The sequence below is a fragment of the Ptychodera flava genome, chromosome 3 (genome assembly GCF_041260155.1).
Source record: "Ptychodera flava strain L36383 chromosome 3, AS_Pfla_20210202, whole genome shotgun sequence".
Taxonomy (NCBI): Eukaryota; Metazoa; Hemichordata; class Enteropneusta; family Ptychoderidae; genus Ptychodera; species Ptychodera flava.
Genome location: NC_091930.1, coordinates 48,211,551 through 48,355,729, shown reverse-complemented (window position 1 = coordinate 48,355,729; position 144,179 = coordinate 48,211,551). Strand labels below are relative to the sequence as shown.

Genomic DNA, 144,179 nt, shown 5'->3' with positions numbered 1-144,179 from the left:
TCTACATGTTTTTGACTATAACAGGGTGAACCTGTTCGCGCATTTTTAGATGACAATCCCCTAAAATCTGGAAAAACAAACATTGTTTTGACATTCCTTTAAGCTGTAGTCCACGTTCGTCAATTCGCTATTCAGTGAAAATTATTTTCAATTCTGCGAAGCGGCATGCCCTATTTATGGCTAGCACCCGGCGGATTGATGGTCACCATAGCGACGGTATGAAGCTTCGAAGTAACGCACTGTCCGCCTCACAAGTTTCCTGAGTGATTCCGACGTGTTTATTTCATTTGTCGAACGTGTGCTGTCACACGTCTGTGGTGGCGGGCCGTAGGTTACAAATTGCTGCAAGTCCCGAATGATGTGTTTTTGATTGAAAACTGGTTGTTGCAAATCTTCATGTGCGAAAAAGTCAAGTAGTTTTTTGATTCTGGAAAGCTGATGAATTTTGTGTCCTCATTTTTCCGGTAATAATAAAGAACGTATCCTGTTCCATTCGTCTTGCGTTATTACTTGCGAGATTACAAACAACCCCACCCGCGCGACCCTCTTATTTTTACGTGACTGTTTTTTTCGCTGTTTGTGTGCTTTACTTTAAGTCGTGAACGAGTGCCGCATTTTGTCAGTTAGCGAGATAAATATTATGATTGTGGAGCTTCGATACACTCTGTCAATCAACGAAGCGACTCACCGCACTACGGTTTTCTCATGATCATTTTCCGCTCAAAAAATTCTGCTCTTGCGACCTGAAAAATCGCGTTGTAACTGGGTGGAAGCTGCCACTCTGCCATTTCGGTGTCTTTGACATTTGTGATGTAATTTTGTTTATTTGTTTGTTTGTTTGTTTGCTTCTTGTTTTCAGGCACGACAGAGTAGATAATAATTTGCATGATTTAGGTCACTTAATTTATTCAAGCAAAAATTACCGAGATTGTCTAACAATTTAATAAAACAATTTCACTTCATGTCATTGCAAAAGTCGCGCTTGCTTTGCGAATCTCATCAACCGATTGTGACATCAAATTACAAACCATCTATACAATATAACCTTCCACGAACTTTTTAAGCTTTCAATCAAATTTTGGTGATCTAATATTGAAAATAAATTACCAACTGTTCCATTGCGATCTCTTTCCGCAAGACCTGGCGTAATTAAAACTCGGGGAGGTCTCAAGGAGTCTAAAATGACCTGAAGTCGTTTGGTATCTCATCTCAAAGCGGGCATATCTATTTAGTATTTAATTGAAGAGTTAATGAAATCTATCAAAGGCCAATGTTGCAGTTATGGTGAAAACAATCTTGAGCTTTAACGTTTGGAGACGGAACTGTAGACTTCCAATGATTATTCAACACCTATCTGTCCCCATCTCTTGTCTTTGTCATTGAACCAGTTCTGTCCCCATGTCTAACTTCAGGTAATTTTTCTCGATACATAAGCACATGCATGAATAGATAGATAGATAGATAGAAAGATAGATAGATAGATAGATACATAGATAGATAGATACATACATACATACATACATACATACATACATACATACATACATACATACATACATACATACATACATACATACATACATACATACATACATACATACATACATACATACGTACAGACAGACAGACAGACAGACAGACAGACAGTCAGACAGACAGAAAGACAGACAGACAGATAGACAGACGGACAGAAGGACGGACAGACGGACATGCAAACAAATAGACAGAATACAATTACGACAAACTGCACGGAGGGGTTTGATATGTTTTACCTTTTGAACAACAAGAGACAACCACACGATATGTCCATCGCACTTTCTTCAAGTCTGAATATTAAACTGGCCCTTTACGATAAGTGTCTCTAGGTTGTCCGTGCAAATGATGTGTGTAAAAAGGAGAATACTTTCAGGTATTGCTCTGAGAGACGCCGTGTAAACTACAGATAACAGTTTCAAATTTCCTGTTATCAGTGATGACCAGATCAATTATTTTCTGTCTACTTTAACATAAAAGCCACCTCGAGGTGATTTTAGGTGCATTTTCTCCAATTTGAAGAAATAAATTTCCGGACTTTTCAGAAATTACGTGAAGTAAATTGACCTTGCCACTCATACGAGAATTTGTTTCCAAATTAATCAGTCTCTTAAACCGACCTTACAAGTTTTCGCACTCTCCGAAATTAAAACGATTCTATCTCGGTGCTTGGATTCGACAATATGCAATCACTGTGTTGTCCGGGCAAGTGTTCTTTGTAAGAATTATGGTGCCGTCGCTATCGTGAACTTTTTTTTTTCAAAATGCCTCATCGAAGTGAACTCTTCCGGTTGCCGTCACGCATGACGCCAGAGAGAGTTCGGAACCAATGCGATTTTCACCAAAGCGACGCGCACACTCCGTTACCCAGCATTTAGTGCGCGATTCGACGTTTTCTATTGGTTTTCTATAAATAGTGCGGCAGTGGTGAATTTGCTGGTCGTCAAACCATTTACAGGTGATGTGTGCCATTGTCCAAGGCAAACGAAAAGAAATGTTTTAATGAAAACAGCAACGAATCTGCTCGGATTTCCAAGGACGAACTGAGTGGCTCTATTTCAAGGTTGCACGCGACAGGATATAAAGTGTTGAGGTGTAATTTACTCGTCAATCAGAACGCGCAGCGGGGACATATATTTGGACTCTAAAACTTTTATAACTACTTTATGATTTACCACTTGTGGGGTGCTCATTTTAAAGCCCTTGGTACATGAAACATTTTCAAAGAGTTAGTTTTTCGAAATTGAAAATTTTATTTCTCTCCATGGAATTAACGTAGGGATGGCGGTTATTTTGAATTTCTAATATCGGTAAATCTTGGGTAATGTGTTTCCCCAGTAACAAAATTTGCGCGGTGACCCCTGATTTTTTATTCTTGATTTTGAAGTAAAGTGGTTGAAAGATTCCTTTAGGAAAGTTGGAGTAAATGTTTAAGTCTTTCATTTCCGAGGCGCATACTAGCTTTAAATGAATCGAGGCTAGCACACCAATCACATCGCTGCGATGCACGTTCGGATACCTGTCACCTGATCCACGTTTACACTAATCAGTTCAAGCCTTGAAGGCTGTATGTAATAAGCAATTTCGATTTGATGAAACGACAAGTGCAGGAATAAATAGACGTAAGATGTTGCATTTTGTCGACCATTATCAGAGCGTGATGATCATATATAGTCTTCTTGATTTGCTTGTTTTGAGAGTTCATAGAGTACAGTTACTTGATTAATCGGCTCGGGGTTGTTTTCATGGTGTCCGAGGAAACAAGCGTGTGTCAATATTTTCATAGATGCGGTCAACACGGAACGTACTCCGGGCTCTATGATAAATGTGCCATTTAGGCCTAATGATATTTAAACAAATTCTAAACCATAAGCGCGTCATAACGTATATATTGCTTAGCATGCCAAAGCAAACGACGACAATGACATTCATGATGATGATGATGATGATGATGATGATGATGGTGGTGGTGGTGGTGGTGGTGACGGTGATTATCTTTATCATCATCATCATCATCACCATCATCATGGCAACCGCAAAACTCTCCAACGTGAGATTCATCACCATCATCGTTTTCAAAATCGAGAAACTTATAAAATACATTTACTTAACTTGTAGTGAAACAAACCTGGAGATTATTTTTTTCAAGTAGATAAAGCGAAAAACGCCTAATAAACAACTTTCTTAAAATACAAACGAAATTTTTTTAATTTGTAGGAGTCGGTCTTATGTGACATCTACTACATTCGGATTCGAACTTACAACGTCACCGAGTCACTTAGCGGAGACTTCAGAATTCAGAACCACTCGGTTAAATCTCAGCCCTTACTAACCGAAGAATAACCGAGCTAAATCGTTACAATTTTTCTGACTGCGACCATTCCACACATGCTGTCGAGCTTATGAAGCACTCGCACTCACATACTCGCTATCACACATCGCACACAAACTTTATCAGAGAAATGAATACATCGCTTTACTGGGGTTCAGAATTTGCAGGCTATAAATTGTATATTACGTCATTCATGGAAAACATAAACCATAAAACGCCTATGAAAACCTCCCAAAAATACAAGACGAGCGATCAGAGGCCGGGAAGGAATTATCTGAAGACTTCAAGAAAAAAAATCAACCATAAAGCCATATACACTCAGAAAATTAGTTAGTTAGTTGTATCTAATCTGTTGTCCTTTAATTCATTCAATCATCCGTGATATGTAAAATGGTAACAGGCTTACATTCTATGACGTAGATCGACGTTTGTGTCAATGTTTTGTTATCAATCACTGTTTTGTGAGTAAAGAAATAAACTTTGCAAGTATTCGCGCAATGGTATTTATACAGTCTGACCTTTGTTGACCTTGGTCGGTGTGCCAGGATGAAATGCAAGGCACAATTTACTCCGTTTAATCAGATTAGATTTTGAGAGTTGATAAATCATACTAATCTCCATGGAAACGCGTGGGCCAATTAACGAGGAGCTTGGTTTATCGCCTGACAAATTTATCGGTTGCCTTTGCTAAGTATAGTTGTACCTTCTTTGAATCGAGCGTCGCCCTGCAGGCACACTACAAGTTATCGGGTCATTCGATGTACATGCATTTATGAGGGACAGTCCTACTTGGCGGCCATAACATTATTTATAATTGTTCTGTTGCAATTCTGAATACATGCCTGTGAAATTTATGAAAAGAAAAATCTTTGAATACGATGTAATGGTTTGTATTAAAGAGAGAGAGAGAGAGAGAGAGAGAGAGAGAGAGAGAGAGAGAGAGAGAGAGAGAGAGATGCACACACACAATTCACTCAAAGTTGAATTCGAAGTAAGGCACAACTCTGTTTGAACGTATATATGGAAGCTGAATGCAATAAAATGATGTTAATATTTGCTGTATGTCTTACTTTTTTATTCAGATTGAAAAGGCCTGGAGTTTCCTGACAATAGATATCGAATCTGTTTGCCAGAAATTATTCAGAGGAAGATTTTCAAACGCTGCAGCTATGTGTCTGGTCTCTGGTGTCTGGAAGCTCTCGGTAAGCTCATGTTCATTCTCTTTAAAAATGATCACGCTTTGCTTTTACATCTCATCAGCCATATGCATGGAAACAATTTGTCGTATACCATGGTAATATCTAGCCCAAATCATACGCTTCAAGTTTGTTACTTACAGCGAAACCAAACAAGATATGGTTTAGTGGTCATGAACAAAAAAAACCCTATTGTTTGTTGGTTCACAGACCCTGGATTTTAGTTTCAGAAATGTCATTTCTCCCCTACTTCTACATTATGTTAAATCATCTTGATAATGTTTGAAAATAACTCACCAGCTTTTAGCAGTTGTAAACATTATATACCTATCCGAACAAAGTTTAGCTTGCCGCTATACACCCGGGCGGTCGCGGGGGGAAGCAAACAGCAAATCTGGGAGACACTTTTACAGAAACAGTAAACCGATACCCCACGACTTTTAACGGGCGGTGTTTGACACTGGTCCTCTGATCTGCTAATCGACGGTACCGTAATGACTTTATTTTCCAGTCGTACCCGGGCATCAAAATCCAAGTCCTAGCAGCTAAGTCCTAGCAATCGGAATTCATATGCAATGCGTTAGCCACGTCGTAAATCGTATAGTAGACGAAACTTAGCGTTATTGAAGTGATGCAGAAACACTCTTCAAACAAGACGATCCTCTTATGTGCTTACATTTTACGCCGGGAGTGGACACAGGGCGACTATTTTATTGTCATGGTGATTAACCAGTTCATCTGCCTTGAAAGGCACTCAGACGGTCCTTGTCCGGTGTCTAATCTTGTCGTGCTACGAATATACGAGGCTCGGCAGCCTAATCCTGATTAACTCTGAGAGGCTGATCGGTTTGAAGGGGAAATCAATTTCTATACAGTGTCAGGCTCTCACTGTATTATGGAGGGCTATTCTGTTTGTGCAATCTTATTAATGTTACTTAATAATCTTATCTGGCTCTCTCGGATGACGGTCTGCGCTAACGTAATTAAAGGTGTCACTCTCTTGGTTGGCGTTATGAAACGCTGTATCGCACTCGCATTATGTTTGCGTTTGGGAGATGATATCGGTGCTAGTTGTGATAAGAAGAAGAAGAAGATTTTGATTTTTCAAATAAACGTTTATTACTAAAATTAGTCTCCTGTACAGACAAGTACATATCAAAACAATTCAAATTTTGAGACAAAAGCAAAAATGAAATCTGACAAATGCTTTACAGCAAATGATGGTCAATTACTATGAAAAAAAAACTAAGCAAAGTTGGGTACTGTAAAGACCAGCAAAACTGCAAAATTGCTATGACACTGAAGCTGAAGCGAGACGGAGAGAACTGGTGAAAAGGCAAACAGGTAGCAATATAAATCTGAAAAAGAATAAGAAGAAGAAGTAGATGAAGATGTGGAGAAATAATTTTTACTCATTCAATTTTACAGTACTGGGGAGTCATATCAGCGGAATGTACTTGGAATACAAACACCATGGCAACGCAGATATTGTCACTGTCTAATAGAGTTCAAGAAAAGGTCTTAATATGCATATTTCAGGAATAGTCGATCTAGAAATTTCACAGATTCAAGTAGCTTTTCCAAAACTATGTAGATGTACCCCGTCCCTCCCTCCCTGGGGAGTCTGCTTTTTTCAAAAGCTGAGTAAATACGAATGACGTGAATGAGTCCCATTTTAAACTTGTCTTTCTGAACTAGAGGCAGCAAAATTGAGGTTTCGTTCGAAGAGGTCCGTCTACTTCAGATTCTGGCTGTTTCAGCGATATCTTGCTTTTTGCAAATACGATTTCCTAGATATGGGCGGGTCACCCTTGCCTCAAATCCATCATGACGGGCCCCTTGGTAAAATCCTAATGAAAGATGGATACCTATATCTTATTACTGATATGAAATTAAATTTCATTCATAATTGATTCCTGAAGATATTCGCATAAATGGCTTGAGTTTGCAGAGTAACACGATATATATGTAGGCTTTATCGAAATGTAGCCTTGCGATTATTTAATCGCCAATTCCTTGAATTTCAAAACATATCAACGAGAAGAGACTGTTTGTTTACTGGTTAAAAGACTAATCTGAGGTCAATGTCAAAGTCAATGACATCAACTGATAATGCGATCAAGCAGTAATGAACGCCTTTGGAAAAAAGACTTTCGTGTTACTTAGCAACGGTTATCAATTTCAGAGCTCTCATAATGAAGAAGACAAATTTCAGGAAATAGCGCTCTTGAACTTGACTCCACAGGGAGGTTAAGATTATAACAATATTAATCCGCTTGCAGTCTCTTTCAGATTGCAAGGCTGTGGCCTTATATTTGACAATGAAACTAAGTGATTTACAGGCGTCTCCGAGATGCAGTACTAATACTACTATCCCCATGAGTAATTGTGAAACAGCGTCCAATTACCGAGCCCACTAGCTCATTTAAAAATTCTTTTAGTCGAATCTAATGGTTATCAGGGTCACAGGAAATTATATGCAGTTCTATCCTCTTAACACGATCTTAATTTCGCTTCCCCGTCCTTGCTTATCTCTCCACAATACATGGCCTGAGTTTTCTTTGCATGTACCTCCCTCTTTAACTTTTCCACATCTGAACAGTGAGTGGTAAACCTACCCAAAAACTATCTATTGGTCTCTTTACCTTTGTCTGTCTGTCTGTCTGTCTGTCTGTCTGTCTGTCTGTCTGTCTGTCTGTCTGTCTGTCTGTCTGTCTGTCTGTCTGTCTGTCTGTCTGTCTGTCTGTCTGTCTGTCTGTCTGTTTGTATGCCAAACAGTGTATCTCTCATTTGCTTTTTGTGTTAAATAATATCACATTTCAAAAAAGTAGTCTAGTTCACTTTGAGATGCAAGTGTCTCTGGATATGTAAATGGAGACAACCAGACCACTGGCCTTTAAGGTAGTATGCGCCTCGAAAGTGAAAGACTTACGCTTTTGCTCAAACCTTCCTTAAGGAATATGTCAATCATTCTCTTTCAAAATCAAGAATAAAAATCGGGGCTCACCGTGCAAATTTTGTTACTAGAGAAACAAGTAACCCAAGAATTACCGATATTTGAAATTCAAAATGGCCGCCATCCCAGTGTTAACACTATAGAGAAAAATAAAATTTATAAATTTCGAAAAACTAAGCCAGTGAAAAGTTTCCTCACACCAAGAGCTTTAAAATGAACCCCCACAAGTGGTATATCAGAAAAGAATCATAAAAGTTTGAGAGTCTGAATATCTGTCCCCGAGGCGCATTCTACCTTAACGTGACTTTCTGTTCCCCGACTATCAGTGCGTTGCATTTTGATGTGTCCTGTCACAGCAATATAGAAATAAGTCACTGCTCAGCATTCCAATGCCGCAAAACTCTTTTCTATGTCTTGCAGGCGTATGGCTTTGGTCTTACTCTATCACTTATGAGCTTTGTTGAATGCTAATATTCAAATACGATGCCCATGAGTTATTTATAGAACACTTTGAAATAGATTGAGTAATGAAGCGACGCGATACGGAACGTGGTAAATTGAAATTGCCGAGAACGGTATGACAACTAAAATATTTTCGGTGGATTTATTTTAACAAAATGCAGCGAGTGGAAGCAAGTTTCAGTGAAACTGTAGCAAGGAATTCAACAATTGCAGTTTCATTGCAATGATAGAAAGGACAAGATGCGTGTCGCGAAAATTGCAAGGTTTGGAGTTTTATGGCGAGGCAAGTCGTTACAAATTGATGCGGTCACGGTAAAGGTTATGAGTTGTGACCTGAAACTTGCTGCAGGCACCACCGATTCAGCGGCGGGTATTCTTGTTATATACTCAATAAATTCAGTTGAAATTGGAATTGCGATTCTGGTCCGCGGGGTATCGCACCGACCATATCAAAATACGCACACATATACTCAACGTTAAAACGACTTCAAAGACCCTACAACATCTCGATGACCTGTTTCGGTGTGCTGTTTTTGCCGGTTGCCCTGAAAGATCACTCACGTAAACAAGAAAGGAAAGTTTGCAGAACATCAATTGTGATCATGGCGAGGTGAATTTCATTGGAGCGGATTGCGGATGAACTCCCCAGCGTGTGTAAGCAGTAGATTACCGTGTTAACTTAAGCTCTTTCCTGGCGCATTGCCAATCCCTGTACATGTCATCAGATTTCCGAACACTTCCCTAGTAAATATACGTTGAATCATTGACACCGTGTGTTAGCTATATCGGTCTTGAAACTGAATCCCTTAATGTCCATTATTTGAAGAAAATGTAATTCCATTAAAACATGACGTCGGTTTTTATCGAATTTGGACTTTTCACAGTTGTTTGTTTAAATCACTGTATCCAAAACCCGTTCATTACAACGCCGGTGTTTTCGTCCATGAACAGTCATTATGTGCTGTTTTTCTCTTTATTTTGGTTACGTGATGCCAGCATTGACTGTGACGTCGAGTTCATGAACTCTACATTTTGATGGGAGAGAAGAATTGTCAAGAATTGTTTTGACCCTCCTAAAAATCCCCATGGGATTGTGGGGAAGATGTTTATAATACACACGTACTTCACACGAAACGGTTGGTTTGGCATATAAATATCTTTGAAGTCACAATTATATTGAGCATGTGAAGCCCTTGTACAACACACCTTATGGTAGTCAAGTCCATGTGAGCACTGGTTTACGTCCATGGACATAAAAGTGTGATTATAGATGCCAACTTTATTCAACATTTTATATGGTAAGTATCGTATCTAGATGCATTATATTGCGAAATATTCTATTGTCAATGGTGTCATGTATGTAACTTTCGCATAAACAAATTGGTTTGGGAAACTTTTTTGGCCTTTGTAATTGCATAAATTTGAACAACTAGGATTAACAAATAGAAATAAGAACACCAATCGGACAAGTGCTTGTTTGATCACCTATTCGGACGGGTCATTTGACTGTCAAGTTCACTGATGTAAACTGCATCTTTTGTACTACTTTGTTCTGATGAGTCACTTTGACTAATGGATAGTAAGCCAGTCTATTTTCTGTCAACTATTCATTCACCATTTGGAGGACAATGGAATGATGTGCCAGTGACTGTATCAGTGAGATAATATACTGGGACCATGTCCATGCTCTTACTTTTGTCTCCAATTATAAAGTTGGGGGATATATTACAAAATGTAAAAAGGGGCTTTACACAAAATACTTTGGAAAAATATGCTGCAGAAATTTTATTTTATTTTCTTCAGAGTAGGTTGTTGACAGTAAAAAATGCAAGTGAAGACAGAATGAGCTTTATTTATTGTACGTGATTTGAAATCGAGAAAAACAAAACAGGAAAGTTGTTAACTAGGTTTTACATACAGTACTTTGAAAATACAATATACTGCGGGCATTTCTGTTTCATTTTCTTCAGAGTAACTTTTATTAGATGGAAAAAGGAAGGCATGGGGTAGACATGGAAATCTCAGACAAATACAAAAGACAGCGACAACATCAATATCAACAGTGTTGTGTTCTAAGACACTAACGTTTTCATACTTATGCACATGCCACTTAAAGGTATACAGTCACCTGTAATCTAAATATGCCCATATATGGTCAAAGGGGCGTTCCTCGGTATTCAAAATGCTCATGTGAGGGCGCTGTTTTTAAAAAGCGGCCACCCGCTTAAAATCTGTGATTGGTTAGATTTTCTCTTTCCATGGTAACTGTGGCAAAATTGGAACAGGTGACAGTATAACGTTTGAAGGGCCTTTGTCTACATTACACTTCATGATTAGAACAAAAAATATCAGTGTATCTTCAAAAGTTTTTTACAATTTTATGTCAGGTCATGCTGATTTGAGAGAAACCAATGGTTGGTAATGAAAATTGATGAATTAATGAGGATCTCCTATGAAAATAAACAAACGTGGAAAAATAGAAATGTTTATATTTGGCGGCCATTTTGAATATAAAGAGGTCACGTGACCATAATATGCATATTTTTGGGACAAGTGTTTCATGGTGATTCTAAAATCACATGGTTATTGGGTACAGTCTTTGATTATTTCAGAAGTCAGAAGTCACAGCGTACTTCAAAATGTCAACTCCACAACAGGCCTTGGGGTGCAAAGAGTTAATCAATCTAACCAGATGAATATTTTTTTTGGGGGGGGGGTTCACATCATGAATTGAGGGTCACATTGATGATTGTAGAAAAATAATTTGGAGGGGATCGCTTTTTTAATTTCATTTGTAGCTTAAATTCCATCGACCCCTGCTCCTTAATATCTTGGTTTCTTATCGGAAACGTCGCTCAAGTTTTACTGTTGCCATAGGTTACTCATAAAACAAAGGCACCGCCAATTATTGATCATTATATCGATCCTATGCCATTATTGAAAAACGTACTAGTCGGTCTGAAACCTTCAGATCATCAGCGTGTTTTCTACTTCCCAAAAATGTTTGACCGAAACTTATAAATGTGGAAACAATTGGGTTTCCAGCTACCTGAAAGTTTCCATGGCGTTTTATCAAGACCCAATGATTCCTGATACAAGTTTTGAGACACCGACTGTGTAAACTTGATAGTGTCAAAGTGGTACGGTTAGCCATCAAAAGGCAGTGTTATGACGTCATAGGTGGCGTAATCATTAATCACTTCTTTTGGGTAAAATGAGTAGTACTCCCAATATCTGTAAAATTCAAAAGGCGGCAAAATATCAAAGACTCTTATCTGGATAATATCAAATGATTTAAAACCTCCCAGGGCCCGTCGTATCTCAATAAATCAGGTCGTTAAGTGTGTGATATTTTGAAAAGGATGGATTTCATTGTCGCTAGTATTAGTCATCGCAACGACTATAATTAATGAGGGATTTTTTGATGATCGGAGAGGGTGATGCCATCGTCTGTCTATCAATCTGTAGAATTATGTCACCACTGTTTCTTGAACTGGTCAAAATAAGCGCAGTTTCACCGAGAGAGCGTAAGCATATATTGCTTTGTGTACACAGTAAAATAGTTTTCAATCGTAAATGATGAAGTACTGAATATCACCAGTTTTGGTGCTATCGGAAGTAGATGAGACGTGTTCCTTGCGACAAGGGGGACGAAGTACACAGCTACGACGATTATCAGGCCTCAGGTGCGGATATTAGTGCAAACCGCACTTCTTTTTATAGTCTATTAGAACACTCCCGCAAAGCCCCATAGAGCAACCATTCATTGAAAGTGTCCGACGCTGTCAGCTATCAAAAGTCAGTGTCAGACTAAATTAGACTCGGGGCGAGTCAGATAAAACCTAATCAGCCGACGTAAATATGAAGACATCGAACATCTTATTGCCGATGACGTCGACGTAAACAGGTTCTTAGCTGAGTCGATTTCAGCATATCTGTCTGACTGTTACCGTTGTAACAATCCTCCTGTCACATTCATGGCTATTCTGGACTTGTTTGTTAAATATTGTCAGGGCGGTAACTCTATCTATCTACAGATCCATCCATCCATCCATCCATACATCTCTCGATCGATTTATCTGCACATATCTATATCTATCTCTCCCTCCGTACATTCCCTATGTGTCTGCCTTTCTTTCTATATATGCGTCTATATGTATTTGTCTATATGTCATTACATCTAGCTATAGCTGGCTACTAGCCTACCCCTTTGCCATTTACCTATATTGCCTGCCCACTTGTCAGTCATTCAGCCTGTCTGTGTGTCTCTCTGTCTGTCTGACTATCGACGTACCTGCCATGGTTCATTCATCCATCTGAAATTTATCTATTCTCCGACAACGACGATCATGGCAAACTATAACAGTAGCCTGCTCGAAAAAACTGAATAATTCAGTGCATTGTTTCTGTTCGGTGATTTCAATTCAAATTCAATTCAAAACGCAGATCAACTTTGATTGAAATCTAGTTTAAACGCATTATTGATAATAATTAACTTGCATCACGTCGACGGAGTTATCAGAGGAGATAAAGAAGAAATATGATCAATTAACTCACAAGAAAGGTATCTTATTCGCTCTGTCCATATTTAACGATGTACTACATATATGACCAATTCTCGAATGTCAATGTCACCCTCAAAGCGGAATACGTGCCGTTATCAGTCGGACATGAACTCTGGCCCGTTTTCCTGTTTGAATAACAAGGTCCCTTTAGACGAGTCTATCATCTAGGTACTATGTCAATACAATTCACTGCAGAGCTTTGAACACGTTACAGGGCTTGCCTGTTTGTTTAAGCGATTTACTTTTTTACGAATACTCACATAAAAACACGTTTGAAAACGCCGATCAAGCACGTTCTGTTTCCAGTAATAAAGAACGCTTTTGAAATATTTTTTCCTATACACAGTCATGGCCAGTGTTCCAGTATGGAAAAATACCCACGTAAACGGCAAACCTAATTCGGTAACGAACGCTTCAAGCTCAAAAACGCAGTGCTGGAAGTAGGTTACACTCACCGGGCTAATTTGAAGCGGGTCAGTCAAGTCTGTTGATATATGTATTGTACATGTGAAGCATCCATTTGTGATGTCGTATAGCAATATTCATATGCGCAGTAAATGGGCGCAGTAAAATATTAATCACTTCGGGTGAAACATTAAATCGCTTCATACATAGATATATTCATTAAATAGATAACACATAGATAGACACATAGATAGATAGATAGATAGATAGATAGATAGATAGATAGATAGATAGATAGATAGATAGATAGATAGATAGATAGATAGATAGATAGATAGATAGATAGATAGATAGATAGATAGATAGATAGATAGATAGATAGATAGATAGATAGATAGATAGATAGATAGATAGATAGATAGATAGATAGATAGATAGATAGATAGATAGATAGATAGATGAGAGATAGATAGATACATAGATAGATAGATAGATAGATAGATAGATAGATAGATAGACAGATACATACATACATACATACATACATACATACATACATACATACATACATACATACATACATACATACATACATACATACATACATACATACATACATACATACATACATACATACATACATACATACATACATACATACATACATACATACATACATACATACATACATACATACATACATACATACAAACATACATACATACATAAATACACGTACATGGTTTGCGCCATCTAACTGTAAGAGTACACATAGAAACATCGGAAATATATTTCTCTCTTCTCGAAAAGCATTCCTCCTTCTAAGTTCAAAAAAAATATTTAACGGAATTTCTAAGCAATATTTGCATAGAAAACACTGCCTGCCCCATGAAATAATACGACAGAAATCTTATCAAACGCAAAGAAAACACACAAATTGTTGCGTGCAAGAGTTAAGTAAAGCCTAATTACCATTGCCCCGTCCCCGCCAACGGTGCCTTGGCCAATGGTGCCTTGGCCATATAAGGTGATACTAATAAGGCCAGAGTTATCACTGCTGGAACGTGTCACATAGTACTGACACTACGACTAAGCATCGTCTAGGGCAACAGCACAGAATTGACTTGATACGTTTTGGATTTTTTAATTCTAAGAGAAATCACTCAAAATATATCATAGTCTAATCACATCCAGAGCAGGTAACTGCAAGTATGTAAATCAGAGATGTAATGTTTGTTCTACATGGAAAGTAACTTCACACACATACTGAATATTGACAAATGAAAATTGATACAAATGCGTCTTAATCAGTCCAAAAAAGCCAACAAAAGAATTTTATGTATATATATATATATATATATATATATATATATATATATATATATATATATATATATATATATATATATATATATACCAAGCAATGCGTTCGGGTTTCTTTATATTAAAGTTTGGGAAGATATCTGGTATTAGGCCAGTTTCAATTTTGAAAGTAAACCTTGGCAGCTTTAAAAATAACAACGTTGGTTTTCAACTCACAATCGTACTCATAAAGACGGGATTTCTCAGTTAATTAGAAGTATTTCAGTGAAGATTTGCGTGGGGTGTTTGTGTGTAGCCTCTATCGTGCAGATTGGGGAATGTATCTCGGACATTGATGAAGGGGGGCGATTTGATCGTCTGTAATGAATCGTGCGATGATTGGCAGTTACCCAGACACGGAATGGCGTGGCACGGAACGATGGAATTCTTTCGAAGGCAATTAGAGACGACAGTATAGCCGGGATTATCAAAATTACTGACTTATAGAAAGAGATTTCTAGCAATCATCTCAGTCAGTGGCGATGCATTTTGTGCAATATTACAGAGAGGTAAAGCCATGCAATAACTGCGAATACCCATTAAATTGAAAAAAAAGTGGAATGAGAGTATGTATCGATTTAGCTTGCAATTATAATCCACAGTGGATCCCTCTAAGGTCACGATGGGAATCCTTATCATTATTTCCAGAATCTGAAATGTTATTAGTGACTTAAATAAAATAGATCTCGTCAAGATGTATTTTATTTCTCTACTGTGGCGAAGATAATGGTGTGAACCGTTCATTGTCCGAGTGTTATTTTCATATATCTGTAGCCTTCTTCACGGCTAATCCTTACAATTTATCTGACGCGCATAAACAGCATAAGCATAGCCTAAGTTATACAAACGTTTTACAATGCGTTGATCGATTACCCGCCATTCCTTAAATCTTATCGGGACATTGTCACGGCATATAAAGGTTCTGTATGGCAGTAGCTCCGTGCGATGCGCCACGTACTCGGAGCCCAAGTCAATATACAGGACTGTATTTTGTGCATAGCCCGTATCATTGCACATCTGTTGTTAGTAACTAAGAAATGCCGGGTGTGTTTAAGTGAGAAATAACACTTTTTGAAAGAAAGGCTGTATTGCGTAGCGCCGTCTGACTACAAGGAGATTGGTGAACTGACAACTGACAGTGAAATTGCTACAAAAGTAATTTGTTTACTGCTAAGTTACTGAGAATAGAATGAACGTTCTCGCACAACACGTAGGCCTATACCTGTAATCAGTAGCCACGATGCCGACGTGCCTTTTCGCTTGTATCGGCGTTGGGTACTAACAACATATTTATTTTAGTGGAAACATTAATTGTGCTAAATCATCATTTTTGCTCCATTAAAGCGCGTTTGTTGAAATCTGTGCCAGAAAATCGTCGAAATCCCGTAAAAAGTCTCAAAAAGTGATCGCTCGCATTTGATATGATTACGGGTCCGAATTCAACCGAACGCCTTGATTTGCATTTATACTTTGCACATATTGCCCTAATTGACATGCGTACAAAAGACAGCGTGTAGTCAGGGTTTAAATCCATGGTCATGGTAAAAAGAGTATGAGAATGGTAATAAACAACAATGATGAAAATAAATTATAAACAAATGTAAGCGATGAAAATCGGCTCCTCGGATCACATTAATAAGGGACTGAAAGCTATAGGAATATTGGACGTGTAGGAAGATATATTGCTTATGCTAACTGCACGAAGGTTTAACAAGAGGATTTCACACGCAGATCATTCAGACTTGCGTTCGCTCTGTTCTACCATCCTCAGTGGAATTGAAAATTAATTCGGGCACATCAGCTTCCTCAGGTTGTCGTTCTTCAGGACAATCTGTTCGTGTTTGTGTTGGTGACACCTTCGTCAGTGCACAGCCACAGGGTAGTGCAGGCATTACCCGTCTCGAAGTTATGAATATGATCAATAAATGTCATGTATTAAATTTTTGTCATTATACAAGCCTTACCTTTGTCGGATGTGTGCCTATTACTTTACCCTCGCTATCTCTGCATAGCATTTCAAACAAAACAGTTTATATCTCTTAATCACCCTCCCTTCATTAATTTGTTCCGCTGATCACCAGCGCGGGGGCTTATCGCTTGACCAAATAACTCGATTGCAACTAATGACAAAAAAAATAATACAGGATATTTATTGAAATATTCATATATGCCTAACATAATGCCTGCAGTAACCTGTGGTCAGTACAAACAATGTCGCACTGACGAAAGCTTGTCAGGAGCATATCGTCCTATAAAATCTATTTTCTTTCGTCGGAGAAATGAAACTCGTTCATGAATGGAGCCTGTCAACTCAGCCTGTCACAGTATTAGTCACTCTTGATTGGCAGTGTTGTGAATGGATCTTGACTGATACCTGACAATTCCGGAAGACGTTTACTTTAAACTCTTTATGGAAACTCTCGACGGCGACGGGAAATGTCAGGGTGTGTTTACCCCGAGCGAATTTATCGCTTGCATTACATCGAATGAATGACAGGACGTTAATTGCCACGGAAAGCGAGGATCTTCCGTTTGTTTGTTTCCCCCTTCCCGAACCAGAAACGCACTGTAGAGAGGTCAACTCACAATTTTATTTCTTCTGTTCTGACGCGCATGCGTTCATAATCTTGCAACAGACGACGAAAATTTGTCGTCGTTCTAAAATCATGCAAAGATGAAAAATTTATGGGGTTTCACTCCTGTTCACACTTTTTGGTTGATTTTTTGTTGTTGTAAAAGCAACTGCACATAACGGATAAAACAAAAAGGAAGTATTTGGAAGGATGTTGCCTTTATTTGAAAATTACCATGACGGGAAATAAGTCATCCATTTTGTTGTTCGATGAGTGACAGAAAATGATGGGACACTTACCGTTACCAACGCTACACATCCGGGATATCCGTCACGACGAACATTTAAAATGTCAAAATGTCAAAATGTTTTCACATGTAATGGTTATGATTTATAAGTGCATCTGATTTCAAGATTATAACTGAAAACTTGCTGTCACACACGTAGTAGACATGCGATTTTTTACAGAGAGAGAGACAGAGAGACAGACAGAGAGAGAGAGACAGAGACAGAGAGAGAGAGAGACAGAGAGAGAGAGAGAGAGAGACAGAGAGAGAGAAGAGAGAGAGAGAGAGAGAGAGAGAGAGAGAGAGAGAGAGAGAGAGAGAGAGAGAGAGAGAGAGAGAGAGAGAGAGAGAGAGAGACAGACAGACAGACAGACAGACAGACAGACAGACAGACAGACAGACAGAGACAGACAGACAGACAGACAGACAGACAGACAGACAGACAGACAGACAGACAGAGACAGACAGACAGAGAGACAGAGACAGACAGAGACAGACAGAGACAGTCAGACAGACAGACAGACAGACAGACAGACAGACAGACAGACAGACAGACAGACAGACAGACAGACGGACGGACCTACAGCCGGATAGATAGATAGATAGACAGAAAGAGAGACAGAGAGACGTTGACAGACAGAAATGATGAAAGACATAAAAGAAGACAGGGAGAGGCTTTACATGAAACTAAACCACACGCCCGAGCTTTGAACACCTGAAATATTTCCTTACACTTAAGTGCCACGCATTGAAACACGTGAAGCAAATATGTGTCGCTTGTTTATGTGTCGAGAAATTTGCGCGCGAATGTAATAGATTCCTAGTTTGCCTCGTTTTAGTACTTATCCTCAAACAAGATCTAATTGCCTGTGATCCAATTCAGGTATTAAACGTTGTTGATACATTTAATAGTCTTGTGAAGTCAAATACTGTGTATTAGATTCTGGTGGTTTTCCAATTAGATCGAGTCTCTTAATTGGACAGGTATGAATACAAACATTAAATGATTGTATGACTTGAATGTATTAATTTTTCCACTTATAGAAGGCCTGTATATATAATATTGCGTATATAGAAACACGCGTACCAGTCTATTATTTAGGTCAGTGTCTCGAGAGTTTACTCACAGGAATATGGCTATCACGTCAGTAACGGTAATATGCGCCTCGAAAGTGAAAGACTTAAACTTTTGATAAAATTGTCCTCGGAAATCCTTCATCCATTCTCATTTAAAAAACAAAAAATAATAATCAGTGGATCACGTCGCAAATGTTGGTACTCAGGAGAAACAAATTATCCAAGAATTACCGATATTTGAAATTCAAAATGGCCGCCACAATCTCTGTGTTAACTCTATGGAGAAAAAATAAAATTTTCTACTTTCAAAAAGAATAATTATCCATGAGTCACACACATCTCAACCATTTGCTAGAAGTAGAACGATAGAGTTGTAAACGAGTTGATGGCAACCAGTACTTTAAAGCTACTATTATTTTGTATCAAGCTTCGTATAACACTAATGAAATGACATTAATTATAGTATCAAATATTAATTAATGTCAAATCAAGTGCTAATATTTACGATTGTAAATGCACATTGTAAGCAATGTACCCCAGCTTGGCAACCAAGGTTTCTATGTTAAATATTTTGAATTGGGGGGATTTGGTTCTACAAGTTTGTGTGGCACTCTGAGTAGAAATCTTTACACACTGCTGTAAATTGTCAAATGATTTCCACTGGTTGTTTCAATCACTCAGTAAAACATCAGTGTTCTGGGACAAACCTCGACACCAGATCTGAATAGCATGTTTTGATCCGGATACTATTTTTGGACCAGGGTCGTCGTGTGACGGCAGCCACAAACCGATGGTGGGTCGGTTAAATAGCACAGCAGTACTATACATGACTAACACATAACCATAATCCGCTTGCCACAAAACAAATCTACTTGATATTGATATCTGAAATTCGAAACACTCAAAAGGGGTTTTCGTAGAAGATTGACAACAAATGTTCTGTCCCGCGATGATGTGTTTCCGAAATCAAACACTTAAACAAAGAATTGAACACGTTGACCTTATTTCCGTAAGTATCGTAATATTCTTACCGCACGATTGAACTCCGTCGCCCGGCACGGGGCCGTGCGAAAGGAAAATTTAGGTGTACGAAAATTTATTGTATTTCAGGCGGCGCTTATTAGAATTGCAATGAATGCTTTAGAAATGTCAACGAACGATAGGAAGGAATTATTTTTCTTGAGTTTTTTTATGAATCCAGTATTATGGCATAGTTTAGTTCTTATACGGTATCAAGCACAGTCTAATGCATGTTCGAAGTCGTATTGTCAAAGTCTCGTGTTTAAAGAAACCACATTTCCTTGCCATCTTAATTTCAAGCTGAAGGTTATAACTTTCGTTACAGAGAAGAGTGTCAGTGTTTGTTCACTTGACGCATGCTCAAATTTCAACTCTAAGGGTTTCAATCGCCGTAAAAGAGTTGCTACTGGCGCAATGACATCACAGGTCACTGAACAATTTCTTGTATGATGGCAACTTAACGGCATTCTCAATAAAAACGGCGAACATTTTGTGGCTCCGCTACGACAAACGTGAGAGCAGACAGACAAGACAGACAGACAGACAGACAGACAGACAGACAGACAGACAGACAGACAGACAGAGACAGACAGACAGGAGAGATAGAGACAGAGACAGACAGAGAAAGACAGACAGAGAGTCAGACAGGCAGGCAGACAGACGGATATATAGAGACCGACACAACGGACGCAAAAGTAACATCAAAGAGTGGCAGACTGACTGACAGAACCAAAGGGGTATAGAGTACATTCGTTCAAACTTTTCAAACGTTTTGAAGCTTTGCAAAAGATATTCAGAAAGTCAAAAAATAGTTTAGCATTCTATTTATAGGAGAAGATATTATTTCTCCAACAGTGTTTACTCTACAACTGGCAAAGACTGTCTCCGTCAACTCTTATCTACCATTCATAAATACATTGCGTGTAAATCGTACGAGTGACTATAAAACGTCAAAACGACACGTGGCGAAAATAAAGCAGAAACACGCCGTCGGTGATCTCTCCAGGAAGACCGTAAACTTTACGGAGCGAATGAGGAATATTAACTTCTTCCCGGTACGAGCCCGTTTATTTGTATCTCGCTGTATGAATGGCCGCGGATTGTCACTGGCGAATGATCCAATTCTTTCAGGAAAAATCAAAGGATCTTTACATCTCACTCTCGACTTTATCGTCCCAGTTTAAGAGCTCGTTAATTTATTTGCCTTGCATAACAAGTAACAAGTAATACATCGCCCAGCTGCCACAGAGAGGGCGTATAATATGATGAATGTCAAAGACACGACTGTGAGTTTCTATAGGGAGGAGGATGACATCTTTTGGGAGACGTTTCCGTAGAAAACGAGCGGGCGAGGGAGGGGGGCAACTACACGTGATCGCTTGACCTGATTTCATTTTACGATGAAAAAATAAAAGTTTAAGAGAAAAGTACAACTCATGAAAAAAAAATGTCGCCCACTATTCGACATATAAGCAATGGGGTTACCTGCCTTCGGGCAACGGCTGTCCGCATTATAATAATTCAAATCAGAGAGCTTATATCGTTTTTGTTTTGTTTCTGGTGTTTTATTTGCCATATCTGATTAAAAAGTCAAGCGGAATTATTTTCCTAAGGCTTAACTTAATTCGCTTGATGTCGTTTATGAAGTATTGCTGAAGGCAGTCGATGAATATATATTCCTCATTTATTAAAATAGACATATTAGACACATTTCGACTCGTTTTCCTCGATCCTTTTTATTTCGCAGGGGTCTGGTCATTTGGTAAGAATTACTATCGTCCACTTGCATGTCGTAAATTAAGAGTTTGTATAATTTTTACATGATCATTTGCCAAACATTGGCTTTATATAATTCTGCATTGTAACTTGGTTTTCATTTTGCTGCCTATGTAACTATCCCCTGCGGTGAAATGCCATCCAATCAACGTCTTAGATTTGAGGACGTCAAACCTTCCTCATGGAGTGAGACATTTTGCCCTTTACATTGACTTTCTACATGTTGCTATAGCTGTCTCGCTTGACGAACACAAGGCCATAAAATGTGACGAAAATGTACAATATGATTAAATATTTAAGGAGATCAGTACACTGTAATGGTTCACGTGTTTCCGTTAAGGGAGAGTAGCTGCAATTCTTGGGTTTTTTCTTCATGTTTTCGTTTTTCAAGTCAACTACCGTTTCTTGTTCAACTTCCTAAGGCATGTTGAAACACCTACTATTTAGCTTGTCAAGGTAGCGTCTTCACGTATAAAATGCACTGTTATTGTTTACATTTGAATTCTAGTCCGGACTATAATTCACTTGACAACAATAACAATGCAGTCTACACATGTACAGGCTGAGTTGGTAATCTGAATACCGTGTATCTCAAAATGCTCTGGGGAGTAGTACAAGAAACTTAAGTTGATATTGGGGAAAAAATAATGAAAATAAATTTGTCTAAACTCGCAGCCACTGGCCCTTTACTACAATTTATCACGTGACTCTGCAACGCCATATTGTCAGACATTAACCGTCTGAGGGTACGCCGACGTTGGCGTGACGACAGTACTCTAGAATTTACGGTTCTTCGCAGAGCAGCTTTCAAAGAGACGCCGCTGATGAACACATAGACTGCACAAAGCAATAAAAATCCAAACCGAAGCTGGTCCTTCCAGCGTCTTTTTTAATGATACTTATCTTATAGCATTGCGTGTAATATTGGTGAGACATTTGTGTGAGAAAGACTTTCAAAACATTTCCCTTCCAAAATGTACGTGTGTCCGGTGGGGTGGGGGTGTTTGTATGTGTGGGGAAGAGACAAACAAATTAACAGATAAAAAATCGTTTCTATTTTAGAACTGAAAAATGTATTCTTTAGGTCAATTACAAATCCGAAATCGGAAATTGTTCTGCGCTGCAGTTGTTTTGTGATACGGCAGAGTCATCGCACTTCTTCGTTCAAAATTCTAAACAAATCCACTAGTTTGCTCTCTCAATTTAACCATAATTTTCCCTATAAGGTAGTTGTCCAATGTATGTCCACGAAGGTCAGATGAACATGTGAACGTTCAGATGAAAATTTGACCGTGTGTTTTTTACTATAATCTGATCACATCCTCACTTATCCAAAGCGCTATCATAAAGCTCATGGATATTTAATCAGCTGTTGTATGGTCCTCATCAATAGGACATCAACAAGGTCACCTCAGACAATGTCAAAAATCCACGACCGTTTTCTATATGTGCCTACATCATTTATACTTAGGCGTTCAATATCCGTCCGTCCAGTCAGTAATGGATGAGCACATCGGGCGAGTCGGAGGTGTAATTAAAGAGCTGCATTTCGGTCGTAAAACCGTGATAAAGGAGAGGCCGGACCTCTGTCCCTGTAATTAAACAGACAACGCAATAAAAGTTGTTTTGTATCCATAACTGCCTTTAGCTAGAGTCGTCACGTAAAATCTGTCAATAATTTATGTTGTAATCTACCAGTGCATTAAAAAGAGTTTTGATGTATGCTACTCATTTTCACGTGTTGGTTTATCATTAGACAGCTAAGATTGATCTGGTCAGCGCCTCGAAAGCCAAAGATTTCAACTTTTGCTCAAACTTTCCTCAGGGAACCTTTCAACTTACTCATACTAATTCAGAAATAAAAATCAGGGGTAGCCGAGTAAATTTTGGCAACAGAGAAAGAAATTACCTCACATTTGATGATATTGAAATTCAAAATGGCCGCCATCTCTGTGATAACTCTGTGGGGAAAAGTAAATTTCGATTTTCGAAAAAAAAAACCCAAAAAACTATAGTTGAAATTTGACTCATACTAGGAACAAAAAAATGATCCCCTACAATCGGTAGATTTTTCAGAAAAGAATTGTAAAACATGAGACTTCGAATATCTGTCCCCGAGGCTCAGACCTAACGTACATCAACGTCACCAACATCACACGCCAGCACAGTGAACTATCGCCGTGCTTCCTCGGTGGCTGTCAACGACGTCCCGTCTCCGACGTGACATCGTTATTATCCTTGGCACAGATCGGAAACATGCGTCGCCGCCGATATTCCTTTTTCTACACCTTGATGTGAGCCATTCCGGTTTTTACACAATATTAACTAGCAATCGGGGGATTTAATACGTCAAGACCGATCACCGAGGCTAATTGTGTATGCCGAAGGAAAGTTCGGTTTATTGTTCAGCGAAATGTCGTTATAATCTTCTTAAAAAGAGACCAGGGGATTACCACAGGACAATTCACAACTTCAACGCACTAGCAGAACTGCAGGTTTGATGTGAATCCCCTGCAGTGGAATTTCAAAATAATGCAAAGCATATTTTTCTTCAAATGAAAAATCTAGCCTGAAAATTAGGACATAAACACAACAAAACAAGTGTTAGATTTCTCTCAGCCGTACGTCACTGGACACGTGGAATTGAAATTCCGGGCGCCTTATGATAGCAGAGATATATCTGGATTGAGCTAGGAGCGATATCACAACTGGGGTCTAACCAGAAAGTAATGATTTTTCTGCCGATTGAATTACGAGTTGGAATCTCCAGTGAACGGATCAACGGCGCTTTTCATCCCCCCGGCCGGGCTGACATGATAATATTCTGATATTATTTATGGCGTTGCTCGCCTACGTGATGTCACAACAAGCCAAATCGTAAATTCGACTTTGAAGGCGCGAATTAAAATTAATGAGAGATTCAGACTTCAGCGATTAATGAATGACAATCGATATGTCATGAGCATTGTATATCACTGCCCATTATTGGACCATACAGCGCTATGTGCGCAATATCCTACCGTAGAGACAAATGCATAAAGAGTAAAAAAATCGTCTCAATTCATTGGCATTATCACTTACAGCTTCTAACAAATCCATTACACCGGCCTTTCTTGACCTATTGCTTTTCTTAATCCTTTTCTTTTGGACTTCTTTGATTTACAATCAATCGCTTCTTTCAAATGATATTTTAATATAGGTTTCCGAACGTCACAACTTCAAATGCGCTCCCGCCATATATCAGTTGTCGATCTTTTGATGTGTTTTTAAGGCGATCGCAGAGTCTTTGAGGAAATCCATATCTGCACGGCCATGCTTGGTGGTTCTCACTGCCCTGACTCCGTTTTATTGAACCAGCATTTAAAATCAACTAGATATGCCGAAAGTGCCGTGGCTGTGCCGAAATCTCCAAGACTTTGCAGTTTGTTCGTCCCAGCGCAGTTGGAAGTTATGACGTAGCAAATTTTCAATACTCGAGATCTTGCATCGTTACATACCGACCACGCCAAAATTCGATAATTGTACGCTGTTAGACGATGTCAGAGCCACGCCAAAGACTGCACACGATTGTATGTGCTTACAGAATAAATAAACGCCACAAATATGTTCCATAACTGTCGAAATTAAGTCATAACGTAGGTCAGAGCCGGTCTGTCTAAGCTCACGGTCATGAGATGATAATGCGCCTGCGTCAAATGCTGGATGATGACGTAATTGTGACTCTATGCATGCAGGTAATGTCGACAAACAGATACCAGATGTAAACTGAATGTGCTCACGTGGTTTACAACAGGTTCATTACATAGTACTAAGCTTCACAGAACAACCAGATATTTTTCAGATCATTTTATGTAGCAGGTTTAATCAACATTCGCACACCCTACTTTAGTAATAATCACTAATTACAAAACTTCATTTAATATTCAAATGAGCTGGTTATTAACTTGACATTGTTCAATGCTTCATGGGATAATTAGATGTCTATCAGATCAACAGCACGTTGTAGCACGGTTCATCAAATTTAATGCTGTAATTTCGGAGTTATATGACTAATTACAAAGTTCGTTAAATATGCATATGAACACTTAATTAACTGACATTGCTCAGTGCTTCACGCGACAATTAGATCATTATCAGATCAATATCTGTAGCATGTTTCACCAAATTTGGTGCCATAATTTAAGAGTTATATAACTAATTACAAAGTTCATTAAATATGCAATTGAACCCTTAATTAACGTCACACTACTAAATGCTTTACACGACAGTTAGATATCTGTCGGATCAGTATCTGCAGCAGATTTCATCAAATTTTGTGAAGTTATTTTGGAGTTATATGACTAATTAGAAAACTTTATAAAATATGCAAATGAGCTATTTATTAACTTGACACTACTCGATACTTCACAGTAAAATTAGATTTCTATCAGATCAATATTTGTAGCTGGTATCATCATATTTGGTGTAGGAATTTAAGAGTTATATCACTAATTACAGAAGTTCATTAAATATGCCAATGAGCAGATAATTGACATGACACTAACAATATCATCATAATGTTCTGAGATTGTCATCAGTGAAAATTTTCATGAAATTTTGTACCGTTTTCTTCATAAATGTAGACACTGTCATTACTGTCTTCATGGGGAAACCACTATATGAAAAAAAAGATATTTCATAACTTCGTTAATATGCAAGCCACACTAACCAAAATCTAATCAGTTCTTACAATTAGCATATGATACCTGTCTACCGAATTTGACTTGAATCCGTTACGCGTTCTTGCGATATCGTGTAAACAGACAGACAGAAAGAAAGACAGACGCGCACACTCACAGACAGGCAGACAGACAGACAGACAAACAGATAGACAGACTTCAGTTCGACATTACTCACTTGTGTGAACACATGAGCTAAAATGCTTTGTCAAACCACAGCCCATCCCGAGTATAAACACTTAGCCACGTTGTGACAAAAGATTTAAATCGCGATTGTCATGAGCTTTAATATGTGTGTGCTCATTAGCTCTATCCAAGAAACACGGAATATTATTCACGCTTATATTCGATACATTACGGTTACTCTATCCAACAGTGTAACCGTGAATATATACATCCCTTTTTCGAGTGCATGAGGTCACAAGCGCGGCAAAGAAATAGCGGGATTTTTCTCAGTCTCGCGTAAGCCATCGCTAGATCTCTTCGTTCCAGTTTTGAACCTGAAAATGCCTAACATTTCGCGCCAAGAAACAAATTTAGCGAACTTGACACAAGAAAAGTGTGGGGTCATGGTTCTATTTTCGATTTTTTGGACATTTACTTTGTGACCAACACAAGGTGGTTGCAGTTGGACAGACAACCAAGCAACACAGCAGTGATATTCACTATATCATGAACAAAATCTGAAGGGGAATACGAAAAACCCTACAAAAACATGAAGGGCAAAGGGGGTTGGCTTGTCGTCATAGGTGACACCAGTCTCATTGTGAATCTAAATACAGGGGCTGACGTTACTCTTTAGAATGGCGAAAGGTTCTGTCTTCAGCTTGTCATAAAATGCATTTAGTGCATTATAATCGTGACAAACGACCATGTGTGAATGGAAGTTCATTTTAACGGTAATTTTCATGACATATGTAATATGACTGATGCATCTGTCAGTTAGTTGAAGCACACATATTGTGAAATCGACATGGTATCAATGCCCTATAGATCATCATAAGTTACCAGGGTTCAACAATGCGTCGGCAAGGACCATGACGCATTGACACGGTCTGTCCGCGTCGCATTGTTTGTGACTGCAGGACAAAAAAATAACGTTAATCCGCCCTCACGTTCGGTAATAAGTCATGAAGGTCGATTTAATCTGCTCACGTAATTATCAGGATAGGCACAAGCCGCGGCGATCGTTGCCAAAATGTCGCACACCGCGCTATAAAAGCCAAACGAACGGAACTTCACAGAGACGCAGCGCCAAATGCGTCCAAGTATTCGCAGACACGCATCCGCGCAACACGTAATTTTTACCTGTTGGCTATCTTGGTGAATAAACTATACTTTATAACTACAAACGAACATTCCGACGAACCTGCAGTGTTTTTAATCAAGATTTACTTGCTCTATACTCGCATTTCTTGCTTGTTAATATTCTCTCTGCCACTGCCTGGGAGCAGACGCCGACCATTGGCAGCACATCACGCGTTTTATCGCCTGGAATTTACCGAGAGATCACGCGACGTCATCTGAAACCCCGATTTCTTTCAGTTTTACTATGCAGTCAAACATAATTTTGGCGAAAAAACCAAACAACAAATAAAGAATGCAAAGCAGAAATATCATGGATATGATAATCGCGAATAATAATACCCTGTCCTTGGCGGAGTATTGATAAAGTAAACGATAACATGTCAAAATGGTTCATGACTTTTGAAATTATATTAAGAAATGAGGTACACATGATTATTAAAGTGATAATTATGATTGGCGCAGACGTGACTCCCCGAAGGTGAATTTCATTATTCAGTTGGACCACACACTGTGACTCATGTAATACATTGTGCGTCTTTGTTTGTTTTCGTTTTCTATTTCACAAATTTCCAAATCAAAGATACATTTAAGGTAGCTAGATACCTTATAGACACTTTCAGATTTTAATTTTTTTCTCAGTTATAGAAGTCCCAAACCCAAATAAAGTATATATTTTCTGAAAGCCCTGATATTTGGAAATCCGACCATGCACAGTACATTGTCATTATTTGTATAATAGTCACGTGACAAACATTTTGCTGAACCTTCCAAAATCACGATTTCCGGTTAAAAGTTATGCAATGGCAAGCTTTGGCAATGCCCTTGAAAGTTCATAATATTTCACAAATCTCAGTTTGAACTTTTGTTTTGGAATAAATTAGTAAAAAAAGGTTTTTCTGCGACAAAAAAGGAATGCAGGCGTGATAAAGTAAAATTAGCTGAATTCACCTTGCCGTGTATCAAGCACTTATTTTGCTTTCTTGAGGTAAACGCTCGTCGATTTTGCAATTCACGTCACGGTTCTGAGGCCTTAGCCTGAAAATTCAAAATTTCATCTGTTCACTTTGTCCCACGTTTGCCCGTATGTACTACAAGTGTGGTTCGGGAAATGTCCAAGCACCCTTAGCGTGTATTGCTTTAGTTCAACAGTTATTACAGAAATAACGGGCGACGCGCTGACCATTAACCCGTTAATTTGGCTTTCCTCGAGCCCGCGCCCACAAATAAACGTTAATGGTCAGCGCGGAGTCTGTTATTTCCAATATATTATCAGCGAACCCAAGAAAACCGTCAAAATTTCCGAAAATTACAGGAGCGAACGACAACTGGGCCCGAGAAACTGAGCAATACGCGACGCATTGTCACGTGCGCTGTAAAAATTGGCAAATCCGGAGATGTTTTCAGAAAATAAGTATCTCAACTTGACCTACAAGTTTTCCATTTTATTTTGTGATTGATTATGATTTACGTCTGAGTTGTGAAGTTACGATACTTTGAGTTGTTAATCTTATTATTTATATTCACGGGCATGTAGAGAAACCATTACTGTGTATTTGTGGTCAGTCACGTGGTTCAGCTCGCCCAATCAAAATGCGACGGGCAGGGCATGGTAATATAATGATGCTTAAAGTAACAGAATGGGGAAGAGCGTTCGAAGTGTTCTGGCGTCCGATTCACACTACCAAAGGTGAACAGTAAATATTCTGCTAGAAGGCATCTCACAAAGGGAGAACCATTTACGACAGACAAGTTAGTGCGTGTTACTAGTGCCACCTCCCGTCACTAAAACGAGGCTTGGTGCAATGCATCCCGGGAAACCCGCAGAGAGGCGCATCTCACTTTCTCATCCAGCTCAACAGTCCGTCAGTCGAGTCGACTAGCAAAGTGCGCCAAATTGCCGATGCACCTGGGATAAAAGCAGGTTTGAAAATTCTACAGCGGTGAGTCTGTCTCCGATTAATATACTGGTTTTCATCTCAATTCTATTGCTTTTCTTTTTGCTTTTTTTTTATTTTTTTGTAATTCGGAACTCCATTGGCTTCACAAAGGGATTTAATCACTTGATTCAATCGAAATCGTTCGTGTCCGTCTCGGCAAAGAGTTTCACACATTTCGTTGTATCTTCGCTCACGGTTCCTTTTCATCGCAATTGATAATTTGCAATCGCTATTGGTGTATGGCTTCAATTTTATCTACTGTCATCGCTGGGCTGGCGTATGCAAGCTTCGGTCTGCACAAAAAACTTACACCTGTCGATCAAAATAAGTTGGTTTACACAATTTTCATTTAGCTTTTGTAGCGAGAACGTACGAGAAGAAGCAAAAATTGATTTCTTTCAGCGTCGTACTATTAATATATATTTATTTTATATTGAATTTGTTCTCTGTGTAATGACAATCAGTCCATATCGCCATACTGACAGACGTAATCAGTATTCAATGCTTTACCTCCATGCGGTGGCTTCGCTCTGACAGTTTCACAGAAGATGGCCTTTGCGGTTTATTCATTTTTTATTCGCTGGAACGAGATAGTCGTAAATACTTACTAATAAGTGATCCCCTGCATGTTAAGACTCACGGTAGATGTCAGCAAGCGTGAAAATGCAGTGCTTCGTCAAATCGCGTGTTTTGCTCTAATTTTGTGATCGATATGGGACTGAATACAACTCTCCCTTCCCCCTCCTTCTCCTTCTCCTCCACTCATCATCATCATCATCATCATCATCATCATCATCATCATCATCATCATCATCACCACCACCATCACCACCACCATCACTATCATCATCATCATCGTCGCCGTCGTCATCGTCAATGTTCTCGCCGACATTGTCGCAGTAGTCATCGTATTGGACAGCGACGTCGTCGCCACCGTCATCGCCATCCCCTTCATCATCATCATCATCGTCCATCATCATCATCATCATCATCATCATCATCACCCACCACCATCACCACCACCATCACTATCATAATCATCATCGTCGCCGTCGTCATCGTCAATGTTCTCGCCGACATTGTCGCAGTAGTCATCGTATTGGACAGCGACGTCGTCGCCACCGTCATCGCCATCCCCTTCATCATCATCATCATCATCATCATCATCATCATCATCCATCATCATCATCGTTGTCGTCGTCGTCGTCGTCTTCGTTGTCGTCGTCTGCGTTGTCTTCTTCTTCGTCGTCATTATCATCGTGTGCACATATCATAGTCTGTTTTAACACTAAAAGAATTGTCCGTTATTAGTTTTATGTACACGTTTTCTTAACCTCTCTGTTGGTTTGTGCTCCACTAAATGATAAAACTGGCATTTAATGTAATTATAAGGATACACCAAACAATTTGATGACGTCACCATGGGCTGTGTAATTTTCAGTGACGGGTAATTGCTCGTTTGAAACATGAAATGATACTAATTGAGCGTTTCCTTTCAATGATGTATCGTGTGGGGAAAAATTGTAGTATTTTCAGTATCTGCATAATGGAACTACTATGTTTTTTCAATTATCAATTTGCGAGCCTAATAACATGTACAGTGTGGTGCCACACACTTCTTGAAATGTCACGGCACATTGGGGGATTTTCAACGAATGTACTGTGACAATAGCGCCGATAAAGGCCTCCACTGAGAAATGCATCTGGTCCATTAGTCTCTCTGAAAGGTTAAGAATGATAGATGGCGGTAGAGGGGAAAAAGCAACAATTTTTCATCTAAACACGGTTCATTCCAAACAACGATTTCCTGGCAACCAAAAACACAATCTCACCGAAAGTCTTCTGCTTAATCAACGATACATATACACTATAATATATATATATATATATATATATATATATATATATATATATATATATATATATATATATATATATATATATATATATGTAGTGAATGTAATATAATATGTTAGTAGGTAAGTTGCTAGGTATATATTATTATTTCGTCACTCCTTTGAATACAAGACTACATACACTCAGGTTCATGTTCAACGCAAGGCAAAGGCTCATGTTATTTCAAGGCATAACAGCATGCATAAAGCAACTCGGAGCCGTCGATGCTTTATCAACATTAACAAATTTGTCGTTCAATCAATCAATCAATCAATCAATCAATCGATATTATATTGACATAGACTGCAATTTTATTAATCATGACAAACGCGGATGTATCAGCGACGAAATTGGTTTACTGTGTGTATTAAAGCGATGTTATTAGATTTGTCCCGCTCTGAGATGCCGATCAATATTTATTTCAGGGAACGGTGTTTTCTAAGGGTTTATCAGGGTTTAGTGTTTCTTCCCTTTCTCGATTAATTTCTTACTTGATTTCTGGACAAAAGAGAGATATAAAACCTGGTTTACTTTTGCCAACAAGGATAGAATTACAACTCCTGTTCGACCTACACAAAGCTTAATCTATAGAAAGGCTGTGGCCATGATTCATCAAAGGTACGCTCATCAGTATTGTGAAATATCGGGGGTGGAAGGTCATGCCGCTGTTTTCACTGTCACTCAAACTCAGCGCTGATACTGGAAAACAACGTTGTTTGCATTCATCGCAAGGAGCTGAAAGACTATAGTGGATCAGGTTTGAAGAAAGGTTGTCAATGAGAAAATTATTCTGCCAGGAGAAAAATCCGTCACAACAGATTATGTTTGTCCTGTACAGATTCCCGTCTTACGAGAAATTTTGATCATCATATAATTCGTTGATGATAAAAGAAACGGCATAAAATGATATCCTCGAGACATAATATGACACAATACTATAAAGTGCAGTACTGTAACATAATGACATCAGTTAGAGAGACAGACAATGGTGCAAAATTATGTAAACAGTAAAAACGCATAAAACACAAGCACCCAAAAATGGCTCTCTCAGTGAATAGAGAAAGCAACATGCACAATAACTGAAAATGACAGGTCTGACTTTATTGAGAAAAATACGTGACGGTACATATGATACGGATGGAAAGTTACATACTGATACATGATTCATGATTTCAAGTCACGTAGTCATGGCGATATGACGGATATCGGTGTTCCATTTCACGCTAGGAAGGGTTTATCTAGCTTGGAATAGGTAATAGGCCTAAGGCCCGGAAAGATTCCCTATGTTACTCAACAGATTGTTCGGGTTTGCCAGTTTGCTGAAAGGCGTCTTTATTTCAAGTTAAGCAGATATTCGGACTACGTTGTAGGAGACAAAATACTTATCGTGATGTTGCTGTTTTTATTTTTCCATTATTAAAGCGAGGGTTTAATATTCTATTTCTTCAAGAGATCGATCCGATATAAGGACATTTCGGCTTTCAATAATTATGGTACATGCATTGTTCTTTCGTGTCGTTGGTTATTTGACCCCAGATGAAGTCAACTTACGAACCCAGGGACGTTAATTAAGGGATTGGTACCCCGAGTATTTAGGCAGAACTTTCTCGATTAATCTGCTCGATGACGACTTCATATTAGCTCAAACATGATAATTTATTGTAGGGTAAGAAGGAGAATAGGTACATTCGTTAGACCAGAGCCTTAGCAGCATCTCTTGCTTTATCATTGCTCACTTTGTTGGCAAACAACAACAACAACAGCAACAACAACAACAACAGCAGCAACAACAACAACAAAGATGTTACTTGAGAGGTGCGCAACAAAGTGACGCGGGTGAAAAATCGGAAATATATGTAGTACCATGAACTTCAGAATATTGTTAAGAAAAGTCTTTACAGCAAACTTTTGGGTTTTGACTGTGATGTCTTCGCTAGATGGCTGGGCGCCGTACGTTGTGAGCTCGAATCCCATCGAGAATTTACTGAAGTTTCTACCCTGGGTTGATAGCTTTACTGGTGGACAGAATTGTCCCCAAGGCTGTAGTTTGCCCAGTTCATTGCTTTGATAAGTTTGTGAGCTATGCCATGCGTTATAGCGAATGTGTGTGTGCGGGTGCTTCATGAACTCCCAAGTGTGTGGAGGGATCGCAGTCAGAAAATATTGCAACAACTTAACTCGGTTATTGAACCACTCTTTTCAAGGATGGGGATTTAGCCGAGCGGTTTTGACTGTGATGTCTTTGCTAGATGACTGGGTGATGTAACTTATGAGTTCAAATCCGGTCGAGAATTTACTGAAATTGTATCTTCTTTTGATGTGGAAGAGAGTCCATAGCATAGCTGATTTTTTCCCAGCCTATGTTCGCCACACAGTGATGTAGTGACTTGTCCCATTGGGCAAGTGATCTATGTACCCCTTTTATAAGTTAAAATATTCAAAGTGAGTAACGAGATATTCCGTTTCGTTCATGCTTAGCTGATAGAACTTTCTTACAGGAATATGCCATACGTATACGATTATACTGAGAAAATATGGTATTACCCAAGCTGAAACACTACGATAGAAAGCATTATAGGTTTTGATAGCGTTTCAGGAAATATTTATTTCATCGTTTCAGTATATTTCTATTGATATCATACATCAATGTTTAATGTTTACGTTTGTAGTCTGTTAATAACATGAAGTCGCTATCATATGGAGAGTGGATTGACATGGTTTCTTTTTATTCATTTATGGTTAAATGGTCAGTTCTTTCTGATGTTTTTTCCCGGTTTTGTTTATATTTTTAGTTTCGTTATTCTATCCGCAAAGCATGCATGTTACGATAAACAGTATTCAGCTTGTCAACTCAGCATATAAATGTGTAAACTGCGATGTTATTGTTGACAATGAAATTCAGGTCCGGACTAGAAATTCAAATGTAAACAGTAACTGCATGTTACGCATATAGGCGCTGTGTTTAACAAGCTAAACAGTTGGTGTTTCAACATGCTTTTTGGAGTAGAACAAGAACAAGACCCTGCTAGTGACATACTACTGTCCCAGTAAGCGTGAGTTTTTGTTAGATAATGATTGATTATAAGATAAACCGACAGAAAAGATACCTTTAGATATGAACAGTTTTTCAACAAAATTTCTCGGTTTTCCAGTTGTAATAATGTTAGTCGACACACTGGAAAAACAGCTTAAGGAAACCCGTATCGCTTAAAATTGTGAGTAATTAACTGGCGTCTGACGGAACGAAAAGAATTTGTCGAATCAAAAAATGTAACCTGTAGATTGTTTTCTCTTGAGTCTGGCGTCAGAAGCAATTTCTTCTGAACCACGTGATTTTTCAGTACACCTGGTAATGTTGGGAAGAAATGCTTTTTGGGTTGTACGATAAATCATTTTATTTAATAATGGGGTAATCTAGGGTCCTAGCTGCCTGAATCAGATCACATAATTTTCTTGTGCGAGAAATATGTGTTATTATCTGTGATGTAAGTATCGGTGCATTTATAGAGTGATGAAATATGGTACCCAAGCCATTCAATCCTCTAGTCGCCATATGTGTGGTGTTTTATCGGCAAACAATATAGCCGGAAAGCTGAAGGGTAACCGAACGCTGTTTTGGAATACAATTATGTAATATTTTATCATCCCTTGTGTCGATTTTGATATATCGATGACTTCAGGACATCCTTTTTATATCGGTATAATCCTTATTGGACTGAAATCATTGAGGATTATTTTGCTGAAACTGTGAACCCATGGCAACCAGGATAATTGAAAGAACTTCACTGGTACACGTCAATGGATGAAAAACATTCTGCGTATTGATTTGTTAAGAGATGTAAAGAGGCGTTTTATAAACCTTGTTGTTTAATTACTACTGACTCAGTTATATTAGAGCAAAGTCATTATCTAGTATGATATTTCACTGATGAATTGCAACTTCTTCTGGATCGCTGAATTTATTCCGCGTATTCAGATCACTGGTGATGAGCACAGCATTGCGGAAGGATTCTTGAAAGTCCTCTGATTGATCTGCACTGTTTTTATCGTTCGTACGCGTCAAAGTTTTCGTTTCGTGATTCTCAAAGTATCAGCTTACCCTTCCTTCTCTAGGTGTCAGTTTATAAGACAAATAGCTACTTCAGTCACCAAGTGAATTTTGTCCTTCCTCTTTTAAGAGGACTGCTTGCACAGTTCTAAATGCACCTGAGTCTCGATTTAAGAATTCAACTTTAAAATGTTATACATTGCTTAAATGTTTACGAGAGACGTGACTTGCGTTGTCATCAATAATACAATTATCAGAATAAGCACTCCTTGGTGTACCATTGTAGACGTTAACCTCTGAGCGCTGTCAAAGGAGGGTGTGAATTCAATCACAACACCAATATGTCAATATTAATGTTATGCATTTAAACTCGCGCGTCTTTTCAACTGATATCCCTTTCATGGTGATGCAGCACTCTATATGTATGTACACGTCTGTCTGTGCGCGTGTCTGTATGTTTGTATGTATGTATGTCTGTCTGTCTGTATGTCTGTCTGTCTGTCTGTCTGTCTGTCTGTCTGTCTGTCTGTCTGTCTGTATGTATGTATGTATGTATGCATGCATGCATGCATGCATGCATGCATGCATGCATGCATGCATGCATGCATGTATGTATGTATGTATGTATGTATGTATGTATGTATGTATGTATGTATGTATGTATGTATGTATGTATGTATGTATGTGTGTGTGTGTGTGTGTGTGTGTGTGTGTGTGTGTGTGTGTGTGTGTGTGTGTGTGTGTGTGTGTGTGTGTGTGTGTGTATGTATGTATGTATGTATGTATGTATGTATGTATGTATGTATGTATGTATGTATGTATGTATGTATGTATGTATGTATGTATGTATGTATGTATGTATGTATGTATGTATGTATGTATGTATGTATGTATGTATGTATGTATGTATGTATGTATGTATCTATGTATGTATGTATGTATCTATGTACGTATGTACGTATGTATGTATGTATGTATGTATGTATGTATGTATGTATGTATGTATGTATATATGTATGTATGTATGTATGTATGTGTGTGTGTGTGTGTGTGTGTGTGTGTGTGTGTGTATGTATGTATGTATGTATGTATGTATGTATGTATGTATGTATGTATGTATGTATGTATGTATGTATGTATGTATGTATGTATGTATGTATGTATGTATGTATGTATGTATGTATGTATGTATGTATGTATGTATGTATGTATGTATGTATGTATGTATGTATGTATGTATGTATGTATGTATGTATGTATGTATGTATGTATGTATGTATGTATGTATGTATGTATGTATGTACGTATGTATGAATGTTTATATGTATGTTTCTATCTGTGATTCTTGGGCAGACCTTCAGGAAAAGGGAAATCCTTGAAGACTTAAATTTTACGTTCAGTTATCTTCAGATTTAGATGAAGATAGGACTTGCGGTATTCACATTGCCATTGAAATCATCGATGCTTAGGATTATTATTCTGTATGAGAGGTAACGCTGATATTTCAAGCGAACGCAACAGCAGATGATGTGCCCTTTGGTCATGATTTTAATGTTGAAATTTTAATTCTTTCGTTGAAGTATTTCAGTGAGGTGGAAGGTCACGGGATATCACCGCCTTATATTTCCTTTCAGGATGCGTAACACTCACATAGTATACTGAGTAGTTTGATTGTACTTTGCATTTTGAGAGAGAGAGAGAGAGAGAGAGAGAGAGAGAGAGAGAGAGAGAGAGAGAGAGAGAGAGAGAGAGAGAGAGAGAGAGAGAGAGAGAGAGAGTATTCAAGGGGATTGGTGATTATTCATTGAAGGGTTGTCGGCTGTTTTTGAGCTCCCTCATTACTGGCGAGAAGATGCTTTCATTTCCTTAGACCAATCGCAAGATTACATCGAGAGGAAATTGGTTTTCCATCAAAACAGTTCCCCGCAAAACCCTCTGAGATAATGACCAGTTGATTTCAAGGCGTAAACAGTCGTAAGGAGCACAATCTTGCCAAGGAGCGTTAAGATAAGACGTAATCACCATCGCACGGACACTGACTTGTAATTGACTACTTCGTCTTGCTAAGAAGCTTCAATATAGTCAATACAAAAATGAGAAAAGCAAAAGAACTGTTGTCATGTTATGCATAGAATACTCTTCCTATAGTTACACTTTGAGGTTTGCTTCTGTGGTTTAATCAAAGATTTCACGTGAAGGAAGTAAGCAGCGAATTCCATGATTTCATTTCTTCACGGATGCATCTTCGTGTAAGTAGAGACGATCAAATGATATCGTCGGACTGTGGCACTGTAGTTGGAGAGTGTTTAATAATAATCCACAAATATTCACACAAGTTGTGCTCAAAGCGCTTTACATATTATTACCCCTGGTCGCTGGACCTAATATGATACCACTCAACTCCCTGGGAGAAACAACAGCTCACAATGTGCAGCCAATTAGCGCAGCACCACATTACAACCACTGTCCTACCAGGTACCATCACTCCTGGGTGGGAGAAGCAATGAGGAATAAGTGCCTTGCTCAAGGACACAACACCATGGCCATGCCGGGGCTCGAACTCACCATCTTGTTATCGTGCGTCCAATGCTCTAGCCACTGGCCTATGACGGCTCCTCAAAATTAGTATCTCGAAAACGTAGCTACCCTTGTGGTACAAGACGAATTTTTCGTCCGAGCTGAATATTTCGTGTCGTCAATAGTGACAACGTAAATACTATGTTTAATAATAGAAGCACCGAACGAACTTAGCTGCATCGACTATGCAACTGCAGTGAAAAGTTAAAGTTTATTCTACACAAGACGTTTTAATTATGTCCCTAAATACGGAAATGTAGGCAGAGGTCATTTCTGAACACCCTCGGAGGATAATTTATCAAGCGTTTTCATTGAAAGTTGAAAGGTAAACCAAATAAAGGTATTCGACTCGAAAGTAGAAGACTTACACTTTCGCTCAAATTTTCCTCTAGGAATCTTTCAACCCTACACTTTCAAAACCAATAATAAAAAGCGGGCGTCACCGTGCATATTTTGGCACAGGAGAAACAAATTAACCAAGATTTACCGATATTTTGAATTCAACATGGCAGCCATCCTGTGTTAATTATATGAAGAAAAATAAAATATTCGATTTCAAAAAAGTTTTTCTTACTCAAAGGCCTTCAAAATGAACCTCAACAAGTCGTAAATTTTATCCTCCATTTTGTCCCCTTAAGTGCCCATAACGTTTCGCAATTTCCCCAATTTCGTTTTCACATTAAGCTGAACATCGCAGTGCCTTGTAATGATTAATTTGTTGTGGATACATGTTATCATCGAAATATGCAATACGAATAGGGTACGCAAATACCGGGGTCAAAAAGTTGAGGTCATGACCTCCATTTGACCCAAGATTGGCAAGTTTCTTTGAAAATATTTAGTTTACAATGTTTTAGTAAAATGCATTATACATTTCGCTGGTCCTTCAGTCAGAGAAGAATTTCACTGCTATACAGTTTCTCAACTCTAGCGTGTATAAGTGATCGCTGTTCACCAAACCAGCCTGGTTGAAAACCACTCAATTCAATCAGCGAAGGCATTCATTCGTGTTGTGGTGAAATTCTTTCAAGTGCAACGAAATGAAGCCTCCTGGAGGTACAATGCGTGCGTAAAAGAGCTATTTTTCACTGACATTAGCATGAAATTTTAGCTTGCCTGACACGAAGCAGTATTTTGAAGACACAAACAAAGCGTCACCTGTCATCGGGGGCACTCTGCTTCAATTTGACACCGACGCTCGTGTTTCGAGCTATCATGTTTTCTATCGCTCAAGAACTCACAATTTCTCTGTCCTTTTATCGTTTTTTTTTTCACGTGATATTTTTTCCTTAGACAGAACCGTTGGATTCATTAGTGTAAGGTTGAAAATACTATTCCCTCAAGAGTAATGAGTTTTCGTTGTAGTTTACTGAAATAGACGTCCGTTGCAGTCAAGGGGTCTTTTGAAAAATAACATTTGAACCAAACTCTCTCTCTCTCTCTCTCTCTCTCTCTCTCTCTCTCTCTCTCTCTCTCTCTCTCTCTCTCTCTCTCTCTCTCTCCTCTCTCTCTCTCTCTCTCTCTCTCTCTCTCTCTCTCTCTCTCTCTCTCTCTCTCTCTCTCTCTCTCTCTCTCAGTATTCCGAACCCACAACTCTATATTTGTCCTCTCGAAATGTTTCTCAATGCATTTACGTTCTGTAAGGATAAACATTTAAAGTGGTAGAGTTTTCTGTTTGCACTGATGTAAGGGTAGAGAGATAGAGTAAAGGTCTTGAAGAATGTTCAAGGAAGAGATGGGAATATTTTGTTCTGGAATGTTATATAGTCGTTCACGTAAATACTAAAATCTTAATTAGCCAAGTTGGCGACTGAGGAAAATTGGATGTACATTTCAAAGGCTGGTGCAATTAGTAAACTATTGACAAGCCTCGTACAGTACTATTCGAACAGATAATATTGCAAAAACATACAACCAGATTTAAAACACTGAGTTTCTATTGCCAGTTCTTCGGCTAGCACTTCAGTCTGCGGTGTCCTTGTCTCCGGTATGAAGTCGATTCGGCAAAAGGACGTTTGAAACACGCGATTTCCGTAAAATATCCCTTTAACATGAAAAAGATTTAATGAACAACTTTGTACACATCTGTTCTATTTATGTCCGCCTTGCTTTGTAATGAGACTTCTCCAAAAAGCACAAATTGTATTATTTTGTCGGTTTTCCGTGGCATTCTTTGTGTGACCATTTTCAAATCAACGTAAAATGAGCGTGTGAGGCATCTCCTGCTGTCACGGGACTTTACCTTTCAATAAGGCTTATTATCGACCGTTTATCTATGAAAACATTGCGCTGTGCATAAAAATTGAAACATGTAACATTCTATTTGTGTTTTATGCCGGCCATTTATTTAGTCCATGCACAGTGTACGTAATGGATTATATATATTATCAAGGCGTGAAGAATTATACATTTGAAATTTTCCTATCTTATATATATATATATATATATATATATATATATATATATATTTATATATATATATATATATATATAATATATATATATATATATATATATATATATATATATATATATATATATATATATATATATATATATATATATATATCAGAGTACAGTTAGATAACCAGAGACGCGCATTTATTATTTACAGAATTTGAAAAATTCTTCGTTTCATGCATTTCAAGGTACCACACCGTCACTAAATCGTTGGAAAGAAGCTGAAGTGACCTCGAACGTAACGAACGAAAAATTCCTGTTCATGTTTTAAGAAATTCATGTGGGATGCGTATCGTAATTGTTTCTTGGAGCTGTTCTTAAGTGTATTTCCGAGAAACCTAACACTGTGATAGCTGAGACGGCTGGGGAAATAACGGCGTTGTCAACAATCGCACGGCATTTCAAGGGTTTAAGGGAATTTCTGTAAACAACATTGGGACACTCCTGAAAGGAATGCCAACATTCAGAACAATCATGACACAATTAGAAGTAGTTGCTCTTAAGGAAAGTGGGGATGAAAACATCAGGTTTGTACACAAAGCAAAAACAAATGAGTAATTTCACATGTAATCTTATAGCGTTATACGAACACCGTCGTACACGGCGACATTGTTACTGCAGTGTATGTATTCATAGTTTCCAGAACATCAAGGCGTTTTGTGTTTTTTAAGGTGAGAACGCGCAGGTGTAACTTCAGGCTCTCAGAGCTCTAAGTTTACAACAAACAGGCTCTTTAAGAAGGGAAACATTTGTGTGTACGTGCTCAACTTTTTGCCATTTTTACACAACAAAGGAAAGCCGTGAACTCCCATTGAGGGCCGGGGCAAAATATGTTGACGCATATACTAGTTTCTTCGCGACGAATGACGGATATCCATTCTGTAACCACCACTTTGAGTTGAAGAAAACGTTAAATATCAAAAGATGTGAACGAAAACCTTGTTCGTAAATTCTTTGATTCACCAACGTCTTTTCAATTTTGTAATATGTAACATTTTCCAATTTTTATTCATGTAAATGTATCTTTGAAGTGTGACTTTTTCATGCTGTGACTTCCTTCTCGTATGTAGCTAAGTGTTTATGTGTAAGTATGATTGTATGGATGGATGGATGGATGGATGGATGTTAATACCTATAGCTACCTACCCACTTACTCACCTACCACCCACCTTCCTATCTATCTATCTATCTATCTATCTATCTATCTATCTATCTATCTATCTATCTATCTATCTATCTATCTATCTATCTATCTATCTATCTATCTATCTATCTATCTATCTATCTATCTATCTATCTATCTATCTATCTATCTCTATCTATCTCTCTATCTCTCTATCTATCTATCTATCTATCTATCTATCTATCTATCTATCTATCTATCTATCTATCTATCTATCTATCTATCTATCTATCCATCTATCTATCTATCTATCTATCTATCTATCTATCTATCTATCTATCTATCTATCTATCTATCTATCTATCTATCTATCTATCTATCTATCTATCTATCTATCTATCTATCTATCTATCTATCTATCTATCTATCTATCTATCTATCTATCTATCTATCTATCTATCTCTCTCTCTCTCTCTCTCTCTTAGGATCCACCCACGTATCAATGCATTTACTTATATATCTATTTATCTATGTATGACACACGCCAGGGAATTTGAGGAGATAGGCAATTGGGATTATTATCGTTGTTTGTATGCCTTGCACACGTTCCGAGAGGAAAATGTCCCTACTCTTTTATCGTGCGACTTGTGTCCGTTAGCTTCATTAGCAAACTTTTGTCATCCTAGACTGCGTGGTGAACGAGACTGCTTAATTGGCAGTAGAATCGAATGTACTGATATCAAGGCACGAATGACGTGTAATTTCAAGTGAATGTTGACAAGAATGACATCATTGTCATTTGGTCAATGCCTTCTCATTTAGAATGATGTGTGAGTACCGTGTACTAAGTTACAATAAATCGGGCATTTTCAGAATGTGCGAGTCAGACGATTACGGAAAAATCGTAATTGACCTTTCACAGATCTTTTTTTACATTGAAAGTGATAATTTACCGCAGACGTGACACAATAGAAACATTACATCTGTTGCTCAGAAACTCACCGAATATACTAAATAAGGAAGGCCGTTTTCGAGATATAGTGTGACGCGTCGTAGAATGTAACTCAACAAACACCGCTTTGAAATCGTGTGCGTGACGTGAACGAAAATTTGACTGTCGTCTGCCCGCTTTCAATATTTATTGTTCTCTCCTAATATGCGCTATCGTTCATTTTATAGCCCTCATAGTTTATCGTTTAGTGTTACGTTTACACAGATTGAAGATTGTGTCTCCTATAGCGGCTGTTTCAGATGTCGTTTGACCTGCGTTTTCAATGTCAATAATTTTTAGGCGGGAACCAAAAATGAAGGCGATGAAATTAAATAAAATTTGAATAGTTATTAGCTTATTATCTAATCGTCTCTCAGTCTCTGTTTCTGTCTGTGTGTCTGTCGTCCGTGAAGCCCATGCACCCCGGTGAACTTAACATAATCACAAAAATAGCGAGCATATTAATACTCAGATGAACCAGATTCGAACTGAATCCGCACTGATGACAATAAAAATAGTTCACTTACTATTCTGCAAGCGACCGACACACCTCATTGGTTGTTCTAGCGAACAAACAGTGATGTAACATTAGGTTATTCTGTGTAGCAGTAATTCATTCATAGAAGGCGCTTGATATTCAATATGTAAAACCACGAGTCAGAAAGTTGAAATTTATATGACTTGAACAAAAAAAATAGCGACTGTAACACTCGTCTTTCAATATCCTCACGCAACCAATAACAAGACAACGAAATGATGAAAGAAACTAAATTTGCGAGTCACGTGATAAGCGGCTTCACAAACGAAGGTTTTACAACAGAACACCCGAGAATAATAGAATCTGACACCCCCAAGGACCTGGGATTAGATTTCTCACACGAGTTAGGGATATTTTGTCAAAATATCCCCAACGAGTGTGAGAAATCTGATCCCAGGTCCTTGGTGTGTGAGATTCTTTTTCTCACATGACCACAAAATGCGTTAAATTCAGATTGGACACGTACAATATTATCAAAAACGTGACAACTCTGTCGTCTGCCACTGTACTTTGACCTGCTTACTTTGTAGTTCTAGTCCGTGTGTTACTCGTCGTGCCATTGGATGCTTGTCATCCAATCAGAGGTCGTGTAATATTTACTGCAGAGTGTGGACGGTTTCTTAGAGTGTGGGATCGATTTATCCCAACTCTCGATCCCGCACTCCCAGCAGCCAGGAATGTGAGAAAAAGTTGTCACAAAATTCAAATTTTGCTCTAACTCGGACCAACATAAATGATGTCTGTCTTTTATATTTCCCGTCAATTTTGAAAGCTGTACGACGAGTTTGTAAATCTTATTAATTTTGCAAATTAGTAGTGATATATTTGCCATATTAAGATAAATCTCATCAGGTGGGTTTAGTGTCATCCTTCCTATTCCAAACATATTAATTAATATTTGACACAGAATTTGAGCACGCATACTGTCTTTTCTTAAAGGTTATATGTTAATGTTTATAGTAAACCCCAACATTACAGTATGATGCTATCATTAATTTGTATGGTGAACATTTGAATGAATTCCCAGACTGCCCTAAGACCGTGGGCCTTTTTTGACATCATAATATAGTAACTTGAAGGAATAAATTTCAGCAGACTCAGGCCTTGATGGTCGAGTATTCACGATATTTAGGAATAAAAATCCGCCGACATCCGACATGCCAAGCGACTATTGATTAATCCACGGAGCCATTACCAAAATATTAACCCCTATTTCTGAATTGTATCTGTGCAAATTAATGCTAATTATTGAACCCACGTCCAGCAAGTACTGGTGTGAACACGGGAGCCAAACATAAAATTTGACAGAAAAGCGAACAGCAAAACGAGAACCAGAGACATCGACCCTCGTAGTCACGTGGTTTGTTACGTGTACATTATGCATGGCAAGTTCTCCTTCAGTGGTCCGTAGTGCGCGATATTGGCGCGTCTTGTTGACTGACCAGTCTTCTAATTCATTGCGAAGGCCACTGGTGAAATCCCCTATTTGCTTATTCAATAACTCAGCGCTTTGATCCTTCGCCGCGACCTTGTTCTGAATTAAACTTGCTCAGCACGATTGCATGCGGAAATTTATTGCACACGACACAAAATTGAATTAAAAATAAACGCAGCTGATTAAATGAATCGCGATTGGTGTCAATTTCTAGAACAATCTCAAAGCTGAAGACAAAAAAGTAATAATTTAATCGCATGGTGCACGCTGCCCCAAGCGCACATTTGTTTCATAACAACTAAGGTTTTTCTATCTATTGGTTTGTCCTTTGCCTGATTGCTCGGTTTCTGTACGTCTGCCAAAGAAGTTTTATTTGATTAAAATATTACTGTGGTGTAAGAAATGCTTTACATTCACAAGTTACGTCCTATCGACAACGTTACTTGGTTCATTGCTCTCACTGTTGTAGGTTCATTAATGCGACGCTACTGACGATATCTAGTTCACATACTTTATAAAGACGACGAGGCTTAAAGTTATAGTAATATTGTTAACTTGTGTATGTATGTATGTATGTATGTATGTATGTATGTATGTATGTATGTATGTATGTATGTATGTATGTATGTATGTATGTATGTATGTATGTATGTATGTATGTATGTATGTATGTATGTATGTATGTATGTATGTATGTATGTATGTATGTATGTATGTATGTATGTATGTATGTATGTATGTATGTATGTATGTATGTATGTATGTATGTATGTATGTATGTATGTATGTATGTATGTATGTATGTAAGTGTGTGTGTGTGTGTGTGTATGTATGTATGTATGTTATGTATGTATGTCTATCAGGTATGTCTATCAGACATATATACTTGGTGTTACATTATAGTACAAAATTATCCATTACTTAAGTTTTAGAAGAGGATAGGGTAATTTACTTCATCACACTATTATCATTATCTTTCTTCTTGAACACACTTTAATGAGATTTTTTCCCATTTTTTTTGTTCCAGATGCTTCGACTGTGTATACTGCTTGCTTTCTTTCCGCCAAACATTTCTGGACTAGGTAAATAGATCCATTGTTGATTGCTTGTCAACATTTTAAATCGCATTTTTCTTCAAATTTATAAGACTAAGGCAAGAAAACAAGTAAAATACAAGAAATTAATTAATGTAGATTGACCATGCTGGAGGGCAAGACTTGTCTATTTACTTTGTTTATTTATTTTATTTCTCATTCGTGTATTTACTTATTTAATTACTTTTATTTATCTGTTCATTTCGTAGGTTTATTAGAACAGCCAGTGTCGACCACTGTGGCCATAGGAAGCACGGTTCGCTTGGATTGCAAGGTGTCGGGTAAACCCGCAGGGGCCATCGTACACTGGATGAAAGATGCAGTCGTCATCACGAATGACGATGTCGTCATACCAGGAGACGGGCGGCTTTCTGTCGTTGGCGACCATTCAAGTGGGGAGTATGATCTTCTCATCACGGATGTTGATGGGGGCGACACAGCCGGTTACCGTTGTTCCGTGACGGAAAGCAGCACTCTCCTAATTATGTCGAATGTGGCCTCTGTCACCGTTGATCGTAAGTATAATAATGAAAGACAGCAAATTTTCAGGCAAATGAAGACACCAATCTCTATAAATGTACAATACTTTAAACGGTGCCATGCTGAACGTTTAATTTTCGATGATAATCCTCCTTAATCTTTTTTGATATATGCTTCCACCTGGACGTCCACTCGATGCTTTGAATAAAACGGGGACTTCTGGGAAATGTGTCGGTCCATTGTATCACTTATTGCACTGCCTGCTCCTCAATCCTGTAACTATTGAGTTTTATCCTACTCTACCCGATATCAGTGGACGCGGATGTCCTTTAACAGTCCTATAGCGTTGGGTGTTACTAGAACACCATTTGACCTTTGACCTCACGGCTATTTTATGCAAACAACGCAAAAATGAAATGATCAGGTTATTTCTCTTAAAATTGTTTCATGTCACAAAAGTAAAAAAAATCTTGGAACTTGTGTGAATTTTTCTGCTGAGCCATGATTTTATCACCATGAGGGTTGTACTTCAAGCTTTACTTCATAATATGAAGTTATCTCCGCGCTGCAGTTCACTTAATAACATATTCATGCAGACTCCATTGATAATCCAAATACTCTGTCTTTGAATGATTGTACAGGGAGTTGGAAAAAAGAGGAATTGATAACACGAAAGAAAAACATCGTAACAAATGCAAAAGGTGAAATTAAGCACTATTTAGGCTTCAAAGGCATGATTACGGTTGGCATTTCGGGGAATCTAAATTTTGAGATGTACCACGGGGAATGATAATAATTTCAGTAATGGAGCGTATACCAAGTTGTCAGTCGTGCTCACTACTTCAAATATTTATCACAAATGAAGAGCGGCGCCAGGTCAGCACTCAGATTACGATAACTGATTGTACACAATGCTAGATAGACTGTGAAAAAGTCTCCTCTAGGTTCAGTCCTAGCTCGCTTTTAGTATCTTGATTTTGCTCTTTTACTTTTCTACGCTAAAGATCATAACACGCTCATAAAATGTAATATTTGCCGTGCACTTGATCTAGGTATGTGTTCATTCAAGCAATAACCAATATGTCGATCGAAGGTCAAGTGTCCCAAACAAATAAAAGGTGTGACACTGTCGCCTTGATGGTTGTTGCTGATATTGATTTTCACTTGCCGAAAATAGCGTTACTTATCACGCGCACGCACATATCACATACACAGTCATTATCAATTTCAACACCCGGCACATCGACAACATTGCATTTCCTTTGTAGAACAAGAAAGTAACTTTTGCAGTCAGAAAAAGAATAAAACAGCAAAACTGATGAACAACCGGACTGATGAAGCTATATGCAATAATGGAGCCCAAGACTGCTACTCAGACTGCTCGCAAGAATTGGTAATCATGAATCTTTCGATTAAAAATTTCCTTCATTTGCATAATTACAGCATCCCTGACGATGCCACCTACATCGCCGCCGGTAACAACAGATGCGCTTGCGCAGACGACTCCATCACCAACGACACTGGCGGAGCCGACATCAGGTAATTTGTTTCGCAGACACGCCGGACGTCACTGGCTGATTTTTTTTGGAAAGTTTCACGAGAGACTTCAATTTTGATCCCGGGATAAAATAACGGCCGCCATTATGTTTGTTCCAACGCAGCAAAATTAATGACGTAGACACAGGTTGTCCTGACGTAGAACAACCAGAGTATAAATGCCGTATTTTTCACACGGAGACGACAAATCTTACTTATGAGTGTGATAATATGCATTTACCTTACTCCCAGGCAGTTTGCTAGATCGTTTGCTTTTGATAAAATTTGGTACGCAAAGGTCTTGACGTTACTATAAGCGGAACTAAACAATTTAACAGCAAAACGTACATTTAAATGTGTGTTTATTTGCTATATATAAATTTTATCTTGGTATATTATCAAAAATCATGACAATACTCGTTATCAAAATTTTACCAGACATTTCGAATGACATAATTAGTACTTCGAGAAAAGAAGAATGATCTTCTTCTTTAAATGGTGCGGCTGTGCTGATGCCTCTTTTGCCATATTTTGCAATACCATGTACATCTATAACTGTCGCAAAAGTACCATGTACGGGCAACTAGCCCTAGGGCATATCTGCTTACACTGTACAAATTGAAACAGATACTATACCCTTTGCTGTAGCATATGACAAGTTAATTAATGTCCATAATTTGGAATATTTTATCTTCCACCAGCTGTAATCTCCGACCTAACGACATTACAAGACCACGTAAGTTACCAGTTACCTAATTTCACAATAGACCTTTTCCGGGTTAGCCCACAATGCATTGTGGCTTCATCAAACACTGTATATATACTCAAAACAACGAAAACATACTGATTTTGTCTGGTTATAACTGATTCTTATACAAGAATGACACATTCGTAATGCCCCATGTATATTCTATCCATCGGCGTTGAAAACAGGCTAGGGTGTAATCTGCCATAGAGTTCTATGGGTAACATACCCTGCGTATACCCTACCGCTATAAAGTTATACGAGTAACGTACACTTTGTATACCCTAGCGCGCACTGCATCATGGAACCAGTAAAAGAAGTATTGCATCTTATGACGCACCCTTTGCTCAACCGCGTCACACTTGTTTCTATGTTCTCTGAGTTGTACCAATTGGTGGAGAATCCGCTTGTACGGCCCGCCTTTTTCTGTGCCGAAAGATTTCGGTCTGCTGTAAAAAAACCAAAGTCACCGGCAGTTCACTAAAATGCCTTATATGTTTCCAACAGCACTAAAAATCGTAGCATAGCTTATATCGAATTTATTATTATAGTACATTCTTTTCAATATTATACATTGAACACTTCAGTTTTGTGGGTATCTTTAGTTGCGTTAAGCAAGTGCATTTTCGGAAATATATTAGCCATAGAAAACACCTTGCATGAGCCAAGGTGACAGCCGTAGCCGATTCATCGAACAAGGGGGTGTGTTGAAAGCATTGTTGTTCTACAAGACCTTGGCGCTAACACAATATGATACCGTTCTGTTCGCAAAGGAAAAGTGAAATGAGGATCTCTGAAATCCAAATTACTTACTATTATTTTTCAGGTCAGTGAACAAGAACACTTCTCATTGGTTGAAGGACAGACTATCATGTCGCTGTTGAATAATTTTCTCCAATCGGGCGCCGTAACAGAGGTGGCCAATCTCACCATGGCCAATGAGATTCTTATCACTGTGATATTCAAGACAAATGCAAGTCTTGGCGGTGAAACGGATTTGCTGCAGTACATTGACGTAAGAAACTCATTATGATTATATCACGGCATATCTGTATCTACATTATAGGCATACTGTCACCTGTTCCAATTTTGTACACAGTTACCATAGAAAAAGAAAATCTAACCAATCACAGATTTTAAGCGGGTGGCCGCTTTTAAAAACAGTGCCCTCACATGGGCATTTTGAATACCAAGGAACGCCCCTTTGACTATATATGGGCATATTTAGATTACAGGTGACTGTATACCTTTAATGACCCTACCTCCCTACCTACCTGACAGTGCATATATATATATATATATATATATATATATATATATATATATATATATATATATATATATATATATATATATATATATATTGAAATATCATGAAGGCGTAGGTTTTGAGTCTTGTTCAAACGAGTGTATCGTACTGCGAGAACAGTGAAACATATTTTTATCATCCTATAGGTAACAATAGATACAGCCGACCGACACATTGACCCTGCTCTAAAAGACATATGGCTGTCTTCAACTCAGGTATGGTATAAAAACAACGTTTTTTTCCGTAGTCAGTATTCGTTTTCTTTATCCTTGTCCTCGACGCTTTCGTCAACCTCCCATGAAGGAAATGTGCCTGTTGGCGTATTCCAGAAGCAATAGAAATCCAGCAGCTGGATTATTCGAAATCGAAACAGTCTCGTGGAGGGTTTTGTTTACACTAGTCATCGAGACACAACTTGAAGCACACGATGTTGCTCTAATCTCGACATTTCTGACGATCATCCATCAAGTTGGCGCAACTCAATCACGCTGTGTTGGCAACGCACTACACCGCGCGTTGCCAGTGATGACATTACAAGTGTATTATGATTAATAGCAGCGAATGAATCCAGGATATTTCCAATTTGATGTAATGTCGCAATTTGTCAGCAGACGAAGTCAAGCCCTTTGACAACAAGAGTCGGCGATCGTTGAGAAGGACTCGCGAGCAAGCAGTGATGTCAGAAACTCATGTCGAGCAGCGATCAATCCGACGAAAATGTCAATAATTCATATCCTTGAAAAAACAGCCGCTGACTTTCTTTTTTTTTATTGACTTCGCCTGAAAGAAAGACGAGGGAGCCTTTGAGAGCAAAACTTCTGTATGTGATAAATGTGCGATTGAAACACTAAATAATGAGTACAATATCTATCTATCTATCTATCTATCTATCTATCTATCTATCTATCTATCTCTATCTATCTATCTATCTATCTATCTATCTATCTATATCTATCTATCTATCTATCTATCTATCTATCTATCTATCTATATATATAGTATTCAGTACAGTGCCCATGACAAGGGGCAAAGCTGTATGCTAATTATATTCAAATGAGAACACATTAAGCATATTCGCTACTTATTACTCGCCATGTTTCATCAACCATTCATTTTCATCGAAAATAGCCATATCCGTTTCGCCTTGATGGGATAACAGGTTAGGTAAGATTTTAAAAAAAGTTCTGGCACGGGACAGGGAAGAATAAGATTCGACATATTTGCATTAGGTTTAATGGCTCTCAACCTCTTTGCAGGGTTCGACGTCGTCCGAATTGCCTGGGATTACTTTACCCGTCACTGGCACACTACTCGCACTCGATCACTTCGCCGTTTGCATCAACCAATACGTCATCCAAAGTACAAGCACATCTTATGAAACTGTTCTGGATAACATTGGTACGCATTCAATGAACACCTTCGTCACCATCTCTCTCAGTGTCTGTCAGCTTGTTTTCTCCTGTCTATATCTCTATCTTTTCGCTTGATTTGTGTCTGTCCCTCTCTGTTTGTTTTCGTCCCCCATTCCTATCTCTCTGCACATGTATCTCTGCCTCCCCTCTGTTTGTTTGGCCATCCCTTAATACTTCTTCAGTCTATCTTTAATGGTTATAGAAGCATGCATAGATAATATTTAATGTCTGCTTCAAGCAATACGGCTATCATATTTAAAATCTTTGTTATCCATTTTATTCACAGATGTTTACAGCAGTACGTATCTCTTCGCTGACTTGGACGGATCGTTAGCTATCCGTATATCTGAATCTGTATCTCTGAGTATACCAAATATTCTGCTACAGACAACAGGTACGGAAAAAACCTTACATTTTTCCCCTGAAATTATCCGTGCAATGTTGACAGACAGTATAATCTATGACGCCACACGGGTCGTTTAACGTTTAATCTAAGCTTACTTCGGAAGGCAAAATTTTGTTTCGGGTGTTCATTAAACTCTGTCACAAGATTTTATAAAATTCGTGTCTTTGGTATTGAATGTGATCATGTTGTTGAAGCAACTACACAAATTTTCTTCAACCGTTTATGAGCATTGTTGTAATGTCGCACACCATTGCTAGATAATCCATTATATCCTCGTTACTCGAAACCTTTTCTGGCCTGACTGAGACCTTGCTACGCGTTCCCTTGCCACAGGTTCAAAGGGGGTCAGTGTGACCTGCATCGAGTACAAGTCAATGGCAGCGATTATGCCAGCGGAGGTTGCCATGGATACGGTCGGAGATGTGACGGAGAGGCTCAATGTCAGTTTAGGAAGTGGTGTTGTCTCGGTAACGATGTCACCGAAGCCATCAATTCCGTTTGTACAACCATTCACGTTATCTTTCAACGACATAAAGGTATGAGTGTATATCTGCAGCTGTCTCTTACATTTACCTCCTTTCGTTTTTATATCATAATTATCTTCATCATCATCACCATCGTCGTCATCATCATCATCATCATCGTCGTGGTGGTGGTGGTGGTGACCATCATCTCTTCTTGTCACGCTATCCAAGTCTGAGTGTTTCTTTGTCTGTCTGCCTGTCTGTCTACCAGTCTGTTTGCCTGCCAGTCTCTATCTGCCTGCCTGTCTGCCTGTCTGCCTGTCTGTCTGTCTGTCTCTCTGTCTCTCTGTCTCTCTCTGTCTCTCTGTCTCTGTCTCTGTCTCTCTCTCTCTCGCTCTCTCTCTCTCTCCTCTCTCTCTCTCTCTTCTCTCTCTCTCTCTCCTCTCTCTCTCTCTCTCTCTCTCTCTCTCTCTCCTCTCTCTCTCTCTCTCTCTCTCTCTCTCTCTCTCTCTCTCTCTCTCTCTCTCTCTCTCTCTCTCTCTCCCCCACACACTTCATTATGCTATGTGTATTTCGGAATTGATACGAGTCTTTGGAAGCATGCACTATATATTGAAACTCAAGAGAGTTTCGACTGTTTCTGCGTTGGTCAAGAGTTTGCTGATAGAGGTGTAGAGAGAGGTTGAAGGGTTTAGAGAGGTTGAGAGAAGTTGAGAGGGACAGATACATACAGGGACAGACAAACAGACAGACATATGGAGAGATTTTACATCAACGCCATGAACCGTGACTTGAGGGAACGAATTCAATCGTCATGCCGTCTTTCAAAACAGCGTGGGTTTAATGAGGGACACGTTTTTTACTAACTGTTATATTAATATTTACTTTATTCGTCTCCTTGACAACTGCAGAATACCCATGGCGACATCATGTGCGGTTCCATCGACATTGCCAGGTAAAGTGGTCCTAACGACATACACTTAACTTTTTTGTTCCTTCGTGTTTTCACTAGAGAACACACTGTCGTTTCAACCACTTGAGTGCTTGTCATTCTGTCTGCTGTATGTGTACGAAAAATGTTACTCAAACCACCGGAGTTATGAACATAACATTTACAGACATGCATCGTCTTAGTGTGTTTTTGTTGTGATGTCTTAAATTTTCCATAAATGGAGAACAAACGGTGGCGAGACTGGCAGGGGGCGCATCAACAAAGATAAATGTGTCAGCGTTAACGGCAGTTGACCCAGCCATCGAGTTTTTTTGCAGTACAGTATTTGTGACTTGATGTCGGGCAAAACCTCAAACCTTGACGCGCGTGTCCCTGTTTATGTGAGATGAATTAGAAATTCATATATGTATGAACAACTTATTGAATTATATATGTGTACGCAACCTAAGTAATCAATTTTTCCTTATGACAATATTTGTTTTTAATCTAAAGTGGATGGACCACTGACGGCTGCGACACCATAATCGACGTTGGGGGCGTCGTAAACTGCCACTGTGACCACATGACAAACTTCGCCCTCTTGGTTCAAGTCGCTGATATAGAGGTAATTGGTTTCCTGTGCACACATCCGTGGCACTTGGATTTTATTGCTAGTATCTCTCTATCGATTGTTATGAAGACGCGTTCTTTATTGCGAATATCCTCTCTGATAAGAATCAGTATGTTGACAAAACGCCTTGGTGACCAGGGTATGATATACTTATCTACACGCTGAAGGTTGCTTTCGATGTTATAATCTACTCGGTGTCCACGCCTCAGAGAGTCTTCTTATGCCTTTTGTGATCAGTGGTCTATAGTGAAAATGACAGTACATTTTTCAACTACCCAGTGCAGCTGTATACTCTCCCTTACGGCAACAGGACGATCGCAGTCTCACATCCATCCACGCCTGGTCCATCACTTTCAGATAAATGAGTCTAGATATTATTTTTCTCTCGGCTAAATAATCTTTAATTCAGAGTGTTTGAATACTTCTATGAAAATGCGCATATTTCTCCTCGAAATAACTTGATTCTATTCCAATAATTTAGAGTAAAGTTGAACAAAATAATAAACCCGACAGGTTTGTAAGAGCTTAACGAAACGAATGTCAACCGTTGTAACGTATACAACACATCTTACACGTGTTTAGAGCAACTTTTTGAAACGCTAAATCTTTATGTTGAGGAACAAGTGTGTTTTACCTCAGATATCCGTTCTCGTTCTAAAAGGTTTGTTTCCTTTCGCCATCAGATTGATAGCGCCAATTCTCAAGCATTATCAATTATCAGCCAAGTAGGATGTGCAATCTCCATCACGTGTCTTCTCATAACATTCGTTATCATGGTGTGTCTAAGGTGAGCAATATTTAGCAGATTATCTCGAATACAACCGCACTGTCGCTCTCTGTCGCTGTCTCTCTGCCCATGTCTCTGTGTCTCTCTATCTGTTTCTGTTTCTCTATCCTAGTCTGTCTCTGTCTGCCCCTGTCTGTCTCTCTCATATATGTCATCTCTGATGACAACAGTTCTATTTAAAAGATAGATCACAATATCTTGGGAATAGGGTTGCCTTTGCGGGAAAATGATCAATTAACTCAAAACTTAAAACATTTACTTCCATGGTGCTTTTACCAAAATGATATTCAGATGCAAAGAAAATCTAGAGTTTGTTGAATTCTGGTGGGGGAAGAGTGTGCATGCAACGCAAGATTTGGAAAATAATGCAAATCTTGAAAGTGAAAAGACGTGAGGATTCTGACCGACCTTACAAGATATATATTTTTGCCAAACGTTGAACATGCAAACATATCATAGGAAAGCTTCTTTCTGATTAATGATATCGTTATGGAAGTATAATAATCCACATTTTGCTCCGCATCATTTTATGATCAATACCAAAATGTCACGATTTGAAACAGGAAAAAAATGTTTTGAAATACTGAGTGGCTGTGCTTTGCATAGCAGTGCCTTAATCCGGATAATCCATTATTGATGTAGGGTTAGTGATATATGAATAAACTCAATTTCAATGACAAATAAATCCGTAAAAATAATCAGGTCAAAGTTGATTTACGTGGTCTTAAAATTATATGGCATCATTTCAGAGTATACGTCTAACAATATCAAAAACCAAGAAAACATAAATCATAAAAAACGACTGTTGAACCGGAGTTTTTGCATTGTGTAGTCAGACGTAAAGAAAGCCTCCACAGAATGATTTACGCTGCCCTTTCTCACGCAAATGAGTAATCTTTAAATTTTGTCTTCGGTTGTAATATTTTTTATAACTATTATCGATATCATCAGTTTTAAAACCCTTGAATATTTTTTACTCATTTTATATCTTTACAGATTGCGTTCCGATCGCGCTATTATTTTGATGAATCTTGTGGCCGCGCTCACTTTGGCGCAACTACTATTTTTGGCGGGTGCATCGGCGACTGGTAACGAGGTATGTATTTTCAAATCTGTATTTTTTTTTATTTCTGCACTATGCTTGCTTTCGATGTAAACTACATTGTTACTGTACCCCATAAAGCATGTTGATTGACAGAGTATTAAGCTTATATACTCGCTCTGTACATGTGTAGACAAATTGTGTTAATTGTTATTATTGACAAGTGAATTCTGATCCGGACTAGAATTCGATGTAAAAAATGACAGTGCGAGATGCTGTATTGACAAGGCGAATGGCGCGTGTTCCAACATGCTTTTTGGAGTACCACAAGAACTTGTAGTTGAACTGAAAAAACCAACAAAATTAGTGAAAATTAAATACTACCAAACGTTATAGCTACCTGGCCCCTTGAAAGCGACGCTGTATTTTTCATTTGGTGCTAAGAGGAAATATCTTACAAACAAACAAATCAAAAGTAAAATTGTGTAGATCATGCGTGGTCACACGGTCTGATAACATGATCACGTGATATGGTGAGAAAGACAACCGGCCGATCTTTTCCGGTCTATGCCGGCGGTATAAAATTTAAAGGGAAACAGTCGTCGGAACTGCGCCTGTGCGAGTTTTTTTGTTTACAAACAATGTATTTCGTGCACGATATCTAGATGCGCCTCATCATCATAGCTGCAACATTTAAATTATACGATGTAGATTATGACAGACATGTTTTAACTTTCATCAATCACCATCGTAACTTGGATACAGTGTTTACATTGGTCGTATGAGTCCCATACGACCTTTGAGTGCAGTTCCGGCGACTTTGTCCCTTTAACATCACCAGTGTCAGGTTTTTGTTGTGTGGGGATTTCTCATGACAGACAGCTGCTTGAAGACGACGACTATATTAATAAGTGTAAAATATTTGCATCTATAATATACAATTGAAATTTTTCCCTGCACAAATTATTGATATCGGTCATAACAAAATCTGTCTGTCACATATATGGTAAGGTTATCACGTGATCGCATTGTATGAGTGTCGTACCACACCTCGCCTTATCGTACTCAGACGTTTGCAGTTAATGGGAGCAAGCTTTAGCTTCCGAATTTCAGGTTGATATCCTGCAGATAGTGGGGATACGGCTGCAGTGCATAATTGTACGATATGGGCTTCTCTCGTACGTTTTTAGGACCTCTTACATCAGTGACCATGTCCCTTGTAGATATTGTAACCAGGTTGTCTTGCTTTAATTAATTATTGTAATACAAATGCTTCTTATAAGCACACACGACTCTTTGAAATGCTTCTTATAAGCACACACGACTCTTTGAAAATGCTTCTTATAAGCACACACGACTCTTTGAAAATGCTTCTTATAAGCACATCACGACTCTTTGAATTTATGCTCTTCGGTAACTTCTTAAAACAAAGACTAGAAATAAGGACGATGTAATTTTCCTACCTCCCCTTTTTCATATTTGCTATGACTTTGCAGAATATGTGAGATCTCTCTTCCGCTCTCGTAAAACGCTAAAAAAGCAGTAATTTCAGTGCTAGTCGATGATGCCACTCGGAAACTATCAACAACTTGAAAATAAAATGTTTGCCCGGGGGTTACAAACGTTTACCGTAAATTAATGCATCTCTTTTGCGAAGTGATACTTGAACTTTAGAATATGATATGATTTCAGATATTTACTGTCCAACGGCTTCGGATTATGACGCGCAGTACAATCCATTAATTTAAGCGCTGCCGGCGACACATCTGGCAAATGTTAAAAATTGCGCGTTTCGAAAGTGAAAGACTTAAACTTTTGCTCAAACTTTCCACAAGAAATCTTTCAACAATTCTCTTTCAAAATCAAGAATAAAAATTGGGGGTCACCGTGCAAATTTTGGTATTAGGGAAACAAATAACTCAAGATTTACCGAAATTCAAAATTCAAAATGGCCGCCATCCCTGTGTTAACTCTATGGAGAAAAATAAAATTTTCGAATTTCGAAAAACTAAGCCGGTGAAAAGTTTTCTAACATCAAGAGCTGTAAAATGAACCCCCACAAGTGGTATATCAGAATAGAATTGTAAAAGTTTGAGAGGCCAAATTTGTGTCCCCGAGGCGCGTTCTACCTTAACAGCAACTGTTTGTTCGAAACTATTTTTCAAATCTTTAGAGGGATCTTCATCTCTCTTTTAATACCTCGCTCTGGTCACTGAGAAAAGAATATGGGATTATAGCAAATGCGACGTAGTAGTGACAGAAATCAAACCTTGTTATACTTAGGATGTGCGTGTCGTCCTCGCATATCGGTCACTCCTGATGCGAGCACGCCCTCAAAGTTGAGTTTGTGTTAAAGGCGAGAATAGTCTGATTTTAAAATACTAGTAGAAAGAGGAGTGTCCTTTGCCCCCCCCCCTCCACCCCCAAGTATTATTTTACGGATCTCTCCATTTTCCCAAAATATGTACACGAGAGGTCGAAAGGCGGGCTGTGAGTTTACTTTGTAAATGAACTAATCCGAAAGCAATAACCAACTTATGGCTTCTCCTGACCCATCGAAAACAACTTTGTTTGCCTACGTGCATGCGTACATGTACACTGGTCCCGCCGTACGTGCCAAAATATACGTCATCCGTCTATCGTAATTGAAACAGCCTATAGGATTACTACAGCAGCTCTATGATCACATAAGCTCGTTGTAATATTTTTCCAATTTTTACTTCAAGTAAATTCATCTTTCCTGAAATATGAAAGCTTTTATAAGCTTACAGATATAGTAAGCTTTTACTCTGATACTTTAGTGTCACTCAAGTAAAATGTGCCTCGGGACAGATATTCCCGCCCTCTCAAAATTTTAATTTCTTTTCTGGTCTACCATTTGAGGGAGGTCATTTTGAAGCTCTTGAAGTAAGAAAATTGTTCACTCTCTTATTTTTTATAAAATCGAAAACTTTGTTTTCCCCATGGAGTTAATAAAGTGACGACGGCCATTTTGAATTTCAATATCAGCATTCGTTAGGTAATTTGTTTCTCTAGTGTCAAAATTTGCACGGAGACCACAGCTTTACATTCGATTTGGCAAGAGAATGATCGAAAGTGTCATTGAGGAAAGGTTGAGCAAGAGTTTTAAGTTTTTCACTTTGAATGTATTTATTACCTTAATGTTACAAGAGATATGAAGATTATCCCATACAAATTAAATATAACAATTGAATGTAAAAATATCGAAGTAGATTTCGACAAGTATTCCAAACACCTAGATCGATATCCAATTTGACATCATGCCAATATTTTGAATTTCAGACACTTTGTCGAGCTTTAGCCATCTGTCTGCACTACTTGTTCTTGGCGGCATTTTTCTGGATGTTGGTAGAGGGCGTGCAACTCTACATCAAAGTCCGCAATGTCTTTACGCCGTCCCACAACGTCTTACCTTACTATGCAATCGTTGGCTGGGTGTCACCCGTGATCATCGTGGTTGTCACAGCGAGTATAAGATATGATCACTATGGCAACGGCAAATTGTGAGTTTTTGATTGAGTTTTGCATAAGTTGATCCATGTCTCTCACTTTGACTGATGTACTCGTCTCTGCTCCACAAACCCCTATACACTCCAATTAGTCGAGAATGTCGTCTCCGTGACCGACCGAGTCTTCCTCTGTGTGTCTGTTGGTCTGTCTGTCTGTCTCGTGTTCCTCTGCCTCGCCTTAAGCTTGTTGTGGGTACGTGTCTCCCTGTTTGTCAGTATATGTATCTCCATATCTGTCCCTGCCTGCACGTTTTTCTTCATCGTAATCTCTATCCGATGTACCAGTTACGTTGCTTCCGCGATATTCTCTGTTTGTGAGTATATCTCTCTTATTTGCTACAAATGTACATTTCACTATTAATCTATTTCACGTCATGTTATATATTCCTCGATCTCATGGTCGTGTTTAACTTTTGAAGCTAGACGCAACATAATATTTTTTTTCGATAAGCTGTTGACGACGTGAAAATTACTGAAACCTTATCCCCAGTGAACATGATAAAGGTAGGCGGGCAAAAAAGTCAAGTCTACGCAATGATACCTGTATTTCCGCAAAATTGTCAAGTTGGACTGATCGAAAAGCTGTTTCTTGGGTATTTTTGACTGTGTTATTCTTACATTTGCAACTGGATAATTATCATAAGGGTAATGCTATCCGATGTCTTGCTCTCAGTAACACAGTGTTTCTCGTTGCAGGTGTTGGCTGTCTACGGATAACGGCGTCATCTATGCATTCGTTGTCCCTGTCCTGGTCATTACGCTGGTAAGTCATCATCATCATCATCATCATCATCATCATCATTATCATCATTATCATCATCATCATCACTACATTATCATCAACAGCAGTAGCAGTAGCATCCATTGACTCGAACTGTGAAATGTTCTTGAATGCTTTACAAGTTCTTCTTGGAAGTTAACACAATACGTATCACAAGTGAAAACACCGTGAAACATGTACTTTGCTTTGAACTGTAAAATCACCAATTCTATACAATTGCAATCGTTATAGGAATAGAGAACATACGGTGACTTGCTCATATCGCCATCCCAATGCAGATCGTACGTAGTGACCGTGCTTATCGTTTCATTGCAGGCAAACTTATTCGTCATAGCAAGTGTTTTAAAAGCGTTCTTCTCAGTTCGGGTCAACGCCAAGAAGACGGACGCCCAGAAAATTAAGTGAGTGTCGGGATGAATGCATTTCGGTTTCCTGTAAATCACTCATGAGTTCGAAGGAGACAATGTCTCTTTCCGAGATTATATGAAATGACGATATGGGACTTGCATGAAACAAAGCCACCATAGTCCATTCACACTCCTGTACTCTGTGAATAGACTGCAAATGAGAACGTCAAACGTCCGTTTTTCTCGAGAGTCACATTGGCTCTAACTTAGTTATATATATATATATATATATATATATATATATATATATATATATATATATATATATATATATATAACTAAGTGTTTGTGAGTAGATTATATAGATTGACAAACGGATAAACAAATGCATTATATTATTAATTTTAGAGAGAGAGAGAGAGAGAGAGAGAGAGAGAGAGAGAGAGAGAGAGAGAGGAGAGAGAGAGAGAGAGAGAGAGAGAGAGAGAGAGAGAGAGAGAGAGAGAGATGGTTTACTTCAAAAGACTAATGATTACTTATCTCCCCGAGACAGAGCTGGGATCCGTGCCAGTCTGGTTCTGGTGCCGCTGCTTGGTTTGACCTGGCTATTCGGTATATTCGCCGTCAACGAAGAAACCCTCATTTTCCAGTACATCTTTGCAATTCTCAACTCTCTTCAGGTGAGTAACATGATTCTTAATCCGATCAGGCGTGCAACTTAAAGGGACAAAGTCGGCCATTTTCATGAATTTTGTTTGATGCAAGATACTACTTATATTGTTTGACATGAAACTATCGCGAAAATGAATTAATGGTCATGGACCATTTATTCATTTTCGCGATGATTTCACGTATCGTGTCTGGAACCGGGGTCGAATATATGCATGGTCACCCATTCATTTAGTATCTTTCAACACGTCAAACAATATAGAAGTATCTCGTATATTGAAACAAAATTCATGAAAAATGGCCGACTTTGTCCCTTTTATTGCCATCAATACCATGTTTCTAGGCACGGTTCATGCCGAGGCTAGCACTGATTGATCCATGATATTCAAACCATTTGCGTTGGTAGCCAATAGCTATCTTGTGAGGGAGGACTACTGTGATTGCCGCCTTCTTGGCCTCGAGAAATCTGAAGAAGAATTTGTGATAAGGGTCTTTGTTGCCGGAGAAAATACGCACACCACGGCGAAAACAAACAAAACAATAAATAGAAAAGCCTTACACCATTGCCACATAGGCTTTTACTTTTTTAAATATTTCTCTATTTCCTGTTCGTATATCAAGCAGGCAAATGTTATCTCGAAGTACCTGTGCTTATCATAAAATACGTTGAGCGTATCTCAGTGAACAGCGCCCCCTATGGTAACATATTTTGCATATCATTTCAGGGTATGTTCATATTTCTCTTCCATTGCGCACTCAACGATGAGGTACGTTCAGTTTCTTATCTCTACTTTGTGTTTGTTTGTTTTGGGTTTTTTTTCTTCATGGATAACTAAAATAATTGTATCTGAGAATATTCCAAAATCTAAAATTTTTTGCTATTGACCGATTCTGTAACTGAGCATGAAATTCAATCCCAGCTCTGTCTGTACACACAGTCAAGTATGAATTTCAACAATAATTACTTGTTCTACTCCCCAAAGCATGTTGATATATACAGTATTCAGCTTGTCAACTCAGCCCCCACGTGTGAAAACCGCATTGTTGTTGAAAAGTGAATTCTGGTCCGGACTAGAAGTCAAATGTAGACAGTAACAATGTATTTTACACATATAGACGCTAAGTTAACAAGCTAAAAAGTGGGTGTTTCAACATTCTTTAGTAGAATAAGAAGTTGCAATTGATATATAAAATAAACAAAATAATGAAAAAACATCAAAAGTTAGCATTGGTGGCGCTTTATTATATAACAGAAGCAATTATCATCATCATCATCATCATCAGGGTTTAGATCAGGGTTCATTAGGGTTCGTTATATTTCGAGAAAAAAATGGATCATCTATGTTTACTTCCTATGATGTGTGAGGTCATTTTCCCTCTCAGTCGCATGTTCTACACTGCAAACTGAACTGCGCCCTCTCTTGACATACAGGTGAAAAATAGCTGCCACCGTCGATTTGCAAGTCGGTTCACGTCATCAAGGATGGTCGTATCGTCGGCGTGGGCGAACGACTCGAAGACCAAGAAAACGGCCAGCTCAAGACTGGGATCTCCGTCAGTAAGTTATAAGAGGCAAAATGCATTATACCTAGATAAAGTTACAATGCAGCTATATCTTGAGAAGTTGTCCAAGAAATTTACTGACACAATCTGTGGTTGAACTATAAGATACTTCATTTGACGAGCAGAGCAAAATCACTGAAAAAGTCGCCAAAAGTTACTGCTAATTTAGCTGTTAACTTTGTATTCAGTCAAGCGCAAAGGGTCAGTGTCGTCGAATGACACAGTACAGTCGTTTGCAAAAAGTTCTCTCTTCATTATACTCGTATTTTTTGTATCTACTCTTTCAAAATCAGACATAAAAATCGGGGGTCACCGTGCAAATTTGAGGAAAGAAATTATCCAAGATTTACCGACAAGGAATCATTATTACAATCACACATTTGTAGTGAGTCAAAGACAGTCATTCCGCAGCTGTACAAGACTTGGACGACTTCATTCGTGATTTTTGACGGACGCAAGCATTGAACTGTTGGTAGGAAGAGGCTATGTCCGGCCAGGAAGCGTTGAGTTTTCATTGGGAAACATTATCTAATTTGTGTGTTACTAGGCATAGACACAATCATACAAGCCCAAATGTTATGCCCCAATGTTTCATCCCAATTTTAAATATGAGAAATTGGGCGTGACAGTTATTATTTCAGAACAAGAATAAACAAAATCAAGAAATCTTCACTCAGAATTTCACTTCTTCTTCACAGCACACCAAGGTGGCTCCGTTGGAGGTCAACAAAGTGGACGTCGGCTTGAAGAACAAAGATCGCAAACACTGAAGTTACATAAAGTTCATCAAGTCGTCCCAGTTATTATCATTCTTTCCCGAATTATTATAGTCGCAAATTGCAATGGGTGCGATTATCTCCGGTACCAATTACTAGAAAAAATGTATATGCTCGTTTGTTCATTTATTTCGTTTTTATTGTGAAAATTTAAATATCGTCTGTTCACGAATGCACATAACGAATTGTGCACGACCGCCGTTGTGGCATTTTCTGATTCAATCAGATCTGTGTTCCTAGCATGACATATTTATGTGTAATAACATAGGAGCTCTCCAAGATATTTTCCTAGTCACAATATTGTCTGTTTTCCTTCGAATAGATGAAATGCTGTTGTCTCCTTATTATGTATATAACAACCCACGCGGTAGGCTGGATATATTGGTATGTAAATATATGAACTTTGAACCCTGACCTGACAGACTGTTTCTTTCCTTGTAGACACAGCTATCAAATGATATCCGTCCATCCTATCAAGTTTTATGTGTCGGATTTACAGTTCAAGTCAATTCCTACGCTGTATACGATGCATTATACATCTTGAACAAATACAATGCCCCTTTTCACCGACAAATTGACAGATTTGACAATAATTGTATGTTAATTATCATAAGTACCGTTGTTTATTACTTACCGTATATTTTCTTCATAAGTTTGTTTTTCCAGCTTCTGAATATTAAACTCTTCTTTTAAAGTATCAGTGTCCATGAGAATAAACCCTTCGTAGAAAAGAAATACGTTTGTGTGAATGTGATTTCACCATTATGCCCTAAGTTCAGGGCGTAATGGGTATAACAAGTTATCAAGGACAATTCAGAGGAAGGAGACTCTCTCTCTCTCTCTCTCTCTCTCTCTCTCTCTCTCTCTCTCTCTCTCTCTCTCTCTCTCTCTCTCTCTCTCTTCTCTCTCTCTCTCTCTCTCTCTCTCTCTCTCTCCCCCCGAACACTTTGTCAGCAAGTGTGTTTCACTTCTCAAGTTCCCCGCAATGCTCGAAGTTTTTGTATTGTCACTTTATTTATCATTATATTCGAATTTAGAGAGAGAGAGAGAGAGAGAGAGAGAGAGAGAGAGAGAGAGAGAGAGAGAGGGGGAGCGAGCGAGCGAGAGTGTATCTCGCATTCCCGCAGTTTCCTCATTCTGTTAGAGGTTGTTTCGTGTTGAGAACCATCAGAGCCGCCCAACACGATTTATTCATGCGATTCTAATTTGATAAAAGACGAGGAAGTATGACCACAGTACATTTTCAGAGGAACATGGTCTCTTTGTGTGAATTGATACCATTGCAATCGTCTGGTCCAAAGCCTTGAATAAACGCGTGTGTCGCTCCAGGAGACCGTCGAAATCTTGACAATTGACCTCGTCAAAAACGCGCCACGCAATCTATCTCTAGATTATGTTATCATACGTCAACCAGCTGCAAATATGTTCTTGAAAAGAACATTTGAAAAACATGTTTAAAAATCTACACACCTCGCCTGTTACAAAATTCTCCCTTTGCCGCATCCGTAGCAGTATCTGTTCAAGGCTAGCGAGCAGTAACTTTTTGGAAGAGGTTCACCTCAAACTTGTCTCATTTTTTTTTCAAATATTCTTTCAATTGTAACGACTTAACGATTTTACTTGCGTCACAATTGAAATTATAATATATAACTGAATATGGGCGTGTAACATTAGCAGTTTTTCACTTCATTTAAATTTCCCTCCGTTTTTTAAAAGAAGTCATGTTGCAAAGACACTTTTCACGGATGTGCCCTATATTACTGTCACTGTTAGCAATGATCCCCCAATCCATGTCTTCTGAGTGGAAAAACTTCGAAGACCTGGTTCTTTTAATATTGCGTCTTAAATCGAAGACTTCACTTTTGCCTGATGTATTTCATGCAATTTTTCCAGAAGGGTATTCGTTTTGTAAAAGGAAGTCGGGGATACAATTTGAAATTGGCGATACAAGTGTCTTTGGTAAAGTTGTCTTGACATAACCATTGAGGTAGCGCACTGACTACCGCCATGAAATATAGTACTTCTCAACAGTTGACGACAGCTTTTCCCGCCCAATTGCACACGTGATTGACAGCTCACCCGCACCCCGCGAGAATTTGTTGGCTCACTTTCTGCGGCACACTTTCCTGATTGTTAGTGCGTTCGGTGGCGCGATGTGAGGTCAGCCAAGATATTCTGCACATATCGAACACATGACACTGCGTGGGCTTACCTCGCGCAATCAGTTCGGTAGAAACGTTCTAATCCGAGGTTAGGGCACGAGTTTGTGCTCGCGGTATCCTGTGTGGATTTGAACGTTTAATGGGAAGATTTTCCCCCGTTTCCTTGCTTCTGTGAAATCTTATCATTTCCGCAAACTTCAGTGCCAAAGCGGGACCCCAGCGGACCAGTTCACCGTTTACAACCAGGATCCCTACGTATATACCCAGTTTGAGAGTTGGGCTGGTCAAGGCTCAACACCTACTCTACCCTCTGCCATGTCGACAGTCTGACTAAAAGACTAACCAGCAGGTAAGGCCGAGTATTTCATGATCTACATCTTTACAATTCTGCGTAAGATGACATACGCATCTTGTTGTGTCTTATGAATTTGTTCTATTGATTTCTTTTCTCACGATTCTGAATGATAGGGGCGTTTTCTGTACGCGGAAGTGTGCGTTCACTTGATGTCCAGAGGGTTCGACAAAATGGCATGCAATCTTTCGTGTACCATGTCGAGTTTTTTTTGGACAAATATCACAAAGTGGCAGTGTACGATATAAAGTATTTAGCAGTTGCACTTCTGATTTCGACTGAATTATTAAAACACTGTTGTTTTTGAAACAAACAAACAAACAAACAAACAAACAAAGTGCAGCGTATCTTGTACAGAAATGCCCGCAGCAGCAGCCAGTATCTCGAGTTCATAGTGCGTAGAAAAAAGTCTTCACCACTTCGCAATCTTTGTTTGACCCCGCGGTTTTAGCTTTGGCCAATATTTTTTCCTCTCACTCACACGTCATGTCGGGTCGGGTATTTGAATCACAGTTATGGTACACGAGGTGAACAGCGGGTGGAATAACACGATCAACGAGTCAGCGTGGAGCACTCCCCGGGAGCACTGCAGCCTATGAAGGTCGTGACATGTCACATGACGGACGTCGACAGACAGAATACGCAGAAAAGCGTAGTTTCGCAGAATGAAAACAGTTTCTTTTGTCCGCAAAGAGTGTCGTTTCCTGTTTGTTTAGAAAGTGAACTCTGACCCATTGGCCTGTTTGTAGTATTCGTCAAACCATGTTTTTGAAAAAAAAAAGTAGTCCACAGAAAAACAGCATTACCCAAAACTAATCAAGCAGGTACTGGTACACACAAGATGTATTCAAACTCAGTGCATGCCTTGTGTCAGGAATAGCAATGTCCACTGGAGTCCGCAGCCAAGCTTAATGCACACCACGTTTTGACAAGAAATAATCTTTCTCTTGTGAAACAATTAAAGGGACAGGCTCTTTATTAGCTTTATCTCTGATAAAATTGACTAGTCACTGTGTACAACTTTCAAAGGACAACGAAAGACTATAATCACATAAACAGTCCATGTCAACAACCTCTGATGCGTGAAACAGGGATTGAAAAGCCATATAAAGCTTGCAGATGCATGTGTCATAATCACCACCGTGTATCAAATCGTGACATGGCGGACGGAAGCGATATCATATTTTTTACAGAGTCAGTTCTGCGTTCATATCCCGGGGTTCATATTTGTCTTTTCCCCATCAAAGCATAATAAAGCGTCCAATGGGGAAGAGCCCTCTGGGTAAAGCATATCATCTGGTGATCTCTTAATGGATGGTAGTTCAACACATCAATAGAACGGGCTTGGCTTAAAACGAACAATCACACTTTGGTTTATTTTGTCATCAGAAGTCGATTAAGAAGGAATTAACTAGGGTAAATAAACAGAAAGTTTATTGATGAATCCAATATTCTCACCGAATCCAAGCCACCTACCGGCGATATCGCTGCGCACGGAATTCATACTGAAAAGCGGCGCGCTGGGTGAATTTCGTCGCGACCTTGATAACCACCGCATTAACCGATGACTGTGATAATCACATTACAGCACTATTAATAGGTCGGGAAACTCCACTCATCGCTTTTGTCTAGGCTTGGCTTGTCTGCTCAAACGATTGACACTGCGACCTTTGACCCCATTGACGAAACGACAGTAACTGTGCCATGCTATACAAGGTACCTCGTGCTGCACGAAACCGCGTATGTCGTCCACCGCACCGTCATATCCGGGCACTTTACTTTCTGACTCAGCCTAGTTTCATCATTGCTTTGCAGATAAGGTTTCAGTCGGATGAGTGACGTCATCTGCCGTACCAGAGGCCACAACTCTCCTGCCTTCACTACTGTAGCAAAGTTTCAAAAAGCCTCAAGTTCAGCCTAGGTTATACACCAAGGACCTCCACTCCCGGAAGAATATTGAGTGAATATCTTAACGAAAATGACGACGTACGATCCACTATCGTCATGGAAAAAGTGGACATCAACCGGAATAAACGCACGCAGCCAAAGGTAACCTACAGAAAATATGTTCGACCGACCGGCACTGCGGCACGGCAGCGTCCAACTTCATCTCCCGCGGGCACCGCCAGAACGACGAAGACGCCTGTGGTCGTCAAGTCATCAAATCATATCGGTGGTAAACAACCGAAAAAGCAAGGTGAGACAACCAAATCAGATGTCGATCTTTGAATGTTTACTTTTTTCGCAAATATTTGAATAATCGGCGCTCATCATCTACTGCAGCGTTATCTATTGAAACCAAGAAGTGTCGCTTGGCCATACAACTGTGAGACTTTGCATACAGATATTTGCCGCCAGAAGTTTTCTATTCCACATATTCGAAATGTCAGACGTCAAACATTAACTTCATGTCGAATTCGATCACACAAATCTGTGCCCTACATTTGGCATTATTCCATTAAGCAAGATTGGAACTAAATTGGGATAATTGGATGGTGAAGTAATGTCGATTCAATCTGCAAATGTAAGCTCATCTGCTTTTCTTTTTAAGGTACACACCTTTTTATGAGTAATTTATAATATTGCAACATTCAGTTTATGCATATGGCACCTAAAATTTTGAGAAATTTGAAAAAAAACACATAAAGATCCAATTATCCCAAATTAGTTCCAATGGTATTATTATCTTGTCTTTGTCATTTTCTGAACTGCAAGTAATTACATAGTTTACACGTCAAAAATTGAAGATTGGATTTTTTCACTTTTCTCGGTGAAAGTATAAACCATCCTCCTCTTAAAATAAAGAATAAAAAAATAATTGTCAATGTGCATTTGTGCAAATGAAACAAATTTCCTAAAATCGACCGATAATTGAAATTCAAATGGCTTCCCATGTTTATCGCTGTTGGATAAATCATGGAGGTAGCAGCTACCTCCATGGATAAATAATGTTTTATCGGTATATAAAAATCGAGACTGTTAAAATATCTTTTACTCCGCAAACTTCAAGATGGGTTCACACAAACAACATACCGCCGAATTTAACAGTTTAATAATCAAAATATCTGCCCCGAAGCACCTAGTACCTTAAAAATAGCATCTCTGAAATACATGTGTATAGCTGCAGTTGACGTTTTCAGGGACAGCTTCCAGTAATTAGAACAATGCATACCTTCCATGACTTTGTTGCCATTTGAAGACAAATTAGATTATACAAACTATCTGACCTGTAGTTTGACCTTTGGGCCATGACTCTGCTCAGCAAATACTGCACATGCGTCATCGTCCATCTGTGCATGGTTTAGGTAATACATGTAATACGACCTACCATATTGTAAACGCGCAAAGATTCTGTCATATCTGAGACCCATATCTTGCCAAGTTCATATGTCACAATCGGTTCAAGTTGGTTGAATCAAGCGTGGCATGATTTAAACAAAGATTTTAACTCTTGAGACCCCTGAAAACTCAGATACTCTGAGCACGATGTTTACCAACTTTACCCAAAGTAGGTGATTTTGTAGATTTTGCACAATACAGGGGGAAAGTGAACGGCTAGGCACTATAGGAGTCACGAGCAGTTGATGAAATTTTGCCGCGCTGACACGTTCGGAGCGTCACAACGTTTCCAACCAAACGGAGGCACGTTATAATGCTATTTTCTGCTTTTTAAGCACGTTATTGGAAGCATATTTTTATTATATATGATAAGGTAATTTATTACCAGGATAGCCAAAAATGTTCAATTAACAAGTATTTTCAAGAACCAGCCGTTCAATTATTGATCACTGTATAAGTCAACACTATATTCAATTTGCAAAGATAATACGCACCTACCCCCTGTCTGAGACAGAATATGTGGCAATACTGTCTAGCTAGCAAATGCACTAAATGTCGGCAGTGTTTGATTTATTTGCCTGTATCCGATGACAGCCTTGACATCGTAAGGTTATCACAAGGCGAGCCCCCGACACCCGATACTTTGACTTTTGTCAGTGCTAACAAAGTTTAGTGAAAGCTTGTGTGGCAAAAATAAAACTATGACTTTCCGGCAACCCGACCTACTCGAATTAAAATACTCCAAAATCACAAATAATTTTGCCAAATGTTGTTTATTTTTATTATTCACACACAAAAGTAAGTATAATGTTCCTGACTAACCTACCCTATTTCCTGATGGCATGTTAACGGAAATGCACAATATTATTTTATGCCGTCACGTATCATTACTATTGCAATTTATATATATATATATATATATATATATATATATATATATATATATATATATATATATATATATATATATATATATATCAAGTACAGAGTAATAAAATATTTTACTTAAGTTTCATGCATCCTGCAATCTTCAGACTGAAGTGAAAGGATTATTAGCTCTACACTCTCATTTATATGCTTGAGATGTACCATTCTATTTGTAGGTAGTGTTATATATATATATATATATATATATATATATATATTATATATATATATATATATATATATATATATATATATATATATATATCCACTCATCCAAATAAAACCATCATCCATCTCATGCCACCGCACAACTCTCAGTTTGCAGCAGCCGACAGATGTTCCAACCAAAGGTCACCAAAGGTCACGACTGAAAAATAAAATATTTAACACCTCATATGACCAAAAGTTCTCTGATAAGTACCGGACACACGATTCTGTGTCCATTCTAATACTATTTTGTTTTGTTTCGGTATTTGTAAGCGAGCCTATCTACATACTCAATAAACTATTGTTCGGCGGTTTTCACTCGGCGTCAAGCATACATACGGGTCAAAGGTTGATCGAGTGGTTCATCCAGGCTAGTCTGGTTCCCTGACCCATTTCCCCGGTAGAGGGCGTGGGGAAATATAGGGTCAGGTACCGGCTAATGTAAACATGGACGCTATTGGGTTAAAATAAAACAAGCTGTGATTGGATGAAAGTAACACTTGTAAGTTGTTCTCATCTTTCTTGGGTTTCGCACTTTCAGGCTCACTTGACAACAACTTCTTGTTTGTACCACAAAGCTGTGGAGGTAGAAAGAAAGACTTTCTACCTCCATGATTTAGCCACTGTGACTTAGCACACCTCTTAATACTTTTAGAACGTCGACATGATGCCTGGCATTTTTCACGAAATTCGGACACCATTCTATCCATGCATCGAAATCAATCGTCGTTCACAGTTCCAACAAAGTTTGCTTTCAATTAGCTGTGATATCGCAGCAGTACTTGTGGCGTGTATCGAACGTGCTCGGGTCATTGGGGTCACGCCACAGTCGGCGATGACCTCAATGACCCTAGCGCGTTCGATACACGCAACAAGTACTGCTGCGATATCACAGCCAGCCTTCAATCACCTCTATTTCCCCGTACTTCTGGATTAATCCTTTCAGTTTATGTTTCCCGTCTTGTGTGCCAATGTTTTTGGTTCGGATACCAGTGTTCGAACATAATTCTGATCCAGTCGAATTTTGACCGGCGTTTTCATGGTAGCAGCCATATTTGTTGTAGCATGTTCTGTCAGGTGACTAACCTCCGCCATCTTGAACAAAATTCTGTTCAAGATGGCTACCCGGTACCTGACCCTATATTTCCCCACGCCCTCTACTGGGGAAATGGTCAGGGAACCAGACTACATCCAGGCTGGCTCTTTTGTTCGACTCTGAATAATGACCGATTGTTTTGACTTTTTGCCTAGAGATTAAAGCCACTGTCACTCACTCTGCACGGTCGAACGATTGCAGATCAGTGCTCAAATCGACGCTTTGCTTCGCTGAGGTCAAAGTTCAGAGCGAGTTTTTCCCGAAGCAAGCCGAAAACTTTTAGTCGTCCATCGGCGCTTGATATTAAACATCGACATCATTCAAAAATTCTCTGATTAATTGGTATATTAAAACTAATTATATCAAAGTCGTTAAAGACGTCATTTGTCGTGATGAGCAAGGCGTAGGTCGTGAACTTGAAGGCCGTGCAGATAGGGTATGAAGAAAAAACACGTCTAGGGAAATTTGTAAACGGAAAAAAAATGATATAGGAACAGTAAGGTTTTAGATGCAATCAATTACATAAACAAATTCACCGATCACTAGCCTCGTAGACATTGGACATTTCGCGTTATAACTGAGTAACAACATTTCAGAGCGGGTTTGGCAGTTAGGATAAAAGTACTGTTACAAAAATTAAGCTTGGATCAAAGTTGTCATGTACATGAAAATATGTACAAAATCTTTTATCGCTGTATAAATAATGCTAGGGATCGAAGTAAGTTTTTTCGAAGCTGGGATAAAAATCGCCAGGCTCGAAAACAAAAGGTGCAAAGTCTGTTTGGCGGTGACAAATCATAGTATGAAATGCAAATTGGGTACGCGTCAACGGTGTGTTTTTATGAGGAACAATACACTACACACACGCTTCATTGATCGATTTATTGGTTCCGTGTCGCCCCTTCTCTCTCAGTTGCAACCTGTTCTGTTCCGTGTTCACTGGTCGTTTCTGTCTATGTCTCTGTTCCACATACCTGTCACCCTATGTCTCTCAGTCTCCTATTTTCATCTCGTCTAACGATTTCATCAACCCTGTCATTCGTGTCCTGGCTTTCTTACCATGGCTGACTGTCTCTCGCTCTGTCAAACAGAAAAGAGAGCCACGGCGTCCGTCGACGGTCACGCGTCCACCCCGACGGTCAGTTTCCGCAATCGAGATGCCATTAAGGAGGCCGTCATCCTGTCGCATCTGGACCTGCCCGACACGGAGAACAGAAATCTGAGCCAGGAACTGGAAGCCATGAATTTAATGGTGTGTGCGAAGAAACAGAGGAAGCGATCAACCAACAACAACAACAACAACAAAAAGGGTGAGTAGGCATACAAATGAACATTTTACTTCCCCTAAAATAAGGTTTGTCAGAAATAGCCATTCTACCTAATGTAAAATTTGCAAAGTTAAAGTGTAAACAGGTATATGACACAAAAATATGCCGAACAGCATCACTTTTCCCCCATTGCAATCACGAAGAAGCGTAAAAACCTGGCTTTAAACTATTACGATTTCGGTTTGTGAGTTGTGTCACCGTCGTTTGAACCCCACAGCTCTCGCCATAGGCGCGGCGGACACAGTCAGACTCTCAGGGTACAAGGGGTATACATCAGTGCGAATTACAACAGTTACGGAAAAGGGGGCGTTTAATGTTCATCGTCACGGTCTGTGAAGAGTAGGGTATTTTTTCCAACAATTTGACCGTGAATGATAGGAGAGACCTGGTAAATAATTTTCTCAGATGTACAGTCGTGGCCGTGCTACATTGAAATAAGTTTGTTTGAAACAAGACGTCGTCATCTACATGATTTTGGTGAACAATCCCAGATAATGGTGTTTTGAAATTTTGCGGAACAAGCATGGTTACCACGGTCACCCTGTTAGTGTTACCACCGGTGCCATTGATAAGACATAACACCGTACATGTACCTTTGGTCACGGTCCCTCCACAAACCGGTTTTGGTGTTTGTGGAGGGACCGTACTTTGGTAGACGTGCTACTTGCACAGAACAACACTTATCACAATTTTGGAAATGCCAAACCAGGAATAAATATGATAATTAGAGGGGCGTGCTTCGCAACGCGATTATTATGTCTGGACTTCGGTACCGTAATCTGACCTTCAGAGCTGTGCAATGGTCGCACATACTCTACGTTGGTATCCGGCATCTATTTTTATCTTCTGGCCGTCAGCAATGATCTAATAGAAACCCTGCGTTGCATAATACTGGAAATAACATAATTGATGGGCGTTCTTTTCCGTTTAACGAGACATCGAGGTCATCGATAGAATGCTTTGCTGAACGTCATTTCTTTGAAGTTTACTATATTACCAGAGTATTAAAGGTATACTGACGGTATAGCTCTGTGTGCAGGTTCATGCCACAGTCACCTGTGGTCTATTCCGTTCTGCGTCTACGCGCCCCATAGACGTGCGTATATACACATATGCCTGAGAAGGCATATGTACACACGTCTGTGGGGAGCATAGGCGCAGAGCGGAATAGACCACAGGTGACTGTGGTTCATGCCAGTCTGATTACGGCCACACCACCACCTCCGTGTTCGGAAGTGTAGACGGCGAACGAGCATGCACTGCTAGTTCAGATCAACGAGCGGTGCCGGCAACGTGTGAAATGCATTACTTCCACTCGATTTCTGAAGCGCCTGCCTTTAATTTGTTATTAAAAGAAGCGCCAATGTAAATAGCATCAGAATATAAATATGCTCTGATTGACAAGATCAATATGGACTGTCCCGACACCACACCTCACATCCCATGTCTCTCACACTGTCTGCATCCCTTAAAATATTTCGAATGCACAAAACAGCATTTTTGTTGTTCTGAGGCCTTGTCACCCACTCAACAACCTGTGGTTAACGCAAATTCAGGGCAGATGATAACATAGTTCCTGTGTGCCACTCGACCTGGCAAAAATCAACAAGATAAAATACCATGGCGTTTTTGGGTCGACATAAAATCTTTATTTGTCAACATAAAGTCCACTCGACCCATGTCAAATTTACAGCCTCGCTGTCGATGTTAAAAGCCTCTGTCACAGACGACACAAAATCCGAACTCTTCCGTGTTATGTGCCATTTTTCGATACACCCAATGTCATCGGACTGTTAGGGCCAGGTTGAACGACAATAACATGCATGCGTACCCTCTCCAAATTACCTCCTTGCCCTTGTCTCGAGTAACCCAACCCACCCCGGGGGTAAAACCCCTGACCCAAAACTTTTTCTTTGCTTTTCTTATCTTTATAAGATTCTTATCAATGTTACAACACACCTGTATATCATTTTTTGAATATCTCCTTTTCTGTCGGTCATGTCAATTTAAAAAATTCCTTATCTACCTATCCTATTTCTGAAGGGCATATACAGGAAACAAATTAAACGCATTTTTTAGGCCTTACCTTCACGTACAGTGTCACTGACTGACGCTGTATTTGCCATGCACTCAAAGACTTACAAGGGAGGTACCGCTGATACGACAACATTCACCTCACTCGGGAATTTAGTCAAACTTCCACTTCCTCAATAGCACCCAAGTTGAAAATATCAGCGGCTCTGTTCTGCCCGCCCGTTTGGCATTTCCTTTTATCGATAAACCGCTGCCCGGTGCCCGAGACTCTCGGCGTTTACAGGTGGGTTTTATAAAAAACGACTCTAAAGGTTAAAAGTCCTGTGATACCTCATCATTATAAATGTAAAGATTTTTATCACTCTTGATCTCCGTGGTTTTTTCTCAACTGAATGCCAAAGACCAATCCGTTGCCATTCGCCCTCGAAGTCATCGAGCCAAAACACGTATTTACGTATATACAGCAACAACGTACTGTCACGTTATCGGGCAAAGGCCCTTTTCACCAAGAGATGATACAGGAATCTGTCATATTATCAAGTATGCGGCATGTGTTATTGACCAGCATAACATGTGTTATTGGCCATGTAAAATATCTTTATTGCCCTCTTACAAGGCAATAATATAATTGAGATAAGATGATGCATGCGTCCGCAATCAATCGTGAGTTTAGATTCTCGATTTCAAAGAGTTTCTTGTTTACAACATGCAATAAAGAGAGTCGTTCGACGTCGCTTCACCTTTGAACTGAACGACTATGCCTGACCGGCTAACTGTGAGTATTCGTGACACAGCGATGGCAATCTGGATCTAAAAATAACCCGAAAGCATTTCGTCGAAGAGCCAGGTTTGAGCGAGTAGGCGTGCATGTGATGTTGTTTCGGTAGGTAATGAATCACAGGCCAGACTCAGGGATCACGATCAGGTGAACATGTCATGCGAAATTCACCAACGGCTCATTCGTTGACTGTTGCAGTCGAATAGGAAACATCAATAGATTATAAGGCTAGAGTTTTCCAACATAAACTACCCCACAATATTTTGTACACAAGCAAACAGCTGAAAAAGTTTAACCCGCAGTAATTTACAACCACACTTTGTGTTTTATGCAAGGTTGAAACGGAGTCTCTTGATCATTTATATCACAGCATTGTACTTCGCGCTCTGGGGGAATCTTTCTTCATGTAAAGAAACCACCATTCGTGTGTTCCTCCCTCCCTCTCCATTACCGAAACTCCCTTCTGCCATTCTCCCCGCCGCAACTCTCCGATGTCCTGTTCCTTTTACGAAAGACCCTCTATGTCCTCTCATGAACACATCATTGTTCATTCCTATTAATATGTTCGTAAAATAAAATAGAGCCCAAAATTTTCTCAGTCTATTGTCCTGAAATAGATGCCATCTACTCGGGCCACTGATGCAATAAAATAGCTTGCCCCCACCACTTGTGAACGTCTTTTAACGCGGACGGCCTCACTGGCTACCGATGAAACTTAAGTCACTTTTCCTGTCGCTCAACTTAACCTCAGTCCGTGTTCAACTTTGCCTCATTTGGCACCAGTCCATGCAAGCAACGATCAAGGCGGACTGACACATTACTGTGTTTACCAACAGTATAGACCATGGATTAATGTGTACACTTGTCGCAAAATTGTTTGTACTCCTTCGTGACATTACTGGCTGTATAAATGCTCGCCTTCGCCATCAGCCATACACGCGTTCATCCCATCTGTACAGTATTGCAATATGCGTGTGCGTTGCAAAATCTGTGAATTCTAAAGCACCACTGTAAAGTCCTGCCTGGGTGTCTTTATGGACTCCTATGCAGGAAGTCATATGAACTGGTGAACTGTTTGTGATTTTTAATAGAACAAAATGGCCATATAGGAATCACTTCAGTGATATCATTGTAATCCAATGTTAACGTGGTTGGATTTGTTTTGTTAACATTCTGCAATGTGTCTATTAATTTGAATCTCACGGTAAAAGTCTAATAATGCCATGTCATCGCTCACACCATATCAGAGTTTGCAGTATTTTTCGAACTCAAGCTCTGCTACGAACAGCGCCAAACTGACATTTAAACTAAGGAATTGTGCTTTTGAGCCGTCGAATACCAGCCAGTTGTTTTTCACCGTTACGTGATACACTTTGTCGAATTGAATATTTTTTGCCGGAGGTAATCCGCCCCCCCCCTCCCCAATACATCAATCCCAAAGGACATAAATCTTATGAACCCAGTTCATGTCAAAATCATGACAAGTTTTAGTTTGGCAACGATTTTTGCGGATTCTTTTCGGTTTTAGTTTCGATACGAAGCATTCTAATGTATGGCAGATCGTAAATAGTTCTTCTACGTCGTGAGTACTGTGAGCGATAATTCAGCTGTAGGCTTTGATTCGATTTCACTAAAAGTCCTAATTTTAAAACTGTCTAACAGACTTCTGTAATGTTATTTTAGTATATCCTGACATATTTTCTTTCAATTTTACTCATCCATAATTTCTAAGATGCACAGCGCATGCGTCAGTTTCGAGACCCACTACGAGCAGCTTTCACTAATGGGCATCCGGGTGTTTTAAACTAAGATAACGTACAAATATAGTATATTGGCAAGTCCACTTCCGACCTGACAACTTCTTTTGATGGTTTGATAAAAGATAAACAACCAAGGCTCAAATAATTGCAGCTTTTACTAGTAAGGTGTATGTTTGCGGCCTGGCTGTATGTTAAGTTTTGTTTCTCTACTATCTAAATCATGTCGGCATGCTTTTAATTCAGCTTACCAAGTTGAACACAGTCTCCGCATGTCACGTGATAGTCGAATTTACAGAGACCAATAACAGAACCCCATAGTGAAAATATAATCAAAACTTTCAGTCATTATCCCTGTTAATATATCAAAATTACGTTGTCAGAATTGGAACATAGCTTGAAGTAAAAAAAATAACCTATGAGTGACACCGCCTTGCCATAATTCTCCATCCTCCAGTCCAAAGCCACCGTTTTCAATGTCAGGGTGTTTTTGTATGACCTGCCTACTCCCCCAAATCATGTCAGAATACTTACATTTTTTTTCGAACGTCGACGCAAACTGCAACCGTCACGAAGAAGAGGTCATGCGCGTGACCTCTGAAATTAACAGAACGGTGTGTAATACAGAAATTGACAGTCCCTAATTATAGACTTGGATTTCTGAACAGAGTCAGAGTGAAGGCTTTTTATTTTGGTACTGATCATGCTGCAGACGATCATGATAGCCAATCAGATAGTGTCTTTCGCGTGTTATATCCAACCAGAGGGACTGTGTGACCCAACAGAGGAAATTCTTTTTTGAATTGGTGTTTTGTCAGTGTGAAGAATTACATTTTTGGTTGTAGCAAAGGCCTTTTGGTCAGTCTGAGATAAAGTGATGAGTGATGATGATAATGACAACAACAACGACGACGACATCATCAACAACAACAACAACAAAAACAACAATAACACCAACAATAATAATAATAATAATAATAATAATATAATAATAATAATCATCATCATCATCATCATCATCATCATCATCATAATAATCATTATAAAAATAATAATATATTTACTGAATCGAGAGCAAACTGTGTTGGTTAAGCTTTACTGCACATACAGTGTCGCCAAGTAATTACTAAAATTTGATCACTTTGTTCCGTTGCAGGAAATAAAAAAGGATCTACCTCCACGACGAAAAGTGACGACAGCGACAAGCAAACCAGCAAACACGAGAAAGCCAACGAAAGAGAGGCAACCCGTGACAGGCTGTACGTCACTGTGCCCGGGGCCAGACATGAGCAATGGGCGGGGATATTGGAAACCTTGATTGTCATCGCTGCGGTCAAACAGTTTGCTTCATACCTGGCCAGTATCGCCAAGTTGTCAGGTGAGCGAGTTCAAATTTCCAAGAAAAAGGACAAAATAGCTGAAAAATGTTGATATCATTATCATGGATTTTGCTAAAGAAAATATGATAATAATAAATTTTCTTCTTAATTTACTCCTTACAGTGTGGTTAAATACAAAGTATCTTATTAGCCTTGCCGACTCATTGCATTTTGAACAATATGAAATAATTATTCATAGCATAATATTAGAAATGGATTCTGTCCCGCATCAAAATTCATTTGTAAAGCCTACCAATAATGACGGAAGTTATACACACGTGAACTGTGTTGACAAGGTGAACTCTATACTTTCCGGGAGTAAAAAATATCACTCATGAAAGATCAAAAATAATTAAAAATTAACGGACACAATATAAGTTCAAAGTTATAACCGCAATGGGATTTCTCTTATATCTATAAGCATGCCCATTTTATGTTAATTTATACTACTGTTTTAATTTTTTTCTTGTTCCGGTATCACGTACAATATCTTAATGTATTACGGAAAGTGTACGGTGCATTGTTTTATTGAGAACAGAATTGAGTCAGATAGTGATGGAGAAGCTGCTATTAATAGAAAAACATCATTGAATGTTAACGAAATGCTTGTAGAGACAGCTAACTTAGTATGCTCTTCAACACCCCTTAGCTTGCTGAAAAGTAGTTTTATTAAACAACGTCAACCACAGGACCAAGGGTAGCAATCGACGGCGGCGCGCTACTGCAGCCTAGAAACTTTAGGGATTACTTTAACACACAACAGAATCCGAAAACATCAGTGTATCATGGCGGTAGGGTTATTCACCATGAATTGTTGGCAACTATGGTTCAAAGAAGACCTTTCGGGAATGATATAACGACCAAATAAGTGGCACAATGTTAGGGAAGATATTAAAGACTGGTGTTTAACTCATCATAATTGAACAGTGTAACAGCGCAATACATTTTTTCGAGATGAAAACCCTGCTAGCGGACTAAGTAAACGGTCCATTGATAAACAAATGGGACGTTTAAGGTGTCATCATACAGTCTCAGTACAATGACATTGAGACGAATGAATCATTCAGTGAATAAGTTTATCTCTTCATAAAATCAGTAATGCGACCCCCTTCCTCCCGACTGTCAAATGTAAACAGAAACCCTGCCGAAGTTTCATGTTGGCTTATATCGACCTTTCAGAGAGGAAGCGTGTTCTCAGTGCCTCCAGGAGAATTTCAATGAACCAATCAGATTACAGGACGGGAAATGGCAAGGAAACCAGGCGCGTTGTCATGGTTCCGAAGGGGACCTATCAACGATGGTGTACCATATTGGAATCAGTCAAAACGGCAATCGAAGAAACGAAGCAGCACTCTTCGACGGTGAAAAGCAAAGGTATCGAGTCTCTGCACCGTGATAAACATTATATATAATATATATATATATATATATATATATATATATATATATATATATATATATATATATATATATATGTATGTATGTATGTATGTACGTGTGTATATATATGTATGTATGTGACATGTGTATGTGTATGTATGTGCAAACAGACATAAACATACACAGACACATACTAAAACTGACTTGTATTATCTCAAGGGGCACCGTGTTCGATGTAGAATCGCAGAGTTATATGATTTGCATTCCTTTACATAATATGTCTGTATGTATATATGCGTTTGCTTGTGATTGATAGGAATCAAATTATGTCATCAGATTAAAGGTTAAGTGTTAGCACAGGGGGCTGTCTACATGTCCGTCCCCAGGGGTGGGTAGGTGTTTCGTTGTATCGCTAATAAAGATATATTCTACCAACCTTTGGTGTTTCGGTCTTAACTTAGCACTGCCCTTGACAATCTTGCGTATACGTTTTATCAACATGCTGCGTCTATTATCTGATGAGTTTGAGTGCCTAATTAGCCAAAGTAATCAAGGGTAAATTACTAATCTGTGGACGCTCTCACCAGATTATCACCGGATTAAATTTGACAAAGTCAATAACGAACGCACCAGCAAGGTATATCAGTTATACCTTGCTGGTGCGTTCGTTATTGACTTTGTCAAATTTAATCCGGTGATAATCTGGTGAGAGCGTCCACAGATTAGTAATTTACCCTTGATTACTTTGGCTAATTAGGCACTCAAACTCATCAGATAATAGACGCAGCATGTTGATAAAACGTATACGCAAGATTGTCAAGGGCAGTGCTAAGTTAAGACCGAAACGCCAAAGGTTGGTAGAATATATCTTTATTAGCCATACAACGAAACACCTACCCACCCCTGGGGACGGACATGTAGACAGCCCCCTGTGGTGTTAGTCGATATAAGTAAGTAGTTAAGTCTTTGAGCAGTATAATGGATAAACTGATTATACTACTTCAGAATATATAAATAATCTCGCCGTACACAACGAAAATCTCAGCGTGAAGAGACTGCTCTGCCTGTATCAAATTAATGGAAATAAATTATAGTAGGAAGTGAAACTAAGATTTATGACGGGTTTTCAGTCGTCAGTTTGGTTTTCATCGAGATAGTGCGTTCGTCTGGATTGGGATGAACCACGTGGTGCCAAAATTTGACTGCAAGGCATGATGGTTATCGCCATATTAAACATAAGATTGATATATCTACATCCATTCAATATGGCTAACTGGTTGTAAACTCCGACATAATTTTAACCCTTTCACAACTATGGTTTGACCCTAACCCATTGTTATCAGTGGTGATAATGGAACTGGGGGTGGATGTTTTTATAACATATGCTTTTACATAGATGTGTTCAATAGATCATAATTTTGCATGTAACCATCATGTTTTGTTTCATTTTGACAAACCCACTTATCCAACAATCCTCTGTGCCTTGGTTCTCAGTATCAACGAGATAGAAATGATTAGAAGTGCATAAAGGAATCGGATCTGAATATGCAAACTCGCTGAAAGCGTTTGTCAGATAGGCAAAGATGTGAAATACGGTGAATTGAATACATTGCTGTTGTTGACAATTTATATAACTCTACATTATGGTTATGTGTTATGCACCATTTCTTATGCTGATACATGCAAAGAGCAAGATACATGTACCGGTCAACAGTTTCCGAAACTGTTAACCGGTAAACAGTTTGCAATAGCTATGAACTGGAAGAGTTTGACGATGCACACATTGTAAAGATGAGATTACCCTACCGTCTGCAACTGAGACTAGGATGATAGCTGAAGAACTTCTCGATATTTTATGAGAAAATTTGACGGGGTGTATTACATAACACATATTGACTGGCTATATTTCGGACAACAACATACGTTTGTTTCCCCTTGGGCATGAGAGTAGTCCGATAACAGTCTGTTTCCGTCGGCACACGGCCTCCTGTAACAGTTTAGGGGCACTCTAAGGACCTTGGGCAACAAATGCATGCTGTGAAGCTCATGCCCAGTCAATATGTGTATACTACTTTCAACCTGAAATGTACGAACTTTTGACCTTTCAGGCGTTTATGACGTGATATCAGTGATATATACATGTAATTACGCATTGTTTCTTTCAGGATATGGAACACTCGAAACTGACGAATGTAGGGACTCTGCTTTCAAACCGTTGCCAAGCACAATATACCAGCAATGGTGTTACTCAGTCGACGACTGGGACCTGGCTATTACGTCACAGCAGGCTGAAAACAATATGGCCGCCCTGTGCATTTGCCCAGGTATGTTGGGTGATGTGTGATGTGAAGGCCGGGTATGATCGTGAAAATGACCTTTAGGGTGAAAATTAGTCAAAACAAAATGGAAGGGAACATATTATCCACTTACATTTAACCAAAGGGCATTTTAAGATTCACTATTATCGATTAAACTTTGATAAGACATACCGACTTCAGCTCTAGTATGACAATAGTGAGACCATGTTTCGGTAAACGCATGTTTACGATAGGGTTTTCGGAAACCAGGAATTGAAGACTGCCCCTTTAAGGAGCGGACTGTAGAATTATTTTAACTGTTGGTAACAACACATGCTGAATTTATCTGAATTACACACAGTTGCGAGTGTAGTGATACGTACCGGCCGCCGCGTACTATGCATAGAATAATTATTCTATGCATAGTACGCGGCGGCCGGTACGTATCACTCCACTCGCAACTGTGGAATTACACTACCAACACGTAGCAAAGCAATTTTTTTTCACCTCCTCGTCCAACCACTTCTAGGAAACGAGCAGACGCCGAGAGTCGACCGCCGCGATGTAAGGAAATCGGTGGTTCTCACAAAGACAGACCTCACAAAGACAGACCTTAAAGATGACATCACGATACCAATGCCCCTGCCGATATGCGTGGCCTGGGAGAAATTACTGAAAGGCTGTAAGATAAATATCTCGTCCAAGGCGTCGATTTCGAAGGTGCAAGGTAGGTCATGGGTTATAGTTGGAATCAATCGACCGGACAACCCAACGGATGGACACTCAGTATGCAGAACCCAAGCAGTGACCTTAGGAAAGACGGAAAGGACATCCGAAACAGGAAAAATAATATCTATATGTAAACAAGAGCTATGTACACAAAGGCCTTCTAAACATAAAAACATATCAGTATCATGTTTCAATAATTAATAATAAGTCGGTACTAATATGTGATCATTGCCATGGTATCCTAACATCGTAGCAATTGTACTAAGTTTATTTTTGGCGGTAAATCATTGTAAAGTGCGTCTGAAATTATTCAGTATGTGCACATTTCAAAACTACGCTGCGCTATCAACACCCACTCTACTTCCGCTTTTCTATTATTAGCTAAAAGGTTTAGTTCCTATGAAAGAACTCCGCGAAGAGTCCAGAACAACGACCCGCCAGTAGACGAGCATGCGCAGAACAAGCCACCGACACCCACGGAGGACATGGTCGCAAACGATGCAAGCCAAGTAATGATGTCAGTCCCAGAGGCTGCGTACAGTGAATGGAGGAAATTGCTCGACGCGTGGAACGTGATGGTGACATGCCTCGGTTACAGGCAGTATCGATTGACGCTTCCTAAACTACCAGGTAAGGTAAAGCTAACCGCACGAGGGCGCTGTTGCATCCCTCAGATACTATCCTTCCCTGATATTAGTATATTGCATACATTTTGACCTTTTCAGCTTAGAAGAAACATGTTTGTAAGATTGCTTTAATTTGGTATGATAACAAAGATCACGATTTGTTCCATGTGTTCAGAAATCAGACGATTTTTTCGATAAATTCGAAAATGATATATAGTGATCTGTATGCTAGAAAGTTACCCTATTGGATAGAAGCAAGCACACGCTAAATATTAGTGTTTCAGAACTGTCCCGCTTATATTGTAAACAATAAATGTCTCACGGACTGAGTACTGTTGTTACCTTGAATAAAAATGACAACTGGACAAGCTGATAATGGGACAATTGATAATTAGACAAGGTTTGATGTCATATTCCAACCAAGCTGGCTCGTTCGCTGTTACATAAAAGAGATGAATCGACGTCCCTGCAAACACAAAGACAAATTGTCGTCAGTGCGTAAGCATTTACTGTTATTGCCGTTGACGTTCGCTTAGTTGACAGTTACTTAAAAGAACAATGCTACAGACTTATAGGCCTGGTCTTATCGAACACTGAAATGTTGGCGATTTCTCAATACGTTCCCTCTTCATTAACTACGTAGATTTGGAAGAAGACCAAAGTCACAGTGTGGACCAATCGGAGGCAGACGTTGAAGACAAACTCAAGAAGATTATCTTGATGCCCAAGACACTGCATGACATGTGGTTCAAAGCTTTAGACGCCTGGAACTCTCTGATTTCTACTCTTGGATATGGTAGCAAGACAACTTACATCCAAAGGTTAAACTGTGAGTGATTTGTCCTCAGATGATATTGGTGTTGTAACTTTTATGTCATTTTTGGCTTGAAGACTACAGCAACAATCTTCATTTATATACTTTCATCATAACAGAGTTATCGCATGAGTGTCAGTAAGTCTGTCTGTCTGTCTGTCTGTCTGTCTGTCTGTCTGTCTGTCTGTCTGTCTGTCTGTCTGTCTGTCTGTATGTATGTATGTATGTATGTATGTATGTATGTATGTATGTATGTATGTATGTATGTATGTATGTATGTATGTATGTATGTATGTATGTATGTATGTATGTAGGTAGGTAGGTAGGTAGGTAGGTAGGTAGGTAGGTAGGTAGTTAGGTAGGTAGGTTGGTGTATAGGATGGTCGGTAACTTAAAAATATGTATTTTATTCCATTATAGTGTTAAAGATGCCGGAAACTGCATTTACTGCTAGAAGAAGACGAGTTTGCATGTCTTACATCGAAAGCAGCGACGATAGCGATCACTTCATCAGCATTCCTGAACTGGTATTGACCGACTGGTTGAAGTAAGTTTCCGTAGGTTCCACGTTGAATCCCAATTTCTATTTTATCATCCTCAAAAGTGTGTTTATCAGTGAACCTATGTAGTTTTATCCTAAGAAATGTACCATCCGTTAAATTGAAGTTCATCAAGAAGAGACCAATTTATATTTATCGCATTTAACAAATATGTTCAAATAACATTTCAGTTACATTGGCACATAGACGGTTATCATTAAGTATAACAGAAATTGAATAATGAATACACGTCAGCTAAATTTCGTTCATTGTTCTGAATTTTGACCTATAGAAGTTCATTCTTTTTCTTAACCCTTTGCACCCTGACCCCTTGGTGACCTATGACATCAAGCGGACATTTTTTTCAGTGCCGGGTTCAAAGGGTTAATGTGATTGACGTATTCATGCATACGTCATCCGTACTGTGGTATTTTCAAGCTTGCCTTTAATATATTAAACGGAGTCAATGCATTGAACCTCATTGTAAAATTAACAAGTGCGCCCTCATAGATATAGATTTTTCATCTTGCAATATTCATAGCAGTCACTCAGAGGATGAAAAATTCCCTTCTCTTTATTCGGCAGCCATGCTCACGGTCAATGGCCTAGCATACTTGAAACTGGTCATGACATGATAATGGCCCTCGGATACGAAGATTACAAGACAAGTTTAAAACAGGTGCAAGGTAAGGGGAGATGTTAGTACCAAACGTAAAGGTTAGTTTTTCGATCACAAAGTAGTAATGAGTTGAAGAATACAGTCAGCGATTATACTGCTGTATAAGTACTCGGGGAGCGGCAGGCTGTAGACAACAAACGACACTTGTTCATCAGTAAGAAGTGGTCGATTTAGAAACTCACTACCGGCTATCAAATGTTGCAATTTTAACAGGCATTGGGAAACATAAGTTACCCTGTTACTACTGGCAAAACAACAGTGCGGATGTACCATCGATGGAAACGATGAGAGTAGTGGCGGTCACTATACCAGCAATGATGGACAAAAGGGAAATACTTTTAGTCGATTTTTCCACCAGCGCTTTACATTTGGGTACAAATGTACGATAAGGTTTGTCCAAAACTCGGCACGGTGACAGTGGAAAATGTTGACATTCAGATGCATCAATCTAACTGAGTCATGTAAAAAAATGGCAAAATTTGCCAGCCGTCCAGTGTGTCAAAGTTTACATCCGTAACACTGATGATAGAGCAGAGGACAGAGGGCGCTGCCATTAATAATTTACATAGCAGTACTTACCTAATATGACGAATACTTGCGCTTGCACTTGTATTCAAAAGTGAGTACACAGTGACTCATACACTACGCAATGACATCTAACGGTCTCCTTTATCTTAAATTCAGAATTCAAGGACCACGTGTACGGAAAGCAGGGGGGCGGTGGGTCGAACAAGGCTGTCACTGACGTTGAAAAGGTGTACCAGCATTGGGTCAAGCTGAGAGATACCTGGAACGCCATGGTCACGGCAGTTGGTCAATCCAAGCTAGGTGCTACCATTCCTAACATCCAAGGTGAGATTTTTTGCACACTGCTTGAAATTTGATGACCAAAACTTTGAAATTTGAAATATCTTTTGGCGACGTTAATCGATAGAAGCCACATGGTGCAACGTAGGCATTTTTAATGCCTGGGCGATAGTACTTCGATAAATCAGATTCGTCTACCGTTAATGGATATTCGCATAACCATGTGCCATGTATATGTACGGCATCCTTCCTGCACAACACCGTATCATATAATGAATGACACGGCGCGATTTCTGTATAAATAACTTAACAATTGTCTGCGATTGTCAACAGGACTAGAGAAAAACTTCAAAAGTGCGATCAGAGACACCTACCTGAGCGATGCAGAGTTTGACTCATATACGGAACACAGTGAAGGCAGTGGCCCAGTGATCACACTAATACCCATGAATCTGTACCAAGTGTGGGACAGAGAACTTAGACGATGGATCTTGAAAGCCATGAAGTTAGGAGACGAGAAACCGAAGAGTAGTATCAGGTCACCTGGCGAAGTAAAGAATGGTGAGTTTCTTATCTTTTTGAGTCCAATTAAATGTGCAGATTACCGCCATTGTTAAGACAACAAGCCATGTATACCGAAAACCAATCATGGAACGAAGTAATCACAATCTGTTTTCTCTTTCTTAATATAATAAATCCATGAGGAAATTTAGACATCTTCGTAACACTAGATTCTCTTCACGAGTATTTCATGGCGTCCGAAATCCCGTCACAGGAAATGAAGGTTTAAAATCAATCGCATACACAAAAACGTAGGAATACTGCGTGATAAGGTCCTGCTATTAGATATACCCTTCTTCCATAGCCGTGAAATGGTCACTGAATCAACTTCTGCGTTTTTATCAGCACTGCTAAGTTACGAAGGGTGTTAGTGGATCAGAGGCGAGACTCTAATTACTAAATATCATCAATTACAAATACATCATGCAATTCTTGAGCAATATGGTCTTGTTTGTAAAATGGATACATCCCGAGTCATTCTATAATCATTGGCCGCCGGGTGAAATGATATTCTTCTTTTAACTCTTGCATGCATTATCATGCTTATTTTTAGCAACGGTCGTTGGGTCATTTTTGATTTTCAATACAAAAATAATATAAGCTTACGGTTAACAATATTGCAATTTGAAGCGATATGAGTGAAATTCAGTCGACACGAATTTTTAGATACGAACCGGTCCGCTTTTTGTTGGCCTCTAAATAAATACTCGATCCCTGGCTCACACCAAATGGCTCCCTCATTCATGTCCTATTGATTTGAAACACTTTGTCTCCTGCAGTCTTCACACTTGCCATCATGATGCAAGTGATGATGATTCATACCATTATGAAAGTGGAATCCATCCGCAAGAATCGTATTCCGTTTGTGGCTTCAAGTTGAGTCACTGCGATGCACTGGTACCCAGTACTTCAATCACCCAATCCCCAATGATGCTGTATATCATTCCTGTCACGTTTTTTTTTCCCTACAGAAATTCTTGGTCGCTTTAGAGGCGATGACAACCGCATCCATGCCATGGACGCTGACTCGGCTATCGACAACACTCTTCTCATACCGAGGACAAATCATCAAGCGTGGTCGAAGGTCCTTGACAAGTGGAACACGATGATGACTGCCTTGGATTATGAAAACTACTCGTCTACTGCTGTTAAAATTGTAGGTCAGTAAAATTTTGCTAAGTAAGCTTATTGCAATATTACACGATTCTAGTATCTGTACCGGTAGTAGTCGTGTACGAATAGAGGTAGTTATTTATGAATAGTGTATCATAATGACTTTTAACACAAATCGCTCACTACACACTCTACGATTGGACAAGTTCCCCGGATGACAAAACCCTATCAAGACCAAATAAAACACATAATTAAATTACAACTGTAGTTTTATTTTGTAATACAAAGGAGCGAAAGAAATCACAAGTTCATAGGCAGGCCTATTCTCTGGGTTTACGATTTTTTCTTTAAATGGGCTCTTTACCAGACAAATATCAGTGTACTGACTGATCGGTGCTTATCGAGTCAGAGCGGTTAAACATCGCCACTATAGTAAGTAACCAATGCAATTTCGTGTTGATATAGATTGTAGCAGTTTCTCCAACGCCAAGCCCTATGATCATACGAGTGTAAAATTTCTCAAGAAAGGCCTGAACACACCCGTACCAGAGACGAAGACCTATCAAGACAAATGGAAATGGTTCTTAGACGCCATGTCTTTGATGGTTTCAGCGAAACAGCGACAGAGATGCGTTAAACTGTTACCAGAGATTCAAGGTAGTTACGAGAGAATTCCCTTATTAACACATCATTCATTCTGAATCAGAATGTCATTAATGTATGCACAGACAGAGAGAGACACACATTAAATATGGGCATACATACATACATACATGCATACATACATACATACATACATACATACATACATACATACATACATACATACATACATACATACATACATAGATACATACATACATACATACATACATACATACATACATACATACATACATACATACATACATACATACATACATACATACATACATACATACATACATACATACATACATACATACATACATACATACATACATACATACATACATACATACATACATACATACATACATACATACGAGCTATGGCCAGTAGTTGGTAAAAATGCACGTTTCACATTGTTGAAGCTATCATGCTATGGGGAGTTGTATGCCATTGTACATTATAGAACCCAAACGTGTAAGGCAAACGTGCATGACTAAACACTGTAAAAGTCTGCACGTTAGACATTTTAGACACGTTAGGTCCGTACACGTTGGGTTTGCACCATACACGATAGGTTTGCATGATTGGCATGATAGAAATTGGAGTCATGTGGAGAACCTAAAATGACGTACACGTTAGACATTTTAGACACGTTAGGTCCGTACACGTTAGGTTTGCACGATACACGATAGGTTTGCACGATTGGCATGATAGAAATTGGAGTCATGTGGAGAACCTAAAATGACGTACACGTTAGAAATTTTAGACACGTTAGGTCCGTACACGTTAGGTTTGCACGATACACGATAGGTTTGCACGATTGGCATGATAGATTTTGACTCATGTGGAGAACCTAAAATGACATGCACGTTAGACATTTTAGACACGTTAGGTCCGTACACGTTAGGTTTGCACGATACACGATAGGTTTGCACGATTGGCATGATAGATTTTGACTCATGTTGAGAACCTAAAATGACATGCACGTTAGACATTTTAGACACGTTAGGTCCGTACACGTTAGGTTTGCACCATACACGATAGGTTTGCACGATTGGCATGATAGATTTTGACTCATGATGAAAACCTAAAATGACATGCACGTTAGACATTTTAGACACGTTAGGTCCGTAGACGTTAGGTTTGCACGATCCACGATAGGTTTGCACGATTGGCATGATAGATTTTGACTCATGTTGAGAACCTAAAATGACATGCACGTTAGACATTTTAGACACGTTAGGTCCGTACACGTTAGGTTTGCACGATACACGATAGGTTTGCACGATTGGCATGATAGATTTTGACTCATGATGAAAACCTAAAATGACATGCACGTTAGACATTTTAGACACGTTAGGTCCGTACACGTTAGGCGTGCACGATACACGATAGGTTTGCACGATTGGCTTTTTTGGTCACGTTAGTTCCGACCTAACATGTCAAACATGCACTACTAAAATGTAAAAAATGTCTAAAATGAAAAAATCCCGACTTCTGGCCATGGATGGAGCATACATACATACATACACTACATACATACATACATACACACATACATACATACATACATACATACATACATACATACATACATACATACATACATACATACATACATACATACATACATACATACATACATACATACATACATACATACATACATACATACATACATACATACATACATACATACATACATACATACATATGTGCAGTTTGTAGATAGATGCACATGCAAAGAAAACTCTGAGAAATACAGATGGGTACCGTTACTGTGTGTTGTTAAAATAATTAGTGACTGTGTTTCTTTACTTTTCAACAGCAGTTAATCACTCGGTCATCGCACGAACACCTCTTGCTTTTGGATCAAGAGGTACCAAGCCTGGCATGTTTAACCATCCCTGTGGGATCATCATCAACAAACATGGGAAGATGGTCATCTCCGACAAGGATAACCATCGGCTGCAGGTGCTCGACCGTCGCGGGCTGTGCAAGGTGACGTCAGAGTTCAAGAAGTTTCTTCAACCGTTCATGCCTTTCGGGATCGCTTACAGCGACGACGGCAAGTTCTTCGTTACAGACATCAGCAATAATCAAATCATCGTCTGCAATGAGTACGACCAAGTATTAAGGATATTCGGCACGAAGGAAGGGATTGTGCCGCGTGGAATCACTGTCACCCACAAGGCCAAGTGCTTGTCACCGATGTCCAAGAGGGTAGGTCGTGCATTCGTAAGTACACCCTCGACGGTCGGCATCTTGGAGAATTTGCGACCTACAGCGCCGCCGAGGGTCAGACGCAGTATCCATGCGCCCTCACCGTCAACAGCAAGGGTCACGTCGTCGTTCCGGGAAACGGGCGTCCAGTCATACAGACCTACGACTGCAACGGGCGACTGCAATCATCGTTCAGCACTGCCAGTTCTGTCGTCACGCCCTACGGAATCGACGTCGACCAGGAGGACAATGTCTACATCTGCGACTTCTGGAATGACCGGATCGCCAAGTACACAGGCGAGGGAAAGTTTCTGTACACGATAGGTCAAGGGCAGCTCAAAGGACCGATTGACGTGGCAGTTATCAGTCCGTTCGTTATCGCAGTTACAGAGCACCAAAAGCACCGGGTTAGCATCCTGAACTTGTGAGGTGAGGCGCAGTCTGAGACCAATATGCATTGCCACGGTTCAAGGGTGCACGGAGGGAGCCAACAGACGTGTCCTAAGGCATTCATTTTGACTCATTCAAGAGAACTGAACTGAAGGACACGTAAAATGGTGCTCACCGATCTGTCACAAGCACGGAACGTCTATGCGAATTCTCTGAAATGCGTAATATAGTTCAACTCAATACACAGCAACTACACCTGTATGAGATCGAGGCAATACTGTAAAGCAAGACTCGCGAACACACCTCATTCGTGTATTCGTTACCACCTCGAAAGGATATCTGTCGCACAGTTACAATTATGTGCGCCCGAATATGACACAAATAGCACAAAACGACGACGACCCCCCCCCCATCAAATTAATGGACCACTCCTTTCGATATGTGGTTGGTTCAAACCAATATGATAGAGGATACGAGGATGACTAGCCTACCACTTACGAGGCTGGCATTATAACAGCGACAGGGAAAGTAATTTTTCAATAACATGATTGGAACGAAGCCGTTTTGTTTATTTCGGTCATCATACAGGTCAAATGGGAATAACGTTAGCCCTTAAATTTAGATCATGACCTTACGATAATAACTGTATACCCTAGTATTTTAGAAACGGCCAAAAGTCACCATGACAACCACATGTCGGGATTTGCTAGGTTCTGAACTACATAACAAGGCTTAAATTTGTTTGTCGCTACGTATGTATGTATGTATGTATGTATGTATGTATGTATGTATGTATGTATGTATGTATGTATGTATGTATGTATGTATGTATGTATGTATGTATGTATGTATGTATGTATGTAAGGATGGATGGATGCATGCATGCATGTGTGTATGGTTATCAACGTATGGTTCTGTAGGCTTGAAACGTTTAAGTGTGCCCATACTTGTGTCATGACGACATGCCATTGCCTATGTTCACCAAAGATCCAGACAAGTGTAATATTTGCATATTCCCCTGAAAAATGGTTTCAGAGAGGTAACAGGACGTTTATATATTTTTACAGTTGTTGGTATTTCAGCGTTTCAGATATAAGTGACCGCGAAAATTGTAACGCGATGTTTAAAAGTACTTGCCATAATTAACTGCGCGCCTAATCAGAGAACGGGTCATTTAATGATTCTCCGAGTAAGCTGGTTTCATCAAACATTGTATCATTTCTTTAGTGAGCAATTCCCCGATGTGTTAAGAGATTATCCAGAGAATAAATGTTTGACATCGCTGTCCCTAGGGCCAGGATATACGCATTTGTTAAACGGCATTATGTTCGCTGTATCCAGATTACAATGTAATGTGTTTCCCGCTCAACATTCTTACAAACCAGGGTGCGTGCCAAGCGTATTTTCTGGAACCCAAATGAGATGAGACGGTTTTCGCTCAGACTTTATCCAACAATGAGCACTTCAAGGTCGTTTGTCGCTTTCTCTCATCAATATTTTGATATACCGATAAACGTCCCGTCAAGTCTCCCATAGGGAAGGTAAGACAACGGACGTACTGTGACACTGCCGCGGAAATGTACATAATGTATCAAGGCTGTAGCACGGCCGAAGAACGACTGGTGAGCAGTCGACACGGCTATACCGTTTTCAGTCGCTCGTTGCCCCGTGAGGTAGGGTGCGCCTCCGGGACAAATATTTGGATTCTTAAATGTTGTATAATAGTTTTCAGGTCTACCACTCGCGGGAGGGACTCACTTTGTACGAGTATGGTTGCAAGTTTCAATCATAGCCTCAATTATAGGCTTCCATTTTAGAGGCGCGCATTCCATTCAGGTAGAATGAGCCTTATAAAATTGGGAAAAAAAACTTTTGTTCAAACTTTCCGAAAGAGAACTTTAAACCATTCCATTTTAAAATCAAGAATAAAAATCAGGCCCGGAGGGTCACCGTGCAAAATTCGGCCCAATAGAAGAAATTACCCCCACTTGAAATTCAAAATGACCGCTTTTTCAAAAATAAACTGGTGTAAAGTTTATTTGCTCCCTGCCTTTCAAACTGTGCCCCCATAAGTAGTAGACAAAAAGGTATTGTTTGGTTATTGTAGGTTTGAGTCAGATCCTAGAATATGCCTCAAACCTATACATTGGTGCTGGGAGAAAAAAGTCAAGTTGACTTTATTCTCTCAGAACCAATGTATCTGCCTAGTTCAACTGCCAGCAGATTACACTCTTCAATCAATAATGGTCTGTTGTTGTGTTTTTTCGCCTTTTTTTCGGCGAAATTATTGTAACGGTGGCAAAATTGCTTTATTTACACATTTTAGATTGCTATCCTGAGTCTATTGTGTTGTTTTTCCACTTTGTTTGACGCTTTCGAATGTCCTGTTTTCGAATTTCTTCAGATGATTCTATATTTTTATTGCTGGTTTTGCTGTGCACTACCAGATCTGACCTGTCACGGTTTAATTTATGGTCAGGTGTGAAACTGTGTAAGCAGGAACGCGGTTATTCTGGACAATGTTTATCGGAAACTGTATTCGTATATGCAACAAATGGGAAAATAAAGAAGTTATACTGTAAAATGGAATTGGATAATTGTGTGGATATGCGAGTGTTTTGGGTTCATATAAGGCCCTATGACAGAAGCCCATCATTGTTGGCTTCCACCATAGTGTTTCCTGTAAGTGTGTCTGTGTTAACCCTAAATTTGTAGATTGTATCGTGTGTTTGCAGTTGACTTCTCTTTTCATTCCCGGAGAACAGATTTGGTGAAAATAAAAACACGCATTCAGAGTATTTTTGTCTGACCGACATTTCAAAGTAAACATGACTGATAAAATTGGAAAACAATTATAAAAAGTTCAGAAACGATTTCTTAATTACGAGTGGCAAAATAAACCAAATCGAAAACAAGCTAAACTAAGCCATAACATATTTTTGAACAAGAGATGAATGGCAGACAATAATGCCACTGTGGACCAAGTTATGTAAATGAGATATTTCCCCTGGGACAAGAAATAAGAGCAATTGATATATTTATTTCTCGTAGAAGACTATAAAATACAGAATATAACGTTGACATGTACAATCGAAATGAGGTTTGAAAAGTATACAAAGTTAAGCTTAAAAGTAACTAACTTCATTTTTCCCTGACATATCGTTATTATCGACATTCGCATCTCTGTTTAAAGTTAGAAAATTTCTGAAAGTCGTCCGTTTAATAGTCGACGATCGCGACAATATCATTCCTAACGAGTTGTATATTCTCAACTTGTCGTCACGGTCGACGTCACTACTATGTCGTGGTAGAGGGCACTTTACTCCCAGAAGTAAGGCGGTTCAGCCGTAGCACGCCGCCGGAGATTGGGCCCCCTGGTGTCTGCCGCATGAGCAGAGTATACATGAAGCAATAATGGCAGCATGCGAGTCGCTGTTCAATCAATCAACAGGAGTATCATTTCAACGAAAGAGAGCCACCTTGCAAAATTTCAGCCGTAAATGACACCTGATGATAGTCCAGACTAAACCTGATGATATTACCAACAGCCTCTGGATGCTAAAACCTTCAAAATCCATGCAGCATGTGTAAATCATCTTCGTAATCTCACCGACATTTTTACGGTCAAATTTGCAATGATATAAGACCGTAGCTAGCTTAGATATTTTTACAGAATTCGATCCTTGAACTACTCCAAACGGCCAGTTTTGCCACACTTTAATATGTCAGCTTTAAATAAAGACAATATCATGTCAAATACATAGCATGACGTCACTGTCACTTGTTAGACACAGAACTTGACATGATTTCGAAAAATAAATGTCGCTTTTCTTGACACGAGTAAGGACACGGCATAAACCGCGATGTAGATAGTGTTGAAGTTATCAGGACTTTGGTCACACGTTAACCTCGTGTAGGCCGAATTAACCAATCAGAAGCTTTAGGAAACCACTTCAGATATTGGTCTCGTTTGACATTTTGTAAAAAGTTTTGATCGTCTAGTTAGTCAATAGTGTCACTGAAAAGGATCAAGCAACGTCACGTCACGATATGATTGAATAAACTTGAAAATTTGCGCCACAGAATATATGCCATGGTCATAAATAAACCAAATAAGACATTGGTCCTGTCGGCTATACTTTCATATCAACTGCTCACGTTATTATTAGAAAACCACTCAGGAGAAAACTGTACTGATTCCACCATTGAAATAATTGTCTCAAATATTGTTTTGTCGTTAGGACATGCGATAGGAGTACGACTTGAAGCATGTCATGGTACTGTTGATTTCGTTCTGGGCCATGCAAACGAAAATGAAACTTTCGTTTACAGTTTCCTTTGATGATATATATTTATACTTTGTGAAGGTATAGGCCTACTGATGCTGTCAGCCGATTGTGCATATCGTTAGTGAAAGGGTGATGGTAGTGTACTCCGACTTGTAGGCTGAACTATTGAGGTGTATGTTCTCTCTTCCAAAGTTTATGGAGCTTTGGGTTGATAAATCTGTGAATAGTATTTTTTCGAGGTAATAAAGAATATTGTGTTAGCTGCTGATACCATCATTGTCGCCGTTGTTACCGAAAAGAAGAGAAACAAACAGGGTAAATGCACGAACGAACCGAAAAGGAGACAAACAGACATAGCTAAAGACAGAACGAGAGACATACAAGTAGACAGATACAGACATAGTGCAGTTGTAGAAAAATCGATCATCATTAACGGCATCCATTGTAAATGTGGAATATTAGTACAGACTAGCGACGGAATCGGCTCTTTATAGTACCCGGATGTCCAGAAAGTGTTACGTCATAATTTTCAAATGTTCCGTGACGATTTTGTTCAATGTGTGCTGTTTGTATAGCTGCCAGTTGACGAGGTCTTGTAAGCGTTCCTGCAAAGTCTCCTGCAGCGGGTATGGACGGACTATAGACTTGAGGTTGACCCGCTGTGCTTCGCTGAGGTTGTCAAAAAAGAACTTCTGTTGAGCATCAAGCACTCAGCTCCCCGGCTCACCTGAAACAAACCCAAAGAAGCCTTGTCATGTGACCAAATATTATCAGAATTTCTTTCTCTAAGTATTGAAGGGAGGCGCCACTTAAGTAAACGAAAATCGATTTCAACAAAAGTACCATAGATATACCAACGACCGCTTAAGTTTACTTCTAAAAAACAGATTGGTTCCTCGAGACATAACATAGAATTCTTGTTTCAGAGCAGTTTCCGAATAATACCATAGAAACTTTTAAACAATAAGATCCGGGCTTAGTGTTACTTTTATTTAAAATGTGTACATTTGTTTACTAACATCCCTCCGTCGGGCTGTCTTTTCGTCATGAAATTACGCAAAAACTTACCAGACTCACAGACGGCTGTTGGGAATCTATCAGTCCGGTATCATAGCACATATTAGTCAATCCCTGCAATAGACCACAGCAAAACTATTGTGATTGGTGGATATGGCAAAAAATCAAAACAGTCCTGGCAACTGTGACGCAGCCTTCACAACCACTGTAATTCCTGCATTTTATGCCAAAGAATGGTGCTATTGATCGTTTGGTGCTGTATTTAGTTTGCTCTGTTTTGACTTTGTTTTGTTTGACTTTGTTTCGTTTCGTTTTCTTTGGTTTGTTTTACATATTACAAATTAAATGTTTGTTGGTTCTCAATGCATGGTCACAGTCGTTATGCATGTTTAGGTTCTGTTTTGCTTTTTTTTATCTACCTTCCTAAAATCATCACCTTGTATACTTAAAATCTTGAACCTAGGGTGCGGCCAGGTACATATGAGTCTTATCTTTTGCTGGTATTACGTACTAGATTCCTGGTATACTGGAATGATGAATGGGCAAGATACATCGTTCAGATGTTAGCATATATGGCGGATAGGTCAGACAATTGTAATAAGCTGAGTGTGTCTGTCAGTTACACAATAACATGTCTACCAGGAGAGATTGAACGATTGAATAAATGTTATGGTCTAGTTGGTTACTTACTTACGGTGTGTATATTGATGGTTATACGTCCGTATAATTATTTGTTTTATAAGGGTCCAGGTGAATGGCACGTGGACGAATGAAAGCGTTATTTTTACGTGCACTTTCACTTAGACATAGACTGAGATGAATTCCAATATACACGTACGTTTATGCTCTCATTGTGTTCGCCAAGTGTTTGCTTTTGATCGAAGGTGAATGTCACTATTGTATTAAATACTCACAAATACTTGACCGCTGTGTAGAATTTCAAGTTGAACGAAAACATCCTTCCGCGATGTATCACTCCGCTGGATAAAAAATTATGAAAAGCGATGTAGTCAATGAGACGTGATAACATAATATAATATATATATATATATATATATATATATATATATATATATATATATATATATATATATATACAGATATTTCGTGGTTGTTGGTGTCTGTTGTAATTAGTTACAGCCATGATGACACGTGACTTCTCAGGTAGAGGCAAACTTATTTTGTGTAAGTTTGTTATGTCATGAATAAATTTAAACGCTGAAAAGCCATTAACTAATATGTACTCTGTATGACTCGATAGCTGCTGCAATAAGTATATGTGATAATCACAGACTCTACGATATTGATTGATTGATTGATTGATTGATTGATTGATTGATCGATAGATTGATTGATTCACTGATGTGATGTTGTTACTTACTGATCTCATTGTCTTCATATTTGTTGAAATGGAATGTATGTCCGTCAAGTCGGAGACTGATAGTCGGCTAACGTCGGATAAGGAGGTATTTTCCTTCCGGAGATAATCCGACACTGATCTGGTGTCTGAAGGGATCCTGCGTCGGCTAACATCGGGAAACATCGTGTTCTCCCTCCGAAGATACTCCGTCACAGATCTGGTATCCGATGGCCTCCTCGTCCTGCCTTCCCTCGATAGCATCGTGTTTTCCTTCCTCAGATACTCTGTCATTAATATCGACCTTCTAGGTTTTTTGACGGTCCCGGATGACCTCGTGACCTCTGACCTGGCGTTAAGGCCACTTGTTGATTCTGACCTTACCGACCTCATGCTTGCGTTCGGGTTGAAAATGTCTGGGAGGTGGAGATTGTCGATTGATGCCGGTGTCGACTTCGTTCGTCGTCGGCCATTGTCAACCTTGGGTCCTGTGTGTGTAAGGAAGACAGGATTCGAGAGAAACCATTATGACTGATGCATTATACAGTACGTGTGTCTGAATACTTGATTTTTGTTAATGCTTAAATTTCAATTATACATACAGATGTAAACATATAGATGTAAACATTCAAGCTTATGGAAACCTGTATAGATATAAACAAAGACAGATCAATAGTCAGCAGATAATAGACTATATATATATATATATATATATATATATATATATATATATATATATATATTCACAAAGACGGGTTGATAGCATCATTAATACAGAAGTACGCTCTCAAAGCAGCCGGCAAGGGAAACATTTTACACTATGTTACGCTGCGATCGTGGTATTAAAGTCAGGCCTGTTGTCTTCACTGTATGATAGATAAAAACACATACGTATGTTTGTGCCGTTTCTTGCGTAATTGTCGCCATCTTCCGTTGTTTTGTTTCTTCTTCGTCGCCGTAGAAAGACATCCGGTAAGGGCTGAACGTCTTCTAATTGTTTAATGACTTGGCAAGTGCCCTGACCAAGAAAACATAAAACGATGGTGTAAGTTTGTTATGTTCTAAGATTTGTCTTCTCTCGACACTTGTGTCGATTTTGTCTTGCTATTTCGGTCAATTTACTGACGGCCTTACATTACTTTCAATATTCTATATCTCTCAAATGTTTTTGTTCGTTTTGTTTACTTGCATGTCAATATGCTTGCATGACTTTTCACGCTGGTTGTAAACATGTCAGCTTGTAGGGTTTCGCTTATGGATGAATTTTAACATTTCAAAAAATATCAACCACCGATCGACACCGTATATTTTCCAAAAGTTATCTTCGGTGCATTAAATGTTCTTTGATTCGGTTTGCTGACTCCAAAGACTGACTGATTGATTGATTGAATGATTGATTGATTGAGCACATCCAAAGATATTTGAAAGTTTAGTGTAGCCACTTACTGATTTGACGATGTAAATCCACTCTGAATCATTGCTGTCTTTGCATATAACGGTACCTCGCCTGTGTGATAGAGAACAGAAAATAAATAAATAAATAAGTAAATTATTTAATTAATAAACACATACAGTTCCTTGTATTTTTTCAAATCGTATTCGCAATTAGTTTTGTATGTACTCGCTGAACAGGGATTTACGACGCAATACTTGAAAGTTGCTCAAACTTTAAATATCTTAGAATTGTTGAAGTATTTTCACGTCCGAATGTCAATGCCGTGTCTTCACAAAGTGGAAACCGAAGAGCGTTCTAAGCAGTATGCATCCTACAGAGGAAGGCGCGCTGCAGTGGACGAATTTTGTGTATACAGTTGTTGGAATATTGGATCATCATTAGTGTCGACCTAGCATAGTACTGACAACAAATTATCGGTGGTAGGATATCTAGATCAAATTCGCCTATCGGATGACGTCGACACACACTTCACAAAAGAGCAACACAAAATAGCAACGTCTGCTATCTAAGGCTTCTTATTCAAGTGAATCCATCACAATTTATCTTGAGTCACATATATCCATCATCGTAAACATAATTCTTCGAGATGGTTCATAAAAACCATCAGGTTAAAGTTGACAAAGACTAACAAAGCCCTTACTTGTAGTAGTGGAACAGACACATTTCAGTTTCTTCGAAAAGAAGATCCACAGGCCAATTTTTCACCAATGGCAGCGTTCTGTGTGGGAGAAAAATTATGCAAATGTCTAATGATGAGACCAAGGCGATAATAAGTCCCGTCGCTGAAACATTCCACCGAAAGAAAGGGTTTATTGATAGCATGGCTGTTTGGTTTATTGATATTATTCATTTGGCACGATTTTTAATTTTTGGAGAACACGACAACGTTTGGCCGTTCACACCATGTTTCATTTGGAGTTATCAATTGTTTGTTAGTTTATTTTTACTATATAAAGGGGCAAAATGTAAAATCGATAAGTTTTAATAAAATACTTCTATTCATCGGAGAAAAGCGCACGTTACTCGTTTTATTATTTTTTTTATTATTAACACTTTATTGAGCGGCCGCGAATTACTGTACCTCGTTTTAATTAACCTTATTTCGAGTGACCGCATGATTTTTCTGTGAAGAAACTACTGGTTTTGGCTTTCCGAATGATATGAAAACTTTGCATGAAATTATGTAAATCATAAAACACTAAAGAGGGCGCCCCAGTGATGGAACACGATTACATGTTTGTGTAGATTCAGGCCCATAACATAGCGATATCTCACCTGAGGTATTCAATGTGAGGTGGATCTTTTCCAGGTTCCGTGACTCTCATGAAAATATCGTGAAAGTCCTGAAAATACATTGACATTGAACTGATAAGAAGGACGTTTTCACACGATATGTGAGTTCACAAGTAGTAATCACTGATAAATTACAACTTAAAATGTTTTGTTGTTGTTTTGTTCTCTTTTGTTTGTTTTTCTCTCAACGTGAAGACCGACCGTGACGGTTTTTAATTCTTGACTGATATATTTCAGAAATGTCTACGCGCCAAACAATTATTGTGTCCCTCCATCAGTATCAGGTCAAAAAAAGTTACTTTAAGTCCATGATTCTCTTCTTTTCTGTGAAGCATTAATTTGACAATTGTCTTAACTAGAAGTATCAACTTCCCGTAGCAAAAGAAGATTAAGATGAAATCGACAACAACCTCACATCTACAACAAGAATAATTGAACGTGGCTTCAATAAGTGACGTCATCAAAGGCTCATAGCGAAAGCCATGATGAGTTTATCACGTCAGTAAAATCAAACCATAAAACAATAAAGAAACTCACTTCTCGTCCAATTGATATGAGTTCACAGAATGTGTCGCTGGTGACAGTCGCCGTTCTCTTGGAGTGATGGATGAGAGCTAACTCACCAAAACATGCTCCGCGTCTCAGTATATTGACCGTCCTGGCTGCGGTTTCCTTGGTGACGGGATCTGTCTCCATTATCGTAACGATGGCTGCGAAAACAAGAATGCAGAGATCGCACTTGTTAAATTTGGGAACCCTGATAACTAGATTGAATAGCGCCTCCAACGGCTATGGACTATGCTTTCCTTTTCAGAAATTCTGCACTTTGTCAGTTCCTCTCGGCGAATGAACTTCAGTGGCAGTAATAACAGCGGCACAACGTAAAATGTGGGATTTTTATTTTTGACAACACCGGGAAAAATTTTCGTTACGTTCAACAGGTTGGCTTTTATTATATCAAAAGTATGTTTCACTTCAAACAAATGACTTTCAAAGACAAAAGCTACAGTGTGTCAGTTTCTATCCTCTATCACTTTAAAATAACACATCAGACGAAATTGAACGTATGAACAAAGAGGTAATTTAACATGGTTTTTCATATTAGGAAATAAATTCAGCACACGTTGGTGAAGCCCCTTTCAGATTGCCACCTACCTCGACCAGATATCATGATATAGAACATTTCAGCGTTGTGACCTTGTCGAATTATCACACGTTTCGGCGGGACACTGTTAAAAAACAAAAACAGTAAACATGTAAGTAAATATTGAGTGATTACCGATTAATCAAATGTCTCAAAGAATATTTTGTGTCTTAAGAGAATCACTTAGTCTGTCAACACATAGCCATTCGTCTCATACTGCCCATAATTTGAAAAGTAACATCATTCAGTCTTCAACGACACAGCTTTCTTCGACAATATCTGTATTTGCCGCTTTACACACACCGTAGCATAAACAAATCGTTACAGGTGGTGTGTTATTTCTCTTTCAGCCTATCTGTGGGATGACCTCTTGACCTCTACCACATGTGGCGCTGTATGAACGTTTGAAGTCAGACAAAAATACTTTGTAAACTCCTTTAAACCTACCTGTGAAAGAAGGCAACCCGGCAGAGTTTGTCTTGCATGTGAAGTGGATATTCACAGAACGAATCCAGTGACTGCAAACCGTAAAGGGACTGCAATTAATAGAAAATGTATTAAATACTTGATAATCTTTTTGAACACGATTCTGCATCGGCACCATCAAAATTTTTTTGTCTAAGATCGAGATTCTCGTTTTAAAATAATTATTCTTCCTTTTCTATGTTTAATTCATTGGCAATGTCTAAACTTTATAAGTCATTAAAAGTGTGTATTACAATTCGTTAAGATCTCTCTCTCTCTCTCTCTCTCTCTCTCTCTCTCTCTCTCTCTCTCTCTCTCTCTCTCTCTCTCTCTCTCTCTCCACCGCACATACCTTTTTCAATTGTTCTGGCGTCCGATCTTGAACTTCTTCCGTCAATATATTTTTTACTTCCTGGCTGAGACGTAGCTGTACAAAACATTGTAAGACATTTTATAATTAATAGTTGTCACCACGAACGTAAGTTTGAATTTAAGTGCTACGCATTTGGAAAATCTATTCATATCTTCAAAACTATGAAATGCCGTACATAACTATCATGACTAAAAGGTTTCTATAAACAATGCTTTAAATTTTATGTACATTTCCATCTATTTGTGACCGTCAAGATGATTGACAAATTCCGCTGATCACTGACTGTCACGGTTGTTACCTCTTTCTGTGCCCTGTAGTATTTTTTATCAAAAGTCAAATCTTCAACGACTCCAGATCCACGTGACATTTTCTCCGCAAAGGCTGAAAACGACAAGAGCGAGTCTTCCTCCTCGACTTCCGCGGCCGCCCTGCAAGAGTGAAAAAGACGAAAGCATCGAAAGATTTGTGTCAATAGACATGCTTTCCACTCTCCAACCACGATGAGTTCAGTGCGTAACGCCCTCAACGACGTATTGAAAACTTGAAGGGCTCAATATGACACACGAGACCGGTTCTAAGTTTGCGTACGAACAAGTCGAAAAAGCCATGTGACCGAACTATCTTATTTTCTTGCTTCACAATGTGTAAACTCTTTTATCGTTATAACCCCTTTGAACCCTCACTTTCCTTTTCACAGATTCCCTGATTTCCGGCGTGCAGGGAATACATACCACGGGAAAATCATTGTCGACAGTCCATTAAGCCAAATAATAGAAAGACTGTTTTCTTATCATCCTTTGACATAATTATCAATTAAGTAATGGTACTTTTAATTAATATATTACTGATCTGACCTTTACATTTTTCTCAGAGCTATTATTTTCCTGTACTTTTTCTTCATCTGAAATGTTTCATCACTCTGCACTAAGGCCCAGATCAAACCCTTCGAGGCAGTATAGTGCATTATAGCAGATTAGATATCACACAGTCAAAAACTGTGCATTTTTAATCTTGCCACTTACACCGTTCGAACGCCATGCAGTTCATTTATGACAGAAGTGTCGACAGTTTAAGTTATTTTTATAATTTATTTTTTTAAACTCAGAGAATATAACGACTTCTAAAACACGGCAGGTTAATAACAACCTCGCAATATATAGCAGCTCGGTAAGTTGAATTGTATCTGATTGGTCGATTGTTACATTTTACATCAACTTAAAGGGTCTGTAACCATGCCCACTCTCAACCGGATTGGCCGCTTGGAAATACTTCAGTAAGAACAATGAGATCAAGCCAATCAATCTTCCGAGAGGCTGCGCATTAGCCCTAAATTTGCGCTAGTATGCTTTATGTATTGGCGTTCACTTTTTGTCGATCTTTTACGATCGCTAAAAACTTGACGTCGATTGTTATGCGCTCCACCGGCAAATGTGCACATCAGAACACCGATAAAATTTCACTTTCACCTCGTTCCGTTTCTTCCAAGACAAATGGTTTGTCAACATACTGTGTACACAGCATTTTGTTTTTCGTTCTGTCCTCTGTACAACTTTGACGTTTTTTAAAACAAACTTTACTCGCAATGTATTATACTTGAGCTCTGTTTTCCTTTAAGATTTTCTTCAAAGTTATCGCAGTCCGAATCATTGTGTTAACAGACAGCGAAACAAATGTTGAATCCTGGCTCTGTAAAGCATCATGCTCAACTGGTTTGTGTAAATGCGCAGACATACCTCACAGCAACTAAACGTCTAGAGTTAATGTCTACAAACAATATGAATAATTCCAGTGAAAGGGCCGTCGGGTAGCGTCAACTGATCGAAGTGGCTCTTCTATAGAAAACGCCAGACGAATAAAATATTTGCAGTCACCCGTGATCGGCTGGACAGCAAAATATTTAACTTGGTTTCGGATCAGTTGACGGCAAATAGCACGCCATTTATGCGCTGTATCGCAAAACAAAGTCATGTTTCGACAATATTTGTCTAAGGGGGCTGTCACGGGTCTTGAAAAAATAGTAATTTATCTGAGAAATGTGGGGAGTCCACGCAAGGAAATGTGTGGGTGTTCGACGCCGATGACAATCTAGCTATGGCTCAGCTTGTGCCAAGGCCGAGCGGCTTTCGGACTGTCACGACGGTTTTTGTTTTGTTTTGTTTTTGTTTTGTTTTTTTTTGTTTTTTGATCTGCCTATAAGATAGAAGACCTTATGTTGCACCACTGGACAGAGTCCGAAAAGTACCATCGGAGAGACCTGCAGACTGATTAAACAACACTCCGGTCGAGGAACACGGGTGAGGACAGTAGCAACATGGGCACTGAACTGAACTAAAACAACGTGAAATCACTCGTTTAGCAGATCGTCTCTCTATAGAATTCCGTGATAGGAACTTTCTCTCGATGTGAGATGGTAGCACAACATTTGGTCAAAGAGGGAAGTGTTAAAGGGCCAGTAATGCTAACTTTCAATGATTTTTTTCTATTATTTTTATTTTATATATCAATAGCAACATCTTTTTCTACTTCCCAAAAGAATGTAGAAAAAACACTTACTACTCAGCTTATCAGCATTGTTATTGCATTGTTATTGTTTACATTTGAATTCTAGTCCGTGTGTTGTATAGAATTAAAAATACCTTAGTCTCTTTAAAAATTCAGATGTTAACATTGCACTTAGAATATTTGATTGTAAAATTTTACCGATTCTTATGTATGGTTGCGAAGTGTGGGGCTTCCACGAGGGTCCTGATGTGGAAAATGTACACAGCCTATTTTGTAAATTCATTTTAAAAGTTGGTACTAGAACATGTAATTATGCTGCTTTGCGAGAACTTGGTAGAGTGCCTCTACGAGTCATGAGGCTTGGTCGTATTGTTAAATACTGGCTCAAATTAATTTGTAGTGATAATGCCACATATATTAAAATGTGTTACAATTACCAATTTGAAATGGCTGAGAAGGGATACAGTTTTTGGGCTTATAATGTTAAGCATTTGTTGTTAACTTATGTTTTGGTATTGTATGGAATATGCAAGCCGTAGGTGACGCATCATCTTTCTTATCTGCATTTAAGCAAAGATCTTTTGATATTGGCTTCCAACAATGGAACACGAACCTTCACAATACTTCCAAGTTAGATTCATATCGCCTTTATAAAAATAACCTTGTGCTTGAGAAATATTTATGTGTTATTAACGTGGAGATATTTAGAAGAGCATTATGTAAATTTCGAGTGTCGAATCATAACTTGCGTATTGAGAGTGGTCGATTTGAAAATATTCCAAGGGAAGCCAGAGTTTGCCAGTTGTGTAATGACAATCAAATAGAAAGCGAGTTTCATTTTTGTTTAGCTTGTCCAGTGTATAGTGACATAAGAAAACGTTTTCTTCCGTCTTACTGTAATGACTTACCGACAGAAACAAAGTTTGTGAATCTTCCCAGTTCACAACATCCTAGTACTATTATCAATTTATCTAAGTTCATCTTTTATAGTTTCAGCCGAAGAGAAAACTTATTATCCACGAGCAATAATGTATAACTGCCCCTAAGTTTGTCTGTATTATTTTACAAGAATTGTAAGGAAGGCCGGTGGCCTATATTACTGAATAAAACATTATTAATAATTCTAGTCCGGACCAGAAGTCAGTTTTCAACAATAACAATGCGGTTTACAATCATAGGGGCTGAGTTGACAAGCTGGATACTGTGTATATCAACATTCTTTGGGGAGAAGAACAAGGAATTATGGTTCACATTCAAAGTAAAAATGGTGAAAATATTATCAAAAGTCAGTGTTACTGGCCCTTAACATAATATGAGGTAGTCATTGCATTGGTGAAAAAATCTTGACCAATAATCGCTCTTCCAAGACAGGATATGGTGACATCATCTCTGAACTTCGCACATAAGTGATCCCGCGTGACGTCATCGCCGACAAATCCCCGCAGACCGCGCACGGTCAGTTGAAAGATGGGGGAGGTGATGTTTTCGTACAGCACTCTTTGGGGATTTGAGAGAACATACTTGCTTTGTAGACCCCAGAGACTGACGTCATTCAAAAGACAATTGGAGTCGATCAGTTGACAATCAACTTTTGACAGCAGAGCAGGGAATACAATGGTCACAATTTCAACTTTTGACACAGCGAAGATCACGACCTTCAATACAGTCGATAATTTTAATCCCTTACATTATCTTGGTGTCGTGTCATGCTGAGGACTCCAAACAAAGACTTTTTAAACTTCAGAAATGAGATGAAATTTGCCAGGGAGAGGGGAGGCGGGTCTGTCAACGGGCAAGACGAATGACATTTGATTGGCATTTAGAGATATATTGAATGGAAGAAAACGGTTTAACAATCTGTGCCATTGAATCTAAACGTCGGGCCAGAGTGACACTGTGTGGTTTGATTTTAGCCAATTAACTTACAGGTCGAGCTGTGAAAAAAACTCGAAAATGGTCAAAACTCTAAGAATTGTACTATTGAAACTAAATAGACTGAACGTCGAGAAGTTACGATTAGATAAATTGTCTTTGTATTTTTTTCAGTCAAATAGGACGGCATGCCTCGCTGCTGACTTTCACTGGAAAGTCAGTAACTACTATTGTTCAAATCAAACGTAAAGACAGTCACGACCACACACGTGAAAATTTTGTGTATGCGACGTAGTGTCTGCAGTAGAGTGATGGCGTTGTGGGGCTTTAACAAGACGGCCTGCCGATCAATTTTGTATCAACGGTCCAAAGTTTAAGTCAAACATCAAATCATACACAAACAGTTTTGACAAAGACCGAATCTCATACTTTGTTTGTGTTTGTACCAAACTCGATGGGGAGACAAGAAGGCTGGTGATAGTTGCCATGGTAGTAGGATAAATGATTTAAATCGGTCACCTAGTTACGAATTGTGTGTTATTGAGACGGGCTGTGCTGTCTAGACTGCAGAGCAAATGACTGATGAACAATCTACCAAGGAAAATTGATTGAATAGAAATATTCATACGTCAACCATTGACATTAAAACCAAGTGCGATATCAGTACCATCACAACCATCACTGCGTCGAAACATAGACCCTAATGGTCTATGGTCGAAAGTACCATCGTGTTTATTTATGGACGGTATACAGGGTCTTCCCCTTCTAGTTTTGACATTAGGTTAGCTGGAAGACGCTTTCACGTTTAGCTGCAATGGTGCAGTACAGCTCTGAGCATTTTTCCCCCTTCCACGTCGATGGAGGACGGGAGAGAGGGTTTACAACAGCCGCAGATAGCCGAAGAAAAATGAAACAAACTAGAGTAACAACGAACATGTTAGCTGAGAGAGACGGACAGACACACAGACACATGCACAGGCTTACAGGGAGGGTGGGTGGAGGAGAGAGTACATCACTAAGAGTATCTTTGCTTGATATCAGCATTGTCTCAGAAAGTATGCTGGCACTGTTGCGAAGTTGTCATGAGTTGGCGTGAAGGAATCTTATCGTCCTCAAAGATTTCATATCAAGATTTAGATATACAAGGCCGATTCAAACACATCAGGTCAAACAATGCTTGATCTGGAAGCCAATAAAACACATGAACACGTCGAGTTGCGATGTTCTCTCACGATCCATTTCCATCATTGCGTAGAAACACATACATTAAAATGAAGACAAACTGTCTAACATCGCTATACTAATCTCCTCAGCATTGTCTAATTAATCCCCTGTGTATTGTCAGAATGTCTCTTCATCAGTCACGCTTCAGTAAACGTCACTGGGTCACGACCCTTATTAGTATTCATCAATCTCCTTCGATGTAATTTCATTCCACTTAATTTTCATGTCATTATATTTATTCTTTGAAGGAAATGAGAGCCTCTTTCTAATGGACACATCACTAATGAAGGTGTGTACAGACTTGCCAGAGTTTTTATTCGCCTGTAAAAGAATGAAAACAATGAAGCGACAACATATTGTTGAGATATTACGAAATGGTAAAGCAACATGAGAGAGAGAGAGAGAGAGAGAGAGAGAGAGAGAGAGAGAGAAGAGAGAAGAGAGAGAGAGAGAGAGAGAGAGAGAGGAGAGACAGACCAGACAGACAGACAGACAGACAGACAGACAGACAGACAGACAGGGAGAGGCAAAGACAGACAGACAGGATTAAAAGTCTCTCTCTCTCTCTCTCTCTCTCTCTCTCTCTCTCTCTCTCTCTCTCTCTCTCTTCTCTCTCTCTCTCTCTCTCTCTCTCTCTTCTCTCTCTCTCTCTCTCTCTCTCTCTCTCTCCACTTCATCATACTTCATGTAGTCAAGTTGTTTGTTGTGTGCTTTAAACTAATATTCCACAACCTGACAAGTAAACTTATGCTAATAATGAGCTAGGTGGAAACATACACAGTTTCTTCTACTGTCTGTGGTGGAGACAAATAAAATTCTGTACTATTCAGTGTCAAGAATCAAGATTGTTGTTCTCTGATCGCTGATCAGCCGTTGTCGTGGCTCGATGCCGCGATAATTACTGCGACAGATCAAGCAGTGTCAATCAGATCATTAAGGTACCGTCGACTGTTATATCGTTAATTGAATCGACAGCTTATCCCCTACTAATTGACAAGGTAACGGTAAAGAGGTCTCATCCGGCTGACAAGATTACGGGACATCATAGGTCATGATTTAAAACAAAGAACACTGGAGCTTTTGCGAATTCCAACAGTCTTTCCTAGCACCAAGATTAGTCTGTAATTTGTCGAGCGACGACGATTACGTACGCTTTGTGGTTACAAACACTGGAAGAGATGGGTCTCTACACGTTTTCCGCATTAGACAACAGTTACATACAGCTGAGCTTTTAAGCTAGATGATCTTTTAATTGAGAGTTAGTGTAGTCACTGTCCGTTAGCTTTTTTCAGTTTTTTTTTTATCTTTTGAACTGTCCTTTTCAATTGCATTTGAAAAGTCCAGGAACACTCAACTTACAAAATGTTTCCCGATTTAGATCTTCTGAAATCTACTTACGTTTACTACTAAGACCACTGTCTTTACGGGATTAACAGAGAGAAATGCAAAAGAACAGAAGTTTAGGCAGTATTTGCATCAAGATTCACATGACCGCGCGCACTAGTGTCACACTCGAGTGCACCCGCGCGCATATCGCGCTACTACATTGCCCTCTGCGCGCTCTTCGAGTGGACCCTGATGTCACTCTGGTTAGGAGCGCGCAAGGCCATACCAGTGCATCGGCTGCATGTTATAATATTCATGCTGTAATTTTGACGTGGGGTACCACCGACACAGGGCCGTAGAGAAACAATTTTCTTGTAGCACAAGTTGACGGCCAGGTAAAAACTATGGAAGATAGTTCACGCCTCGAACCGTGAATTTTTTTACACTTGCTAACACATTGTTGATAATATAGATGCTTACAACTAATTCCTATCACAGTGAAGACTAAACTCTAGGGTTGCATACAAGCACAATTCGGAATTAGAAAAAACAAATTAACTTCATGTATAATTATTTAAATTGCAAAATGGCCGCTATTTACTCCAAGGGGAAGATACAAAATTCGATTTTGGAGACAAAAAGACGGTGATAATTCATTCTCTTGACAGGATTCAAAATGAGCCCTCTCACTCAGTGGACCAGAAGGGTATTGTGAATACCTGAGTGTCCGAAAATACTGTCCCCAAGGCGCACTATTCCACCGAAACAATATTGCTGCGAACTACTATGGGACTGGTCTTATTTCAACACGGTATGTTTTGGACATGCTCGCTTAATCGAGCAGACGGCCCGGAATATGCATCGAGCACACAAGGTACAACGAAAATTCTATACGCGTTCTTAGCCAGAAAGCTGGTATTTCAAAGTACACCGCTATGTTCAGTCTTTGTACAAAATGAAAGTACTATTTATGAGAGTAATCTTTCGGAAAGCATCTGGAAACACGAGATACAGACTAAGCTATTTGTCCGTGAAAAACAAAAATTCCGAAAGCCGTATTTGTTCAAAAGTCTGAACTTCGCCCTAAAATAAACGACACTGGTAAGGACATTTTTGGCGCCAATACGCCATGACAGTGTGACGTGTTAACTATCGTTTAGAAAGTAAATTGCATTGTCATACATGCATTAAATGTGAAACTGGGCATCGCCAAACACAGTTTTTCTGACCCCTGGTTGTCTTCATGGAGGCCCTGAATCGTAAACCATGTCGTATTGCATAATATAAATTTGTCAAATTGGTAGAACTATTGACATAAACAAGTTAATATTTGCAGACGACAGCGTCGATAAATAAAGCTGCAACGACGTGAACGGTGTATATCTACGGGCTTTGATGGCAGGTGCATGAAGAACTTGATCTACGCACACGTTTCAAGATCATGGTTGACACAACTGGACGGCACTTGACTTTTCATAATCGATGGTCGTTCAAAAAAATTAAAAGACCAGTTTCTGAGGCTTGCCTTGCGCACTACGGAACATATTTCAGACGCGACATATTGGATGTAGGACACCGCAAGGGATGTATGTGGCCGTGTGTTCGAGTGTTAGAATCTGTGAGACCATTTTCGGTCAAATTTTTAGTTTTCATTTGAAAAGACAATTATACCAGTAAAGTTTGTCATTTGTTTGAGTCGAAGACATTTATATGAGAGTTTGTTTTCATTCTTGTGTGATCATTCATAAAGAGGAAAACACTTAAAGCTTTGTAATATGAAACATTTCACGTATTTTCCTGTAATCAGATAATTTGAAATAGTTGCTTGGCTGTTCTGTTACTCATTGTAATTTGAAAACGCAACACACTCTATGTGCAGTGAGCAATGTGTTTGTTGACAACCAAATTTCAGTCTGAACTATTTATCAAAAAAAAACATTGCACAATATCATGATGCATTACATTGATAAGGTTAATACTCAGAATTTTAATGTTTTAATGTGAAGGGGAAAAATCACTTTTTAAATTAAATTCTTTGCTGCTCGAATGACGATGGCGTGTCGTCATCAAGAGTCGTTGGCGTCACATGGCATATGTAAATCGCTTACACCTGTACATTCCAAGGTACTACAAACATTGTATTATCGGTGTCGCCATCGAAGAGATGTTGTCTTGTCTCTGGTATAAATGTTTGGCATCACTGACAAAACATTTGACCATAAACAAGTCACGCGTATAGCCTCGAACGCGTAGACATGTTCTGACACAGTTTGCAAGACATGACTATTCTTGCCCTGATGGATTGTATATAATTGTTGTCCGCGGTTTAACGAGTCTCTAGCTGTTCCGGTTTTTTTGTTTTGTTTTTTGGTGTTTTTTTTTTCTTTTTTTCTTTTCTTTTTTTTACATTTGCAGCTGATGCAGTGCAAAGGCGAGAGTCGAAACATAGGACCCCGAGGGGCGAACATGCAACGAAATCCAACTCCGACGCAACTACACATTCTTTGCATTGAGATTTTTAGGAGACTCCGGTGTCAATATAAAACGGTCTAACCCAGAGCGAATTCAAAATTTCTATCCTTGCCCGGCTCAACCCTACCATAGTAAGAGTCTCCGGCAACTGAACACACGGCAAAAAGCCACAACAACTGCCGAGGAAGTTCGGGACATTTCGTCGGGTGTAACTCATAGCACGAAGTCGCTATCACAGCGTGAAGTAGAGTGATGAATAGACCGTACAATGCTAACTAAAAAAAGAATTGTACTCCAGCAACGATCGATTGTATCTCTATGTAACGTGGGACTTAGACTATTCTACTCTGTAAACCTATTAAGCATGTGCTGCTTCCCCCGAGGCGATGCTAAGTAAAACTTTTCCATTCATCTTCTGTATTTTTGAAATGATCTCGCATAATCCTCGGCTACTTGTCCGCCATAAGACACGGTATTACCACGGATGCACGCAGCGGTAAATTTAATCACGTCGCCGTTCCATCGTCGACAAAGAAGGCTTATTTTTGTCTCTTTCTTGTCACAACAACTCGATAAACGCGTCTTTGAGGAATCGTCATATGTTTGAACAACGCTTGATACAACTTAAGCCGGGTGAAAATTGTCAACCTGGGACTCAATTACTGGATGACGTACATGTAGAATTGCCTAACCGTTCACTGTATTGGCTCTGCATAAAGTAGTCCCTGAGCTTTAATAACACAAAACCGAGATTTCATTATAGACGCAACGCTACCGATGCAAGCTTGAATTTATCTAGATGTGGCGACATAAGAATTGACATTTGTACACTTCCTTCAGCGATTTCACACAAATATAATAACGTTCATTTAATTCACACACCCTATTTATATTAAGGTTGTGTGCGATCACGACATTGGTATTGCCCAGATTTGCCATCATGGCTGGCAATAAACTCTTCAGTCTAAATGCCCCTCTAGTAATTAAATTTCTCACCAGCAATAATGTTAAATTAAAAAGACGTCAATATCCATTGACATTTCACGGGCCAAGCTTGACCACAAACACGCGCCAATAGAGTGGCCTTCACGCCTGAATGGCTGAACAACGCTAACATCATTCGAATAAGAGCCCGGACAAAACATTCAATCTTGTTCCCAGCGGTGACAGTCCAAGGATGCCTGGCTTGTAGCCGAGCTTGTTCCTTCAAATTCCGCGACACTCTTTTCCGGGAGTTTCTAACAAAAAAGACGCCGTTTTTGAGAACTGTCGGAGAAAATTAGATCAAACCCATCGCCTCATGTATAAAATGTCGGAGAGGTAGAAAGCACAATACACATACAGAAGGACGTCAATGCCGGTGCAGTGATTTTCCATGTAAAACACATCAGTATTGGGTGTTTTCTTTACAAATTTTCCTCCATGTAGTCTGAAAACAAGTTAAACTTTGGAAACAAACTGTACATTAGGATGACTTTTCATTTAAAACAATCTCATTTTTTTTATGCATCGTATCTGCAAGATTAAATCAGCTCTGAAATTAGGAGACTTGATATGCTACTATTCGTGAGTGTGGCGTATTCCATAGGTATTTTAATCCTTTATCTGGCCAAGCTTTTTGAGGAAAAGTGAAAGTGCACATTTCCTTGTTCTCAAACCGTGATGATAAGCAAAACTCCCCCTTTTCCGTGATTATGGGAATATGTACGGATATTTATTTCTATTCCTGAGAAGTCTCTCTCTCTCTCTCTCTCTCTCTCTCTCTCTCTCTCTCTCTCTCTCTCTCTCTCTCTCTCTCTCTCTCTCTCTCTCTCTCTCTCTCTCTCTCTCTCTCTCTCTCACACACACACACACACACACACACATACGAAGCTGTTAACGTCTTTAGATGTACACAACGATTTTCCAGGAGTCTCTGTGATGATGTGTTCTCGAAAATGCGTGTCATTCTGCGTATGTCAGCAGACATTCGTAAAACGCATGCGTGTTATTTTTGCGATCGTCATAACTACAAGTGCAAAATTAAAAAAATTTTCTATAACATATACATAAAAGAGGCGAGTTTGAGAGTAAAACTACAAGGCATTGCTGTTCGTGACGATGCATTCCAAACGTATGTCATATGCACGGGCTTCTGCCTACCGCAGATTCGCGTAATGCCGCCGTGATCTTGTGCGGTCCAAGCCCTCGGCACGATGGCATATAATTTAGCACAGCAATGCTCCGTTGGTATTCTTTCAACTTATAATGAATACGAATTCCAACACGCACTCGTGCATCGGCATAATTCGGAGCATCGACAAATGATGTGAATACCTATGCCTCGTGGATCTGTTGGCCCAGGTGGAGCAATTTACCAGAATGATTCCCATTATTGCGTATGACAGAGCGCGATGTCGCGCAACATCGGTTACCAACGACAACCAGCAGTCGGATACGCGCGTTGCTGCGGTTTGAGAATTAGTGTAAAAATAATGATTGGCCTGTTTGTGATCGTTTGGTTTTTTAATAAACACGGGTAATTGGTAGCCAACGGTATCTGCTCTTGTCTGTCTATTTGAATAAAAATCTTTGGTTGTTGTAGAATTGCACGCTCATCATAGCATCTTTCTTTGATTTACACGAGGAGGTGATACAATCAATAGAATAGTTGATAGAAATCTATCGAGTATGCTTGCACCCAAAAATTTATGGTTTCTTACTTGTTCATGGAGTTATTCATCAGCACGACTCGCACCGCCTTCATGAAACGCTTCCTGGCCTGAAAGTAGAGTTATTGTGGAGTGAAAAAATGTGCTCTGATGTGCACGAGCCGATATGGCATTAGCAGTTATTAGTGTGTCTTTCTCCCTTCTCTGTCTGTGTCTGTCGGTTTGTCTGTGTCTGTCTGTCTGTCTGTTTGTCTATCTGTCTGTCTGTCTATCTCAATTACTCAAGGAGATCTCTAGAATGATGAACTGCATAAACATTCTGTAGACTTTAATAAAACACGATAAATTAGCACCACGTTGACTTGTCATCACTTACTGATGGGACAAGCATATGCCGTGTCCACAGTCGCTTATGGTTAGGTACGCTGGACAAATTGAGAGCGGCAAGTTAAAGGCGCGAAGGCAAAATATGTGTACAGGTGTCGACATCAGTAGAGATCATGACAGTGTCCCGATAGAATTGACGATGGTATTGACGTCTGTTGAGTTGTCCGTTATGTCTAAAAAATGCTGCGAGAAAGATGGTAATATGGAAATTTCATCAGCCGATTTTCGATTGCCTTGGGTAGGAAGTCGTCCAAGTTGAATTTGAAAACAGTCAACTACTTACCTCTTTAGGTCCCATCGTTGTGTCAGATAGTTTCAAGCCCTGGAGTACTTGGATTTGTCAAAATGGAAGACCTGAAAAACATGAAATTGTACATAGCCACCACTGTAAATAGTGTTTATCTCCTTGACGCCTCATCTCTGACCTCAGTTCGATTAATGATTATTATTATCGGTGATTGATTTTCCTGTGTAAGTCGGCTTTGGAGGTCACACGATGTCCCCTGTGCATTAATAATAACTGGCACGGCTCTCTCCCGAAACAAAAATAAGGAAGAATCCTGAACGCTTGATGCATAGGCATCGCGTCCAATTATCACCGTGTCGTCAGCGTGCATGTGTACAGGAACGAGATCAAACGTAAAGCGACTGGTTGTCGCAAACAGGAAGGTGGTTTTGCGACGATGGCAGCACAATCACGTTAAATGATCTCACAGGTCGCTATCTTGGCACCACACTTACTGTCACTCGTCGTTCTTGTTCGTGTCAGCGACTCTTACTAAAATGATGTTTATACGGTCCTCGACTGTTTCCGAGGCAATCTAGCACGGCGATACTATAGAGAGTGGTGAGTGAACGACCCTTCGTGAAGATGTGCAGAAGCCCAGGACAGAAAGGCAAATTTGCAAGAACCAGACGGAAATCGCTACATCCAAAACGCAAATACGCCGAGCGACGGCCCGTCTTGTCATCGACGCCAAATGTACACACACATCAGCACGTGATTATACCGAAACCATTGAATCAGAGAGACGGAAATTCAAAAGGATTGGTTTACCAAGTAAACACCTGATCTCAGCGCTGTTCTATGAAATGACGGAATGGCATCCCAGGTAGTCGGTCAAAGGTAGCTAACCACAGATTTAATGATGGAGTGATGATGATGATGATGGTACCGCGCCACCCATGGCGACAGACAAGAACACACACATAGTAAACCTTGAAGACCAGTTAACTGAAAGGCCGTTTTGAAATTAAAAACAAGATCTATTTCATCGAAAATTGTCCTCACTCATTTCTTAATGTGGAAGGTGCGATTAAGCTTCAGATATCAATTGTAGTAATTATGCACATCAAAACGACAGCGGGTTTCAAACCTGTGCCACGACTCTGAGTGCAAGACAGTTTTAGCTGAGAAAACATCTTCTAGCTTTCAGTTGTGGTAATTATTGTTACTATAACTGCTACATTCTAGATAAAGTGTAATCACTGTTCAGCTATATCGGTCAAGACATAGTTGTCTCATGCTGGTTTACTGCAACTAATCGATGAGTCTGTGACTTTGAAATGTGTGGTGATACTAAAGCTGATCTGCACAATGTCTGTCTAAAGTACCGAGTTGTGGCATGGAATGGAACCCCAGTGTATTTGTCAATTTGAGACTTTAGGTGTCATATTTCTCGTAGAAATCAAGTGCGACATGCCATGAAAATGAAAAGATGTAAATTTTGATAATCTTTCCATTATTTTTGTTCCAGAAAACGAGTACATTTCCCCCCTCCTTGCATTCCCTAAATTACCGTAGCGTCGAAATGCATCTTGGTATAGCCTTTGAATCTCAATGCATTGCTTACAATATCAGCAATTGGACGAACAAATTCGAGTCCGTACTGAAAATTCAGTTGTCAACAATAATTATGGATATAAAATACACAAACATGTAGCGTCGATCGATTGAACACAAGACATTTTGGACATGATTTTGGACTAGAAACAATCTGCCCTCAAAACAAAAAATCAATCGAAAATGCATGAAAAAGGTGATACCGCGTGACTTATGGTTTTGACCTAGCATTTCTGACGAAAATATTTACATGCTACCGGTCAAAAGACCTTACAATTGGTCATTTTACGCAGGACGTAGACTAATGACGTCATCTCCTTTTCGAAACATTTTCCGGAACTTGACATGGTCGGCAGACAATGGTTGTTCAACTCTTACTGGAATGTGGGCCGGTGTGATTTCATCGTAAACAAGTTGGGCCGCGTACGACCACCACGAGTGAGAGATGAAAGCTTGTCGTGTGGTAAATATGGCCGCGAAAATGGCAACATCACATACTGTGCAAACGCCTGCTTCTCATCAAGGCATACTTTCTTTAACCATTATGATATGCGAACCGTATTATCATTCACATATTTACATCTGACAAGATATTCGATTCACACGGTAGATGACGCAGGTTAACGCTTGGCGAAGTGAAGAAGACAAACATGGCCTTGGCGATAATATAATTATCACAGCACCAGGAGTTAAAAAATAAGTGTTCGTTAAGAAGGTGTTCACAAGCGATTTTCTGTCGGGCGGGCCTACATTAGTTCACATCAGCGGGCGGAAAATTTTATAATATTTATTCTTAAAAAGAATGTGGCGAAGGGGAGACGTTACTTGGAACAAGGGAAGCATGGAGTTTACCCGGAGTGGGGAGAGAGAGAGAGAGAGAGAGAGAGAGAGAGAGAGAGAGAGAGAGAGAGAGAGAGAGAGAGAGAGAGAGAGAGAGAGAGAGAGAGAGAGAGAGAGAGAGAGAGAGAGAGAGAGAGAGAGAGGAGAGAGAGAGAGAGAGAGAGAGAGAGAGAGAGAGATGGGATGATTAATTTTCTAGTTGTAGGAGGGGAAGCCGGCGGTTGCAAGTAGCTTTCGCCTTGCCTGAAGAAATTGATTTTTCAAAATATGTTTGAATAGTATTGTATTAACATGTAAAGAGACTTGTGTTTACAATATCATTTCCTATTATACTGCGAAGGACACACTTCAGCCAGGTTTATTGGCTGTTGGAAAGCGCTCAATGATGATACTGTCGCGTGAGAATCGCGATCCGCAATGAGTGGGCGTTCTTCAGAACAAATTTGACAGTTGTAGAGCGCCTAAGTCTGACTTCGAAGACGAAAATAAAATACTGCCCGTTGTCGGTGTCAGAAACCTGGTCAGCGTCGCCGTGCAGGGTTTACTCATGTTGCTGGCCGGGTCAGTCGTGTCTAAACGCGGCGTTTTCCAGTTGAAGTGAACCTCTTCCTCGTTTACTGTTCGACTGCATTCGAGACCAATGTATTGTGTTTCTCGTCATACAACAACAAAATGCTAACCACGCCGAATTCGGAAACGTTTGGTTGATCTTGCGATGGCATTAATTTGAAAAGGTAGATTTGTTATGCCACATGGAAGATTAAATCTTATAACTCTTTAACTTTTTGCTGATCAACATCTTATCTTTTCATCATACTGCACGGGGAAGTGTGTGAACTCGTGTCGAGTGCGTGTGTTCAGCCAATAAGCAAATAAATACAGGGCGAAGACAGATAAGGCTTAAAATGTTTAGATTCGGACATTGACATCGAAAGATCTAATTATGAAATTTGTAAATTTCCACTGATCTAGAAAGTTAATGAAAGGAAGCGTACATTTTCCGTTCGAGGAAGACGTGTAGATGTGTACTTGTATTTTTACCGCGGATGTATATCTGATATCATTGCTACGGCAGTGTACAGCATCGCTCATAAAGTTTGACCGAATGTCATGCAGAAAAGCCGAACATGCCCATCGGCCGTGAACTCGTGTTGGCCGATGCATGCCATTGGTCGCGGGAAAATATGTGTTCATTGTATCTACGGTATGCGTCACAATATTATTCTTGAAGAAAGTGTACAAATTTAACGGAGTCGGCTTTTTCCTAATCGCTTGTAAAAATACTGAAAATATCTGAAATTTCAAACCTTGTAAAGAACAACACCTTTAAGATGAGATAATTGCAAGTAGGAAACACATTCTTCTTGTCTCTACCCTTTTTCTACAGTTATTGCACTCTCACGTCGACTGCGGTTTTTATCACCATGGTTGCAAGCGCTATTGCCCTGGTAACTGCAAACATTTTGAATCGACAAGTTCAGTAATTAGCGCTGTTTACTCTGTTAATTGATTTCACTGCCGGCGCCAATTACCGTAAAACAAACCGAAGTCGGTGTGTCACTGCCGCTAATTCTGATAATGAGTTGAACTACCGGTCATGATTACATGTAAGACGACGTTAGAGACTGTGTGAAAGTGGGACCAATGTCGAATTAACGGCATACGGAAAGGGTACATGTATTTGACGATACGCTCTCTCTCTCTCTCTCTCTCTCTCTCTCTCTCTCTCTCTCTCTCTCTCTCTCCTCTCTCTCTCTCTCTCTCTCTCTCTCTCTCTCTGCGGTCTGTATTACACTGATGGTCACAGCTTACCGTGATATTTACACACAGTCGCCATTGTCTCCTCGACGGAAAGTTATACAAAAACCTAACGGGCGAGTTAAAAAGTGAAGCGGGCACTTGTTAACTGAAGGACGGTCCAAACGCTGAAGTTGTTCACTGACTCGTAGAAAGTCAGCGTTCGTGATCAACCATTTGTGATTTGATTTGGCCACGACGTTGCAACGCTTTCGTTTGTAGGGACAACACTACGCCACTGTCATCACTCTTTCGTTACACATAAAATAGTGACATGCGTGCTTCCATGCATTTAACCACGATGAATTTTCAAAATACAGATATTCAATAATATTCCAAATTTCTCCAAGCTTCTCTTCTGGGCGCGTTTACATTGTAAGATTTGTTCAACAAACTGATAGCACGTACCGTCCGTCTTGTTGATGTATTTATAACTCTCTGCGTCAGGTTTGTTTTGATACATCGACGAGGAGATCTGTCATCTAGATCTTATTTCCACCTTTCTTGAGTAGCGCAGAACTACCCCAATATTTCCTTTCATTTTCTTATAAACTAGCTAGTGGGAAACGCTGTGGTTTTTTTTGTTACAGTGAAGAGGGGTCTTGGCTTCAAGTGACACATCTTTTGTGGAACTTTTGCAAGAATTACATAATATCACTTGTTGGCCACAGAGAGCTTCACAGAATTACGCTGTTGGTTCTGTATTACCCTCCCAGCTGGCGAAGAAAGGAAAGTGTTAGAACGAAAACAAAACGTAATTCTCACCTGTTCTGAAGGAGATCCCTTAGCGTTGTTTCACACGAGACGCCCAGGTTTTCTTTCAAAGCTGTCGGTTGGCATATGTAGACTATGAAACAGGAGGAAATATAACTACTAAACGGTGGTTAAACTCACAACTGGGCCTAACTATGGTCACGAAGCGTTGACCCGCTCCGTTGCCACCGTAACTGCCACAGTTCAGGTAGCAGCGACCAGTTCCGTTTGACAAGCCGCTCGGTCATATATCCCCGGGGTAACCGTCGTTACAACCTCCGAGTCGGCGAAGGGCTGCTAGGCGCGGTGACTATCACGCATGCGATAGAGTGCGGGCGCCGCCTGGAAGCGCCTAGTTCCTAACAGATAGCGCTAATACAATAATCAGACAGCGAGCGGTTGGCAGGTTGTTTCGTCAGCGACCGTGCGCAAACCGCCGGTGGAGAGCAAACAGAAACGGTCGTATCGGAGACTTTTGTGCGAGTGTGAAGTGTGTGTTCTGTATTTCAATGAGTCTAAACACGCATGACAAACAAAAGAGTTAAAAGGAACAAGACGAATGGAAGGTAATTGCTGGGCGGTCACGTGACCCTGCCCGTCGCCCCGAGCGTATTTGTGCATGGGCTTGCCGATTACCCAATGAGTTACTATTATTGCTGACAAGCCGTCGGCTATTCACGGTAAACAAACACATAATTTGCTATGCCTGATCTTTGACGACAGAGTGCTCTGTACGGATGACGGAACCACGGACCACGAAAGCGTGACGCCTGTTTTTCTTACTGTTCATTTCGCATGATTGGTATGAAGGAAAACACAAGTGAGGCTGCATTCACAAACACCTCTGGAGGGAGGGGGGAATCCAAAAAATTCTCTCTTTTTTAAATACCCCCCTTAAAAAACTCGAAAACCATTCACGTATCTCCCTTCTGACTTGCTTCAAAAATATATTCATGTTTACATTTTATATCAAGTTTTACACTCGTTCCATATTGAAGATTCTATCGGGTAACAGTACAATGACTGAAAGGTAAAAAGTCCCCGTTGTTGAGCGATTGTTTTGTTTTTCAGAGAACCTGCTGTTTGTTCACAATTGTTTCTTGTGCCAAAACTGGAAGACTGAGTACTTGTAAATTCAGTGAAAAGAAAGTTGTGCATGGCCATCATTTTTTACATTGAATACATTGTGTAATAGTTTGTATGAAATGCACTTTTCATGACACCTGTGTGACCTTTACATCCTGGCATATTTGTTGGTATGGATTTGCCATTTTGAATTCAAACTCGGCAATAGTCAATTTTCAATTCAATTTTTGAACTGAGCTTCTGGAACAAAAATAGGTTTTCCTTGTTAACAAGGGAGAAAAGTTGTTTGTTGTATGATATCATACTGCACTGGCAAAAAATACCAGGATGTAAGGTCACTCTTAGGTCATGGCCTATTTTCACCCATAAATCTGAGTCGTCGAAAGGTCAGTCAAAGTGTGTATACTGTTCTATTTGTGTCCAGTGACGCAGTGTGATTTCCACTGTTCCACTGCCAGTGTACTGAAAGGGTGTCTCACAAGTTGTTTTCAGTTCGGTTATCAACAGCTGCCATCCAGCTTTACAACTTTAACCTCAAACGTTTGGTTTCCTGTCTCTGCTCTAGATAATGCTGCAAAAGTTGTGGATCATTACTGTTTCATAAATCCTAAATATTGTGCATTGGGACAAGCGGCTCACTGTAATCTTTGTCCTGTCCTACAAAAAACAAATGTTTCTGATGACCTAGAGGACAAAGAAGCTGGAGCTGTTCCCCGTTATCTTAATGTCTATATGTATGGGTGTCAGACCACTGCCCTCAGCAGTGGCTACAACGTCCAATGTTTCTGAGCTATTCAGAGTGTGAGGGCGCACTCATCATGAATCGTGCCTGTGAGTTGTATCATGGAGGTACTCCATGGTTGTATACAATAATGAATTCTCTACATAATCTAAGGATAGCATGGTAATCTATCAAAAGCTTAAGTGTTATTTGAAATTTAATATATAAACGAAATGTTTGCCTAATTGTCACATTCTTCTAGAACCGATGTTGTCGACTTTTTCTTTCATGACGTGTACGGCCCTTTTTGCAATAACCTGCTGTAGGCCTACTTGCGATTCAAGAAGATCCGTGCATGTTTGTCTCCGTTTTGTTTCCAGTAATTAATAAAACACTGGCACCAAAGCAGAACCGGGCAGTTTCTTGATGAGTCGCATTACGAGGTAACATCATCAAAGGTGTGTGCCTCAACTAAATGATGTGTGATCCGAGATAGTGGGATGCAGAAAAAGAGAAACAAATTACTGATAATTGAGAATAAAAAAGTCCACCAAAACTTGTGTTAAAATGTATGAGAAAATAATGCAGTTTTCGATTTTCACAAAAAAACCCAAACAAAACAAGTAAGAAATTCATTAAGGACTAGTACTTCACAAGCTCCAAATAGAGTTCACACAAACAACAGAGTTGGACATTTTTGATCAAAATTGAAGTTGCGAAATACTGCACTGCGAGGCACATTCTACGTGAGCATCACAAGTTGATACAATACCACTCCATATAAGTATAATGTGGCTTTGAAAACCGCAATTACACATTACACGAGTGGCCATGCACACCACACAGCATCGTCGCAAAAGCTTGCCATTTTGCGGCAACAGGATTGCATATGCCTTTTTGTGTGTCAGCGAATGGCTGACTGACGTGACTGTGCTGTAGCCCTACCCCGATGTCCCAATACACGCCGCCCACTGGTAAACAACGCAGAAGGGAGGTATATTCTGTCGTTTCCGCTGTTCCTGATGTCGCAACGAATTCACGGAGGTAATTTTGCTGCGATAAATGTGCTTTGTACTTTGTAGCCGTGCATGAACTTTTAATGCAGCGATAGTCGGCCATTTGGAATAGGCACGGTTATAACTGCGGCTCACTGTAGGCCTATAGTTTCCGTGTACACGCGTTCAGTTCCTCAAACAAACCATCTCCGAGTTGAAAGCTTTCACTGGTTTGCTAATGACAGTGTGTGACCTGGATGAAGACGTAAAATATTCAATTATTTCGGTCAGAATGGCCGGTCTACAGACTATGTCGGCTTGTCCCAGTTAACAACGATCCGTCAAATATTAACTTTTACCGCCTACACTATAGTCGAAGTCGGCGTCGACCTTACGCGTTCAGAGACGCCATTTTGTCTTTTAGTTTAGCTCCATAGTGGTCACATTATTTCAGCATATTTCAGCTTTATGTTTGCACCGTTTTCGCCACGCAAGTTGATATAAACAGCCATTATAGAATCAAAACGAGATAAAGACAGATTTTTACAGTCAATCAACTCCTACGATCTGGCCTTCGGAGCTGTATGCGGCCTTGTAGTGTAAGAACCCCAGTAGGCCTAAGACCCATACCGTATATAAGCTTACGTTCTTCCGGGTTGACAAAGTGCTGTGGGGCTGATAACGGCTAGCTATTTGGCAATAAATGATTTCATTTCAATAGATGCGATAGCAAGCCTCGATAGGACAGTGCAACTCAGTTACGATGGCGTTTTATAATAAGGAACCGTCCTGCGTACAGTAAAATCACTTTAGTCAGTCAGTGCTGTACAGATTGAGGTCGCGTTTATTCGGCCATGACCTGAGCTGAGGTCATCTTACGCAAAATGGCGCCGTTATACAGTCGCAGCTCAGAAGAGTCTATGTGCTCACTAAAAATTTGCTACCTGTTAGCAAGTCCTTGATAAAGTGTTAAACTAACATGTTCACGCAAAGAAAGGTGCCAAGAAATTGTCATGTCATTGCAAATTGATAATCAGCTCTGCAGATTATTTGATTATGTATCTTTACGGCCCCTATTTCTATAGGTATATAGGCCTACTGGGTCAATTCATATTTTCAGTGACGAGCGAACAAGGAGGGGGTCAGTGTAAATGCGGGAAAAGCTCGACGCATTCGGCTTTCCTTTTAATTGTTCACCAGAAACTCCTAGCAGTTCTTGCAAAACGTTTATAGCCTAAAGACATATAACTCCTAAAGCTAACAGTAAAATAATTTATTTATTTTCGGTTTCACTTCTTAAGTCGTGACTTTTGAAAAAGCAAAAACCAGTAAGACTATACTTATATTACTCCTGCAATACTGAAGGTAATAGTTTAGAAACAAATTAAAGTGAACGTTGACTCATTAGTGAAGTTCAATTCCTTCCATATTAATCCTCTTTCTCTGTTTTTTTCTTAGCATGGACAATTCCCCCAAAGCTTTGATATTGACTGAGAACTGGGGAAGTCCAACAAGTCAGGGCGTCCATGATAGCATTCAACGGGTTACTCGGCTCCTTGGCGGTGTTGACGTATCCATTTACTGCAGTCCTCTACACGCCACTGAGGATGGAGTCGCCAATGCTAGGGCACTTGGTGTACAACTCGTCCTTCCAAATGTCAAGCCAAAGTCGAATTTTAAGTCCAGGACGTTTCAAAGTGATCGCCAGCGGTATCAAAATTCCCTCGTCGCAAATTTGAAGGGTCTGGGGAACACGAAGTTTGTGTTTGCGTTCGGAATATCAACGACGGAGACTGCGACGTGGATTGCCAGAGAGATCTACCCTACAGCCGCAGTCTACACGATAAATCTGTGGAGCAACTACTTAGTCACGCCGATCACGGTCAGGTACGGCAGAGAAGAGCTTCGTTTCCGACGAGATCTTCTACTGGAGGAAAGTCAGATCGCAAAATTAACTTTTCCCGCCGGTCACCGCCGCCAGCACGGGACAAACCAAATTCAGCTCATGGCAGGCAACTTGGAACCCAAATTCAATTTACAGCTGGAGGGAATGGTGCTGACTTGAAATCCCTTGATGAATGTGAGCATGTCGTAGTTCTCTCGTTATTCGAGAAATCTGAATTAAACAATGTAACATGCCTGGATACCATTCTCAAAGCGCTGAATTCCGTCGTGGCTTCTCACTCGAGGCCTCTCACCTGGAAAGTGTTTGGCTTGTCGCCTAAACAGAGGACGAAACTTCTCAAGCGCGTACAAGCAGATGCCAAGCTCGAAGTGCTTTCTCTGGCCATGCCCTCTGCGACAGCTGGAAAACAGCTGGAAAGTGAACTCCTTCGAACCCACATGTTGCTTATGCCCTCGTCTTCCAAGAATTACGCGAATCTAATTCAAGCGGCGTTGTTCAGAGCGGTGCCATTGGTTCTCCCGAGGGGTTCCCCGAGCCATCAGCTCATAGAGACTCACATGGAACTGTACGCAGACAGCGTCGCTGTTGACATGAGCAATGGCTCGGACGCCCTGGCAGCTCACATTGACCACGTGATTGCTGACTATCAGACCATCTTACAGAAGGCAGTGGCTGCCAAGGAGGTACTCCAACAGTCACTTGGCCCGAACCTGGCAGATGTTGATGATGCAGTCAGGAGTCTGCCATGAAGACTTATCGTCACTTGGCCTTGTTACTGGCTCCGTCCAACGGAAGAGGAGACTCTGGTCAAAAAGTAAAGGTTAAAAACAAAATTGTAAATTTACCCAGAAATGGGATACATAACAAAGAGATCTACTATAGTATATGAATGCAACTATGAAATTATTACTATAAATAGTTCGTCCGTAAAATTAATATATATATATATATATATATATATATATATATATATATATATATATATATATATATATATATATATATATCTTTATGCTCGATGATAAAGTGAGTTCACAGCGAATTTGCATCGTCTATATCGGGGAAAAAGGGGGCGTGTTGCCCATGTTTACTCTCAGAAATCAGCTTAATAATACGGTATTTGTGGTGGTGACTCACTTCCTTTTTTATTTGTCGTCTTAGTTTTTCGAAAATCGAAAATTTTATTTTTCCCCATAGAGTTAACACAGGGATGGCGGCCATTTTGAATTCTAAATATCGATAAATTTCAAGTAATTTTGCTCTCTAGTATCAAAGTTTGCACTGTGACCCCTGATTTTTATTCTTGTTTTGGTAAGACAACGGTCGAAAGTTCATTGAGGAAAGTTTGAGCAAAAGTCTTTCACTTTCGAGGCGCATATTACCTGAAGGCATATTACACCGGTGTACCAGGCTCTTGCCATGACCGAACAAACCTCTCTTAAGGTAGAACGCACCTCGGGGACAGACATTCGGACTCTCAAACTTTTACAATTCTCTTCTGATATACCACATGTGGGGGTTCATTTTAAAGCTCTTGGTGAAAGAAACTGTTCAGCAGCTTAGTTTTCGAAATTCGAAAATTTTTATTTTTCTCCATAGAGTTAACACAGGGATGGCGGCCATGTGGAATTTCTAATATCGGTAAATCTTGGGTAATTTGTTTCTCTAGTACCAAAATTTGCACGGTGACCCCTATTTTTATTCTTGATTTTGAAAGAGAATGATTGAAAGATTCCTTGAGGAAAGTTAGAGAAAAAGTTTAAGTCTTTCACTTTCGAGGTGCATACTACCTTAAGTAACTGACACTGATAAATGTACCACAAACAGGGTCGAAGAAAGCCAAGAAAGGAGAAATGTCGGCGGTCCAAGACAGCAAAAAGCAAGGCTTTTTTAAAAGTTCAATGAAGAGAAAGCAAGAGACACAGTGTAAGTCAATAACTTCTCTATTGTGAAAATTAAAGATGTTCTAATATAGCTTGCTAGAACATTTGCGCATGCGTAATCATGATTTCTACAACAGCAACTGCACTGTACAGTAGAAGCACATCTATGTATAGATATAACACCGTCACCGTCATACTTACTAGTCCTTCGACAAACGACAGACATAAAACATTAATGAATGTTCAGAACTACTTGAGATTTGATCACATCTGTCATGTCTGTAGTAGTTGCTTGCATTAATCCTCCATTACAAGGTAAAATATCCTGAATACTTTGAGCACTGTAATTTTTTACCAAAAAATACCAGGGCAACATTTTACCAATTTTTATGATTTTTTCTGTAATTGTTTTCCACAATTTTGGACCAAATGGACATATATTTTCATGGGCTACACTTTTTGACCAAAATTTTGGGAAAAATCAGAAACAAATTGTCTACGTCTGAAAGAAATTGTCGGCATTTTATTGTATAAAGGCAACAAAAATCGACTTTGGCACTCAAAGGGTTAAATTCGCTAACTGTTTTTATCTGTGTGTTATTTGCATACATAGTGACGAGAGAAACGTCTTCAGGGAGAGCTAGACTTGCAGCAGCCGCGACAGAGAAGCAGCAAGGTGAGAATGATTGAAAGTGTGAGATTGTGAACTCACACTTTCATAAGATGAGGCAGTTATAACATGTGAGATTAATGGTAGGCCTGAGCATATAGGACTAGACCAGTATCCAGTCAAACTTTCAAATGTAACAGCCCCATTTCAAAATCATAGTGAGTGAAATTTACGTTAATGTGCTCTTGGTGGCGCTTTAAAATTACAAGGACGTTGTAAAGACCAAATTGCAATTGTCCAATACCAGTGAAGGAAATTCGTTTGAAACGCTTACTTTGTATAGTTCGCCAAAACAACAACAACACAAATTGCCCTGAAAATTATGTATTTCATACTGTATATTCTGTATGTCTCGACTGTGATTACCACTGTAAACGAAACTCTCCGTTATCGAACGGATATTATATATATATATATATATATATATATATATATATATATATATATATATATATATATATATATATATATATATATATATATATATATATATTTGGGTTTTTTTTCATAAGATATTTCTCCATTTAATGGGACATTCTGTTTGTTAATAATATATATATATATATATATATATATATATATATATATATATATATATATATATATATATGTATTAAACAAACACAAATTTAAAATGTCCCATCAGACGGAGAAATATCTTATATATGAAATAATAACGCTCCTAATTAACATGCGATGATGTGAAAGGTTTTGCTAGTACGTATACGTTAATATGTGTCTGTCGAATTTGATTTATTTTGTTTTCATTTGAACATCGACTTTCATTTGTTTTCTGCAGCAGGTGATCAGGTTAAGGAGGAAGAAAAAAAGAAACAAAAACGAAAAAAGCCATTTATACGGCGCCCTGCTCACAAGCAACGGCTCAATGATCGCAATACCTGTAAGTTTTGCCCGGTCTTTTACATAATGCTCACGTGACCCGTAGCAAGAAGTTGCAAGGCTGTAACTGTGAAAATCTGAACCCAAGCTGCTTGTCTTGGACGTGACGTCAAGTCTGTAGTCAATTTAGTACATAAAACAAAGTATTAACTAATGTTGGCACTTTATGACGACATTACAACCATCGTTCTTCAGAAAGTGCTCTATTAGGTTTCATGACGGACTGGAAAAATTAAATTAGGCCAATTACAAAAATTTGTTTGCCGTCCTTGGATATTTGGAAAACCTACCAGCCAGTCAGGGAAATAAAAATCAAACACAGAAAAAAAACCGCAAGAGTATTGACAAAAGCTAAGCTCTAAAGCCCCAATAGCTGCGAATTTTATGCATTATTTTCATGATTTTATTTTCAAATCACAGTTGGTTTGTGTAAATGTGCTAACTGAAGGACTTGGATGAGTATCACTGCTCGCTGATATGAACCATGCCTACGTGTTTTTAACAGGTTAAATAATAAACGGGTGCTGCACTCATAAAATGGCGTCCCCACAGAAAAGTACAAAAAAGCAGTATTTCCTGTACACACATGTTGTGATCTTAAAAGGAACAAGCATGATGCCACTTACTTGAATGCACAGCACACGGTGATCAACATTTTGTTGTCGTAATCTTTATTTTCTTTGTCACATGATTAGTTTTTGAAGATGGCGGGAAATCTAAAATGATGTTAAAATGAATTCATATGCCATTTTCGACACTTATGACAGTGTTATACACTTATTCAGTCTTTAATGGGTCTTATTCAAAGAAAACTCTTAGAAAACAGGGGATATTTTGAGATTAGTTTATTGCACATTTGCAGCTATTGGGGTTTTAATTTAGTTTTTTTTCGAAAAAAATATATAATTTGCAATAGTGTTAACACTACAGTGTTTGATTTCTTAATTTTCTTTGAAAGCCTATCAGCACGCGGACGATAATTTTAACGCGCCTTAGGTCAAATAACGTAATATATTTATTTCCAGTAACATACCTCCGAAAATTAGCCTAGGTAGGTCGGAGGATTTTTTTCTTTTTTCTGACTGAAACCCATTAAATACGGTAAAATGTAGACAATTTACTCATTGACAATCTTTTTTGAAAATGTGGAAAAAATGTCTGCGGTCGGCAAGGTTACCAGAAACACATTTTTTTTGGGTTGTTGCCCTTATCATAAAACTGGACTTTCCCGATAATACAACACGATTGACGAAAACAGTCACTGTGTCACAAAGAGTGAAACGGTACACTTTAGTGTTTTATTTTCTGTGATCAGATAAGAAATAAAAATACTATGTCCACGACGACAAAACATGACGAAGATTTTTCGTTTAGTATTCTAGAACGATAATAGTTGGACTAGTCGGGTTATTGCTGCTTACGATCCGCTTTTAAAAATCTATTTATTTATTTTATTAATTTAACGTTAACATAACGGATTTCATACTTGTCAATATACATTACAGAATAGAAAACATTAATATACTAATTATCTGGGAAGAAAACTAAAATTGTTTCCATAAATATTGACTCAAAGTACGAAAATTGTCTTTATCCACCATTTTCTCAAATCAGATGTGAAGTACATAAAGTATCATGCACTTTTTGTATAATGTTGTCACTTGTTGCTATATCATAGATTTGATTTGATTTGCTTCAGATGACTTGGAGGTCAGGGTCGTGATCAAGGGAATCATACCTGCTGAAGGGAGGAGTGTGAGGGCAGTCGACAGTGCCTTCTTTTCGTGCTACAGGACGAGACGGAACGCCAGGGAAGTGGCCAGGAAACTCAGCCGGAAAGGGTTGTATGTCAGGGAGTACGACTACCGCAGGCTTTCCTTCATACTGGTCTGCCAGACCATCAAAGGCGTGGAGTCACTGATGAAAGACTACTCGTCCGCTCGTCTGCAACAGCTGATGGAGGAACAGTTTCTGTCCTTGAGCCTCAATGACGACATTGGCGCCTTGTACTTGGCTCTGCAAGCTAGCATCGACTATGAAGAGTACATGATGTGCACGGAAGAGCTGGAAGAGGAACCCTGGGAAGGTATGTGTGACCTTTGACAATAAGACGTTGGAAAAGTTGCGTTTGTTTGCTGTCGTACGTTTAAAATTAAGCTGGTATGTATCGCAGTTCAACAGTTGTAAACTTTCCCAATTGATAATTAACGGGTGAAATAATTTGATTGTGACCGCTGAGACGAAACGGAGTGTGTATGTCGCATTTGTCGCAGTTTTTACTTGTGAACGGTCGAAGAAGACACAGCTGGTATGTGGCATTCCACATTCTAGACTTAAAGTGATGATGCCATGAAAATAGTTATATCGTGATGTCTTTTCTTCTGTTCTGTAGATGGACGATAGCCGCAAAAGTTTGATAATATTCCCACTATTTTTGTCAGGAAAAGTCAAAAATTCTTCGCCCAAATGTGTGTAAAGTTACTAAGTATTAGCCCGTAACCATTGCCATCACAAAGCATCCTGTACCGTGAATACATATATGTGCAACGCCATTGTTGACAACTGATTTCTTGTCCGGACTAGAATTCCGTTGTCAACAGCAACATTCCACATTACACGAACACAGGTTCTGTTGACAAGTTGAACGTTTGGCATCCACACACCATTTTGGGAGCAGCAATGAAACGTCATTTTCCAAATAGGACCAAAATGTTAGATGCATCGAAAGTAACCGGTGTTTGAGCTTTAAGGTAGTATGCGTCACGGTCTCGAACGTGAAAGAGTTAAACTTCTGCTCAAACTTTCCTCGATGTTTGAAAAACTGAGACGGTGAAAATCTCTCTTACTTTTAAAAAAGATAAATTTATTTCAAAATAGTCACAAATAAAACAAATCTACATAACTGTGTTGAAAATCTCTCTTACTCGATGAGCTTTAAAGTTAGCGCCAACAAGTGGCAGATTAGAAAAACTTGTAAAGGTTTGGGAGTCCGAATGTCTGTTCCCGAGGCGCACTCTCACCATGAGTAGTGAATATATTTCTCGCGTGATTGAATTTGATTAGATCCATACGCAGTGCCGGAGGTGATAGAGGTGAACATCGCCGACCAAATTAAGGAGGAAGAACTGCAGAACATAAGGAAGACAGTCAGGGAACTTCGAGATGACGTCACTCGCCTACAAACGAGGAACATCAAGCTGACGGAATCCAACGAGATGAAATACCTCTGCATAGACTTCCAGAGGGCGCTGTCCACGAAGGAGCAGACGCGCCACCAATGTGAACTGAAATCACTTACCTTGGAGTGCACACAGATCAAGGCAGACGGTGAGAGAGAAATGTCGAGCAGAAATGCGCTGATGAAGATGAAAGTAGCACTCAAGGAACGAGCAGAGAAGATTATTTCCGAAGCCCTTGTTGACAGTGAAATAAAGGAACTCTATCAGCAAGTAAGACAAGTTGAAATGGGTAAGCTAACTTCGAAAATAATTGATTCTTCATAATTGTCAGTGGTGAATATTGCCCCTGACATACATACACATACATGCATAAATATAGATGCAGGGATGCATAAATATTCATAGATACTTCTCTGTATGTATCTATATGCATCCATGTATCTATATTTATGCATGTATATGTGTGTTTGTCAGAGGCAATATTCACCATTATATATATATATATATATATATATATATATATATATATATATATATATATATATATATATATATATATATATATATATATATATATATATAATATATATATATATATATATATATATATATATATATACATGCACTCATGAGGTACGTTTTCATTTCTGCATCTTAAAAGGTATCTATTATATATATATATATATATATTATATATATATATATATATATATATATATATATATATATATATATATATATATATATATATATATATATATATATATATACAGCTCAACTAGTGACAGTTGAGAAGTGTTACGGATGTGCATGAAATGTAATTTTCATATACATAAGTTCGTACTTGATGTAATTTTATACTTACAAACGGCCTGCTTTTCCATCGACTACTTTCTCTCTGCACCCATACATGAACGTAAATTATTTAACGTAAACACTGTCATATTCACAGGCATTCCTTTGAAAGGGACGAGAAGGACCCTGCGTGTTCATGGGCCGATACCGGGACACACTGTTTGGACGTACGGAATATACGTGAAAACGAACGGTGATCTCGTTCTTTGCGAGCCAGAAAATGGGCGTGTACTGATAATGACTGGCGATTTCCAATGTGAGTGGGTCTTGGCTTTTGCCGCCTTTGCAAAACCGTTCAAACCGTGGGACGTAGCAGTGAACGAAAAAGGTGACGTATACCATGTGTGCGATGGCGGGAACGACCAGATTGTGGTGAGCTCCGTGCAAAGTGCCGTGTTGAAAACGTACGGCCACGACGAAGACATAATACCGATGAGCGTTTGTTTAAACGGCGATGGGCATAGCCTTGTAGCTGACTACACGGGATACATTCGGAAATATGACCAGGACGGTAAACACGTCACCAGGAGCGAAGATGGACAGGTTGTCCTGCCTTTGTGTGTGAGAGTCACGTCAACGAACGATGTAATCGTGAGCGAGGAGAGAAAGGGCATTCAGATATTGGATTGTCAGTTTAGGGCGCTGAGGAGATTCGGAAAGCAAATCTTACGCGGTCCGCGCGGACTATACGTGGACAACCGTGATATCATATGTGTATGTGACTGGAGTGGTGGACAGGTGGCGCGCTTCAATATCAAGGGCGTTTTCCAAGGCTATCTTTACCACGATCAGTTTGAGAGACCCATCAACATTTCCATGATAACGAATGATCTGTGCAGATTTGTTGTAACGCAGGGTGCCTTTGTCAATCTATTGTACGTGTAGGAAAGTCGTCTGAAAAATATTGATGCACGCAGAATAATTTCCTGTAGTGAATTTTAAAGGAACACAACGATATCGATAGACGATGAAGTGCAACTAAATTTGATACTTTCTGTTGTCTCCTCTGTGAGATAAGCGTGACTGGAAGTGTTTTTGGCCAATTGCATGAGATTAAAATTATAAGCTGTATTTGATAAGAATACTTGTCAAATCGTATTCTGCGAAAAAGAACTTGCCACCATTTTGCTGCAACTTTAAATGTAGAGGATAAGACAAAACAATCATATTGCCGTGCATTTAACACAAATTAGATATTATTTGTGTTGCATGTCAATGGAATGGTATCACATGTAAAATAGATTATGCGAATTTTTATTTTGGAATTCCACAAGTAAATACATGCGCGACATGGCGCAGCTGCAGAGAAAATTCATACTATGGTTTACTGATTCGTTTCACTTTGACTACAAACAATTTTATTCATGAAAAGCATTTGCTTTCAACACTTTGAAGTATAATAATTAACAAATCAATACATTTTTATTAGTCAGAATCGTAGTCTAACACAATACCATGTATGCATTAATTGTGTCGATAAAGGTGAAATGTTAACTCTGGGCAATACTTGCACGGACTTTACTTAAATAAATGAATTATTGTAAACTGGTACATACTCGTTGCAGCACAACATAATTTTGTAATGATTAAGCAATAAAGCACTCACTATCGCCTTTATGTCGTGAACTGGTCAAAGTCAAAATCGAGTGGTATACCGTCGCTGGGTGTGATTTCTTGCTTTAAATCTTAACAGTACATTGAAATTATGGTGTCGACCGTCAGCTGAATAAACGGATTTTTGTTCATTTTTTGCCAGCCGTGGTACATTGCGAATATTGCGCCATCAATATACTGGTATGATATAATAATTCATATCTTCGCAAATTTATTTAAAGGGGTGGTAGTCGGAACTGCGCATGTGCGACTCTCTTGTTTATAAAAAAATGTATTTAATGCATGGTATCTGTGTGCATCACTTAAAATAGCTACAACATATAAATTTTTACGATATTCGATGTTAACAAGCATGTTTCAAATTTCATCAATCGCCAACGTACCCGAGATACAGTATTTACATCGGTCGTAGGGGTCCCTGGCGACCTTTTACCAGAGTTCACACGACCATCTCCCTTTAAGTGGTAGTATAAAGAATTATCTCATAGTGGCACAAGGCTTTCATCATCTGAGCCAAACTGGCGTTTCACAGTTCATATACCTCAAAATCAGTTGACATACTGATTTAGAGAGAGAGAGAGAGAGAGAGAGAGAGAGAGAGAGAGAGAGAGAGAGAGAGAGAGAGAGAGAGAGAGAGAGAGAGAGAGAGAGAGAGAGAGAGAGAGAGAGAGAGAGAGAGAGAGAGAGAGAGAGAGAGAGATGTTCATTTATACCGACTGAAAGTTTGAGGGAACATGACAATCTTATAAGTCGCGCATTTGTATATTGAACGAATGTTTGTAACTTGGCTATATATCAATAATGAATACATTGTTATTTCTCGGACGTCGGCAATTAATTAATGATTTTGGAATTATCCCTGAAATACAATTGGCAAATTTCACAACAAATTGAACCTGAGGAGTGTGCACTTCGAATACCAAAACGGAAAGAATTGCCTCAAGATACAATTACGTACATTCCACCACAATTTGAACATACTAAAGTTTACATTGAAAAACCTGCCCACCATGTTTTTAAAGCAGACAAACTAGCAGTTTCGATAGAGAAGGATTAGATTATGCTAAGGGACAACATGCGGATGGATGGACGGAAAAAATATCATGCTACCACATTTCCGTCATGAGATGCAGTATGGAAATCCACAATCTGTCGTCATTTTCTGCCATCAGCTTCTTGCATACGCATTCTATGAGACTGACCGCCCTCTCCCCTAGCCAAACTGTTTGGCACATGTTCGGGCATGCGCATTGCGTAATTGCCAGAGAAATGTGAAACGCTTTTTATTCAAATATTAAGTGATTGGATTACAGTTATCTGGCAGATACACATTGCAACACAGGATATTTCTTAATAAAATTTCATATCTTTGCAAAGCCCATAGTGATAGTCTGCAATTTATCGATCATACTTAACTCTAGTTATGTTTCGTCTGTACCTTTCGCTTACTTCGAAAATGTCCATTTCAATGAAATAAATGAAGGAGATAACTTAACAGATGTTGGTTTATACATCCCACGAACTGAGGGATGATTATATTGTTGAAGAGACTGTTATGTGTGATTTATCGCGAGTAACCTAACGTCACCGAGTGTCTGATATTGAGGTGTCATTTTCCCTTTGTTTTAGTAGTATTTACCGTATCGTGCAATCATTACATGCTATGTAATGTAGATGAAGGTATGTGTAGATCAAGGTTGTACAATTTTCTGTGGCTTCTGAGGCTAGTTCAAGACCTATCCTCCCTTTAACAGGGTGTTCAGAAACTTAAATTGGGCAGTCTTTTAAGCCGTCAATAGCAATAGTGGTATCCGGACTATTTCAATGTCACCTTACTTCAAGGCCATCACGTGTTTGAATGTGATATTAATACACGTACCCGTTGATATCAACGGTTTTATAGGCCATGTCCGACCAGCATTGTTATTCGTCTCACACCACATATCACTGTGACTTGATGACCTATATATCAATTCTCTATTTTTTCTAGAAAAAAATAAGTGAACGGACGACAATGGGGATATACACAAATATATTTCCTAAGAACAACCATTATTACTATGAATTTGGTGTCTAAGCAATCCGACAGTGCACTGACCTCATATTGCGTATAACGAAGCGATCCGGAGCCTCGTACGCTTCACACTCTGCTTTACAACTAGCAGTCTGCTGAACTCAAATATCTGAAAAATCGCCAACATTTTGTTATGAGACAACACACGCCACTGACTTATCGTGGCAATCTCTGATGTAAAGGTGCGCATTCCTGTTGTTATAAATGGCTTAACATGGTTAGATTGAAATTGCTTTGTATGACTGTAACTCCATGGTAACTGATATGGCACACGATTATCCCGTGAAATTCGGATGTGGCATACAGAAGAGTACGAAAGTCAGGCATCTTTTCTGATGATATCTGTGACTTTTTCAATTGAGACATATATTCTCTCAACAACCTTTTCTCCCTTTACTCATCTAACTGGTCCCTTCACGTTTTAATTAGCACTTAAATTGCAACCTGTGACACACAGGTGATTGTCCATAATTAATGCTTAATGAGCTATCTTGTTGATTTATTACGGGATTAATTTAGTCGGTCAACGTCTCGCATTGTACAACTTCTCATCGACATCCCTCATACCCGTAATCGAGCACACGGAATTAAATTTTTCCGTTTTGCTTGTGAATCAGCATTGTTCATGCAACGAATGCAGCTTTATCGAGAAAGTCTGTTGGAGGAAAATGTCGTACAGAACTCCTCAAAGTCGTAACATGTATCTACTATAGTCTAAGAAGTATATGAAATAGCAGCAACTTTTGATGTTTAAGCCATGAAACGCCGATGAAATTTAGCTTACTGTAGGCAAAACTGGCCGCTATTTCCTTCTTAATCCCCTCATACGTGTACACTTACTACCATTCTAGACTTCAAAGTATAATATAGTTTCTGACTGACTTGATTTAATTTAATAATTGCCGCAGCACGATCAAAAGTGCACGTATGCTTGTCTTGAGTAGGCTAGGTTGGCATGACAATCTAACCAAAACAAGAGTTAATTGTTGTTTTCTTTACAATGGGTCACTCCAGGGTCAACAGGTATATTGCCCAAATCTCTGACTGCGGCCATAACATGTTTAAATATCAAGCCATGTTGGAGATTTATCGATTTATTTTACCATTATGGTTGCATATATATATCGTCGAAGTGGTCACATTTATATTGATGCATGGCATGTCATAAAACTTATGAGTGTTTTGCTTTGTGTTTGCATAAAACATAAAAAAATGTTGACCTGCTTAAAATTCACTAAGGTCCATTTCACAGGCTCACAACCCAGTTCGAAAGAAATCTTAAAGTTGTCATCCAGCACTGCTTTTCATTACATTATCTATCGCTCATCAAGGTAATTTTCAACAGTAGAAGATCTCAATCAACAAAAAAGTATATGTTCTACAAAGTCGATTCAATCATAACACGTCGTGTTAATTAAAGTTCCTTTATGCAGCCTCGAGCTCACTTTTATCAAGTGGGTGGTTGTGCGGAGGCAAGGACGTGATTTTCAGAGCTAGTATAACGTCGTTTCGATTATGGAAGCAGAAAACAAAGAGAAATTCTTTGCCATATGAACGTCACCATTATTCGATAGAAAATAAATGTTTTTCCTAATACCGAAGGGGATGTATCATTACAGAGATCAAAGGCGTAGAAAACTAGAAAATTGTTGCGTGCCATTAGCAAATATTTGGTAGTTATTGTGTCCTTTCATACCTGGCCGTTGCTATCCATCGCATGTGTAATGAAGTTTTGAGCGCGTAGCTTAGGAGCTTGACATGTGTAACGTAGATTTCACAGTGGAAGCAGAGTATTTAACAAACACTTCACTTTCCACCTTGCTCGCACAAGTTTTTTACGTGAACAGTAGCCGTAAATTTGGCCAATTTTCCGTTATTTCCGTTCTGCGTGTTTACTTGTTCTAAACCATGTCGAAACGTCCACTTCTCAAAATGTCAAAACAACTTGTATAATGTAGTACGAGTACTTTTATTGTTGCATATCATTTTAATTCTAATATGGATTAAAATTCACTGCTCAACAGTAACAATGCAGTTCCTACATGTGTGTTCGGCTTCGTTGACAAGTTAAACACTGTGAATCTAAACATAATATGGGGAGAAGAACAATAAACGGTTGGTGAGAGTTGAAAAGAAAGACCGTGAAAAAAATTATGAAAAGTTAATGCCCTCTCATATCGGACGTACCATTACTTGGGAACTTTTCACGAGAGCAATGAAATTCTGTCATATCAGTCGGTTGTTATGCAATAGTTAACCTAGCAAACATAAGTACAGATCCCTTGTTGATTGAATATGTGCACTTGATGGTTGTCCGGGGGACTGATCCCTTACACATATTGTTCCTCGTGTTGTTTTGGGTGGAGGGATGTATGTGTTGCGTACGTGTGTGCTTGTTTCCGCCTAGAGTCCTTACTGTGTGACGTTACTTGGCACTGTCACATTTTTATTTCAGTCCACTACTCCTTTGAAGGTTGCCCGAACACGTCTGGCAAAAACAACCACTGAAATATGACAGCAGGTTCATTGTTGATTTTATTGATAAAATTCCTGAACAGAAATGAAAGTATACGAGATCAAGTATTTCTCCGTTTCCACCAAGCAGTTGTCCTTATCTTTCAATGCTCATGTGTACATAGGCAGGTAAAGTTAACGTGGCACATATCATTTGCAAGATCAAAGTGTTTTTCTTTACCCAAAGTCACTACTAAGTCATCTGATACAGTCTGGGTCGCAGACACTGTATATGATCATCGGGTTTTAACCAACAATGTTTGCTTATCAATTCATTATAGAAATGAATTTATTGAATAACGACTGATGGGTACTTGGTACCAACATAAAACATTTTACTCATTATTGGTGAAATATCGCACGTTGTAAAATATCGACCATTCAAACTGGGCGTTCTAAAATTCATTTGACCCGTTCAATACATAGTTCTGACAAACTTTGCATGTTGTCAGACCATGGCTCTTCAAAAACTGCATTTCAGTATATAAATGGTAGAAAATCTCAGTCGACAAAATATGAGTACTCCATAGTCGATTCCATTCCAACATCTTTAAATGCCATGATGCAGTCTCACTTTTATGAAGTGGATGTATAGAGCAAATTTTGATCAATGCACACATTAAACAAACGTTAACATAGAATGCCTTCAGCAATGTGCATCTAAAATGGTGGGCGATGTAGTCAAACGTACAAACGTCGCAAGTTCGAATAAACTTAAAATGTCCTGATGCTATGTGGAAATCGCGATTTTGCCACCAACTTGTAAGGTAATTATTATAAGTGATGGTGGCTCTGGTCTTTCCACTTTTATGTTGACCTGTGTGGTGATATTTTAAAGTTTGGTGTGTGAATTGGAATGTGGCCTAGATAGCACCCTTTTAGAGATACATAGGTCGTATATCGTACTCAATACCTGCGCGGTACACCAAAAGAGCCCAATTATCATGACGTTCCATTACAGTTATTCGCTGTGAATGCAAATGGAATTAGCTTCTATCATTGGGCAATAACAACATTTACAGCAATAATCAGGTTATAAATTCTCTGTGTCTATGAGCATATAAATTTAGACTACTTGAACAAGGTACAAGGTTTTGTCCATGTCTGCACTTTTATCTCGCAACTGAAGGAAAATAACCAAGTTGTGAATTTGCAGTACTAGATTATTGCGCGCTGTAAAAACACCTATCACCTCGTAATTTTTTGGGCGATAGCGCTGTGGCCCTGCGTTACCGTGACAAAATGTCGATTGCCTTCAGCTTGAGAAGTAGCAATATACTCATTGAAAAGCGCGGTTCCTACTGTAACTTAGAAACAGGTGTATCCCTAATGATCAGTTAACAGGCGTTCAGTATTATTATTGAAATCGATTTAGTAGACTTTAACAATTTTAAAACTTTTCCTCAAAAGAAATGTTCTCTCATTGGCAAAATTCAAAGTACTTTTGTACAATAAATGCCTCCATAGTCAGATATTTAGTAGCAAAGTTTTAATGTATACTCTTTGCCAACAACTCATAAAATTGAAACAATTTGTCAAAATGCTGAATTTCGGAACATCACACTTGAGTCAAAGGTAAGTACACACATTGAAAATATCAAATCAATATCGTTATACTTGAATTATTGATTCAATATAGACGTAATTGCATAAAAGAATTTTCTTCTTGACACAGTATTTGCAAGATTACAACCGTTATCCAGATTTAATACACGAATACAGATACATTGAATTTATTTTAGAAGTAATTCTAACAAACTAATGACAACTCACTAAATTCAAGTATAATCCACTTCCACCCTTGGCTACTTTCTTGTGTGTTAGTCAGCCTTAGAGTCCTTTTTCTAATGCTTGCGTTGACACTGTCATTTCGTGATTTTTTGATGCCACCTGTCTACATTGTTAAACACTCCAATATTCATCAGTTAGTCTAATATCATCATAGTAACAAATAAATAGTTCTGACTAGCAACACAGTATCAAGGCAATACAATTCGAAGTTTCTATATTGTTGCTCCGTGATGGTAAATCACATATTGTTGTTTATCCTGCCTTAATTTACAGTTAACTAGTATGTTGTTCTATTGCTAAAACAATTTATGACGTGCTTGTTCGGTAGTTCACCAATCAGAATTGCCACTTTTCAAACTCTAGCTTGCCCTGCTGAGCGATATACACTATACAGTGTGGTTGAGAAGTACGCAATTGTGCGACCGCACTAGAGAAAGAAGGTTGTACAGTCAAGTCTCAGCGTCTCCAGTCTCCAATCTCAGATTTTCCATTCACTATCCGCAAACATCATTGGCACTTTCCTTGTACAGTTTTCAGTGTTATGTCAATACCCTGAACATGGATGAGAGGTAAGTGTTACAGAACGAGAATCACAACTTTCCTCTTTCCAGCGACGACAATATCGTTTTTCATGAGCGCTCTGTGATATGACCGCGTTTATGACAAGGGACCGGTTTTCCTGCCAACACCTGGGCTAGAAGGAGAGCTATTCGTTATCAGCTCGTTTAACTGACTGCACCCATTGGGCGAGAAACGTCACTTGCAATCCTAGAAGGGCCTTTCACAGCAAACGGATCGTGAAAGTAAGTAACAGAAAACAAAACATTCAAGATGTTGCTGTTTGTAGTAAAGACAAACAAACAGATAAACGTTCAGTCAGATAGGATGTGTCTTCCATACTTACAAAAATTAAGTTTTGCTCCTAAGATAGTTCCGAAAATGTCTTCGATATTGAAATATTGGTCGATTTATCATGGAAAAAAGTACTTTTACCGTATGAATTTGTCCGAATCGCCACTTGTGTGCCACAGAACAAGACGGATGAAACCCCCTATTTTATGCACTTCTACGTGATCGAACGGAACGTTTTCCGCCACAAACAGGCCAATCTGAAATCGAAACCATGCAAAGTGTATATTGTTCTCGCGGTAATTAAAGGGGTCGATTCTGCAAAAATGAAGCCATCGATACTGCGATACATTTAAAGAATTGGATCCACATAGAACAACATTATGGTTGTAGTTATTCCCAATAAACTGACCCCATTCCGATCCCTGGCCCGGATCCCCTTGTTTCACACGTGATGAGGCAGTATGCGTTGAGCTCCATCGACCGCTGGTGAGCTGAGTACTGTTGAACGCCCGTATCGTACTTAAACAGCTCCTTGCGATCCTCGTACTTGGCGATACATTGGGAACCTGGACGCTTTCTATCAAAGTCGGTATCTTGAACCATATGATCTGCACAAAATATCACGTCATTTGATAACGACGAGACATTTCCTTCTTTGCTTGAAATACATTATCATAGTATAAGCACGGCTATAACCTCCATAAATGTAATAATCCAAATAAATATAATATCAACCATGACTGTAATAAAGTGCGCCCATAAATGTAATATCACCCATAAATGTAACAAAAATCAACCATAAATGTAATAAAAACACCAACCATACATTGTAATAAATGGTAACCATAATTGTAATACTTGTCAACCATAAATGTAATGAATATATTTTGTCACCACAATTGAAGAATTAGCCCCTAAATATTTATCTATGTTGTAAAGGAAAGCAACTCCACACGTTGTTCATACCTTAATTGTTTGCGTTTTGTGTGTTTCGTGTATTTTGAAAGTGTATTTTACGTTTCGCTTTTTTGTGTGTAGATCTGATTTGCCACGGCGAGACACAGCTGGAATCTGTCAGTGAAGTCTCTTCTCCAGAGTGGAGAGACTGTATGACACAACGATCCTTTTACGCTGTTTTTCGAAAATTTGCCATACTTTCTTCATCAGTTACCTCAAATTCATCTTCTGTTAATAAATTGTATGGAATAATTGATAGATAGTCTGTATTCCTATGCTGCCCCACTTGAAGCTTGTTCCTTAACTTGGGATGCTAATTTTGTTCTACTGTATTCAAGGTAGTGTTCGTATTGTGTTTAACTAGATTGAGATATATGTTCTCGCCGACATGTTTTTTTGTCATAAGTTTCTGTAATAAGGTTAGGTATTTCTCTGTTGTTTGTTCTGAGTCGTCTGTTGTAAACTTTGTGTGGTATCACTCGTTGACGAGATATTTTGACGCTTCCTTACTATGTAATTATCAGTGTCTAGAACTGCTGTTCCACTTCCTTTCACGGTTTGAACGCGTTTTCTGATATTGTTCACAATGTATTTTATTCTGTATTTTTAAAGGAAAAATAGTTTCAGGAAAGTATTCAATAACATTAACTAGTCTTATTAAAGTATATTATGTACTCAGGGCATTGATAAACAAATGATCAAATACACAAGTTCAAGTTTATTACATTTATGGTTGGGTTTTATTACATTTTTGGTTAATATGTTCATTGCATTTGTGGTTTCGGGTTGTTACATTGATGATTGACTGTATTGTTACCTTTGTGTTGATTTATTACACTTGTGGTTATTATTACATTTATGGAGATTATTACATTTATGAAGGTTACAACGGCAACCCTTAGGTCGCTGCTTATCCAGACTACCTTGAGCTTTGTCGACAATCTACAAGAAGTCTGAAGTAGGGTTCTCACTGCAACCCATTGGCCGGCCCAGCACCGCCCCCTGATGCGAGTCCAAATAAAGAAAATACGTGAGAACAGTTCCTGACGCTCAATTTAGGACGGAGTCGAGGGGTGGACCTGAGTCCGAGCTCGGACTTAAATTCTGCGTTCTCACCACGTGTGAATGCACAGAACATTACCAAGGTCGAAAACACCACTATGCGGCAACTAGCTTTTGATCATGTTTTTAGTTGTCACTGAGTTTAACCACAGACTCCCTTACCTGGAGGGTCTCTGGTTTAACCATGACAGACTTGTCCTTAGCAACCGGACGAGGTAAGAATTGATCCGAAGAGAAGTAGCACTTTTGCCTGCCGTATGGCGAAAAGAGAGCATCCAGAATTGATGGACGGCACTTCAAGACACATGCAACAGATTGAAGTTTGAATTACGAAAGCACCCCCCTACACACACACACACACACACACACACACACACACACACACACACACACACACACACACACACACACATATATATATATATATAAATATATATATATAAATAAATAAATAAATATATATATATATATATATATATATATATATATATATATATATATATATATATATATATATATATATTAGTTAGGAGTTTTCTCCCCGTCATTTGAACGCATAAAGCAAGAATCAGCATAAATTTCTGATAATATCAGAATTTTCACTTTGTAGTAATTGAATGAATTTCTTGATATTTGATAAAATATGATAGGAATCTCGTATGTATTGTGTCCTGAATTCTGTATGAATAGGACAAACTAACGAAAAATGGAATTCATTTTCAATTGAAACGTAATCGCAAATACACTACGTTCTTTGGCAAGTCAGCTGGTTCTCCCCTGGAGCAACGTCTTCGTACCACTATCAAAATTTTGT

The 144,179-nt window shown here is 39.1% G+C and overlaps 4 protein-coding genes across 12 annotated transcripts; 3 read left to right on the top strand and 1 right to left on the bottom strand.

Moving 5' to 3' along the window:
* The first annotated feature begins 29,299 nt into the window (after positions 1-29,299).
* On the top strand, positions 29,300-63,935 carry LOC139129352 (adhesion G protein-coupled receptor L2-like). The gene is made up of 21 exons (XM_070694986.1): positions 29,300-29,509; positions 45,602-45,656; positions 45,878-46,183; positions 47,592-47,687; positions 48,386-48,420; positions 49,256-49,444; positions 49,885-49,953; positions 50,995-51,136; positions 51,437-51,544; positions 51,890-52,092; positions 52,932-52,975; positions 53,465-53,576; positions 54,266-54,369; positions 55,366-55,465; positions 58,715-58,935; positions 59,638-59,704; positions 60,038-60,123; positions 60,623-60,749; positions 61,464-61,505; positions 62,171-62,296; positions 63,000-63,935. Exons 2-21 carry the CDS (start codon positions 45,602-45,604, stop codon positions 63,069-63,071), a joined length of 2,304 nt encoding a protein of 767 aa, XP_070551087.1. The 5' UTR covers positions 29,300-29,509; the 3' UTR covers positions 63,072-63,935.
* A 1,322-nt stretch (positions 63,936-65,257) lies between these two features.
* LOC139130185 (uncharacterized) lies at positions 65,258-94,043 on the top strand. Of its 2 annotated transcripts, none has more exons than XM_070695928.1 (16): positions 65,258-65,588; positions 67,407-67,788; positions 72,252-72,470; positions 78,214-78,435; positions 79,616-79,810; positions 81,982-82,140; positions 82,643-82,840; positions 83,224-83,472; positions 84,112-84,297; positions 84,703-84,829; positions 85,407-85,507; positions 86,185-86,352; positions 86,641-86,868; positions 87,840-88,028; positions 88,447-88,638; positions 90,461-94,043. In XM_070695928.1, the coding sequence occupies exons 2-16, from the start codon at positions 67,596-67,598 to the stop codon at positions 91,177-91,179; spliced, it is 3,345 nt and encodes a 1,114-aa protein (XP_070552029.1). In that variant the 5' UTR covers positions 65,258-65,588; positions 67,407-67,595; the 3' UTR covers positions 91,180-94,043. The 2 variants fall into 2 exon arrangements, with proteins under 2 accessions (XP_070552029.1, XP_070552030.1); XM_070695929.1 differs by having other exon boundaries at positions 90,464-93,094.
* A 222-nt stretch (positions 94,044-94,265) lies between these two features.
* Positions 94,266-120,849, bottom strand: LOC139130186 (uncharacterized). Of its 2 annotated transcripts, none has more exons than XM_070695930.1 (16): positions 120,319-120,849; positions 115,357-115,427; positions 114,738-114,796; positions 102,938-103,067; positions 102,619-102,693; positions 102,249-102,337; positions 101,813-101,886; positions 101,195-101,367; positions 100,640-100,707; positions 100,005-100,082; positions 99,355-99,415; positions 98,800-98,926; positions 97,933-98,396; positions 97,466-97,531; positions 96,603-96,665; positions 94,266-96,261 (listed from the first exon to the last, which is right to left on the bottom strand). In XM_070695930.1, exons 2-16 carry the CDS (start codon positions 115,369-115,371, stop codon positions 96,172-96,174), a joined length of 1,632 nt encoding a protein of 543 aa, XP_070552031.1. In that variant the 5' UTR covers positions 115,372-115,427; positions 120,319-120,849; the 3' UTR covers positions 94,266-96,171. The 2 variants fall into 2 exon arrangements, with proteins under 2 accessions (XP_070552031.1, XP_070552032.1); XM_070695931.1 differs by lacking the exon at positions 120,319-120,849 and adding an exon at positions 115,815-115,833.
* Positions 120,850-123,004: 2,155 nt separating this feature from the next.
* On the top strand, positions 123,005-134,075 carry LOC139130182 (uncharacterized). Of its 7 annotated transcripts, none has more exons than XR_011551812.1 (9): positions 123,005-123,107; positions 124,567-125,828; positions 126,842-126,940; positions 127,511-127,573; positions 128,370-128,468; positions 130,167-130,553; positions 131,531-131,935; positions 132,599-133,473; positions 133,532-134,075. XR_011551812.1 is itself a non-coding variant. In XM_070695926.1 (8 exons), exons 2-8 carry the CDS (start codon positions 125,732-125,734, stop codon positions 133,384-133,386), a joined length of 1,938 nt encoding a protein of 645 aa, XP_070552027.1. In that variant the 5' UTR covers positions 123,005-123,107; positions 124,567-125,731; the 3' UTR covers positions 133,387-134,075. The 7 variants fall into 7 exon arrangements, 4 of the variants coding, with proteins under 4 accessions (XP_070552027.1, XP_070552026.1, XP_070552025.1 ...); XR_011551811.1 differs by having other exon boundaries at positions 128,367-128,468; XR_011551810.1 differs by having other exon boundaries at positions 124,567-125,834.
* Positions 134,076-144,179: the final 10,104 nt, after the last annotated feature.

Bases quoted from the DNA above. Each gene is read 5' to 3' on its own strand.
- LOC139129352 (XM_070694986.1), top strand. From the start codon at position 45,602: ATGCTTCGACTGTGTATACTGCTTGCTTTCTTTCCGCCAAACATTTCT. The intron at 49,445-49,884 runs GTAAGAAACTCA...ATCATCCTATAG, and splicing joins ATTTGCTGCAGTACATTGAC to GTAACAATAGATACAGCCGA. The intron at 52,976-53,464 runs GTAAAGTGGTCC...TTTAATCTAAAG, and splicing joins GGTTCCATCGACATTGCCAG to TGGATGGACCACTGACGGCT.
- LOC139130185 (XM_070695928.1), top strand. From the start codon at position 67,596: ATGGAAAAAGTGGACATCAACCGGAATAAACGCACGCAGCCAAAGGTA. The intron at 79,811-81,981 runs GTATCGAGTCTC...TGTTTCTTTCAG, and splicing joins TTCGACGGTGAAAAGCAAAG to GATATGGAACACTCGAAACT. The intron at 84,298-84,702 runs GTGAGTGATTTG...ATTCCATTATAG, and splicing joins TTACATCCAAAGGTTAAACT to TGTTAAAGATGCCGGAAACT.
- LOC139130186 (XM_070695930.1), bottom strand. The intron at 101,368-101,812 runs GTAGGTGGCAAT...TTGTTTTCGCAG, and splicing joins TATCATGATATCTGGTCGAG to CCATCGTTACGATAATGGAG. The intron at 96,666-97,465 runs GTGAGTATTTAA...GGTCTATTGCAG, and splicing joins TACACAGCGGTCAAGTATTT to GGATTGACTAATATGTGCTA.
- LOC139130182 (XM_070695923.1), top strand. From the start codon at position 125,732: ATGTTGATGATGCAGTCAGGAGTCTGCCATGAAGACTTATCGTCACTT. The intron at 125,835-126,841 runs GTTAAAAACAAA...TACCACAAACAG, and splicing joins ACTCTGGTCAAAAAGTAAAG to GGTCGAAGAAAGCCAAGAAA. The intron at 128,469-130,166 runs GTAAGTTTTGCC...GATTTGCTTCAG, and splicing joins GCTCAATGATCGCAATACCT to ATGACTTGGAGGTCAGGGTC.